Here is a 144,179-nt window from a genome sequence, read left to right on the forward strand (position 1 = left end):
GCTGCGCGCGTGCGCAATTGTGCACTGCTGGCATGGTCTCTGTGCACAGAAAATCTGAGTTGCGCACAAAAAAAACAAAAAAATGACCTGAATTGAAATTAAAATTAAAACTTCAACAATTCTGTTTCGCAGTGTTAGTCAGTAAGTGACTGGCTGCTCCCGTATGGGATTAGAACGATGCCACCTTATCCCATAGTCCAGCCAATAATGCGATTCACATTCGTATATACGCAGCTAATCAACGTCGCTGACAGGCTATGACAGCGTCCTTATGTGCCAACACCAGTGTTTTAGCTAGCAAAGCGGCGTGGCTGATGTGGAGTGAAGCCACGTTAATGACAACGTGTACAACCATTGGAGATGTGAGCAGGACAGACGGAACAATTGATGGAAAAAGTGTGGACTTTACACCAGTTTTTAAATTGTGTTGATCGGCCACGTAAAACCAGAGTTATGATAAAAATATATGCAATGTTTGTTTTTCTTCCTGAATACTGTCGTTGTTTATATTTACTGTGGGAAGAAACGGTAAAAACGGCATTTTATAAGGAAAGCGCTTGACAGCACTCTTCGCCTGTGAGCAAAAACAAAACCAAAAAAACCCCACCCTTTCCTATTCGTCGAAAAATGTAACATGTCGACCAATCAAAAATGATATGGCAACATGGCATTTAGTTGTTTAGGAAGGGGAAAGTTTAGGAGTGACGGTGGTGTTTTGAGATGTGAGAGACTTGAGACGTTTAGCGCAAATCTTGTGTAGTTAGTGTGTAGTTAGTGTGTAGTGTAGTCAATAGTTTTGTTGTGTGTGTCAGAACAATGAGGCGACTACTGAATGTTACAGGTGTTACAGCAGTGACACATCTCCTGTTGTCAGGCCTGCAGGTGACCACAGTGCACACGTCTGCTGTTGCTCACAGTGGTCCAAGGGACCGCTTAGGGAGTTTCTGTGTTCGGTCAGACTCATGAAAAATTAGAGAGAACATTGCTCACAGGATGACTTTGCAGAGAAACGCAGACAGACCACTAACAAGCAGAAGAAAACACAGGGCTTAAATATCCACAGGAGCAATCAGGGAATGGGAGACAGGGGGGAAACACAGCTGGGAGAAATCAGAGCTCACGAGACAAAGGGAAGCAAAACCAGGCACACTACACACAGGACAGGTAGTCCCTGTCCTGATAGTCCTTGATAGTCTCAAGGTAAAACAGGAAATATAAAAGGTATGCACAGACACTAGCTTACCACTAAGACATCAAACATAGCAACAGGGAGGGAACACAGAGACATGGGACTAGGGCAGACACAAAAACACAGAGCTGAAGGAGCTCAAAATACAAAACCTGAGAACTAGAAATGCTAGGACAGAAACCAAAATATTAACAGTGACAATCCTGAACAACAAATAATCAAGAAACACAAATAAAACAGTTACAAAACACTGGGTCACCGGCCCAGGTCCATGACACAAACAAAACCAACAATAACCAGAGTCTGTTCCTTGGTGGGTGTATCGTGAAATGGGAAAAACTATTTGAAATGTGAACAGGTTGTTGGTGTACTGGGGCTTTGCGCAGCACTATGCATCGACAATCTGCTGGGTGAGAGCTGCTCTGGTCAAGTCCCTGCTTATTTTTAAGAATACTGTAGACCGCATTCTACTGGAACTGCTCTTCTAAGAGTCCCCAGTGACACTCTGTGCAAAGCGATGCAGAAGAGTTTTCCGTTCTACTAATATTGGACCACCCTATGTGACTGCCTAAAGGGCTTTTTGACTGGCAAGCCCCAGTCCATCAGGATCGGCAACAGGACTTCAATCAGCATTATTACAAACACTGGCGTCCCACAAGGTTTTGTCCTCAGCCCCATCCTCTACACCCTGTACACCCATGACTGTGTCGCCTCCAACAAAGACAACATCATTTTGAAGTTTGCGGACGACACTGCAGTGATTGGTCGCATCACAGGAGCGGACGAAACGGCTTACAGGAGAGAGGTGGCCGGTCTGGTGTCATGGAGTGAGGACAACAACCTCACCCTCAACGCTGACAAGACAAAGGAGATGATAGTGGACACAAGGAAGAAGTGGAGGCCTCACCCACCGCTGCCTTGAAGTGGAGAGGGTGAGCAGCTTTAGGTACCTGGGCGTCTACATCTCTGAGGACCTCACCTGGACACTGAACACCACACAGCTGGTCAAGAAGGCTCAGCAGCGGCTGTATTTCCTGAGGAGGCTGAGGAAATTTGGTATGTCGGCCAAGATGACTGTCTTGATGACTGTCCATATGTACATAGCGCTGCAGAACTGTACCCCCCCAGCATGTTTACACTGAGTAGGAGATGCTCTGTATCTCATTGTACAACTGTTTAGTGACAATAAAGGCATTCTATTCTATTCTATTCTATTCTAAGATCCTCAGCAGGTTCTACTGCTGCATTGTGGAGAGCACCCTGACTAGCTGCATCACTGCATGGTACGGCAGTACTACTGCTATGCACCGCAAATGCCTGCAGAGAGTGATAACCAGAGATGGGCAGTAACGTGTTACTTGTAACGCATTACTTGTAACGCGTTACTGTAATCAGATTACTTTTTTCAAGTAACGAGTAAAGTAAGGGATTACTATTGCAAAAACGGTAATTAGATTACCGTTACTTTCCCGTAGGAAAGCTGCGTTATGGCGTTACTAAAACCGTGATTTTTTTGCAAGAATGTCTCATGACAGTGATGTAAGCGAGTGCGACGTTCGTTAAAACAGCTGTGTGCAGATCAACAATGGATAACATATCGAGTGCGGGAGAGAGTATGAGCGTGCAGCGTTTAAGTACTGACCTTACTTTGAGTTTGATTCCATAAAAAGTGACAAAAACATTAGCGTCCATCGTGCGTGGGAAGAAAACTTATTTTTACAGCGAAAAAACCCCCTGAACTTCCACGCAAACACTGAGTGCGCAACAACGTAATGGGAAACTCACAGAGAAACTCGCGGATTCTTCCACTGACCGCTGCGGCACACCTGCACCAGGGTAAACCTCCGCCTACCCCACTCCTGCTTTACAGGTGAAAATAGAGCAAAAGGACCGCTAGTCTTTGACTTTATTTATTTTCTGCTGTGTTTTACTTGCATCTATTTGAAAGAGTGAGTGTAAACACACACAAAAAAAATATTTTATGTGCTGGAATGTGCAGAAAATAGGTTTAAATATTAAACAAATTTCTTCCAGTCAGAGAACGTTGCATATAATAAAATTTTTGCTTGATGCATAAAGTTAAAAGATTAAAACTAATAAAACAAGTTTTAAAAAGAGACTTTTCCATTTGATTACATTTTGTATGATGGATTATGTAGAAAAAGTAGAATTGGGCTGAAAGATCTATCGCTTTATCACCTCTTCAGGTTGTAAATCGTGTTTTTAAAAAGTAACTAAGTAACTAAGTAATTAATTACTTTTGAAAATAAGTAATCAGTAAAGTAACGGGATTACTTTTTGGAGGAAGTAATCAGTAATTAGTTACTGATTACTTTTTTCAAGTAACTTGACCAACACTGGTGATAACCCCGTGTTTGCCTACTGGTGGTGGTCAGAGGGCCCGGTGGCGCCTGTGTCCGGCAGCCTCGCCTCTGTCAGTGCGCCCCAGGGCAGCTGTGGCTACAATGTAGCTTGCTATCGCCAGTGTGTGAATGTGTGTGTGAATGGGTGGATGACTGAATGTAGTGTAAAGCACTTTGGGGTCCTATGGACTAGAAAAGCGCTATACAAATGCAGGCCATTTACCATTTACCATAACAACCGCGGAGAAGATCATCAGAACTCTGCTGCCCTCTCCGCAGAGCATCTACCATCGCAGAGTCCAGAGGAGAGCTGCCTCCATCCTCAAAGACCCCACACACCCCCAACACGGACTGTTCACACTTCTGCCCTCGAGACGAAGGTTTAGAAGTGTGAAATCCAGAACATCTCAACTCAATAACTCCTTCTTCCCCACTGCCTGCAGACTCTTGAACAGCTGACCCATTTTGAACAGTAATAATAATTTTTTTTTGCACGTCTGGTCATCTTACATATTAAGCCAGCATATTAAGCTATAGCTCTTTTGTACACATCTGTTTCAAATCTCCATATTTTGTCTCCTTTTCTGTCTTCGGCTATTTATTTGTACTATTTGTATTTATATGCTCTATTTCTATTGTATATATTAATCGGCATCTGTGGGTGGACAGCAAAGAAAGAATTTAATTGCACAAAGAAATGCCTTTTCTCTTGTGACACATGACAATAAACACCTTGAATCTTGAATCTTACCTCTGTTTCGATGCTGTTGACCACCATGTTTTGCTTGATAGGCTGAACTACGGGGTGGGAGTATCTGGATCTGCTTTGAAGTGGCTCACATTGTATTTGTCTGAACTATACTTTTCTGCGGCTCGTCCTCTTCTCTCAGCTATGGTGTGACACAAGGTTCTGTATTGCAGTGCTCAGATAGAGTAGAAAAGCCCTATATAAGAACCAGTCCACTTACCACTTATTTTTTCTGTTATACCTCCTCCCACTTCAGCACATTTTGAGTATCTTTAAAGGCATTTGCTATCACTACTGTGCAGATGATATTCAATTATATATCTCTTTTAAGCCCCAAGATACTTCTAAGCTGCAGATCTTAAATAGGTCCTTAGACTCCATGAAAAGTTGGATAGTTAACAACTTTCTCCAACTTAATGAAGATAAAATGGAAGTCCTTGTCTCTGCCCCGGACAGATTTGTGCCCAGTGTAATGAAAGCCATTGGCCCCCTTGCATCATTTGTTAAGTCGTCTGTCAGGAATCTTGGGGTAACTCTAGAGTCTGCATTCACTTTCATTTTTTTAAACCCTTTCCTATCTGGCAGTTGGAACAAGCAGAATTATGGTCTGAAGGCTTTGTTGTGCCAAACACATTTGCTTTCCCAAGACGAGCACTGTAGACTCTCTGTAGGCTCCTCTTGTTAATCTCTTTATTTTATTTATTAATTTTTTTATTCATATTCTGTGTGAATAATATGCTGGAGCGGACAGGGGTTGAAGGCCAGGTTGGTAAAGAAAGAAGAAAGTGGAGGTATAGGTAAAGAAAAAGAAAAAGAAAGAAAGAGAGAGGGGGGCTTGGGATGAAACAAACAGGTGTGCTGCTCTACAACTGCTGCATCTGTAACAAAACACATTCAAACAATACAAAGCACCTGAAAGCAATGACCAGTGGGGAGCAGCAGGGAGGGGAAACCCTCCACCCCTAATAACAATGTCCCAGAGGGACTGAGGCACAGCCACACACATACACAAAGAAAATGCACAGAGATACACATCTTTTCCCTCTGAAGTATGGACAGCACTTTCAGTTCTTAAATTTAGTTGCAGATAACCTTAGTTATTGTTACTTGGCTCTAATAAACCTTTGTTTCTGTGTTAGATGTGCTCCTGCTGTGCTACTTCCTGTTTAATTTTGTTTGCTTTTGTCACCTTTTCCCTTGTGTTTAGTTTTACTTCCTTTATCCTCTGTGATTAGTTTTAGCCATGTTTGTGTCTTCTCCCATCTCCCTTTCGCTCATTATCTTTTGTATATTCAAACCCTCAGTTAGCTTGTGTTTGCTGTTGTTGTGTTGTAGTGACTGTTTGACTCCCGTGGGTTTTCCTTGTCAATCTCCTGGATTTAACACATGCACTCATTTATCGCATCATATCTAAAATAATTGTGTTCATTCTCTTCTGCTTATCCAGTTCATGTTATGGGCGAGATGGGGTGTATCCCAGCTACCATAGAGCAAGAGCCAGTCTGTTGCAGGGACAGAGAGACAGACAACAATTCACATTCACATCTATGGGCAATCACCAGTGGGATCACCAGTTAACCTAACCCCCACTAACTGCATGTCCTTAGACTGTGTCAGGAAGCTGGAGTACCCACGCAAACACGAGGACAACATGAAAACTTCACACAGAAAGGCCCCAGACAGATGGTGGGGTTGAACTTCTTGCTGTGAGGCAATGGTGCTAACTACAGGGTGGGCCATTTATATGGATACACCGTAATAACATGGGAATGGTTGGTGATATTAAAGTCCTGTTTGTGGCACATTAGTATATGTGAGGGGGCAAACTCCTCAAGATGGGTGGTGACCATGGTGGCCATTTAGAAGTCGGCCATCTAGGATACAACTTTTGGTTTTTCAATAGGAAGAGGGCCATGTGACACATCAAACTTATTGGTAACGTCACAAGAAAAACAATGGTGTGCTTGGTTTCAATGTAACTTTATTCTTTCATGAGTTATTTACATGTTTCTCTTTGTTCACAGCCATTGACATGTCGAAGAGGTTAACACGTTAGGAGCGGATCGAAATTGTGTTGATATCTGGTGAACGCAGTAACTGGGTCATTGCAGCAGATTTCAATGCAAGACACCCTACGAGACCACCCATCTCCCATGCTACAGTTAGCAAACTGCTTGCTAAGTTTTGTGACACTGGTTCAGTGTTGGATTTGCCAAAATGTGGACGCAAGAAAACTGTCACTAATGAAGAAACATCAGTGGCTGTCCACAGCGTAGCACTCGCCGCATGTCACTGGAGAGTGGCATTAGTTGAGCATCCCTTCGGCGGATATTAGCTACTCACAAATGGCAGCCTTACAAACTCCAGCTACTGCAGCATCTCAACGAGGATGACCCAGATCAGAAAACCACCACTATTGGTCTGACACTAACCCACATTGGATGGATCCCTCCAAGACTGTTGGAACAACAAAAGTGATGGTTTGGTGTGGTATATGGGGAACAATGATAGTGGGTCCATTCTTCATCAATGGAAGCCTCAAGGCCACTGGATATTTGAAATTGCTACACAGTGTTGGGAAGGTTACTTTTAAAGTGTATTACACTACAGATTACAGAATACATGCCCCAAAATGTATTTTGTAACTGATTCCGTTACGTTACTCAATGAGAGTAACGTATTCTGAATACTTTGGATTACTTAATATATTATCATGCTGTTTACAACTACATGAATCTGATTTATTACTATTACTGAAGGTCCGCGGCTCCGAACCGTAGTAAAGGGACCTCTGGCTAATATGTCGGGTTCCGTGTCAGGCTCATAGCCAAAAAATAGCTTTACTTTGTTGTCTGGGTCAACTTTGCTAGCGAGAGACAGAGGGAGGTGTTGAAAGGCTGCTCCAACGGAAGTTATTGTTTCGGAGGAAAACAGGAACACTGTGTACAGTCGAGTCTTAATAGCGTACCTACAACTGGGCTCGTCAGGCTCTCTTCTTGGCTGCAGTGGTTATTATTATATTGACATGCTTCCAGCTACCGTTTCTCAACGGCAACTCGTACTTTTCCACTCTCCTTTTTCTCCCTCCTCGCGCTCACAGACACATAACGGGTCCATTCTCCCTGCAGCACGGACTACACTGCCCATGAGGCTACATTCTTTAGCATTCTGCCTATTAGCTTAGCACAACAACAACAACAAAAAGGTGCTCTCTCTCCCAGGAAACACGCAGTCACAGAGGGAGCGCGCGTCACCCTGTAACCATGGCTACCGTAACGCTGCCGCCTGGAACAACAGAACATAGCTGTCAAACAAAACCCGAACAGTCCTGACCCGCCACAATATGAAACAGGAAAATACCGCAGTGTAATCCCTTTATTTCAACAAAGTAACTGTATTCTAAATACCAAGTTTTTAAACGGTAACTGTAACGGAATACAGTTACTCATATTTTGTATTTTAAATACGTAACAGCGGTACATGTATTCCGTTACTCCCCAACACTGTTGCTACATGATGATGTGTTTCCCTCTTTGTGCACTGAAGCTGGCACGTTCCCTGAGTTTTTCCAGCAAGATGGTGCACCACCACATTATGGGTGCCAGGTCCGAGCATTCCTAGATGAACAGTCTCCTGGAAAGTGGATTGGTTGTCGTGGGCCAGTTGAATGGTCCCCAAGGTCTCCCAATCTGACCCCCTTAGACTTTTATCTTTGGGGTCATCTGAAGACAATTGTCTATGGTGTGAAGATACGAGATGTGCAGCACCTGAAACTACGGATACTGGATGCCTGTGCTGGCATTTCTCCTGCGGTGTTGCTATCAGTGTGTGAAGAGTGGGAGAAGAGGGTTGCATTGACAATCCAACCCAATGGGCAGCACATTGAACACATTTTATAAGTGGTCAGAAACTTGTAAATAACTCATGAAAGAATAAAGTTACATTGAAACCAAGCACACCATTGTTTTTCTTGTGACGTTACCAATAAGTTTGATGTGTCACATGGCCCTCTTCCTATTGAAAAACCAAAAGTTGTATCCAAGATGGCCAACTTCTAAATGGCCACCATGGTCACCACCCATCTTGAGGAGTTTGCCCCCTCACATATACTAATGTGCCACAAACAGGACTTTAATATCACCAACCATTCCCATGTTATTACGGTGAATCCATATAAATGGCCCACCATGTACTGTGCCACCATGCTCCCCTTAAATAATTTTGTTCAGCTTAATTCACAAAGTTTTAACTACTCTATTAAAATATAACTTAATACAATACATATACAATATATTCACACAGCCATGACAGTTAGCACTGATTCAGATTGACTACACCTTTAATGGTGAGCACTATATGGAGAGAATGGTGGTGAGAGAAGAAAAGGAAGGCAAGTTCAAAACATAATTGGACTTTTCTGTGTTTTCTCTTCCTGTGTGGATTAGAGGGGAGAGTAAGGCAGGATTTGGGACACATGGTAATTATCCCATCTGAGATCCCATCTGAGATCCCCCTCTTGTCCCCAGCCTATTTTTTTTAAACCTCTCTCGCCCTCTTAGCTTAAGCGGGATTGTCTTTCTCTGTTTCAGCGTCTCTGAGGTCACTAAAAACAAGCTTGGATTTTGTGTCACAACAACAAAGGATTTCAAATGAAGAGGCAGATATGTTTTAACTGTCTCTGAGAGGACCAAGGTTGTTCTGGAACCTTCAGATTTTCAAGAATGCTTAACTTTAGGGCTTTCTGAGGCTGCGTCACGTCTCGTGTGATGTGAAAAAAATTGATTGTCTAATATCAATTTTGAGTGTTTAACGGGTGGTAACCTCTGGAAGTGACACGGATATGTTGTGGTACTCTAGCCAATCACAGTAATCCAATGAGTCTGCTGTAAGTTTTGAGAAGGGACTTGTACAAAGCAAATGCAAAACACAAAGGCTGATAAAAGTATACTCTCCTCTACATTGTCCTCATTCGTTAAGTGCTTTACAAACCACAAAATTACAGCTAATAGATGGATTCTCCTGTTTTTAAATTCAGCTAGTTAGCAACAATATACTGCTTAAGATACTGGGAGTGAAAGTGGACAGCATATCCTTGTTTCTTTTCTTTTTTTTTTAAACACAAAACTCATTGTTGCAGCCCAGAGGAACTGCTTTTTAGTTTTGCTGTCCTTGTTTTTCACAAGTGATGCCATATTCTGTACCTGCACAAGAAAGCGTTAAACATGTTATTTAAATGTGTACTTCCTAAATCCATCTTCATAGGCATTGTTGATTCTATCACAGTTTTTTAAGCAGGGTGAAGTTAGCATTAAAACATGTACACTTTAAGTGAAAAAGTGAGGGAATCTGAGATTTAGTTAGCATCATTTACACAAGAGTGCAGACCAAAGGCCTGTACTACAAAGCAGGATTTTGGTTTTCCAGGTAACTTTTTAAATACATAATTATTTATGTACATTATGTGCACTCATATGTGCAGCCTATGTCTACCTTACTGAAACCACAGAACGAAACACAAACTATGCATTCCACTGTCAAAAGAATGGACATGGATTTGTCACGGTGAGTAGAGTGAGCCGTGTGGAAATATTGAAGGAGGATCCAGTCGCAGGCACTCGTGAAGGTGAGGTGGTTTATTGAACACAAAAATAAAAATAGACAAACAGCAAACAGAACAGAAGGCTATCTAAACTGAGAACAACTAAGCTAGTGAACACAAACCAGGACATGAACATGAAGGAGGATGAGCAGCGGAGAATGACGACGGACAGCAGGGAGAACACACGGATGAAACATGGTGGATACACAGACGGACCAGCAACTACAATGACAGAGGACACGACTTAAATACACACAGAGAAACACAGGGGAATTACACACAGGTGGTGGACACAGCTAGGAATAATCGACGAGACGAGAGGTAAAACTGAACACACTCACATGAGACAGACCTTCACAATAAAACAGGAAACAAGCGATCACTACACGAAGACGCAGACAGGACACAGAACTAAACTCACACAAAACATGAGAACACAAATCCTTAACCACGAGTAACAGAAACATGGAACTTAAATAGTAACCCACAAATCACAAAGGTAACACAACGATCATTCAAGAGATAAACTAAAACATAATAAACTCAAAATGCTGGGTCGAACCGACCCAGAAGCTTGACAGGATTAATTTGGTGATTAAGAAAGTGTATAAAATTTTCTAATAGTTCATTTTAATCTGCATATGCCTTTTACACTGCTACACTGCTAATACTAGACTCTATTAAAAAACAACCCTTCCTACTTTCCCTGCAGAGGCCTGAGGGTTTTTCAAGGAATGGTGACATCATTTTTGGAAAATTGATTGGTCAGTAGGTGGTGATTTCATACCTGATGATCCAAGGAAAACATTCTGTGGACTGACAAGACAAAAGCTGAACTTGTTGGAAGGGTTGACTCTCATTACATCTGGCATAAAACTAAGATAACATTTTATAAAAAGAACATCATACCAACACAAATGGTTGCAGTAATATGATGATCTGGGTTTACTTGACTGGTCATGGATGACTTGCTGTATCAAAGCAGGATGGAACCAGGAATTCTGGTCTCTAGCAGCCAATTCTGAAAGTAAACGTCCAGCCTTCAGGTTCTGGCCTAAAGCTCAAGCACACTTGGATTATGCAGCACGAAAGTGATGCACAAAGCGTCAGAAAGTCAAACTATGAATGGCTCAAAAAATAAAAACTTTTTTGAGTCACAGTGGTAAATGTTGCCATGTAATAGATAAACTTCTCACAGCCTGATCAAAACTGACAAGTCAATAACACAAACAAAACAAAGCAGATAAAGGGACATACTGGACATCACACCTGAGTCTAACTGATCCAAATGTTGAGCTGAACAAACCCCAAGAGAAAGCCTTTATCTTGCTGAGCAAACTTGGCTTTAGTAAGTATTGTACCTCTGCGGTACTGAGAGTTTTCAGCCCTTTTCTAAAAGCATTATCTCTCCACAAATGGAGAATGATTGGAGAAATGAATGCAAATACTCATCTGTTTCTAATTATTTGTTAAGCATGAGACTTTTTTATTAAGTGCTACCCTCAATAAAATTTCTGTTTGGCACCAAAGACTTTAGGCAGGAGATCAGGAAAAATTCCAAAATTTAAACAAAGGCTTTATTCTAAAAGAGTTATTTGTCATGACTATATAGGCAATCAGTGGGGCAATCATTACATGTAAGGAGCAGGAAAAGGCAAAGTCCACAGGGTTTTCTCCTTTCACTAATTTTTGACTCCTTATCTTGGGGTGGCTGTAGCTGAATAGATATAGAGCAGGTCACCTACTAATGTTGGTGGTTTAATCCCTAGCTGCTCCAGTCTGCATGCCAAATATCCTTGGGCAAGATATTAACTCCAAGTTTCTCATCCGTGCACCCATTGAAATGTGAATATGTGTAAATGTTAGACAGACAGCACCTACTCATTAAACAAAGCATAGAAGAAAGTGTTTGTTTGCCTGGACAAATGGCACAAGTTGCATTAAAGTACTTTGAGTGCTCAGTTAGAATAGAAAAGCACTACATAAGAACCAGTCCACTTACCACCATCTTTTCTTTCCTCTTGCCTGAAACCCAGACCTGCAACTCAGTCTGAGTAAACCATGTTCAAGGATATCTCTAAAATACATCTGTGGGACAAAGGACAAAGAAAGCTTTTGGCACACGCTAAAAGAATATGTTTTACATTCTTATCAAGAAGTGTGTCTTTTGTCCTTTGGGTTTTTACCTTCCTCACATATAGGAGGCAGGGCACACATTTGTTAAGCCAAACTGCTTGCCCTCTTTACTCCTATGTTGTTGCAGTTATTTAAGATGATCAAGATTTTTACTCTTTATTACTGTGTTTAACTTTTTTTTTCTTAAAGTTTTATTTCTACGTCGGTACAAACTAACATTTCTAATTATGCATCAAAAGATAATTTGATATAGGCCAATACCTAGATCAATAAGCTGATCTGTGTGAATTGAAATGCCATTTTCAGAATCAGAATCAGAATCAGAAAGGGGTTTATTGCCAAATGTTGAGCAGGTTTACAACATTAGGAAATTGCTGCGGTGCTTTTCTGATATGCAAAAAAACATAAAAAATAAACCGACTATTAACATTGCTGTTTAAATGTTGACGAATTAAATATAACAACACTGTGTTATAACGGTTATTTTACATTTAATGGCCACCTCCACTTCTCTGGAAGAAATGTGAATACAAGTTACCAAACTGAACAACTGCTTTCTGTAGCTAAAGCTAAACTTAAAACACCGTGGCACATGCATGAATGACTATCACGGTCCCTAAGGCCTCTCCGACTGACTTTATCTGTCTCTCTGTCTTTGTTTTTTCTCTTCTCTTCTCTGTCTGTGTTGTTGTTGTTGTCTATGCGCGAGGGTGGGACTCTAGCTTGAAACACATCACCCACCTGTCACCAATGATCCCATAACTGCCACGAGTTAAGGTAGTGACTGGCTGTCATTCTTTGCTGTAGTGTTGAACTACAGTTAGTGAAACCCTGGTGTTTCCCTCTGCAAAGAGTTTCCCTGGATTCCCTTTCCTGGACTGTGATGAGTCGCCCTGAGTTTTGAGAGTGTTCTGTTGTTGGATAACCAGGTATTTGGATTCCCTGGATCAAGTCGAAACTATTTTCCTCTAATGCATTGGGTATAACTTTGTTGGTGAATCAATGTAAATAAACACACTAAACATTGACTTCTTTGAGTCCAGCACTACAGTTCACTCCCCCTCAGTAGCCATGACAGCTGTTCATGACTTGTTGATTTCACGACACACCCACCAATCTGAGCCATGATCTAAATAACCCTCATCCCTCAGACTACTTATATGTGGACTCTATTCTGACCAAGTCTTTTTAACTGCCTGTTCTCTAATGTTTGCCTTTTCTGTTGTTTTTTATATATTCCTCTTAATTGTATATATCTCTCATGTTTATTTATTCCTGCTGTTGTACTATTTATATTTTATTTCTACACAGTTGGTGTGGAGCACCCACAATTGTGCCGTACATTTACAATGACAATTGTGGGTGCTCTATTTTAAAGTGTTTAAAAAAAACATCCAAACATTTTTGGAATTGGGGTTGTATTCAATGAAATATATAAAAATATAAAAGACAACACAAATAAATTGTTATCCTTATGATCATACATAAAACTACTGTGAAACTGTTTTTCTTGCTTGCTTCTGCCACACACACCGACACACACCGACACACACACACACACTACCATGATTACCAAACTTGCTAGACCAGTTGAGCAGATCATTCAGCCCTTAAACCACAACCCATTAACTGGACACACCCACCTTATTTTTCCCTTGTTTCTGTCTTTGATTTGGTGCACTTTTCATATCCTCATGAGCTAACGAATGCCTGGAGCTCCAAGATCTTTTAGTTACGACAGGAGAAACCAAGAAAATTTTCTGCAGTGTGGATAACAGCCTTTCAGCAGGTACTGAGAAGAGTATGAATAGCACTCATCAATAATTAACATTTACTGTAATCATTGGAATTTTAAGTTATTAGTCAGTTTGAACTCACCCACTAATGTATGTTGTGTTGTGTTGTAAACATTTTCTTTTTGTTCTGAATTAAAACAAGCTGATTGAAGAACAGAACAGGCAAAATGCTAGGCAGCAAAACCAAAGACATTATGACTGGCTAAACGTACAAACTTTATTTTCAGCACTCGGTAGGTTCACCTGCTCTACTCAGATATACCTAGTCAATGTGGTGTATATGGCAGTATAAAAGATTATTTAAAAATAACATCGGACACATTTAAATGTTTATTTGAAGTTACAAGCCAGCTATCAAATCTTTTGGTTTTTTTAGGACTCGAAGTACATGAGAGGAAGTTCTTGTGTTTGAGGGCCATAAAATACTTTTCCCTAATAAGCAGCGACATACGATGTGTTAAGGATGTATCTTCTGCCATCAAATTTAGACATTTGTACACAGCCATTTCACAACCATTCACACCTTTATTCAGGGGACTCTAAGCATGTCCTGTGAGCTCAATGTTTTTAGAGGGTTTTGTGATTTACAGCCTTGACACACCATCAAACTGTGCTAATCAGTCTACAGAAATCCTCTTGTGTGAGTGGACATCTGCAAGAATACACAGTCCATCATCTACAGCTAGCTGCGGTTATGACGAGTAATGAAGATCTATAAAATGAATTTAAGCATGATAGTAAATTTAAACACAAATCTTAAACTATGTATAAAAATCTCTCTTCCTCTTGGAACTCCATTGTTCATTTGTTTCAGTTTTACAATTGTCTTGATTTTTTTTGAACGGTAAAACCTTTTTCTTATAAGACATTTACCAACATCGCGATTTATTCTAGATAAAGTGCTAATTCATACTGTTTCCCTTGTCTTTACAGTATGGGTTCTAACCAGAGCAGTGACAAGCTTTACTGTAATCGTTATCTCGATGGACAGGGTCCTCCATCGCTGGTTGAACAAGGTCCTTCAAAAATACACACACCTATTTCTGAATGCCTGGTACAATTTCTTATTTACTAGTAGATAATTCCACTGAAAATCTGCTTCTGTCTGTCCAGCTACTGAACAGGCAAATGGGAAGTTCAGTACACTAAGTGGGTGCCAACCAGATGGTAAAATGACCTGGGAAGTTATCAACAGAGGCCTAGCTGGATTTCCTAATGATAATACCCTGAAGATTAACTTCTCATTCCTGGAAGGAAAACAGACGGTGAGCTTAGTGGATCTGCTGACAACTATATGTGGTATAGCTAATATGTACTAATACCTAATATTTGAAATAGCTAATGAGGTTGAGCAAGGCATCCACTACTTTCAAGGTTGGTAATTTCACTCCAGGCTTCTTCAGTCTGTATGCTAAAGTCAATTATATTATTAATATTATTAATAATAATAATAATAACAATAATAATAAAAAAAAGAAACAGTCAAACACTTCTGATTAACTCTCTCACTAGGTCAATAACATTGTTTAAAATGATAAAAAACACAACGTCCCCAACCTTTTTTGCGCCATGGACCGGTTTATGCCCGACAATATTTTCACGGACTGGCCTTTAAGGTGTCGCAGATAAACACAACAAAATAAAACTAGTACCGGTACCGAAAAAAAGAAGATTTATTCATAACATGCGTGAAAAGACCCAGGAAAACCGAGTTAACGATAAAAATGATAACGAAATAACGCTGAAAACCGATAAAAACCCTGAAAATCACACATGAGCCTCAACTCTCGCGGCCCGGTACCAAATGACTCACGGACCAGTACTGGTCTGAGGCCCAGGGGTTGAGGACCGCAGATGTACAGCACATTAAACATAAGAAGACTATGTGGCACAACCCTAAATTGACGGTTCAAAAGATATTTTTTAAATATTGTTCAAAAAGAAAGAGAAACACTAACTATTCTTTTATTTGAACTAGAGTAAGAGCATATACACCGCATTCTTATCAGAAAGAAACTGGTGAACTGGTTGGTCAGGTTAGTGAGTCACGGTAGATGGAAATAGAAAACGAAAACAGAAAAAAAAAGGAGCAGCACATACTTTGATTTGTAAACAACACTCACTAAATGCACACTGCAAATCCAGCATGTCCAAATTAACACTGTCAGATTTGATTTCAACACTATTAAAGTGTCTATACTATATGGGTCCACATCAGAGAGTGTTAATTTAACTCTTTTTGGAGAGTTGGTACGTTAACTCTGATTAAGTGTTAAACACCAAATCTGTCTGGAGTTGATAATTTAATACTTACTAATGCTAACTAGGTGTTAAGTGTTTATATATTAACTCTCAAAGAGTATTTTAGTTTAACTACGTAAGAGTTATCTTCTGATTAATTCTAAAAAGCAGGAATTTTCCTGTTCTGAACTTCTAGAAATTTCTTTTGGAAATAAACATTTACTAAAAAGACGCAATGGTTTTTGAAAAACATTTATTCTGAACTGTGCACCACAATTTCAAAACATTTTCTGAAAGATGTAACAGTGTACATGTTCTCACTTTCATTAGAATTTTGTTTATCAAAAGGTCTGACATAGGTGAGCTGGTAAATGCAAATAACAGCATTCTCATCACTTATTTCTTCAATACAATATGCATGTCCTTCATTCATCACTTTGTGGACCTTCAACGCACTTCTGCTCTCCCCCATATTCCATCTTCACATATCCTATGTGGAGATTGAATAAAAATTAGTTGACACTAATTAATGGCACAAATAATCCGGTAATCAATTGCAGCACAGTAAAAAAAAAGAAAAAAAAGAATCCTTTTTGAGCCATTACTTGTGTAAAGTATTTTCCCAAAAGACAAGGACACAGGCAACAGGTAATACTGAACTAAATGTAAAACCTCAACCTTTTTCATTTTTACCTAAACCGTGTGCACAAAACTCTGGAGGGATTTAAATGCTAACGTAGAACCCAGTCAGGACATCTGCTACTGCTGTCTGCTCGTTTTTTTTTTATGGGAGATCATTTTCAGGCTTCAAGTAGCACCATTATACCAACATTTCACATTCTAGACATTGTTTTAGGTGTGTTTGACCAAAAATGTGACTGAAAATTCACATGCAAGCTTTTTTTCAAGGCTGTGGTATTTGCCTGCAAACAATACCTTTCAGCTAGCTAAAACAGAATATTATGCTATCACCGAGCAACATGGCTAATGCCTTTCACACAGCTTTGTCTCAACTCCAAAGAGCCACAGAAGTAAAAGCTAATAATAATAATTGAAACAGTCTTTGAAAAAATGACTTGGCAAACAACTCAAATATGTAGAGCAATGTTCTGAAACGGCTTCACTTCAGCTTCGATTGGAGCCTATGGTGCTGGGGGCGGAGTCTGTGAATTTTAGTGATGGGTCGTTCGCGAACGAAATGGCTCTTAGAGCCGACTCTTTGACGTGAACGACGCGAGCCGGCTCCTTATCGAGAGCTGCCACGTGGGTTTTTTTTTTTTTTTCTCTCACCCTCTCTCTCGCACTTTTTTTCCGCTTCACTCTGCACGCGAGCCTTGTGCTTTATGCTGGGCAGAGGGGGGAGGGGCGGTAGTTACACTCAGTAGCACAGGAACAGAGCCAGAGGGAGAGAGAGAGAAAGAGAGCCAGGGACAACAACATCACATTAGAAAGGTATAGGACCATATGACAGAGAATATGCATCTTCTTTTTGTTTTCATATTATAATTTATATTTAATTGTGTTGTGGTTTGCAGTGTTTTGTGTTGTTTCATTTTAAATTTGTAAAAGGAAAAAGCTGAAAATTTAAATAGTTAAAAGTTGAAATGTGAATATCAGATTTTTGTATTATATGATTTATTTATTACATTTTATGTGGAGTAAATAAATAAAAGTATATTTACGGTGGCCCCTAGAGAGAGGATGCTAGGCGCAGTGTTGAGCTTTTGTTACCTAGAGGCTACACAAGCCAGCAAGTACCAACGACCGGATTTGGTGTGTGGTAGTAACAGGTAAATGAATTTTTTTTAAATTATTTGAATATATATGAGTGCCTGTGTATAAATACACAAACAATACACACATGCTTTCAATTGTGTAATTTAAGTGATCTAGTAGCTCTGCTTTGGAAGTTCAGTTCATGCTAGAAATGTGTTTTGGAGTTTGTACGTGTTTTGTCTCTAGGGGCCACCGCATATATTTATATATAAACATATATAAATAAAACCACTTTTTTTTACGTTGGTAATTCCTTTTGTGCATAATTTTATACTATTGTTAATAATAAATTAATTAAAGCAACAAAACAACCTGAAGAGCCGGTTCGGAGCCGAAAGAGCCGGTTCTTTTTAGTGAGCCAAACCGAAAGAGCCGGATCTCTAAAAAGAGCCGGAAACCCCATCACTAGTGAATTTACTCTATTGGTGTCATAGCCCCTGTAGGAGTTCAGAGTTAAAAGATCAAGAGTTAATGTTTCCATTGTAACACCTCCAGATTTGACATAGAAACGCTCATTTTTAACACTCGATTTTAACTATTATCATTTTACACCTCAGAGTTACATTAAAAGAATGTGACTCTACATAGAGTAAAATTAACTCTACTTTTGCAAGAAAACTACTAACACCAAAACATTTAACACTTTTGAATTTCCTGTGCATATATACCGTGGTTCAGGGGGGTTGGGAAGCTCATCTTGTAACCGGAAGGTTGCCGGTTTGATCCCTAGCTCTGTCTGTCTTGGTCGTTGTGTCCTTGGGCAAGACACTTCATCTACCGCCTACTGGTGATGGTCAGAGGGGCCGATGGCGTGATATGGCAGCTTCGCTTTTGTCATTCTGCCCCATTATAAATAGATAAATACAAATAGCATGAATAAATAAATGGAGACAAAAAAATTTAGAGTATTAAATAGATTTATGTGCAAAAGAGCTATGAGCTTAATCTGCTGGTTTGATATGTGAGATGACCTGATGTGCTAAAATTATTATTACTGTTAAAATAGATCAGCTGTTCAAGACTCTGATAGCAGTGGGGAAGAAGGAGTTGTTGAGTTGAGATGTTCTGGATTTCACACTTCTAAACCTTCGTCTCGAGGGCAGAAGTGTGAACAGTTTGTGTTGTGGGTGTGTGGGGTCTTTGAGGATGGAGGCAGCTCTCCTCTGCACTTGGCGAGGGTAGATGCTCTTCAGAGAGGGCAGCAGGGTCCTGGTGATCTTCTCTGCAGTTGTTATCACTCTATGCAGGCGTTTGTGGTCCATAGCAGTAGTGCTGTCGTACCATGCAGTGATGCAGGTAGTCAGTGTGCTCTCCACAATGCAGCTGAGTGCATCTGTCTCCCAAATCTAAACTGGGAACTGGTTCCACAGAAGAGGCGTCTGAAAGCGGAAGGTCTCCCATTTTAGTTTTAAATACTCTAGGAACCACAAGTAAGGAATCTCCAGAAGGATATTTAAACTCTTGAGTAGCTTTTAAGTATTTTGGGGGGCTTTGAGGAGCACAATTTGATCAATTTTGCAACATTTGACTGAGTCTTAGATAAACTGTGCACATTCTACTACTATCAACAGTCATTTTATCAATATACTAGTGACCCCGTTCCTCTGATAAATCATGTGGTAAAGTTTCTGTATACTCTTCCTATCATTCATCCTATCATTAAGTTAATCTTAATTTTGTATCTCCCAATATTTTTTTTTTTTTTTGAGGACTGGGCAGGGGTTTTCTGGTATTTCTGAGGTGTAACAGGAAATAGATTTAGCTAACAACTGATTTAGCAACCACCAGAAAAGCAAAAGAAAACCAAACCAAAATAAAAAAAACCCACACTTGACCACTCTGCAGTGTGTTGCTGTCTAGATAACTAATATCACAGGTCCATCAGTAAACTGCTTAATATGAACAATTTTTCTCTTCATTTTTTTCTTTTCCTTTTTTCGTTTTTGCCTCTCTCAGGTTACAGCTAGATAATTACATTCAAAATTAGCATTCCGACTTTATCTAACAAAAATGTGAGTTGGATAAATCACCACAGTAGACATGGTGTCAATACATATATCAGAATTTGTTCTGTGATGATGAAAGAGTGCACACGCTTAGCTCAGGGTGAACGTACTCACAATTTGCTGAACTTAACCTGATCGGGTGTTCTGGAATGGGGAAACAGAATTCCTCTGAGTCAATCAAGTCAGAGTCTATTTTTAAATTAAATTAAAATCTCGCCTTAGTTAATGTGCATATTTTACCTGTGGGCTTTATAGCCTGCTATTAAATAAAACCTCAGAACTCTTGCTTAGGCTAAAAATATTTTTAATAAAGAATAAGCAAAGTACTAAACAAAAATCTAAATAGTTTTGTTAATAGTTATTAATTACAGTTTTATATATTTAATTAACTCTTTAAAATATGATGACTTAAGTACAGTGTGGTTAGACTTAAGCACATGGTTTAATGAATGTCTATTTATGCACTAAACATATCTTCCTATAGGAGATGCACCCTCACCCTGGCCAGCATTATGCTGGGGAAGTACTCTGTGCTTACCTGCCTGACAACCTTGAAGGCAAGAAGGTTCTTGCTCTGCTGGAAAAGGCATTCAATCAGAAGCTTCTGTTTAGAATAACCACAAATGGAGATGGAGAGGACGTGATCACTACAAGTTCCATTCCACTAAAAATACAGTCAGAAGGTGGAAACATATTGTGAGTATACTATAGCAGACTTGGTTTGAAAGGCCTAATGCTTATCCCTTTTAATTGTGCAGCACTTTGGTTAAGCCTTGATTTTAAATGTGCTTAGAAATAAACTGACTTGACTTGAAGTAAAATGAGCAAGCAAGCAAACAAACAAACACAAACACATTTACAGTTGTGTGTTAGAAACTGAAATGTCTAGACAGATGGCAGATGACCACTCCTTCCTCAGCCTGGTTCTGCTGGAGGTTTCATCCTGTTAAAAGGGAGTTTTATTCTTCCCACTGTCGCCAAAGTGCTTGCTCATAGGGGGTCATATGATTGTCGGGTTTTTCTCTGTATGTATTATTGTACCTTACAATATAAAGCACCTTGAGGCGACTGTTGTTGTAATTTGGTGCTGTATAAATAAAACTGAATTGAACTGAACTCATAAAATTAGATCACTGAAAGAACACTACTGTTAAAGTTACTGATTTAATAGGTAGCTTTAAATATATTATTTAGTCCCAATTTTCTGTCTTTACATCTACATGGGAGTGTGTGTGTGTGTGTGTGTGATGACAATTATTTTTTAATTTAATTTTTTAATTTCTAATCTGTATTCTTTCAGTGATGGCCCAGATGCTGACTACCTGAAGACTATGAAAAAGCTACTGAACAATAATGGCATTAAATAACATAAGACATACTGGTTAATAGATGGATAAAGCTACATTTTTTCTTTTTCCTGTAGCAGAATTAAGAAGAAAAGGTGGTTGCAGTTTAGGATGAAAAGCAGATTGTGTACTGAATAGTTTGGTGGTTTAGTCCTGTCTGCATGCCAGTAATATTCGCCCACTACGCAACCACCAATTTACATGTAATAGATAAGTTATACGCAGAACTATATGTAAAATTAAGCCCTGCTTATGCCCCCTGGCTATTAGTGTAAAGATTTAAGTAGAATGGAAAAAAATAATAGATTAATTATTTTATATATTTTATTTCTTATGCATACTTGTAAGTTATGTATTGTGTTGTTGTCAATTAAAAATAGCACAGATGTTGATATTCAAGAGGCTGTCATTGCTCTTAAAGCAGTATGCTTCCATTTGAATTTGTAGCCAGCAACAAATGTCCAGACTCTCCTCAAAGACCTGCACAGATTTTGGAGAGTCTTGAAACTTGTTTAAGTCTTTCTTCAAAGATTGTGCTGGTTATTGGAGAGACCTGAGGCACACACACACACATATACGCACAAACACACACACACACACACACACACACACACACACACACACACACACACACACACACACACTGTATCTCTCCCTCTCCAGTGCAAGTAACGGAATACATGTACCGCCGTTACGTATTTAAAATACAAAATATGAGTAACTGTATTCCGTTACAGTTACCGTTTATAAAGGTGGTATTTAGAATACAGTTACTTTGTTGAAATAAATGGATTACACGGCGGTACTTCCCTGTTTCATATTGTGGCGGATCAGGCCTGTTTGGGTTTTGTTTGACAGCTACAGTACGTTCTTTTGTTCCAGGCGGCAGCGCCATGGTTACAGGGTGACGCTCTCTCTCTGCGTGTTTCCTGGGTGAGAGAGGCCTTTTTGTTGTTGTTGTGCTAAGCTAATAGGCAGAATGCTACCGGTATAGCTCTAAAGAATGTAGCATCATAGGCAGTGTAGTCCGTGCTGCAGGGAGAATGGACTGCCATACCCGTTATTTGTCTGTGAGCGAGGGAGGGAGAAAAAGGAAGTATGAGCTGTCATCGAGCAAAAACGGGAGCTGGAAGCATGTAAATATAATAATAACCACTGCAGCCAAGAAGAGTGCCTGACGAGCCCAGTTGTAAGTAAGCTATTAAGACTCGACTGTACGCTGTGTTCGTGTTTTCCTCCGAAAACAATAAGTTCCGTTGGAGCAGCCTTTCAACGCCTCTCTCTGTCTCTCGCTAGCAAAGTTGACCCAGACAACAAAGTAAAGCTAGTTTTCGGCTATGAGCCCAACGTATTAGCCAGAGGTCCCTTTACTACGGTTCGGAGCCGCGGACCTTCAGTAACAGTAATAAATCACAGCAATAATACATTCACGTTGTTGTAAAAAGCATGATAATATATTAAGTAATCCAAAGTATTCAGAATACGTTACTGTCATTGAGTAACGTAACGGAATACGTTACAGAATACATTTTGGGGCGTGTATTCTGTAATCTGTAGTGTAATACATTTTAAAAGTAACCTTCCCAACACTGTGTAGCAATTTCAAATACACTCCTCGCGCTCACAGACAAATAACGGGTATGGCAGTCCATTCTCCCTGCAGCACGGACTACACTGCCTATGATGCTACATTCTTTAGAGCTATACCGGTAGCATTCTGCCTATTAGCTTAGCACAACAACAACAAAAAGCATTGGAATGCCAAGAGTGAGAGGAGCCGCTGAGTGGAGTACCTACTGGCCACGCAACCCTGCAAGGGGAACGCCAGAAAGGGAGCCATAGCTGCGGGCTAAAGAACACTCATTCACTGGCTGACGCATCAGACACAGCGAGGTCCAACTGGTGCGGAAACCGGCGAAGCGGGCAATATGCCAGGGGAACACAGCCTGCAAGCAGTGCTGGCCACTAGGCCCAACTCAAAGGATGTCAGGAGGGAGGAGGGCGGCTGGAGGACAGCTGAGCCTAGGCTCCGAATCTTCCCCACCTCACCTGAACATGGCTGTCTCCATACGCCTGCATAGGCTCCTCAGCACAGCGAGATGGCTGCAGGGTAGACAGGCAGTCCCATCAGGAAACCCTGGTCATCTGACTGGAGCCAAGAGAGGTGGGGGAATGAGTGTCCAAAGTGTCTCTATTGTCGGGGCCATTGGAGGTGTGAAGGCTGCTTGATGGCTCGTCAAAACGGCCGTAAAAGTCGTTAAGGGTGTTGGCCAAGAGCAATTCATCAGTGGAGTGGGGGCTTTTAAGCTTGTAGTTGGTGATATTCCTAAAACTTTTCCACACAGAGGCCGAGTCATTCTCTGAGATCTGCTGCTGCATCTTCTCAGAGTGCTGATGTTTAGCAATGTCCACTTCTTTAGTGAACCTGTACTTGGCATCTCTGTAGCAGTCCCTGTCTCCGCTTCTGAACGCCTTTCTCTTTTCCAGCCACAGCTTTTTGAGTTTAGGAGTAAACCAGGGTTTGTCATTGTTATAACTCACCCTGGTGCGTGATGGCACAATGCTGTCCTCGCAAAAGTGGAGGTGACAGTGTCCGTAAACTCGTCCAAACTGTTAGAAGCAGCCTTCATTGTGTCCCAGTCTGTAGACTCCAAACACATGCGAAGCTCCTCCACAGCCTCGTTGCTTCACAGTTCTTTAGTCCTCACGACCGGTTTGGAGAGCTTCAGCCTCTGTCTGTACGCGGGGATCAGGTGGATCATGATGTGGTCAGAAAGTCCGAGTGAAGCGCGGGGCACTGCGCGATAGGCCCCGCTGATCGTGCTGTAACAGTGGTCCAATATCCTCTCCTCTCTGGTCGGGCATTTAATATACTGCTTGTATTTGGGAAGCTCATGGCTCAGATTGGCTTTGTTAAAGTCCCCAAGAGCAATAATGAGAGAGTCCGGGAATGTCCGCTCCATGTGCAGTATCTGCTCCGCGAGTGTGCACTGAGCTGCCTGCACATCCGCATCTGGCGGGATGTAAACAGCGGCCAAGATGAATGAAGCAAACTCCCGCGGAGAATAAAATGGTTTTCAGTGAATAAAAAGGTATTCCAGAGAGGAAGAGCAGTGCTGAGCAATCACTGTTATATCTGTGCACCAGCCACTATTAATGTAGAAGCAGACGCCTCCACCTGTGGTCTTACCAGAGAGAGAGGCCTGCCCGTACGCGCACAGCAGATGAAAACCCTCCAACTTGAGCGCGCAGTCCGGGATGTCCTCAAAGAGCCACGACTCCGTAAAACATAAGACACAGGAGGAGGCAAAGTCTCTGTTCATGCTTCTCATCAGGGCCAGCTCGTCCACCTCCCAAGATTCCAGACCTCTATATTTTTGAAGCAGTGTAGGATTGTCTTGACAGAGAATGTAACAAAATACAGCAAACATCAAAGCAAGAGCTTTTGAATGTCCTTCAAGAAGCCTGGAGATTTCTATTCCTGAAGACTGCTTTAAGAGAATACAGGTAATCTATGTTGAAGAATAAAGGTGATTTCATGGCTTTAAGAGGCAAAGTTACCAAGTGGATATCAAGAAGAACCCAGGAGACAGCAACTGGTCATTCATAGACTTTATTAGCACAGCAGAGGGTTCTATTTGGAAATTATTCAACAGATAGGGCTGAACTGGAACAGACAGGCAGCTTAGGGTCCACAATCCTACAGAATAGTCCTTAAGAGCAGAAGGGACTGAGGCAGAGTTGCAGCACAATAAAATCTCTGATATGTTTGAAGGTTCAAAGAACTGCCTTACTTGACAGGAGTTAGTCGCTAGCATGGTCCCAGGGAGAACTCTAAACCAAAAAGAGGGTTATCAGGCAGGTGAGCATGAGAGGTGAGTGTCCAGCCAAGTGCCTCCTTGAGGAGTGAATGAGTCCGGATCAACAGAAATCCAAGGTTAACACCCAGCAAAAGCTGGGTGCTAGAACTGGTCCTAAAGTACTGCAGTTTTTGAGGCTATTGAGTACCAGGTGTCTGGTTCTTGCTGGAGATGCTTGTCTTTCTCTTTCTTTTTCTTGTTTTTTTTTTCCTGCTCAAGTCACCGGTGATGGGTCATCTATGTGATATGCGGATCGTAGTCATTTGCTTAATATCAAATTTTATTGAAAATTTATTTAAATAGAAATAAATAGAGATTTAAGTCTCCATTTAATTCTGAAGGGCTTGTTTTTTCATCAGGTTTTTAATTTTGAATGAGTGTCCATTAGATTATTTTTTTATTCATAAAATAATTATTCATTTATATATTTATTAAAGTGTAATTATACAAGATTCCTCGTATGTGGTTAAGACAAATTAAGCAATAAGATAAGTTCTGCACATATTCCAGTCAGTGGTGTTGGGAAAAAATGTTTATGCTTTATTGGTGTTATTTTTCTCTTCTGCTTTTATGCCCTACCAAACGCCTTAGCGCTTCCTTATTGGCCCATATTGCAGAGTTTGAACTTTTCCAGTTTAATGCAGGCCTGATGTTCTCTTCAAACTGAATTACAGCCAGGTCCTCGCACTCACAATAACATATAATCTCATTTGGGAGGCCTATGTCATTCAGGAGCCTCTTAAACTGTTTTCTCCTGGACACTCTCTCAAACACACACACACTGTTCCACTCTGTCCGCCACTGGCAGGTCACAGAGGCTGTCAAATTTGTCTTTGCTACAACACACAAGCACATCAGGAACGTGCAAGTCTGTAGTATTGTCTGTAGCTCAAGGGGCAACTGTAGATCCAAACCCAGTCTTTTACCTTGGAAATAGAAACCTCACAATTTTGTGTGTAAAATTTAACCAAATAAGCTTTTAGCAAAACTAAATAGATATTTTATATGTTGGTCATTTGCATCGTTGTTTTTTTCTTTCTTTTGTTTAGACACCATTAGAGGTCTTGTTGAGTCTATACTTCTAAGGTTAAGGCTGTTGGGGATACTAGCCAAATGGGTTTATGATATAGGGCTGTACATTTGTAATCAAGTCAGAGCATTTTAGAGAATTTTAATTCATTTTGATTGGAGCATATCAGCAGCTTTGATATGTTATACTTTGACCATGTAATGGTCAGTTTTGAATTTGGTGAAGACTTGTAAGTCACAGCTGCTCTTTCCATTCATCCTCATTTTTCCCCACAGTCCTCTGACAATAGCGGTATAACCAATATTGTCATTTTGATATCTAAGAATCTTTGAAATCAGATGGCTAGAAAGGGGATTTCAAAGGTTGTAGACCTTTAGAGTTGTATGCATTCATAGTGTTAGTATAAAGCTTTCTTTACATTCATCCTTTCTCTTTTTTCTTCTTCAGTAAGCAGCCCTTTCCTGCTCTGCCCCTCTCTCATCACAATGCTATCAGAACTGAGGCCACAGTCAGCATTCAGCTTCCCCTGTGTTCTCATGTCATCTCTTTACAAAGACTCCACAATGGCTATGTGAGCCTAGTCCTATTCTAAGTGGAATTATGTGTGTGTGTGTGGTTGCGCGTTTGTATGTGTGTGTATAGCTAGTGGGTGTGTATGGTGCAGAGCAGATCTTCAGTAATCTAAAAAATCTTCTGTGATAGGATCTTCAGTCTCTCTCCCCTGCTCAAGCATTGCTTAAGATTAAGATATCTGATAGCATATACATCAGAGAATGCTCTAATGTCCTCTACCCATTTCCTTGCTATTCCGTAAGCAATAAAGAAGTTTTAAAATACTGATTCCATATGGACACAACCATACATGATAGATGATGGAGATGGGGGGTGGGGGATCTTTGTGTATTAAGAATAGTAGAAGGCTTTTAAAATAGACAGCTTCTAACTGAAAACATTTCCTGCAGTGAAAGTGAGTGAATATCAGAGAGTCAAAGTTTGTATATAACCATTATCTTGAATATTTTCAAACTTGCTTTCATCTGCATGAAATATCTATCTATCTATCTATCTATCTATTGTGAACAAATACTTAACAAATATATATATATATATATATATATATATATATATATATATATATTTATTTATTAGGGGTGCAACGATATTTTTTCGATACAAAAAAAAATGTTCATGCCTTTTTAATTTGTCATTTATTAAAATTATAAATATATATTTTAACACAAAAGTACAGTTTTTAAATTTAACCCTAACCCTTGTGCGTGTTGTTTTTTAGCTCGTCATATTGCAGCCACAGAAATTCTTTTGTCCATGAAACCATAAAGCTGCACTTTCTTTTTGCCTTATAGTCTGATTTGTCATAACTTCTCCGTTTTGTGGTAAGCTTTTCTTTGGCTGTCACTTCTTCACCCTGACCTGTCTTATTTGACTCAGCAGAACTAAAATATATATCTGTCTGTGAAGGTTCTCAATCATCCAGGTCATCGTAGTGAAATATATATCCTGCCGCACTCACATAAGCTCAGTGATTCTCTGCGCGATCAACCTCTCACATGTTTAAGCTGCGGGAGATTTCACTTGTCATGTTTGCATAGTAAGCTAACAATTAATAAGACGATGTCAGAGGAATTGGTGCACAAATTATCATCACTCACAGATCAGTGCTGTCGCTCTCTATACACAGTTCGCGCGATTGCAAAGTGAAAAAAAAACAAGCGCAAATTCAAACACGATTTCAATATGTCACATATTGACAGTGGCTCACCCAATGACATAATTACCCAGCTACATTTCTGAAAGAATGCAAAAGCATTGACATATATTTTTCCTTCCTACAATAGCCCGACAGGCAGGGGAGAGATAGCCCCGGGACGTCGGGCTAGCGATATTGCGAGCCCTGTATCTGATTGAGGAATCACTCATCTTTGGAAAAGAGAGTTTATTACAGAGAAATGTCTCTTTCCAAAATAAAAGCTATACTATCCGCTTCTTCTGGGCTATATTCTCAGCAGCATATTAAACATATCAGGTCTCCATAAGGAGAATCCTGTGCTAACAGCTGTCTAAATGACTCGGCTAAAGTTTGTAGCATGCATTCTTGTTTTTGTCTTTGCACTAGGATGATGTCGGTGTAAATGTTCAGTCATATTCGTTGTGTTCCCACTAGTGCTTTCAGGTTAATCTCGTTGAAATAACCTTAACGCCACAACACGGCAAATCTCCGTTAACGAGCTACCCTATACAGAGGGGCTAGACACACGTTAACGAGCTAACTGCGCTAACACACTAGCTCCCACCCATGTAATTGAGCATTGCATGGCACATCCAACATACTGTTTTACTTTAGTCCATGACTCGCTTACCTTCAGGGTCATACGTCAGATGAAAACCAAAATAATTCCAAACGCCAGATCTGAATGAGGGTGGGGAGGTCCACTTCTGTCTCGCTAGCTTGCCCTGCGCTCTTCCTTCTGACCATCCTGTCTGTGTTGAGTGCTCAGTGAATCTGCGTTCGACTACTCCGCCTAGGCTGCACTCTCGAGCCTAGGCGGAGTAGTCAAATGCAGATTCACTGAGCGCTCAACACAGACAGCATCGTCAGAAGGAAAGTTGATAAAATAAATTACAAATTTTGTATTGTTCTTTTTTTTTCTCCCCTTTGGTTTTCTTTCTTTCTCTCCCCCTCTTTCTTTCATTCTTTCCCCCTGTCCTATCCCACAGTCATGTCTGTCCCGTTTGCAACTGAAAATAAAATAAATTCATAATTATAATAAAGGTCAATCAAATGGACCAATATGATGATCCACTTAAAATAAATCCTCTTGGCATCTTTCTTGGCCTCAAGACAACAATTCTGATGGCTATAGATCCAAACGGGACACAAAAAAAAAAAAAAAAAAAAAAATTGAAAAAAATTGTATTGTTCGATACATATGCGTACCGAACCGAAAGCACTGTATCGAACGGTTCAATATCGATACGAATATCGTTGCACCCCTAATGTATGTATATATATATATATATATATATATATATATATATATATATATAATGTTCTTCCTCTACACCCCCCCCCCAATTTTTGCACATGTCGAGGAGCGTGTCAGGCTACATTTCACTGTGTGTTATACTTGTATAACTATGCATGTGACAAATAAAGAACCTTGAACCTTGAACAAATACTTACATTAAAAAAAAAAATTAAAAAAAAAGCCTTGGAGGTTTCAACATTGGACTGAAGTGCGTGTTTGAGGATCATGGAAACAAATAGGAGGAAAAAGTCAAGAACAAAAAATAGTTTACAAGTGCAGATTTTTGTGAATAAAGTCTGTTGTGGGGTCCACCTGTGAGATTGAGCCTTTCTATGTGGTTTTGTCTTTAGGTACAAAGACATGTATTTTATATTAACTGGTGATTCTTAATTCAATGGATGTGAGATATGCATAGTATAAATTAATGAATAAAAGTATGGGTAAATGTAGAATGTAATCTCAAACTTTCACAATTTTTTAATTATAACACACTTTGTACGCAAAGTGTGTACAGTCCAAGTTCAATAGAAACAAAACTCATAAAGTATTTTCAGCTATCAAGTTTCCATTCAAATCTTGCAGAAATAGAGGGATATAGATTGAAGCCATGCTTTCAAACCCTGCCGTCAAAATGTTGGAGCAGAAATCAAGACTCGTCAAACAAACCAAAGGTTTTTAGATCATTCAGTGATGACAAGTCTGTGTAAATGGTACTCATAGTCTCCTGTTCTTAGAACTGTCACTGACTATAGTCTTCTGCTTCAAGTTGCCACGTGTTATACATGCATAGTGTGCATATCTTGGTTGTAACAAATGGTTATTTGACTTAATGCTGCCTTCTTGCCTTCCTACCCTGAAGCAGTCTGAATATTCTCCTCCGACCACTAGGATCACAAAATTTCTGTTCACTGGATATTTTCTCGTTTTCAGATCATTTTGAGTAAAGCCCATAGATGGTTTTGCAGGAATGTGTCACAGCTGAGTAGCCGGTGTGTTGTGGTGTGGACCGAAAAGCAGAATGCACAGGAGGTAAAACTGAAGTATAACAAAAACCAAGCCTTTTTTTAGGCTGTTAGTGAAAAAACAAAGGCAAATAGAGGCAAAGACTAAATGATAACCTAAACTTCGAACAGGTAGAACTAAGAATGAAGCTACGACATGAACCTGAACAGGAGCATGCAAAAATCAAGACGTGAGGAAACCATAACAAGAGCATGAAAAAACCTGAGACCTGAAGAGACATGAAAATCCATGGACATGATGTAATGGAGACCAGGGGTTCCATTACCTGGTTGGTATTGTTAATAATAAATTGTTGGATTGGGAATTTAAAATGCGGTAATAAAGAAAACACATTAGTTCTTATGGAGTCTTTTATTAGGTTATTTGACATACGATTAAATTGACAGCTTGTAACAGAAAAGAGACAGTGGGACTGGCCATCCTACCTGTGTCGGAGAAGAGCCAAAGTTAGAGCTGCTTGCAGTTAATCATTTATCAATAACCTAAACATATGTGAAATGAGAACTTGTAAAGGTACTCACCTGTCCTGGTTGCTTCTTGCAGGATGTGGAGCAAAAGAGTGAAAGCGGCTCAATCACCTGTTTAAGAGCTCTTGGAGCAGACCAGTGTGCCAGGTTAGGGAGTGTGGTTAAAGAGGGTTTTAATTTAGATAGAAATGAGTGAAGCTTATGTTATTGGTTTGTTTATAGTATGTGTTGGAAATATGTATATGTTTGTGATGTGCTTTAATGTTATGGTATGTTTGTTTGGGTGGAGGGTTATGTTTCATGTTGATTAGTTAACCCCCATACTTGGGCTATTCCGGATACTCACCTGAAAAGGTAGAGTATAAAAGGAAGCCATTTTGTTTAGTTGTGGTTAGTGTTTTGTGCTGTTATCATGCTCCTTCTTTAATAAAGTGCCAATCCATGGATGTCTTTTACTCCAGTCTCGCGTCATATTATTGGACAGAACCTATGACCGCCGGCCAAAACTGACACATGAGATAAACATATGCCCCAACAATGAAGAAAGGGAGACAGAGGACTTAAATACACAGAAGGGTAATGAGGGAAGGGGCAAGGGATAAGCAAAATTAATCACATTCAACATGGAACACTAGACTGTCAAAATAAAACAGGAAACATAATGAGATGTAGACTGTGACAACATAAGCCTGACAACAGAACATGGAACATGCAGACATGAAACAAGTGACAGATTGGGGAGATGAAATGGATCGCAAGAAGAGGAATATGGGAACACATAAGGTGGACGAACAACAGGCAAAACTAAAAGTCATACATAAAGGACATGACAGACTTACACAGGAAACAGAAAATTACTCATAAAAAAGGAAGTATGGATGATAACATTAACAAGACTAAAACCTAACTAAGACATAACAATAATAACACTAGAACTTAACATTTCTCCAATACATCATAAGAAATCAAAAAATACAAAACAAACTCTCAGACCCAGTACCCTGATAGAAAGTCCCAGGGGATCAATGGTTTCTCTATAATTCAGAAGGCTGTCTTCACCATGTTTGTATGACTTAAATGTAATAGGTTGGTGTGATGGGCTGAATAGACATTTGCATGAAAACAAATTCAATCATTCTTCAAATGTTGGCTGACACTCACTCTTTTTTTTCCTAGCTTTGGCCTTTCATCTGATTGTCCATGTTTGGCCTTGCACTTGCACTCAGGGTCTGTGACTTGTATCTCCATCTTGCTATAGATGAATGGATAGTCATGTTCTGCTTCTAAAATGCACTGCTCCAACCTCCTTTCTGTGATTAATGGTCACTCTTTTAGTTGACAAATCCCTCCCGAGATTCAGAGAGGGGGAACTGCTAGGGAGACAAATGTTGCTTGACAGTCAATGCCACAAGGTTTTTCTTTCACCTCTTTAAGTCGGTAGTTGTTTCAGTTTAATTCATTTTGATTTCTGTGCTTTTTTCACTTGTCACTGAGTAGATTACACCCTATACTAGTGCAAATAGAACAGATTAAAGTTTTACTTTCATTTAACATTAAAATACTATAAATACAATACATTACTGCTGTGCTTTTATCTATTTATTTTTACCTTTTGCAAAATCTGAGAATATTTCAGCAATAAGTGATGCACTGCATTGTCAACTTACAGCAAGAAAGCTGTTGGTTTGAATCCTCCCTGGGGTGTTCCTGTGTGCAGTTTGGACACTCTCTTTGCTTGTGTAGGTTTCATCTGGGTACTCCGGTTCCTCCCACAGTCCAAATGCAAACATTTAGGACTAAGGAGACCAATCGCTGGACTTGGAGAGGAATAGTATCGCAGGAGTCTAGCTGCTCAACAGTCTATGGTCTTCTTTGTTTTTATTATTTTTCATTTAATGAAATGTTTTTCAATTAGTGATTAGTGCACCTTCTTGATTTCTTATGGTTTTGTTGGGGATTTTTGTTGTTGCTTTTTTTTTTGCATATTTGTGGCACTTAAATGTTTCAGATAAAGATAATCAGAGTTAAAAGGGCCTATTTTGTCCCTTGAACCGAATTGTTGGTAAATCTAGCCCACTTTTCTTTGCAGAATTGCTTTAATTCAGCCACGTTGAAGGGTTTTGAGCATGAATGACTTGTTTAAGGGCATACCAAAGCATTTCTGTCCAATTTGGTTCCCGATTTTAAACAGGCCACTTGAAAAACTTCTGTGTCAATCAGAGGTGATATTGCTGGTGTTTTTCCAAACATCGTCCTGCTGCTTAACCCAAGTTACCTTTAACCGTAGGTCACAAGCTCATGATCAGACAGGATTCTCTGGAAGAGAGCAGAATTCATGGTTCGATCAATTACAATAAATTGTTCAGGTTCTGAATCAGCAAAGTAGCCCCAGACCATCACACCACAACAACCATGTCTGACTGTTGGTATTATGTTCTTTTTGTGAATTCTGCATTAATTTTACACTAGATATAACGGAATCCAAACTTTTCACATTTTATGTTTTCAGTCGACAGGATAGTTTCCTAAAAGTCATAGGGATTATAAGAACGTTATAACAAGCTATATTAGAACTGGACCATTTACTATCTATTTTTGGTAAATGTGAGATGAGTTTTTGTTTCTTTTTCGCCAACAGTGTTTTTTTTACCTTAGAACACCATGGATGCCATTTTTACCCAATCTCTTGTGAGGCCTTCAGTTCTTTAAATATTATTCTGGATTCTGTTATGAACTCCTAGATAAGTCATCAGTGCCCTCCTGGACTGATTTTGGGATATCAGTTGCTTTGAACAGCTGTTTGGCCGTCCAAACAGAGAATAGCCAGTTGCGGACGAGGTCATGGTATTGTGTGTGTACTTGATCCACGTGAGCTGGCTGTGCCAGGTGGTGCCTTGCACAGCCACCAGAACAGTTTTTGCAGAAAGGTAATTGTGCATTGGTGGTTCTTTGTGTCCGGGGATGGGCGTCCAGGTACGCACCGGCTCACTCCTGGTGGCTGCTTGTCGGGGCCTGGAACCTGGGGCTTGCTCGGGCCCCTTTGGGGGTGGGGTGCCCTCGGCCTCTCGGCCTGGGGCTCGGTCACTCTGGCACAGCTGGCTCCCGGCAGAGCTCACGGGCACATCACTGCAACCCCCCTGGCTTCTGCTCCGCAGCTGCTGAGTTGCTGAGTAGTGCACTCAGCACACAAACTACACCCTTTTTGGCTCCTACCTCAAAGCACACTGTGCGCTGTCGATCTTACGTGCTGAACAATAATATTCAATATTTAGTATTTACTGTTATATTCACATAGATCATCGTGATGATGTTGTTTATTATATTGCTCTCTTTTTTTTTTGCTTGTTTTCTCTTTTTTCTTTCTCAACAGGTGATCCAGGCGATTGATATATGTATTTTTTGTCTGTTTGTTTGTTGGTTTTTGTTTTTTGCCCTTTATCACCGTTCCTCTTCCCCGCTATTTGTCTTTCCCTCTTTCTTTCTCCCTTTTCGTTTCCCCAGTCAAGTCTGTCCCGTGTTTAGCAAGAGAAAATAAAATAAAATAAACAATAAAAACAAAGGTGAATTAAATAGACCAATATGGCAAGGCTGGAATGGTCCATTTGGTAAAGTAAATCCGTTGGACATCTTTCTTTGCCTTTAGACAATAATTCTGATGGCAAAAGAACCAAAAGGGACAGGCAAAAAAAAAAGAAAGAAAAAAAGAGAAAAAAAAAAGAAAGGTAATTGTGCGATTCACTCCAGGGTGATATGTGAATTTGACCCAGCATGGTCCCATTGAATTACCTGGGAACATCCCATATGGAAAAGAAATAGTAAAAACATATATGATTTACTCATGAAAGTGGCCACTTTCTCATTACTTTCATATATTTTTTTAGTAAATATACAAAACATACAAGTTTCATTATATAATTTTTCAAGGGATCTTATATGTGTTTTCACTCTTGTATGCTTTTCATACAAGTTTCATACAAGACAGATAAAAACTTTATAAGATTTATATATATCTTTTCCATATGGGATTCCACCAAATGTGGAGTCTATTATCATGGTCCGGTTCTGCCCCCTTAAGCCAATACTTCAATTGGACTAGTTTTACGTCTAGAAATTCATGGTCACCAATATCATAGCTTTTCTCTACAGGGGAGAAATGACGTGAAAAGAAGGCACATGGCTGCAGCTTACCATTTACCTGTTGCTACTGCTCCAAGTCTGGTATCCAAGGCATCCACTGCTTTGATAAACTGGTGGGATGAGTCGACTAGAACAGCATTTTTGGGAGAGGTAAGACTGGATAGGGGGGAGAGCTATCCTTCTGAACTCTTTAACAAACAATGGTAGAAGTTTGCAAAAAAAAGCTCTCCAACTGTTTTCTATGTGACGGACCAGGCCTGTTCACTACTGCCTGAATCTTGGCAGGATCACATTTGAGTTGTTTCTTCTCAATTACATAACGAAATGAGACTATGTCTGTTGTTAAGGGTGTCTCTCACCCTTCATGAACAGTTTGTTTTCCAAGCGATCTTGCAGGACTTGTCTGACATGGATCTTGTGTTCCTGAACAGATCTAAATATGAGAATATCATCAAGATACACCAAACGAAATCCCAGATCAAATCCCAACAAACATTGTTCAGCAACAACTGGAAGACAGCAGGAGCTTTTGTTAAACCAAAAGGCATAACAAGTTACTCAAAATGTCTGAGATGTGTATTGAAGGCTGTCTTCCACTCGTCCCCCTCCCATATCCTCACTAGATGGCAAGTACTCTGGAGATCCAGTTTGGTAAAAATGATGGCATCCTGTAACAGCTTGAAAGAAGAGGTAAGTAATGGCAAAATGTATTTGTTTTTAACTCTAATTTTGTTTGATGCACGGTAATCAATGCATGGGAGCAGAGTTTTATCTTTTTTTTCCACAAAGAAAAACCACTCATCCTCCCCGTAAAGGTAGAGCATGAGGGGCGAATTTTACTGTGGCAAGAGAGTTAGTTATGTACTTCTCCATTGCCTCCCGCTCTGGTTTGGAGAGACTGTAGAGGGGCTGGTAGGCAAAGGGGCCCCAGGAAGGAGATCTATGGCACAATCATAGGGTCTGTGTGGAAGGAGTGAGAGAACTAGGTCCTTTCTACAGACATGGGGTAACAATGGACAGATCTGGTGGTTCAGACAGGGAAGTTGAGAAGTCAGCTTATTGAGCGGGAGAAGCAGATTTCAGACATGATAGATGACCCACTGCAGTTTGCCTATTGGGCAAACAGGTCGGCCGAGGATGTAGTCAATATGGGACTACACTATATCCTGCATCATCTCAACCAATCGGGGAATACGTCGGGATCCTGTTTGTGGAATTCAACTCGTCTTTCAACACTGTATCCCACATATCCTTTACCAGAAACTCACCCAGCTTACTGTGCTCACCTCCACCTGTCACTAGCTTTGGATCACCAGCTTCCTGACAGACAGGCAGCAGCAGGTAAGACAGAAGAGCATCACATCTGACACACAGATCATCAGTAATGGCCTCCCCCAGGTGTGGGTTCTCTTTCCACTGTTCTTCTCCCTCTATGCAATTCACTGCACTTCAGGAGAACCATCTGTTATAGAAGTTTGCAGATGACATCACCATCACTGATCTGACCCAGAATGATGACAAGTCCATGTACAGACAGGAGGTGGACCAGTTGGTTCACTGGTACACTCAAGATTGTTGAAATGACCCTAAGCCCTGAATTTGATCTAGTGGAGAGGCAAAGTTCCCCTACTGTTTTTTATAGGACTAGTCGTACTCTGCTTCCTACCCATCAGCCTCTGCATCAAGCTCCCCCCATGTGACCAGTGTGGGGAGTCCATGCAGCACAGTCATGCGAAATTAACATCGGAGGAGTGGCGGCAGAGGATTGAGGCCAAACTCTGTATATATTGGAAACAGTTGGCCACTTCATTGTGTCCTGCCTAATTTGGCCAAAAGACAGCACCTGCCAGTAGGAGAGGAGAGTGTGGAGTGGTTGGGTAACCTCCCCTGAGAAAATGAAAACACCCATGCAGCGCCTGGTCACCATTATTTCAATCAATACACATAGCCTTTCTTCTTCTTGTGTTGCTAGAGTCCAGTGCAGAACTGGACAACAGATAACATCGTTTGGATGAGCAGTTAGTGAAACAGCCTAGTATCATTATCCACCTTCTATTCTCGATGGCAGTAATAGCATTGAATGGTCAATCTCTTTCCGCCATAACACATCAGATTGAGCCAGTTCACACTGATAAGCATATCAGGAGCAACTTAGAGTTCAGTATCTAGTCCAAGGATACTTTGGCATGCAGACCAGAATAGCCAGAGATCAAACCTCAGATATTCAAATTAGTAGATGACCTGCTCTATCTCCTGCTCTTCCTCCACAGCCATAGGCACCCCAAACTGAGTTAGTTACAAATAATATTAGTTGGATTGTGTATTCCGCGTGTTAGATGTTCATGGGCTATACGTGTTGAGTTTTATTTTGTGTATTGTATTTAGTTTTACTTCTTTCAATTTTAATTACGTTTTTTGTCTTGTCCACCATGATTGGTTTAAGTTGTGTTTGTTTTCCCCACCTTTTTTGTCTTCCCTCATTACCTCAGTGTATTTAAACCCATGGTTTATCTTAGTTTCACAGAATTTTATTACAGAGAATAAACACTGCACTGCGGCCTAACAAGACAAGCACAGACATGCTGTTATTATCTGGAGCTCCATGAAAGTTCTTGTTCATGTTGCAAGGATGATCATGAGAACTGGGGTGGATCGCCCAAAACTAGATGTGAAGACCTTGTTAATAATATTAAAGGAAGTTCTGGTGAGGGTATGGGTACAACTTTATCTCACTAAGGAGCCAATGGACAGGGATGTGTACCATAAAATCTTCCACAATAACGTCCTTCGCTCAGTAAGAAGACTGAAGATGGGCTGAGCATAAGTCTTCCAGCATGACAATGACCTAAAAGATACCACCAAGGCAACAAAACATAGGCTAGACAAGTCCATTAAGATCAAGATGGAGTGTCCTAGTTAGTCTCCAGACCTCAATCCTATAGAAAATGTTGAGAGTTACCAAATGGCAGCCAAGAAACCTAATGGATTTAGACAAATTCTATAAAAATCACCCCGGAGAGGTGAGCAAACCTTGTGAATAACTGCAAGAAATGTCTCATGATTGTCCTTGTCGACAAGGGTTTCTTCACCAAGTACTAAATCATGTTTTGCTTGGGCATCAAATACATGCATTTCAATTTATAACTTTTGTTTAATGTGTTTTTATGGCTTGTTATTACAATAAATTACCATAAAAATTAAAGACTCTTCATTTCTTTGGAAATAAGCAATATTTGTCATGATTCGGCTGTGTGGCAGGCAGGAGAGGACCCAAATGCTAACTCACGGGGACACGGGGAATAAACTCAGAGAGCACAGCTTTCTTGCTGGAAAGACAGATCACGAGTAATACAAAACTAAACTGGGAAAAACTAAATATAAAGCTCACCAAGAAACACAGGGAGAATCACACACAGCATGAGGGAGAACGCGACACAGAACTGAGGGAGACGCAGACATAAATACACAGAGGGTTAACGAGGGAAGTGGGAGCACACGGGGAACACAGGTGACACTGATAATCATAACAAGTCACGGCAGGAGTGAACGCAACACTGACGGGAGACGGGCAAAGTAAAACAGGAAGTACAGAGGTTCAGACAGGACGAGAGAGAGCACGGGGAGAACACAGACATAACAGGCTGGGGAAACATGGAATAAAACACAAGGAGAGACGAGGGCTCACAAATACACAGAGGGGCACACAGGGGGTAAGAGTCACAAGGGGAACACACATAAGGAACAACATAACAGGGCAACCCAGGAAGCATGGCCTAAATAAGGAACAAAATACATGAAAACTGCGAATACTGGGCCAACATGGCCCAGGATCATGACAATATTGGGTTTACACTTCATTAATTGCGGGCGATCGTTGCTCAAGAGTTGGCAGTTCGCCTTGTAATCGGAAGGTTGCCGGTTCGAGCCCCGGCTTGGACAGTCTCGGTCGTTGTGTCCGTGGGCAAGACACTTCACCCGTTGCCTACTGGTGGTGGTCAGAGGGCCCGGTGGCGCCAGTGTCCGGCAGCCTCGCCTCCGTCAGTGCGCCCCAGGGTGGCTGTGGCTACAATGTAGAGCGCTTTGGGGTCCTTAGGGACTAGTAAAGCGCTATATAAATACAGGCCATTTACCATTTAATTTTTGTCTGTTTTGGGGACATTTTTTTAATTGGGATTTATTTTGTTTTAAAACTTAAAATACAAATATTATTAGTATGTTAATAATTAAGATGGGTGAACATATAGAAAGCTGTAAAGTAAAATTTAAACTCACTTTTCAGGGGCTAGTTGCTCCTGAAAAAAATACATTAAAAAAACGTAAGTACTTCCAATAAACTCACTTTTCAGACCACTGACCAGACCTGACCCAACAGTCATTGGTCACTCACAGCTGAGGAATCTTGCTGCATGTCTTTTGCAGCATGTGCTTGTTTTTCACACATAATTGGTCATTTACGTAACTTTCATTTTGTGGCCAAATCAGCCATCTGGAAAGTACTTTGTGTATAAAAATGTAATTATGTAAGATTTATTGCTTGATTTAGAAAAAAAATTGATACTATGTATTTACTAAGACTTTGTTAAGTTGATGTATGGATGTAGAATGATATATTGTAAACACAGAACTTGAATATTAAATTATATGGAAGATGATTACTGCATCTTCTGTTCAAAATCCTAGGTCCCTAGTCACCTTCCTATCTTCCTGCTCCCCAAGCCTTTTCCATTTGTCAAATAGTTGACAGCAACTGGCAATGTTAGATGAGCAGTGAATCCACCTGTGACAACCATTTATATGTGATTAATGGACAAGCCATAGCCCAGCATGGGCCACTAGAGGTCGAAAAGACATCAAACCAACGCAAATCACAGCAATTAGACCAGGACTAATAAGATTCATATGCAATCTATGTGCAGGTCGGTGGTTTAATCCAGTCAGCTCCTCCAGTCCACATGTTAAAGTGTCCTTGGACAACACATCCCCAACCCCAAGTAGCCCCAATGTGGCTTGTAGTGAAAACTACTTTGTTTGCTTGGTTAGAGTAGCATAAATGTTTGCCATAAAGGTCTAAGTTATGCAATTTATTTCCTATTATAGATGTATGCACTTTAAAACTAACATTTATATGGCGACCAAAATTTAGAAATACAGATCTGTTTAGAATATATAAATAGCCAATATGACATTTTAAAAAGATATAATTAATGTTTAACAAATGTTTCAGAGCTTGGGGAGAGTGGATTTTTTTTAAGGTTTTACAACACTTTTTTGGGAGAAAAATGTCTCTTATCACATAATAGCATGTGTCCTATTTTATCTAAGAGATAAAAAGATAACATACTTATTGTTCTTACTATTTCAAAAAATGCAAGGATATTCTGGAATTGTTGGGGTTTATTGTATAACCACATAAAACCATTACAAGTGCTAAATGCTGTCCTCACTTCAATATAATGAAAACATGTTCACATCTACCATTTATAATTACTAATATTTATTCATGATTAATTAGCACTCACACACAAAAATACACTGAACAAAAATATAAATGCAACACTTTTGTTTTTGCTCCCATTCCCCATGGGATGGACGTAGAGACCTAAAATTCATTCCAGATACACAATATAACCATCCCTCCCAAACAGTGGTCACAAATCAGTCCAAATGTGTGGTAGTGGGCACATCTGCTATATTGAGATAATCCATCCCACCTCACAGGTGTGCCACATCAGGATGCTGATCTGACATCATGAGTAGTGCACAGGTGTACCTCAGACTGCCCACAACAAAAGGCCACCCTGGAATGTGCAGTTTTGTCTCACAGCAAAATGCCACAGATGCCACAAGCAATGAGGGAGCGTGCAATTGGCATGCTGACAGCAGGAATGTCAACCAGATCTGTCGCCCGTGCATTGAATGTTCATTTCTCAACCATAAGCCGTCTCCACAGGCGTTTCAGAGAATATGGCAGCACATCCAACCGGCCTCACCACCGCAGACCTCGTGTAACCACACCAGCCCAGGACCTCCACATCCAGCAGGTTCACCTCCAAGATCGTCTGAGACCAGCCACCCAGACAGCTGCTGGAACAATTGGTTTGCACAACCAAACAATTTCTGCACAAACTGTCAGAAACCGTCTCAGGGACGCTCAACTGCATGCCCGTCGTCCTCATCGGGCTCTTGACCTGACTCCAGCTCGTCGCCGTAACAGACTTGTGTGGGCAAATGCTCACATTCGATGGCGTCTGGCACGTTGGAGAGGTGTGCGCTTCACGGATGAATCATGGTTCACATTGTTCAGGGCAGATGGCAGCTGAGAATGTCCCAGTTCTTGCATGGCCAGCATACTCACCGGACATGTCACCCATTGAGCATGTTCGGGATGTGCTTGACCGGCGTATACGACAGCGTGTACCAGTTCCCACGAATATCCAACAACCTCGCACAGCCATTGAAGTGGAGTGGACCAACATTCCACAGGCCACAATTGACAATCTGATAGACTCCATGCGACGATGTGTTGCACTGCATGAGGCAAATGGTGGTCACACCAGATACTGACCGGTTCTGGGTCCCCAGACCCCCAATAGCGCAAAAAACTGCACATTCCAGGGTGGCCTTTTGTTGTGGGCAGTCTGAGGTACACCTGTGCACTACTCATGATGTCAGATCAGCATCCTGATGTGGCACACCTGTGAGGTGGGATGGATTATCTCAATATAGCAGATGTGCCCACTACCACACATTTGGACTGATTTGTGACCACTGTTTGGGAGGGATGGTTATATTGTGTATCTGGAATGAATTTTAGGTCTCTACGTCCATCCCATGGGGAATGGGAGCAAAAACAAAAGTGTTGCGTTTATATTTTTGTTCAGTGTATCTATTTAAACTCACTGAACTGGATTCACGCCAGTGGTAGGAAAGCTTGAATGTGTGGGACTTGCATATGTGTTTCCTACACTTTATATCAGATATTCAAACTCCATTGAAGAGGGTGCACCTGCCCCATGAATTTGAACCAGGAACCTTGTGTCTGCGAGGCATCAATACTAACAACAGCATGCCACCCCATTACAGAGCTTGTCTTAACAGTGTTTTCACAAACAGGGGTTTGGTTGTTAGACTAGTGGCAAGGGTTGGCTTCTTAAATTAATTGTGATATTTAAGCAATTCTATAAATCACTGAGCATCTTTCTCTTTCATTTTTAAAAGGTATAGTTGAATACAGAATATAAAATGAAAACATGAGACCTTAGAAAGGAGATAATACATAATTCGAAACACAAAAACATACGCATTTAGTAAGCGGCAATCAACACCCTCTTCCATTCCTTAATTCTCCCTTTAAACAATGTAGTCTAAAGCCCCACCTCACATCTACCCCTCATTTATCATTTTAATATGCTTGTTGGGAGGCAGAAAAAGGGGGAATTAAATACGAGGAGGGAGTCTTTAAAGAGAACAAATGAAAAACTGATTCATTGCTCTGTCCCAGTATGAGAGATTAATGTTCAAATGTCATTATTACTTCCATTGCTATTACTATGAACGTAATAATGACAAAATCAGAACAAAATCATCTGTGTAAGACAGAGACATTGAGTAAAACACAGTTATATCATTAAAGATTCAATAGCACCTAAGGAGGTGGTATTAATTACAGGCTAAACTAAAAGTTAATTGTTGAGAGGATGCTACTGCCCATCATAATGATGACAATGACCATAGTTCAGTTTGCTTTCTAATTAGTTGGCGATCATCAAATGAGGCATAAAAATGATTTGTACTGAACACAGTTTAATTATACATTTTTTTTACATTAATTTAAATTTATTTCCAAAGTTTAAAACACACCAAAATGATGAGAATGACAAAATATAACCTTTTAATAATAAACAAAATTACTATTATTGTACTTATAATAAAGTAGATTTTTATAACGCCTTTCAAGAATTCCAAGGATGCTTTAAAAAGCAGTTTAAATAAACAAAACTATATAAATAAACAAATCAAGGGTAAAGAGAACAGCTATCCGGTTGTTCAGTGATGACGCGACGAATCCTACTTCCGGGTCTAAAGTAGTCTGCGTTTAATATGGCTTTTGTGTTGTTAACATGTTTAATGTTATGTATTTTCTTCTATTTGATCTCAAAAAGCTCCTAAAACAGTCAGTGATCACTGTTGACCTCCCTCGGCTTTTATTACCGCTAATCATTTATTTAAGCTCAGTTTTTAAAACCTTAGGATGTAACTACAGCCCAGCCCATGCAGCAGTATATGAATGACTAACCTCGTATTGTGGATGGATTATCTCAGTTGTTCTCCTGGCTGAAGTTTGGTCCTTTTACAGCATCCTGCCATGCGATTACATTTGTTCCTGACCACCGAGAACACTCACGGTAACTTTTATCGAGTGGAAAAAAAGTTAGCTTGTTTATATTATGCTAACATAGCTGTGTCGCTAGCGGTCACGTAGCACATCATTATATACCAGCTAGCCCAACTTCAGTAACCCTACAAACGTCACTGCTGTTTAGTTTTCTGTCTTCATTTATGCTGGAAGTGATAACAGAGCTGTACGTTTTAATTTGTTTCCAAAACCCCGCAGTCAGGACATGCTATATTGTATTCAGATAGAAGCTAGCGAGCTAACTCCCTGCTAACTTCTAACTCTTTTAAATGTCATAAATTCCGTTTTCATGGATGCCTGGATGTTAAACTCAATTGTTATACCTGGTAGAGCAGAACGCTGATCATTTTATTAAAGATGAAAGACTTTAGACAGTTTTTCAACTCTCAGTAATGCCATAGTGATCGTTTGATATATGGACCTGCAGCGGAGTTTAGACCCAGACACGGCTAGTGACGTCACTGTTCATACTGCTGATCTCTGTACATTTAATATATATGTATATACATGCACGTATGTGTGTGTGTATATATATACATATATATATATACACCCAGCACGCCCCTGCGGGCGGTTTATCCTTCAAGCTCGGGTCCTCTACCAGAGGCCTGGGAGCTTGAGGGTCCTGCGCAGTATCTTAGCTGTTCCCAGGACTGCGCTCTTCTGGACAGAGATCTCCGATGTTATTCCCGGGATCTGCTGGAGCCACTCGCCTAGCTTGGGAGTCACCGCACCTAGTGCTCCGATTACATATATATTATATATATATATATATATATATATATATATATATATATATATATATATATATATATTAGGGGTGCAACGATACACAAAATTCACGGTTCGGTTCGGTTCGATACTTTGGTGTCACGGTTCGATATTTTTTCGATACAAAAAAAAATATTCATGCCTTTTTAATTTGTCATTTATTAAATTTTCACGGCACATTCCGCACCACATCTCTGTGCGTTCATTATTTGTTTGAAGCCAGCTCACCTCCTGCAACCACTTTTCCGAGAATACGTGCTTCTTTTGTGGTTCGGACTCCTTCTGACATTTCTTTGGAGGTGGAGGAACACCAAAGTAATTGCTTAAAGGAGCTTCTTCGATATCTTTAAGAGTTCTAAACAAATGTCTGTCCTCCTCCTGAAAATCTTATGTATGCAAACGCGCGTTGCAACTTATTATCGGACCACTTATGTGCAGCCCTGGTTATTTAGCTCGTCATAATGCAGCCACAGAAATTCTTTTGTCCATGAAACCATAAAGCTGCACTTTCTTTTTGCCCTATAGCCTGATTTGTCATAACTTTTCCGTTTTGTGGTAAGCTTTTCTTTGGCTGTCACTTCTTCACCCTGACCTGTCTTATTTGGCTCAGCAGAACTAAAATATATATCCTGCTGCTCTTACTCACGCACTCACATAACGCTCAGCGATTCTCTGCGCGATCAACCTCTCATATGTTTAAGCTGCGGGAGATTTCACTTGTCATGTTTGCATAGTAAGCTAACGATTGATAAGACGATGTCAGAGGAATTGGTGCGCAAATTATCATCACTCACCAATCAGTGCTGACGCTCTCTATACACAGTTCGCGCGATTGCAAAGTGAAAGCAAAAAACAAGCGCAAATTCAAACGCGATTTCAATATGTCACATATTGACAGTGGCTCATCGATGCCAATGACATAATTACCCAGCTACATTTCCGAAAGAATGCAAAAGCATTGACATATATTTTTCCTTCCTACGATAGGCCGACGGGCAGGGCAGAGATAGATTTTGGTAGCCCGACTGGAAAAATCGCTAGCCCCGGGACGTCGGGCTAGCGATATTGCGAGCCCTGTATCTGATTGAGGAATCACTCATCTTTGGAAAAGAGAGTTTATTACAGAGAAATGGCTCTTTCCAAAATAAAAGCTATACTATCCGCTTCTTCTGGGCTATATTCTCAGCAGCATATTAAACATATCAGGTCCCCATAGGGAGAATCATGTGCTAACGGCTGTCTAAATGACTCGGGTAAAGCTTGTACCATGCCTGCTTGTTGTTTTTGTCTGCTTCCACTTGTCATATTCGTTGTGTTCCCACTAGTGCTGTCAGCGTTAATCTCGTTGAAATGACATTAACGCCACAACACGGCAAATCTCCGTTAACGAGCTACCGCAGATCGCCCGTGCATGGGGCTGGACAGGCAACACGTTAACGAGCTAACTGCGCTAACACACTAGCTCCCACCCATGTAATTGAGCATTGCGTGGCACATCCAACATACTGTTTTACTTTAGTCCATGACTAAAGTAAAACACAAGCTTATACCTTCAGGGTCATACTTCACGTGAAAACCAAAATAGTTCCAAACGCCAGATCTGAATGAGGGTGGGGGAGGTTCAATTTGCCATGTTGCAAGGAGAGCTTAACTTCTTTCTCACTAGCTTGCCCTGCGCTCAGTGAATCTGCGTTCGACTACTCCGCCTAGGCTGCACTGTCGAGCGCAGATCCACTGAGCGCTCAACACAGACAGCATCGTCAGAAGGAAAGTTGATAAAATAAATTAAAAATTTTGTATTGTTCGATACATATGTGTACCGAACCGAAAGCACTGTATCGAACGGTTCAATATCGATACAAGTATCGTTGCACCCCTAATGTATAGATATATATATATATATAGATATGAAGCTATTAATTTGTAATTTTTGTATGTTTGAAAACGGACCACTTCATATCTATGATGTTTTACTAGTGCTAGTCGAGTTCTGGCGTTGTATAATGATACATCTGTAAAGGAGAGGGTGGGGAAAGGAAGACACTATATACAAAAAGTGCCGCAGACCATACATAAATCCTTCTGATTGATATGTGACCGATCCTTCCACTCCAACACATAGTGTCAGACGTGCACGTACAGTCACCAGAAAATAAATGGATATATCCTTCACCATCCCAAACGAGTAAATTAAGGTTTAAGATAACCTTTATTAGTCCCACGTTTGGGAAATTTGTTTTGTTACAGCAGTGGACAGTGCAAAGTTGCATAGAAAAATTAGAGAAAAACACTGGAATAAGATATCAATAAGTTACTGTACACAATAGAATAAAATAAAATACTATATACAATCGAATAAAATAGAATAAAATAGAATACTAATGCTATATACAGTTGAGTATAATACAACGATGCCAGAAAAGAGTAATGCACTTAGTGTTATTGCTAATGCACATGTGTGGATATGTGTGATCAGTTGAAGTAAAAAGTAAAAGTAAAATTTTATTTATATAGCACCTTTCAAGATAAAAATCACAAAGTGCTTCACAGGAGCTAAAACCTAAAAATAAAAATCAACCAAAAGCAAGTTTAAAAAGATGAGCTTTTAGGTGTTTTTTAAAAGCAACCACGGAGTCCACAGATCTCAGGCTCAAAGGGAGAGAGTTCCACAATCTGGGGGCCACAGTTCCAAAAGCTTTGTCGCCTTTTGTTTTCAGCCTCGTGTGTTGGACAGCAAGCAAGCCCTGGTCACATGACCTCAGGGACCTGCTGGGAATGTATAGATGTAAAAGTTCATTTATATACAGGGAGTGCAGAATTATTAGGCAAATGAGTATTTTGTCCACATCATCCTCTTCATGCATGTTGTCTTACTCCAAGCTGTATAGGCTCGAAAGCCTACTACCAATTAAGCATATTAGGTGATGTGCATCTCTGTAATGAGAAGGGGTGTGGTCTAATGACATCAACACCCTATATCAGGTGTGCATAATTATTAGGCAACGTCCTTTCCTTTGGCAAAATGGGTCAAAAGAAGGACTTGACAGGCTCAGAAAAGTCAAAAATAGTGAGATATCTTGCAGAGGGATGCAGCAGTCTCAAAATTGCAAAGCTTCTGAAGCGTGATCATCGAACAATCAAGCGTTTCATTCAAAATAGTCAACAGGGTCGCAAGAAGCGTGTGGAAAAACCAAGGCGCAAAATAACTGCCCATGAACTGAGAAAAGTCAAGCGTGCAGCTGCCAAGATGCCACTTGCCACCAGTTTGGCCATATTTCAGAGCTGCAACATCACTGGAGTGCCCAAAAGCACAAGGTGTGCAATACTCAGAGACATGGCCAAGGTAAGAAAGGCTGAAAGACGACCACCACTGAACAAGACACACAAGCTGAAACGTCAAGACTGGGCCAAGAAATATCTCAAGACTGATTTTTCTAAGGTTTTATGGACTGATGAAATGAGAGTGAGTCTTGATGGGCCAGATGGATGGACCCATCAAATAATTGAAATGGGTATATATTTGTTTTTTGTTAAGTTGCCTAATAATTATGCACAGTAATAGTCACCTGCACACACAGATATCCCCCTAAAATAGCTAAAACTAAAAACAAACTAAAAACTACTTCCAAAAACATTCAGCTTTGATATTAATGAGTTTTTGGGTTCATTGAGAACATGGTTGTTGTTCAATAATAAAATTATTCCTCAAAAATACAACTTGCCTAATAATTCTGCACTCCCTGTATGTTGGTGCTTGTCTATGCAGAGCCCTGAAAGTCAAGGTCAAAACCTTAAAGTGGATTCTGATTTTAACGAGGAGCCAGTGCAGCTGAATCAGCAGGGGTGTGACATGGGAGTACTTGGAGGATGTGGTCAGAAGCTCTGCAGCAACATTCTGAACAACTTGCAGATGCCCCAAAGAGGCTTTACATAAACAAGTAAACAAAGAATTACAATAATCCAGATGAGATGAAACAAATGCATGAATGACAATTTCTAATTTGGAGCGCGATACAATGGGACTCAGCTTAGCAATGTTTCTCAAGTGATAAAAACAGGAGCGAACCAGAGATTTTACATGGGCATTTAAAGTCAGAGCTGAGTCAATAGTAACACCAAGGTTCCTGATAGACGGTTTGGCAAATGTAGCAAGTGGACCCAAGTTTTCCATAACACTTGGTACAAAATTTTTAGGAGCACAAACAAGGACTTCAGTATTCTCCTCATTTAGTTGAAGAAAGTTTCCAGCTATCCAACATCTAATGGAGTCTATGCACTTATGCAAAATCTGTAGCTTGGAAACATCATGGGGCTTAAAGGAGATATATAACTGAATATCATCTGCATAGCAGTGATACGAAATGTCCTTAAAAGTGCTCAATAAGTGTTGAAGAGAAAGTAAATACAGCAAGAACAATAAAGGCCCCAAAACTGAACCTTGTGGCACACCATAGGCAAGAAAAGTAGAAGAGGAACTGTACTTAGAGGTAGCCACAGAAAAGGATCGTTCATGCAAAGAGGATTCAAACCAGTCGAAAGCAGCCCCTGATATACCCACCCAGTGTCTCAGCCTGTCTAGCAGAATATGATGGTCCACAGTATCAAAGGCGGAGGTCAGGTCCAACATCAACAGAACGGAGCATTCTCCTGCATCACATCTCATCAAAATGTCGTTGGAGACTATAAGAAGTGAAGTTTCAGTAGAGTGAGCTCTACGAAAGCCAGATTGGAATTTATCCAGAATGCTGTATTCATCTAGAACAGCTATAAGCTGCTTAGCCACAACCTTTTCGAAAATCTTAGCAATGAACGATAATTTTGAAATCGGTCTGTAGCTACTAAGAAGAGAACCATCAAGCTTAGGTTTTTTTTTAACAGTGGGTGAATAACAGCATTCTTACAGTAAACAGGGACCTGACCAGAAACCAGTGAGGTATTAATAATTGTGAGCACACGGGGACCAATAGACTGAAAGACATTTTTAAACAAAGATCCAGGTAAAATATCAAGAGAGCAGGAGGATGCTTTCATCGAATTAACTAACTTGACCAGCTCAGGTAAGGACGCAGGTAAAAATCTTTCTAAAATTACAGGCCTAGCTTGAGTTGGAGCAGACAAGAGAGACACAGAAGGAGAGATATTGTTCCTCACGTCACTGACTTTTTCAACGAAGAAAGAAAGAAATTTTTCACAATCTTCATTTGATGAAATTGGGACAGCAGGTGGAGCAGGAGCAACAATATCACTAATGGTGTTAAATAGTACCTTGGGGTTACCTCTGCTCTTAGACACTAAGTCTGAGAAATAGGCAGCCCTCGCATCTCGAACTGAAGTGTTAAAAGAGATTAAAAGGTCCTTTAAATGAAGGAAATGGACATGCAAAGTCTTTGTTGTGGAGTCTGACAGCAGTGAGGAGGAAAGACCTGCGTTCTCTCCGTCCCAAATCGTGGGTGCTGCAGTCTGCCACTGAAGGAGCTGCTCAGTGCTGTCAGAGTCTCCTGCATGGGGTGGGAGATGTTGTCCTACAGGGATGACAGCTTAGCCATCATTCTCCTGTCACTCACCACCTCCACTGGGTCCAGAGAGCATCCTAGAACAGAGCTGGCCCTCCTGATCAGCCTGTTCAGTCTCTTCCTGTCCCCAGCAGAGATGTTGCCGCCCCAGCAGACTATGCTCGTAAAAGATGGCTGAGGCCACCACAGAGTCATAGAAGGTCTTCAGGAGTGGGCCCTCCACTCCAAAAGACCTGAGTCTCCGCAGCAGGTACAGCCCTTTCCTGTAGAGGGCGTCTGAATTATGAGTCCAGTCCAGTTTATTGTTCAGATGAACACCAAGGTACCTGTTGCTGTCCACAGTCTCAATGTTCATACCTTGGATGATCAGTGGTTGCAATGGAGGATGTTTGTGCCTGCGGAAGTCTACCACCAGCTCCTTGGTTTTACTAGTGTTGATCTGGAGGTAGTTCTGCTGGCACCAGTCCACAAAGCCTTGGGTCAGTTCTCTGTACTCCTTGTCGTCCCCATCAGTGATGAGGCCAACTATTGCAGAGTAGTGATGTGCGATACCACTGATTTCCTTTCCGATCCGATACCAAGTAATATTCAGGGTGGTATCGACGATACTGATCCAATACCGATACTTTGTACAAAAACATTTTATTTATTGTATCTCAAATTATAGCGTCATAATGATTACAGGACATCAGATTTCTTGTTCTTATCACTTAATAATGCAGAGTTCATCATATAGAAATAAAAAAAACCTGAAGTTGTGCGCTATTTGAACACGTTGCCTGCCTGCAGCACTAAAGGACTCCATGAGAGACGTCTGTCTCGCCCTAGCAGCACCTGTCCCTGTCCTCTTCTTCAGTTCGCCTCAACATAAGCTCATCATATTCTGTGATATGATTTACTCTGAGGTGTTTGACAAGGTTAATGATGTTGCCACAACCATACATCAATATTAAAACAATAAAAGGCTTGAACTACTTCAGTTGTGTGTAATTAATCTAAAATATATGAAAGTCTAATGTTTATCAGTACATTACAGAAAATAATGAACTTTATCACAATATGCTAATTTTTTGAGAAGGACCTGTATAAGTCACTTTGATAACTTAAAAATGTTATTGTTTGGCTTTTTCAGTGTTTTATTTGTTTGTGAGTAAATCGGTTTGGCTGAGATTAAAGTTATTAGATTAGATTAGATTAAATAAAACATTATTAATCCCTCGGGAGGGTTCCTCCGGGGTTTTCACACAGCTGAATAAACGTCAAACAGAAAACTGATTAAACAGAAGTGTGAGACGGTCGACAGTTTAAGTCAGCGCCCGGTTATATTTTAGATAGCAAGGAGCAGACGGCAGAGTTTCACTCCACCGAGGGAGCTCATGACGTACTACCCGGCTTTCTTTAGACCGCGAAGGCCGGGTCCTCAGGTGGAAGCAGCCACAACACCTCACTTTTTTGCCACATGTATCGCAAACTGTTTGTGGAGGTAAAATACGTTCGTACATGACTCCAACTACGCTCAAACATTGTTGTGAGTGAGCACGCCAGCGGCTGCGAGACATTTATACAGCCGTATTTCGCACAGTTTCTTATGAAAGGCGGAAGAGGAAGTAGTTCCTTTGAATGTAGACAATCCGAATGATATAGTTTCTTTCCACTGTGTTCCTGTTAATGATAAACTACAAATTTACCCTAAATTACTAAAATATCGATATTTTAATGTGAAAATCGATTCTAGAACATAAATGATTGGTATCGGAGGAATCGATATTTCAGGATCGATCCGCACATCACTATTGCAGAGTCATCAGAGAACTTCTGCAGGAAGCACTGGATGGAGTTGTGGGAGAAGTCTGCAGTGTAGATGGTGAAGAGGAACGGTGCCAGAACCGTTCCCTGTGGGGCCCCCGTACTGCCGACTACCCAGTACGACACACAGCCCTGAGTCCTCACATACTGTGGTCGGTCAGTGAGGTAGTCCAGAATCCATGTAGTGAGGTGATTGTCCACTCCAGAGTTCTCCAGCTTGTCCTTCAGGACCGTGGGAAGAATGGTGTTAACCCTCGTGTTACCCTAGCAAAAAACGGGACCATTTATGGTAATTTTCGATTTTAAATATATCAGTCATTTTAAAAGACCAGTTGCATGATACTTGCCCAGGATGTGAATTTTAGGATTATTTTTAAAATTCAATGATCCCCTCTATGGTGTGGTGTATAGTAAAGGAGATTCACATATTTACCCCCTCCCTTTGCCCTTGTACCATTTTGGGCCCCATTGACTCCCATTATAATCACATATTTTCGATATACTGTAATCCTGACATGTGATAATTTTTTTCTCGTGAATACCTAATGGATCTAAGCCTCTGCCTTCAAAATAAAGGAAAAATATGTTTTGGATCCAATGAGCACAATATTAGGCACAGCACCACCATAGACATTTTCAGTGGTTTTGAATGCAGGACATGGTTATCTTACCTTGCAAAATGCATGACAATAAAACATCTAACCACCATAAAATGGTATTGTGTGTGTCTGTGTGTGTGCATGTGTGAGTGTGTGTGTGTGTGAGTGAGTGAGAGAGAGAGAGAGAGGGAGAGAGATTATCAAAGGCCAAAGGGGCTGTGTTTATGTTTTTTTTTGAACGAGAGAGCCTCCTCTCTCTTATTGGATGCATGGTATAGTATGTTTATGCAGGTGCACCTTTGAAGTCTATGAGAATACTTTGCAGCCTGGTCTGAGTGGTCATTTCTGCACAGACACCATGAAGCGCACACTGAGTTTAGAGGAGGCTGTTGCTGCAGTTTTGCACTCTTCAGAAAGCGAAAAAGATAGCACAGGCAGTGGAGATATTTCTGGCAGCGAAGAAGGGGAGGAATATTTGCCAGGCACAGAGGAGCTTTGCAGCTTGTCTGAGGAGGAGGAGGAAGAAGAGACAGGACTGGAGGCTGACCATCAGTGGAACTCTAGAAATGGAGAAATCATGTGGCAACCCACCCATGAAGAGGTCCTGCCATTTTTTCCTCCTCCCATTTTGACCCCAGGACCAACCCACTATGCTATTGCAAGGATCAGTAGCCCTGTGAGCACGTTCAGTCTTTTTTTTGCGGAGGACATTATGCAGTTAATCCTGCATTTTACAAACCTGCAGGGCAAGAGGTCGGTGAAAGACTGGAAAGACACAGATGAGGAGGAGCTGCGGGCCTACATGGGGCTTCTGATCCTGGCTGGCCTGTACAGGTCGCAACATGAAACAACAACAAGCCTGTGGGATGGGGAGACAGGGCGTGTTCTTTTTCCTGCCACCATGTCAAGGAAAAGATTTGCACAAATTAATCTGGCAATCAGATTCGATGATCGACTTTCTCGCCCAGGTCGCTACAGGGGGGACAAGCTAACTCCCATAAAGGATTTATGGACCAAATGGAGCGACCGCCTGCCCACATTTTTTAACCCAGGGAGGGATATATGTGTAGATGAACAGCTGGTCCCTTTTAAGGGCCGCTGTTCATTCAAGCAGTATATGCCCTCCAAACCGGCTAAATATGGGCTAAAGATCTGGGCCCTCTGCGATGTGCAGACCTCCTATGCCTGGAGGCTTCAAGTGTACACAGGAAAGTCTCCATCAGCGAGCAGAGAGATCAACCAAGGCATGCGGGTGGTGCTTGAATTGACAGAGGGGCTGCAGGGCCACACAGTCACCACAGACAATTTTTTCACTTCATTTCCTCTTGCAGAGGAACTGAGGAAGAGGAGGATGGCCCTGGTGGGCACGCTGCGGTTGAACAAACCTGAGCTGCCCCCACAGCTGCTGAACATTCGACAGAGAGAAGTTCTGTCCTCTCTCTTTGCCTTTAGCCGCAACAGGGCTGTCGTATCTTACGTCCCCAAAAAAAAGGAAAAATGTTGTTGTGCTGAGCACCAGGCACAGGGAGCCTCAAGTCCAGGACTTTGGAAAGAAAAAGCCCCAGATCATCCTGGACTACAACAAATGCAAAGGGGCTGTGGACCATCTGGACCAGGTAAGCACAATTATAAGTCATTCATTCATGCCAAATTGCTTACTGTTTCTCATTGTTATAACTGATAAAGTCAGATAATGTGACTATGACAGTTTTGATATGAGATGATAATTTTAGACTATGATAGTTTTGATAGTTATGGGGGGGGGGTCTAGTTTGATGCCCACGGGCAGAAAGAAGCTCTTGCTTATGGTTGGATAAATCTGTACATATCATCTGATAATTTCTTTTTGTTTTGCAGGTTTGTGGCACCTACTCCTGCCGTCGGCAGACACGTAGGTGGCCCATGTGTCTGCTCTACCACATGATCGATGTTAGCCTCTACAATGCTTTCATCCTCTTCACCGCTGTGGAACCAGAGTGGAACAGAGGAAAGCGCTACAGGCGGCGTCTGTTCATTGACGAGGTTGGCAGAGCCCTTATCACCCCAACAATGATGACGAGAACACGGCTACCCAGAACACCATTTGCAGCCAGCCTGGTCTTACAGGCCCAGGGGAAAGAGGAGCAACAGGGGCAGCAGGAGCAGGAGGAGGAGCAGCGTTCCATGACATGAAACCAGTGCACATCGTGCAAAAGGCGCAGGAGAATTCGAATGAGCTGCTGCAAATGTGGTGAACCGGTCTGCAAAGTGCATTCCAAAATCCTTTGCGGTTCATGTTACAAGATGTAAATAACATCTTTGTTCAGTTTGTTTTGTTTGTTAGGCTTAGTTCAGTTTGTTTTTACAATAAATTTTCATTGTTCCAAAAATAATAATGCATCCAAATCAATGTTGTTATGAATTATTTGCCTATTCAAGGCTGTAATAACTTCATGCCAAATACTTCCATTTGCAAGTCATTTTTTGAAAATATTGCATATTGTGGGTTTTTCACCCCCAAAAAACAGGGTTTTTTATGACAATAAAGCCATAAAAACCTAAAAAATATTTAAAAAATAATGAAAAACTTTATATCTGTGGTTAGGTCTGAAGTTGTTTAAAAGATCTGATGTGAAAAAAATCAGAAAAAAAATTCATATATGATATTCCTATATCACCTTTTGTCAGGGGACCATTTTGGGTACGAAGGGCAAAGGATGGGTGTAAATTTTGAGGGATGCTCAAGGATTAAAGGCACTGGAGAAATCAAAGAACATAATTCTCACAGTGCTCCCAGCAGTCTCCAGGTGAGCGAGGGAACGATGCACGAGGTGAAAGATGGCATCATCCGCTCCAATGCCAGGCTGGTAGGCAAACTGAAGTAGGTCCAGTGATGAGCTCACCAGGCGCCAAAGCTGAGCGAGGACCAGCCACTCCAGGATCTTCATCAGGTGAGCAGGTTAGTGTGAGAGGTTAATGTTAATATAATAACACTTAAATGTTCATTAAATGTCCATGAACTGCTTAAAAAAATAATAAAAACAAACGGAGGGGGAAAACCCAAGCCATATCGTAAATAAGTCACTATCCAACATTAACCTATGTAATAGTGATGGGATTTCCGGCTCTTTTTAGAGATCCGGCTCTTTCGGTTCGGCTCACTAAAAAAAGCCGGCTCTTTCGGCTCCGAACCGGCTCTTCAGGTTGTTTTGTTGCTTTAATTAATTTATTATTAACAATAATATAAAATTATGCACAAAAGGAATTACTAACGCAAAAAAAGTGGTTTTATTTATATATATTTTTATATAAATATATGCGGTGGCCCCTTAGAGACAAAACACGTACAAACTCCAAAACACATTTCTAGCATGAACTGAACTTCCAAAGCAGAGCTACTAGATCACTTAAATTACACAACTGAAAGCATGTGTGTATTGTTTGTGTATTTATACACCGGCACTATTCAAATAATTTAAAAAAAAGTTCATTTACCTGTTACTACCACACACCAAATCTGGTCGTTGGAACTTGCTGGCTTGTGTAGCCACAAGATAACAAAAGCTCAACACTGCGCCCAGCATCCTGGAGCACTTCTGTTGTCTTTTGTACGTGTTTTGAGTTTTAATGTGCTTCGGAGTTTTTACATGCTTCTGAGTTTTTACGTGCTTCAGAGTTTGTACGTGCTTCGGAGTTTGTACATGTTTTTACGTGTTTTTGAGTTTGTACGTGTTTTTACGTGTTTTGGAGTTTGTACATGCTTCAGAGTTTGTACGTGATTTGAAGTTTGTATGTGCTTTGTCTCTAGGGGCCACCATAAATATACTTTTAATTATTCACTACACATAAAATGTAATAAATAAATCATATAATACATACTATTTAAATTTTCAGCTTTTTCCTTTTACAAATTTAAAGTGAAAACAACACAAAACACTGCAAATCACAACACAATTAAATATAAATTATAATATGAAAACACAAAGAAGATGCACATTCTCTGTCATATGGGCCCGCATGAATAAACTTTCTAAATCCTTTATCATCTGCAACCGAAAATAGTTGTGGATGATTACTATACATTTCTAATGTGACGTTGTTGTCCCTGGCTCTCTTTCTCTCTCTCTCCCTCTGGCTCTGTTCGTGTGCTACTGAGTGTAACTACCGCCCCTCCCCCCTCTGCCCAGCATAAAGCACAAGGCTGGCGTGCAGAGTGAAGCGGGAAAAAAAGTGCGAGAGAGAGGGTGAGAGAAAGAAAAAAAAAAAAAACACGTGACAGCTCGCGATTTTGTTTGCGAACGACCCATCACTACTATGTAAGTGATATTGCTGTTAACCTAGCTGAGGTCAACTTTGTCTAAGATAGAGCTGCTAAATAGCATTCATTCACTCATTCATGTCCACTGAATTGCTTTTTCCTGCATGGTGATTATCATTATAGTTGGCCTTGGTGTTTAGGCCAAAAGGAAGAGCAGAGGTTCCGTCATCACTCCACGGTATTGTAGGATTGTGTCGGAATCCTCTGTTGTTTCTGGTTAGCCAACAAGGCTAAAGAAAAACTTTTTTTTCTGACAGGCTGCAAGTCACAAAGTGCCTAAAGATACAATTTAAAACGGGTTAATTACTAAGCTGATTGTTTAGCAACTTTATAGACTCAGCACTGTTTTAGTCATTCAGTTTAGTGCCTTTTTATGCTTGAATGGCTCATGGGTCAGTGTTAAGTGGTTTAACAAACAAGCAAACAGAAAAAAAACAACATTCCTCTCAAAATAATCAGTTACAAGGACTGATGAAGGAGACCTTTTGTATTAGCAGAATTATACACATATGTAAAATAAAAGGTAAAAAGAACAAGCAAATGAGATATTGAGAAATTTTAGTGCCTAGTGGAACACTATCATTTAGGAACACAAAAAAATCCATGGCAATCAGTCTGCTGCTATGAACGCAGAGGAGGTTACTGGGTCATTGTCAAACTTTATTTATATATCTCATGATCCAGTCCTTCTCTTCCTGCCCTCACAGGCTGAGCTCATGTTCTGTCAGATTTAATGAGGTTGTTGAAGGTTGAGTGATGGACCAGAGCAGAACAACAGAGAGGCTGCATCCAGTTCCACTGCTTAACACCAACTAAAGAACTTCTGACAAACGAGTGCTTTCCTTCATTCCAATGAAGAATGCCACTTCTGGGTAACTCGCAGTTATACAGGAGTGACTGTGAGGTATCTAGTGCCAGCGAAAGCAAAAAACCCTAAATCACAACCATAAAATTTCCACTTTTGTCTGTGCCAGTCATGAATATTTTTTACTCTGGTCAGCAACTAATCCATTTTACCCAAAGTTCAGATTTTTGTCTAGTTTGTCATCCTCAAATATAGATGCTATCTTTCTGGAGGTACTCATAGACAGTTGCCACTGTTGTATGCAGTTATATGTGTAAGTGCATGTAACTGTGTTTAAACTGCTGGGGGAATTAGTGTTGGATAAACTGGCATGTGAAATCTACACTAATTGTAATAGATGATGTTTCCAACAAAATCGGACTATCACCTATCTAAGAAGCAAGGGAAGCATTTAAGGAGAATGTGATAGTTGCAGGTTTCTTTTCCATCATCACTGGAGAAGCTGTGTGGCCCTCTTGCCAGGATTAAGAATATCTTTATTGGCCTTGCACAAAAGAGGCTTTAGTTTTAGAAGTAAACAAGAAACAGTAATTCCCATAAAATGAAGGAATTACACAAAAATTATTTTATTGTTTTCCCAATTTATTCAGTTGGCTCTTAGTGATGGGATTTCCGGCTCTTTTTAGAGAACCGGCTCTTTTGGTTCGGCTCACTAAAAAGAGCCGGCTCTTTCAGCTCCGAACCGGCTCTTCAGGTTGTTTTGTTGTTTTAATTAATTTATTATTAACAATAATATAAAATTATGCACAAAAGGAATTACTAATGTAAAAAAAGTGGTTTTATTTATATATGTTTATACATAAATATATGCAGTGGCCCCTAGAGACAAAACACGTACAAACTCCAAAAAGCACATACAAACTCCAAAACACATTTCTAGCATGAACTGAACTTCCAAAACAGAGCTACCTAGATCACCTAAATTACACAATTGAAAGCATGAAAGCATATGTGTATTGTTTGTGTATTTATACACAAGCATTAATATATTATTCAAATACATGTTATAAAACAAAACAAACTTGGGATCTCGCAAAACTTTTGCGAGATCTTGCAAAAGTTTTAGCCGCATTCTTCCCATTAGCTCGAAGCTAACGGGAGGTCGAGACCTACTACAGCCGGGAGGAACACCACTTTCCCGGCACATCGTGCCTCGACCTCCCGGTCGGCTTCGAGCCGGCGTCCGAAGAATGCAGCTAAAAGTTTTGCGAGATCTCGCAAAAATTTTGCGAGATCCCGAGTTAGTTTTGTGAGATCTCGCAAAAGTCCGTCTTAATTTTTTTTCTCCCATGTCCCCTGCGGGGCTCCGTACGAGAGAGAGGGTGAGAGAAAGAAAGAAAAAAAAAACGGCTCGCGATAAGGAGCCGGCTCGCGTCGTTCACGTCAAAGAACCGGCTCTAAGAGCCATTTCGTTCGCGACCGACCCATCACTATTGGCTCTGCCAGACTGGCTACAAATACAATCAAATTGAAAAACAACAAACAAAAAAAAAATTGAAAAACAACGTACTACTGCCAGGTATTGGGACAGTGGGACAGTGTTTTGTTCTTTCACGTGGCGAGTTGGGATGGTCAGATTAGACTCCTTAGACTTAAAACTCCTTATGGCAGTAGCCATACCTGACAGTCTGTCTCCTCCTCTAAAGACGTTCATCAGTGGTGATCTTGCTGCTTAACACTCACTTGTAAATAAACCTTTAAAGTCTTCTAATGGTTGCAGGCTGCTCTTTGGGTCAAAAAAATTAGAAAACTATGACAGCTATATGAATCAAAGCAACCCAAACCAGGGCGAGGATATGATACTGTGTGAATAGCTGAGAACAGTAGTATATATGTATTTTGTGTGTTTACTAAGAGTATCATATTACAGATGACTTTCTATACACCTGCTGTACTGCGGCATGTAAAAAGCAATGAAAAAGAAAAAAGGAAAGAGACAAAAAAAAACTTTCATCCATCCATAGATGATTTTTAAAAAATAATTTACTTAATATTGTCAGGTTTTATGGTCTGGCAGGCAAAGTAGAACCCAAGTGCAGGACTGCGAACGTACGAGGTAAAAGTCAAAACAGCTTTTTTGCTGAAGACTTGCGAACTTAACAAAACATGAGTCAGGAACACACACGAACATACACACAAGATGGTGATTAGAGAAGTGGAGACAGCTGGGAGCACAGCATCGAGAAATCAGGAGTAACAAGAAAGGAGAGGCAAAACTGAACATAACACACACAAGAGAAAGGACTCTCAAAATGCAACAGAGTAACTTCCACAAGATACGCTGAAGACAAGACACAGAGATGGAACTTGGAGACAAAACTAGAATCAGAAATATAGATAACAAACTCATTACAAAAAGCAAAACTCAAGATTAAACTGCACAGAACTTGAATTTAAATACAACCCCTTGTGCAAAAGAAAGAATCTTGACTCCACAACAAAACTCAAAATGCTGGGTCAATGACCTAGGACCATAACATATACTGAGAAAGACAGCACATGTAGAACTTTTTTTTGTACCATGTAACACATCCTACCACCATTTTACTTTAAAAATATACATATAAAAATAGTGTGAAAAACAAACCAAAAAACCTGGGTTCTTGGTTGTGATAAGTCACCAGTGTTTCCATAGCATTTTAATAGCACGTCTACTCAAAAACAACGTAAAAATTAAGAAAAGATCTCGAACTGGTCTGTCCATTTCATATAAATTAAGAAAATGTTTTTGGATATATTCTAGAATGAGACACTATAAACATGCATTTTTATTTCTAATATTTCTAAATATTAGACAGATATTTGCAGAGATTGCATTTGTGACATTGTTTTAATGCCTGATTACATTCATTACATACTATATATATTTGTGTACATTTGGTAGAGTATACTTTTGGTGATTTTGTCTTTCCTGCTTCTTCATCCAAACACTATTCCTGTCTCTCCATATCCAACAAGTCAATGTCTATTCAGTGTTCTGATTTATGGCCTGCTATTGTTGTTGCTTTGTGATATTGTTGAACAGTGCAGACTGTGATTGCCTCTTCAGACCCCTTGCCACTCTATACCCTGTTCTGTCACCACAGGGCCCCCTTGAGGACCTTACATACACTCTAATTGGTTTGGGAAGGATTTGGCAGCCTTTGAACTAAGGACAGCAGAGAATGTGAAGAGTGAGGCTGAGCTACTAAAAAAGAAAGAAAGAAAGAAAGAAAATGACCAAGAAAAGGAAGAGAGGAGTGGTAAAGTGAATGAGTGGTTTTTTTTTTTTTTTAATCATGCACCGATAACGCTGAAACATCACAATGCTATGCATTCTACTTTTGAATAAACAACACTGACATGTGCAGTAATGCAAGTTGAATGCAAACTAGCCTTAAATTGGACAGATCAGGGTGGAGTGAAATACATTCACATGCGGACACAGAAAGGGGCGGATGAAACATGTCTGACAGACAGAAAACTGTCAATTAAAAATGATCTGTGAAAGCCAAGGCTATTTTGAAGTCAAACCTACTCCAATGTAAGTCTGATGAGTGGAGTTAGTTATGAGACACAAATTTCTTCTTTATCACTGTAACCTTTTAAAGTAATCCAGAGTGAAAGCACGTTTTTGGACAATTAGTTAATCTCCGTCATGCAACTCTCTTTTGCAGTATGCAGAAGATTTCTGAATATAAATGTCATTTTATAGACTGCCACTAACAGACATTTTGAGAGACGTGACTTGTGAAATGCCATACAGTCATGTTCACTCTGGGTTCAGCTAGCTATGAACTAGCTATGTTCATCATCTGAAATTAGCACTGAGCTCTTTCAGTCCACTTCACTTTAAGCAGATCCAGCCAGTGTGTGTATTGTCTGTGCATTTGGGTCGGTGACAGTTCAAAAAAGGAGATTGTTTTTGTTCCGTTTTAGCTCCTGATGATGACCAGGTATGCTTAATTATTATATGCTTTGTTTGTTAGCAGGGTACAGTTACTGCTTACATTATGGTAAAAGAGTCATTCCTGAACCTTTAGATGTGGTTGGTTTTTACATGTGTTTTTCTGTCAGAAACAACATGGCAAGTGAGATCAATAAAAGGTAGTTAAGGAATAATATTTTTTTGATATAAAACTCTTCTGCTGGAAAATTGCTGGGTTACAGCTGGGCATTCTCTGTATAAATCTAACAGCTTACGTGGAGCAAAAACTATGGCATGACGTATAAAACTGTATACAGTGCAATTTGCAGTAAGTTGCCAAAACTTATTAAATAAATGTGGATGTAATATAGTTTACAATAATGTTACCGACATATGAGTTAATATTTTAACCCATATCCAATTTCTTCCACCTATGCAGGTTGCAGGGGCAGTTTTCTTTGCAAAAATGCTCAGACCTATTCATTACTCATTGACCTACTCAATGCTCAGACCTACCCACGCTACTCATTACTGAGTTCATGTTTGTGACTTTGATTTCTGTTTTGGGGGGTTTAAGGGGTTTTTGGGGGTGTGGTCCTAAACTTTTGATCAACTGTTAAACAGCTTCTTTGAGTTTAAGCTTTGTTTCCAATAAATTCCATACTCAAAAAATGTTTTGTCCGACTCCCATTTCCTCTTGTTGCTGAAGCTCTACTACTACTATTACTTTGAACCTTGTTAAGATCCAACCATGCAAAATATGATTTTTTGCCATTTTTCAAGTGGTCTTAAACTTTTGATCAGGACTGTATTACAAGGCCCGGGAGCCAGAGTGAGCGGGAGACGGATGAATGGTTGAGTTTTCCTTCCTGTCCTTAGATGGGGGTGAAACAGGGGCGAGCAGGGGGCAGGCAGGCGAAGTGAGGGAAATCCGTACTTTTTGGTGGAGGTGAATGAGAAGCCGGCACGTGGCTGCAAACAGTGACAATGATGAGAGTGGAGGTGATGGAAGCTGCAGGCACAACCAGAGGACACAATTGTTGAAGAATAAATCAAAAAGCGATGAAGCCGTGTTGTCACCATAGGTACCTGACAGACCGGTGAGGAAGAGATGGCCATGACTTAAATGCAGCTACGCTGATTGCTGCTGACGAGCGGCGGATGGGTGAGAGTGGACTGTGTTCCGCCCCGGATCGGATCCAGGAAAACACAGGCAGGGACAGAAAAACACTAGCCGGTAACTTAGACCTAGACACTCGAGGCAGCTGCTTCAGGTTTGTGAACCTTGAAATTATTTGCAAAGTAAAATGAGAAAAACGGTGCAAACTGAGGTGTGAACAGTTTGAGACTTACCTTAAAAGATGCTGCTATTTTTGCAAAAATATAAGGGATCTATATAATTAGAAACAGTCATTACATTATCTTACTACTACTATTGCAGGAGGATTTCATTTTTTTTAAATTGAAGTTTATTATTAGTTTTATATTAATTTAGATGCATGCAAATATAGGACTTATAAATACAGGCCTGAATACATATTTCATTTATGCACTTTACAACTCTATGGACATTTTGCTAAAATACCATGTTTGTTATTACAGGTGCCTGCTAGTCAGTTGGAGTCTGAAAGAAGAGATACACAACGGTGAATGGTTGGAGAACATTTGACTTTGGTGTGTGTGTGTGTGGTGCAAGGGGTACGGGTGGGAGTGGGGATGGGGGGTAGTGATGGATGGCAAAGCCCAGCTGAGCATATTGCTCCCTTAATAAAAGCTGCCCTGCAATCCACATGCAGCTGAGGGTGTATTTTCTCTCTGTGACTCCCTCCTCACTTCACCATCATTTTTAAGAGCGAAAACTGGTTTAAGTGTCAGAAAGAATGATGCCCCTCGTCATACTGCACCTCACCTCTGAGCAGTATCAACAGCTATATTCACACCATGTGGCTCTCTATTGGTGTGTGCTGTTTTCTTTTTTAACTCCTGTTTTTACCAAGGGTCCAGAACAGGCAAGTAAGACAGAAGACAATGTCAAACTTTCATCAAATAAGTTGTTACCCAAAAGTAACGTTAGTCTTTTCTTTAAGACGACTTGGTTGGTAATAGATTTTTATTTTTTAAATGTCATCAGTTCTAGAGAGGAATTGTGACTTTGGTTAATATTAGCCCTCATTTTGAAGTAGGGTTGCCAACTCCCTGAAAAATAAATAAGGGACACCTCGTGGCCAGGGCCGGGCAGCCCAGTTCACCCTTCCCAGTGTGGTGAATTTTGTAGCTCTTTTTTTTGTGTGTGAAATTATTTTTTAACCATTTGACTTGAATTTGATTTAAGCAGATGCATATTCTTTGTGATATGACCATATGGGAAACAAATTATCATTTAGCCATTTATTTTTAGCTCAAAATGACAACATTAACACAGTAAAACAGGTCTCTTTCTTAAACAGAAGCCTGTCATGCTTAACTTTTGAGAATATAAGTAAATCTTTCTTTAAAAGAACTCTGTCCTGCTTAACTTAAAGCTGCTCCTGTTTGTAAACCCACTTGTTCCCATGATTACGCATCATAACTCATCATCATTATTAATCTATGTATTACTTTTATGTATTAGTGATCTATTTGTTGTACTCATGTATCCTTGCAGTTGTTTATTACACAAAATAAATTATATTATCACACTTCTGGCCACATAGCGCTGATATTCACTGCACATGCCCATATTAACCTTAACCAGAGGGTTTAAAAAAACAAACCAATGTTTACATACCATATCTGCTTCTGCCGTGGCCTGGTGGACAAAAAATTGGTTAAGGGTTCCCCGAGCTTTCACGCCCCTCATGTTCTTCATGTGCCCACCACTAGAAGCATGCCTATGGAAAAAGTGCGCCGGCGCACAGTGCACTGCGCTTTATAGGTGTTATCGTGCACTTTTCCAGCCAGGTGTTTTCCTTTTCCCATCCCTCCCTGTACTTTTGCAGCCTTTTTTTTCTCTGAGGGGAACAAACATTGCTGGTCTAATGCTGGGCTTACACTGTGCGATTTTTGGCCCATTTTGAGATGATTTTTGAGTCGTGCGACCGATTTGGTGATCGGCCCGATTTTGGCCTTCATCGTGCATCGTGTAGTATACGTGGGGTAACGAGAAGCGATTAACACCTCATGACCAGCTCCCGATCATCAATCGCTCGTGAGCCGCTCACACTGCTCACGCGCAAACACGTAAACGTCGGTGAAAAAGATGGAGCAGCACGGCTGTGCAGCGTGTGATCTGGACACAAGCGATGGAGGCACAACTTGTAGAACTTTGGAAAGCTCATCCGAGCCTTTTCGATGTGGCATCACAAAATTATCACGACCACAACAACCGTGAAAATAGTTGGATCTACACTGCTGCTCAATCACAGCTGCCTGATTAATGTTTTTCATTAGCAATTTAGCAAAGTTGATGGTGGTGGTGTGTCTGTGTGAGTGAAAGACAGAGAGAGCGAGCGACAGATTTTCTGTTATAACCTTCATTTTATGGAGGCACAGTGTGAGCGCTCAGGTCGCATCAGAGCATCGGGCGGTATAGTGTGAGACTCTGCATCGTGACCTACCAACTTCTAACCCCTGCGAGTCAATCGTGCAGTTTGAGCAGAAGCTGAATCGCGTGACTGAAAAAATCGCACAGTGTCTGCCCAGCTTTAGGCGTACTGTCGTCCGAGACTTGCACCGCAGTTTGTTTCACATTTTCTCCAATTGGTATTTTGAGATGAGACAAATTAATAAAATGCATTTCACTATGGGCTATAATAAAGTACAGTCAATGAAACTGAGTAAAATCAATGTCAAACATTTTAGTAGACTTGAATAAAATAACTAGCATCTAAAATCAAACTGTAAGACTTCAGTTTGTGCATGAATTTGGACACTCAAATGTTATTAATTTTGACATAATTAGCTTTTCTGTGTTTTAAAACTATAAACTGCTTTTCATACTTAGCCTTCAACAGTTTGTCCACATGTGCCTAGAAGTCCCATAGGATGTTAGCCCGGTCATCCTCATTCTCTTCCAGGCCATACTCGCCACAAATGTTCCAGTATACTATGCTAGCCATTTGGTTATGGCATCTCACTATGACATTGTACGCTAGGTGAAAGGAAGGTGGCTAAGGACTGATGCTGGCTGCACTGTCTTGTTTTTATGTCAGTGTCTTCTATCTATTCCTTTGGCCTGCAGATCTGATGACTGTCAGGGTATAGGTGTCGATTGCCCAGATCTTGTCCTTCCCATTCAACTGAGTCTGCAGGACTTGGTGGTTGAGGCATTTCTAGTGGTCCCCTCATGATTCCCAGGTACGTATCGTTGTCCTTGATGTCTGCAATGTTACCTTGCCTACTGAGGGGGTTCAGGCCTATGCAGAACAGTGGGGACAGAGCATCTTCTTGCTAGATCCTGTACTTGACCGTGACTTTTACTGTTGGCTTGAAGTTGGCCTGTGGTGTTGCACCAGCCCTTTGTGCTGTCTTGAGCTTGGCCTCTAGTCTCCTTCGTATGGAGTTCAACTCATCCATCCATCCATCCATTCGCTACCGCTTATCCTTTTCAGGGTCGCGGGGGGTGCTGGAGCCAATCCCAGCTGTCATAGGGCGAGAGGCGGGGTACACCCTGGACAGGTTGCCAGTCTGTCGCAGGGCTAACACACAAGGACATTCATACTCACATTCACACCTAGTGGCAATTTGGATTATCCAATTAACCTATCCCCACAAACTGCATGTCTTTGGACGGTGGGAGGAAGCCGGAGTACCCGGAGGGAACCCACGCAGACACGGTGAGAACATGCAAACTCCACACAGAAAGACCCTGGCCTGATGGTGGAATTGAACTCAGGACCTTCTTGCTGTGCGGCAACAGTGCTAACCACCGTGCTGCCCGGAGTTCAACTCAATTCAATTAAATATTATTTCTATAGCACCAAATCACAACAGCAGTTGCCTCAAGGTGATTTATTTTGTAAGCTAAATATCCTACAATAATACAAAGAAAAAAAGAAAAACCAAACGATCATATGACGCGCCCTATGAGCAAGCACTTTGGCAACAGTGGGAAGGAAAAACTCCCATTTAACAGGAAGAAATGTCCAGAGAGACAGGATGATAAGTTGTGGCTGGACACTGGGTGATTAAATATCAACAACGGTGACTGGATGTCTAGAGAGAATTGATTTTATAATTTTTGACTCCCCCCCCCCCCCTTTTTTTTTTCCCTGTCAGATTATAATTTCAAGAGGATTCGGAATTCCATGGTCTCCTACTGGATTACAACTTCCAAGGACTTGAATCCTGTCTTATTGGGTCATATCTACACAGAAGGGACAAGGCATGCCTATTCTCTCCAACCTCTCTCCTCTGAAAGATCAGAACAAAGTGAGCAATACCATAGAGTAGGTTAAATAGATAATTATAATTCAAGTGATGTGATTATTTGTTATTATCATAATTATTACTTTTTATTTATTGCTTTGTTCCTGGGAAAATTGCTTTGAGAAATTATCCCACATTCAAAACTCTAAATTGTGTACATTACCTTCTTAACCCTTTGATTTTTACCTTTACTGCTTCACAGAGTATTAGTTTACATCGGTATCGATAGCACTTCCAGGTTACTCCAACCTTTAAAAGTAACAGACCCCAGGGACTATTTTCCAGACCACTAAACCCAGTCATGTTGCAATGAGCGTGGCTGGTAAAATTTGCAAGGCTGCGCAGGTTGAATTTAATGAATGAATGAATGAATTTAATACAAGAGAAACTATGGAACAGGTGAAGCACTGTGAATAGTTTCCAGATGGACTGTGCAAATAATAGAAGAACACAAAAAATTAATTGTGATACTGTTAGTGTGCAATGTATGTAAATGTGAACGTGACTCTGTTTTTTTCTCCAATATGAATTGCAGAAATTCATATTGGAGAATTTAAATGACACAACTGACCTTAAATTGCCACAGTCAGATTTTTGTGTCAGCTTTGTGTACAATATATTGGCAATGAATCTGCATTTATAATTACATTAATTGCAAATTTGTGATTAATTGCAAATCTCTGTCAATCTGTTTGAGAGTGATTACATTCACAGTTACAGAGTGGAAGAGGGACAGGTTGCCACCCACTCTAAGTGATCTTTGAGATTGAAGGTGGTCACTGAGAAGTCGAGGGTGTTGTATGTAAAACCTCTGGGTATCCAGCTGGCTGCTGCAGCTGGTTGCTGAGCAGACAGCAATAAATAAAACATAAAATAAATAAATGTGATAACTCACCAACCACTGTTTATTTGTACTTGTGTGACTGATATCTCAGGTATTGTTTTACATTGACTATTATTTTATCTATAAATCCTTTATTACTAAAGCAAGACTTCATTCTGAAACATTTGGAAGCATGTCATATGCATTAAAAGCTAAATAAAAAATATTTAACCGGGGGCCAGCCTTTGTTCATGTTTGAACAGGGTCCATTAAAACTATACTTGAATAAACTGAACATCTAAATGCATGCTATACATAAATTGTATAAGAGTTACAGATAATGAAAATCCTCCTTTTCAACAGTAGCAAACAGGTAAGGGCACACTGTATAGATTCTTATACAATCTGCAAATGACTTCTTTTTGTTGTCAATAACTAAGAAGATCAAAACTGGGTGATTCTCCTTGCTTCACAGTGGTGATCTCTGTTTATTGTAAATATTCAGTCAGTAGACAGTACAATTAGCAGAGGAACGCTGGGTGCACAGGAAGTCACTGGTGACCTCTTTATAATCCCTGGATTCAGTTAGACCACTTCCTGTTGAACAAATGAGAAGAGAAAGAGGTATGAGCACACAGAACACAAAAGGCCTGTAGTACCTTGATCATTAATATGCAAATTGCAGAATCAACTTTTTGGAGACTTGCTTGAGTTCTGCTGTCCTTTCATTTTCATTTATAAATCCTTTATAAGGTATAGATCAGGGCTCCCCAATCCCAGTCCACAGGGGCCGGTGTCCCTGCAGGTTTTAGATGTGTCCTTGACCGATCACAGTTGATTTAAATGGATAAATTACCTTCTCAGCATGTCTTGAAGTTCTCCAGAGGCCTGGCAATGAGCTAATCATGTGATTCAGGTGTGTTGACCCAGGGTGAGACCTAAAATCTTCAGGGTCACTGGCCTTTGTGGACTGGGATTGGGGACCCCTGGTATAGATGGTCATCACTTTAGATGAGGTCATAGAAAATACTGAACTAACAACTTGTAAATGCAGAAATAACAATTAATTACAATATGAAATAAGACATTATAACACATCTTTTAACACACAAACAACAAGCTCATCTTAATCATTATATGTATAAATGCAATGACTAGAAGAACTTTGCTAATGATTTCCTTGGCTTTTTAAAATGATACTATGACCCATTAACAGCTCCTAAATAACTTGTTTGTAGTGGATGTAATATTTTTTATAAACTTGGTTTTCATTCAATGTTATATATGAGCTTATTAATCCATTAATATCCATTCATATCCATGTAAATGACACAGTAAGGAGTGATGCTTTCTAGATGATTCATTATTTAATAAAACCTTACTTACCTTATTGCCTCCAGTAATATGTAATTACTTTAACATGTTACCACTTGTAGGACAAACTTATCAGTGAAGCCCAGGAATTGCAAAAGGATGTCACAATTTTTATCAAACCTTACCTTCAATCAGGTTATAAAGGTTGCAGTAGTTGGTGCCATGGTCTTTAATGGCATACCAGGTTTCAGAGATAGACATGCCCTAGAAATTAAGTAGATCAATTAATTAATAAAAAAAAAGGCCATATTTGTTAAATAAAACATACAAATGCAAAAGGTAAGCAATAACAAAAATAAACAGAAGGTGAGGTGGTGAGAAAGACAGAAAAATAAAAATGAAGACAGAAAAGAAAGGATGCATCAGAAGAGAAAGGGGAGAGCATGGTACAGTGAACCAAATATACAGAAACCAAAATTATTGACAATAGACAGTTTGCTAATTTTGTTTCTTTAACCTGTCATATAATACAGTGGGGCAAAAAAGTATTTAGTCAGCCACCGATTGTGCAAGTTCCCCCACTTAAAATGATGACAGAGGTCAGTAATTTGCACCAGAGGTACACTTCAACTGTGAGAGACAGAATGTGAAAGAAAAATCCTTGAATTCACATGGTAGGATTTGTAAAGAATTTATTCATAAATCAGGGTGGAAAATAAGTATTTGGTCACCTCAAAAAAGGAAAATCTCTGGCTCTCACAGACCTGTAACGTCTTCTGTAAGAAGCTTTTCTGTCCCCCACTCGTTACCTGTATGAATGGCACCTGTTTGAACTCATCATCTGTATAAAAGACACCTGTCCACAGCCTCAAACAGTCAGACTCCAAACTCCGCCATGGCCAAGACCAAAGAGCTTTCGAAGGACACCAGGAAAAGTATTGTAGACCTGCACCAGACTGGGAAGAGTGAATCTACAATAGGCAAGCAGCTTGGTGTGAAAAAATCAACTGTGGAAGCAATCATCAGAAAATGGAAGACATACAAGACCACTGATAATCTCCCTCGATCTGGGGCTCCACGCAAGATCTCATCCCGTGGGGTCAAAATGATCATGAGAACGGTGAGCAAAGATCCCAGAACCACACGGGGGGACCTGGTGAATGACCTGCAGAGAGCTGGGACCAAAGTAACAAAGGTCACCATCAGTAACACACTAGAACGGCAGGGAATCAAATCCCGCAGTGCCAGACGTGTTCCGCTGCTGAAGCCAGTGCATGTCCAGGCCCGTCTGAAGTTTGCCAGAGAGCACATGGATGATACAGCAGAGGATTGGGAGAATGTCATGTGGTCAGATGAAACCAAACTAGAACTTTTTGGTATAAACTCAACTTGTCGTGTTTGGAGGAAGAAGAATACTGAGTTGCATCCCAAGAACACCATACCTACTGTGAAGCATGGGGGTGGAAACATCATGCTATGGGGCTGTTTTTCTGCCAAGGGGACAGGACGACTGATCCGTGTTAAGGACAGAATGAATGGGGCCATGTATCGTGAGATTTTGAGCCAAAACCTCCTTCCATCAGTGAGAACTTTGAAGATGAAACGAGGCTGGGTCTTCCAACATGACAATGATCCAAAACACACCGCCCGGGCAACAAAGGAGTGGCTCCGTAAGAAGCATTTGAAAGTCCTGGAGTGGCCTAGCCAGTCTCCAGACCTCAACCCCATAGAAAATCTGTGGCGGGAGTTGAAAGTCCGTGTTGCTTGGCGACAGCCCCAAAACATCACTGCTCTCGAGAAGATCTGCATGGAGGAATGGGCCAAAATACCAGCTACTGTGTGCAAACCTGGTAAAGACCTATAGTAAACGTTTGACCTCTGTTATTGCCAACAAAGGTTATGTTACAAAGTATTGAGTTGTATTTTTGTTATTGACCAAATACTTATTTTCCACCCTAATTTACGAATAAATTCTTTACAAATCCTACCATGTAGATTCATGGATTTTTTTTTCACATTCTGTCTCTCACAGTTGAAGTGTACCTCTGGTGCAAATTACTGACCTCTGTCATCATTTTAGGTGGGGGAACTTGCACAATCGGTGGCTGACTAAATACTTTTTTGCCCCACTGTAAATTAGAGAAGAGAGATAACCTACCGAAACATGACAGCAAGTGTAGAAGTGAAAGGAGACCAATCGAAAGTTAATGTCATACACATTCTTCTTAAAGGGAGTAGTGTGCTTGGCAGATATGAAGTGAACTGAGGCAGAGTGCAACTGGAGGCAGAAATTAATTAATTTGTTAATCTATGTATTGTTTCTACAGAACAGAATTAAGGTTAAAGAGAACTCAATAATACAATTATATAATATTATGTATGTATGGGTGTGACTTCACATACCTTGTACAGGCACTTTTCTCCTCCCATAGTGCAGCTAGCCATGGTTTCCCATTTCTTAATCTGTGAAACCAGGGATTCATAAACTACCTGACATGGTATCCCAAAGTACCTGCATGGCATAAAACAAGCATAGCTACTTTAGTGTAGTAATTGCTAGTGTTGCATCACCTTGGAATACTATAACAAATGGTCCCATCTAGTGGAGATTGGTTGTGAGTGTTACTTGAGACTATTTGGAATTTGTCTATTGTAAGAAACAAAAGATGGGCTTTTTTTTTTTTTTACTGCTGACAAAAGGTAATTATCACTATTTACTTCTTTTTGATTATTAAATCTTACACCATATATTTTTATATCACAAGGAAGCTTTATATGATGAAAGATTACATGTATTTCATTTAATTAAGGCATTTTAAAAGTTTGCAAGTTTGTGTTATGACATTTTTAGCCAATTAAGAATGACAGAAAGGTGAGACCAGTGCTCTTTATGAAAAATATTGCCTCAATCCAGTTTATAGTAAACTATGGCTAAGCTCAAAAAGTTTCCAATTTACACAATAAATTACATTTCGGTGGCAGCTCAGTGATTTTACAGGCCAGTTCAGTTGTTACTACCGAGAAATGTGATCTCATTATTGTTCTATAAAGCATACAGAGTTGTTTCAATTACAAAATAACCATTACATATGCTTTAATACTTTCATATAGAAGAATATAATATTTATACACATATTAATTATTGCATGTCTTAGGTTTACATATTGATATAGAAGATACTTTCCTCTATTGAGATTGCATTGACGACAAAGAAAGAAACGAAAGGCGAAGTACTGTTTACATGCAGAGGCAGACTAACATTACGATGCATAAAAGAATATTTACTAAGCATTACTTCAGATACATGTTTATCACATTATTTTAAGGCAAAGCTAGAAGAACAACAGCAACAAAAAAACAAATTGTATACAGAGAAAATACATCATACCATTCTACTTTGCACTGAGCATGGAGAGGTCCTGCATAACAAATCTCAGATGAGCCAACTGCCAGGAGAACTGCAATGACCCAATAAACTGAATGCATTTTGTCGTAAACTAAATGAACAAGTTTAGTTTGGAATTCCACTGCCTGTAGTTCCAGTGACTTGGATATATAAAAGGATGAAAAAAATGCCAGCAATCACAGGATAGTCATGTGCCTTTCTGAAAAGGAAAGAAGACCAAATTAGATTAACTTCTGAGGAATAGACAATAAGCAGAACCTTAAGAATCACTTGGCTTAGAGAGACATCTAGAGTCAGTATCTAATAGTGCAGGGGAAACGCCTATTTTATAACCACAATATGGCCATTCTGTCTACTCTACCCACATACAGCTTTATTTATTATTAAGTAATCAGCACTTGGAAGAATCTCATTTTGATAAAAGATAATGTTACACAACTTGTCAACTATTTGACCTCTGTAACTTTATTTTTCTTTAAGCCTGTCCTGTCTGGCAGCTTTTGCAATCTGCATGTGATGTTCCAAAAAACATTTGCTTTACCAAGATGAGCTCTATTCTCATTAGGCTCTAATTCTCTATAGGCTCCTCTTGTTTATGTGTTACACGTGTGTTAAATTTTTTGGTTTATTTATTAGGTTAAATTTGTGTCACGTCCATTATTACAATTCATTTCCAATACAGCAATGTCCAAGCGAGCAGGTAGGGGGAAAAAAGAGAAATCATTAAATAGTGTACAAGAGTAGAAATAGAAATGTGCAATGGATCTCTTTGGCTGCACCTGCAAAATAAGAAAACAAAAACAAAACAAATAAAACAACAAAACCTGGAACGGGAAAAATATAAGAAAGTATGCATACACAAATTAACAAGAGAGCAGCCAGCCCCACCACCACCATGGCACGAGCTGAGAACATGGCCCCAGGGTCCTAGGTGCCCAAGAACTGACTGCACCTGGTGAGACAGGGTATCTATCTGGCTTTTTTTTTTTTTTTGTATGTCCTGTCTGGCACTGTAGCAATCAGAATTATTGTCTGAAGGCCAAGACAAATGCCCAACAGATTTACTTTCCCAAGTGGGCCTTTTGCTATACTGGTCCACTTGATTGTCATAGTTTATTTGATCTTTATTAGTTAGTAGCACAGTGTGCTTTAAGGTAGGAGCCAAAAAGGGTGTAGTTTGTGTGTGTGAGCACCCGTGTGTACACCTGTGAGCATGAACACGCTTGTTTTTAAAAGGTTCCTACATGTAATGATCTGTTAGAGGGTGTGGGGAGCCATAGCCCCGTCCACCAGGGCATGAAGCAGGTATGGAGGAGATCAAAACTCCAGACATCCGGAGGCCCCCAGAACACGAGACCAAGGAAGACCAACAGAGGGGCAGCTGCGCCACTATCCCAGAAAGAGCTGAGGAGAGTCCCAGATGAGGGGTCACTCAGCAGCCGCGGAGCGTAAGCCGGGGGGGTTGCAGTGACGTGCCCGGGAGCTCCGCCGGCAGCCAGCTGTGCCAGAGTGACCGAGCCCCAGGCCGAGAGGCCGATACATGACACGCATAAGTTACAATAACCACAACCTTTGACACATTCAAAAAGAACATTTTCTCCGTCTCGACGCCAGATGCTTCCTGTTGATCTTACTCTGCTTATTTCTGGATCATCAAAACCACATCCTACAAAAAACTGTCACTTCTGCAGGCACAAAATGTAGTTACAAGCAAAATATGTCTGAACTCTTACCTAGAAACAAGTCTGTACACTGTGTGTGTGTGCAGGCAAACTGTGTGTCTCGCACTGAGGTCGAGACACCTCAGTGCACTCTGTCTCACCTCGCCAACTCAAGCTCACAACCAGATAGAGGCCACTCATATGTGTAGGAATCTAACTGAAACTATATATGTATATATTGAATAAATGCTTTAATCAAATGCCACTACTCAAAGCTTAATAAAAGCATATAAACAAATGAAAGGACATGAATGAATAAACATGAAATTAAAATGATATAATCCCCACACACCCGACCCCCGAAGTAGCCCGATCGAGCCCCAGGCTCCAGGCCCCGATAAGCAGCCACCAAGGAGTGAGCCAGTGTGTACCTGGACGCCCACCCCCAGACACAAAGAACCACCAACGCACCGATGTCTGAGGGCGTCTGCCACTGGCAGGGGAAGTGGTGGGGGGAGATAGGCCACCATACCTTGGAGGGCCTGAGATGTCCCCAGAGAGGTGGCGTCTGATACCCGACCTGACATATGGACAGACATACAGGCACACACAGATACAAACATCCATTCCCACCCTCATGCTCTCATATGCAATTACTCAACACTCACCCAACGTGGAGACAGACATAAAGAGACACTGTACACACAATCACACTCCCCAAGCGTACTCTAAGCCCCGGGTCTAGGTACCCTTGCCCCTGGAGGGGGAAACTGCACCCAGACCCAGGTGGTGTTACCCTTTTCCCTGCGGTGGGGAGATGCAGACCACCCCGACTCCGCAGCAGCAGGGAGGCCCCACATTTCAGATCCCAGTTCGACGGCCAACTCCTCCTCCTGGCCCCCCCGCTCCAGCAGGTCGCAGAGAACAGGGGTGTGAGAAGACTCCAAACCTCTCTCCACCCGCTCATATGTAGTGTTGATGCATGTGTGTTCTAAGGTGCATTTAAAACCCAGGAGGGCATGGAGCTACCTGCCAGAGAGCAGCGGGTAAGCGCATAGCCCCTCCTGATAGCCCTCAATGTCTACGTGTATTTAAAATTGAGAGGTGGGCAACGACGCAAAGGGTGAGGTGTACACCCTGATGGTAATTTGGAGTCCGTGTAGCGTGCCCACCCCCAAGATCCTATATGTATGTGTAATGAGAGTAATCTGAATGTCTAAGTTGTGAGATAAAATTGAGGCACAGTCAGCCAGAAGGGGACAGGGGGGGGATGCCTCCCCTGCACCCTGGTGACACACCTTTATCCCAAGGCCCTGCATGTGTGGGTGATTGTGGAGGAGCGGGAAGAGGGAGGCAGCTGGAGATGGGGAGGGAAGGAAGGGAGGAGCAAGTGACCCCTCCCTGGGGCCAGCTCCCCCGCTGACCCCAGTAGGCACCCCCATACTCCGTACAGCAGCGCCGCCCGGCCCCACAGAGCCCAGGACAGCCCACCCGACCCCACCACAGAGAAAACTGCACCCACCCCGTCATCCACTCATCTTCCAGACTACACGAGACAATAGATGCCCAGGCTGAGATCTTCCTCCACCTCTCCTGTATCTCCCCCTCCTGCAGAGTGAGTATCTTTCTGGCTTGGTGTCATTAACACAGGCTTAGAAGATGGCTGGGGCATTAAGGAAGCCAAATGGTTTCCCCAGATATTTGAAATGCCTCAGGGGAGTGTTAAATGTGGAAACTCATCATCATCCCAAATAGGGGTAGGTGGTAAGTATTTCTTAGGCTGAACTGGTTAAAGATGGAGGACCCCTGCAGGAGTTCAAAAGCTAATGCGATCAAAGAAAAACGGGGTAATCAGTTTATGGGCAGAGTGTTTTGTCTTTCCTTTCCACATAAAATGAAATCTGCAGCTAATTGTGAGGAGAAGGAACAGATACCATTTACAGAGTCGTGAAGGTATTTTTCCATAGCTTCCCTCTCTGACTTGGACAAGCTCTAGTAGAGGTGACCAGTGGCAAGAGGCAGCCCTGAGAGGAGGTCTATGGAGGCTGCAACCTTGCAGACGCTGGCGGAGGACCATCTGACAGTGTTGCTGGCTGTTATGGGTGGCACTTCAATGGACCCAGAAGCAGACACAATGCACAAGAGAAAATCGAGGTAGATATAGGTTTATTGAAAACATAGTACAGGGGAACCCAAGGAGAATTTTGTGGGGCAGAATGCCTGGAAATGGAGAGATTAGAATTAGCGGAGAGTGGCATGCACAGTAAGTTATCAATGAATAGTGAAGTGAATTTGTCTTACTTGTGATGTGGAGAAAGAACGCAGCGAAGGAAGTGGAGAGCTCCGTGGGGATCAGCAAATTGAGGTAGATCGAGGGGAAGCTTTAGGGGTCTATGAGCACGAGGGCATGCCACGTTTTCCAGGTAAACAGGTGAAGTGAGACAGGTAACCGTGCAGGTGAGTGGCAGCGCGGGAGGCAGGTAGCAGCTACGGAGATAGTGAGTATAGAGAGAAAACAAGGGAGTCGCCAGGATGCTGGTAACTGAGGAGAACAACAGAGAATTATTCCAAGAATCACCTTTCCTTCCTGGTGCTGTTAACTGACACTCTGGACAAGACTTGCAAAACTGCACAGTGTCTGTAAACTGCTGTGGCCAGTAAAATCTAGTTGACATACGAGAGAAGGTTTTGGCTTGACCCAGGTGTCCTGCCCAAGGGACTGAGTGGGCTAACTGCAGTACTGTGGATCTTAAACTCTTAGGCACAACCAACTGGTCTCCCACCCTACTGCGGCGATATAATAGCTCACCCTTTAAGAAAAATAGCTCTCTGCCTCTCTCAGTGACCTCTATTGCGTTTGTGACACTTTTTGAAAACAGGGGAGCTAAAGATGGATCCTCTCTTTGAAACTGAGCTATTTCACCAGGTACGACTGGTAATTCGTCACATTGTGGCACTGGAACTGGTTCAGTGAACTTTGTCCCCCTCACCTTAGCCTGTCGCCTCTGCTCTTTCTTATGCAACCCTGACTTTATCCTTCAAAATCAGGAACATCACTGTTAGCGAATGGAAATTCACCCCAACCTAAACCTTCTTCTGCGTGATGCTTATGTTACGTGTCTGCAAGCTGCATGTTTTCTTTCCCTCCCCTTTTGTTTGCCATTCCCTTAGGTCGCAGACTGCAGGCTGATGTCAATCTGGGGACGTCCAATTAATTAGAGGAGGGAGGCCCTGATTGGACAAACCAGGAGTGAAGCCCTTGATAAGGAGACTCACCTGTGGCTGGGCGCGGCTCTCTTCCCTCCTTGAATTGTTTGACACATGTGTGACGGTTTCCTGCTGTCTTTCTTTTGTTTGATGATTGTGGTGGGAGTAAAGTGGACTAGGTGAGTTTGGGGACCCCATACACTTACTCACGTAGAGTCTTTGTGTTAGAAACACTAGGTAAGTAGGTTGGTGCCACCCATGTAATTTTGAGCTTGTTTTAAGTTGAGGTTTGGGTCTATCTCTCCTGTTTGTTGCTTTTCTAGGATAGTAGCTCAGCTCAGCTAAGTTTTGGTTTTGTCTTTTTGGGGGTTTTTTTGGCACAACCTAACTGTCCCTTTTTCCCCCACATTTGTTGTTTGAGTCTGGGTTGTTTATTTTGTGAGAGCGCTGCCATTAAACCTTTTTTCATAACACCTGTACTGAGTTTCCGGAGTTGTTGTGTTATCCCCTCCTGCCCTCGGGGAGACGTAACACTTATGTTTTGACCTGGTGACTGCTACCATGGACTCAGCTGCAACACTTGGGTTGATTTCCTCTCCCCTGGCTATCAGATCTCGCAAAATGGGAAGATCACAGCCCAACACAACCTGATATGGCAGTTTACTCATAACTCCCACTGAAAGTAAATACAGCTTGCCGTCAATCTGAATATTAATGTTGGCAATTGGGTAATCCACATCATTACCGTGAACACACCAAACTTTTACCTTTCCCCAAACGTAACATCCCTGGGAAGACATTCATGGCACACATGAACCCAGAAGAGCCACACATGGCTTTTCCTCAATAAAAACGCATGTGGTGCGCTCATGCTGAGAAGAGGGCGCTAAAGACTCAACTTCATGTTCCTGACCTTCGACACCCCTTGAAGAAAAGCACATATATGTTTTACTAACAGTCTGACTTGGACAATCTGCCCTAAAGTGACCTGTTTGACCACAAGAGTGACACACTAAAGGCCCACGTGGCTTGATTTCCCTATCCCGACTAGTGGAATTATGGGGGCCCTGCCTGAAATTCGTAGTTTTTTGACTGTTCCCACTCACCGTCCTACCTGCTATTACTGGGGCTAATTGTTTGGGACTTGCATACCTCTTTAGTGGCCGACGGGCGGCAAGAAAAGCGTCAGCCAGCTCTGCTGCTTGCTTAGACGTGGTTGGGTTTTGCTCCTTTATCCACATGCGCAGTTCAGGATTGAGAACTCTCAGGAACTGCTCTAAAACAATGACATCACCAATTTCATCTTTGGACTTTTCTTTTGGAAATATCCACTTATCATAGAGTTCTTTCAAGCGTGTCCTTAACTCTTTAGGTGTCTCGCCATCGCCCAACGTAGTGGAGTGAAATCTTAGTCTGTAAGTCTCTGCACATATTTCAAACTTTTCAAGAACAGCTTTCTTCACCTTTACATAGTCCATAATCTCATCAATGTCCATGGCTACAAAAGCAGCTCGTGCCTTACCAGTGAGAAGTGGAGCAAGATGTAGTGCCCAGTCCTCATGTGGCCACTGGCACCTGGTTGCAATCCTCTCAAAAGTTGTTAGGTAATGCTCAATGTCTTTGTCCTCGTTATAAGGCTTCATTTTAGGCCCTTTCCAAGCTGGTGGTCTTGTTAAGGAGGCAGACTGAGTTGCTGTTGTGGCCTCCATGAAGTTAGATTGTAGCTGAGGCATTGCTGGATGCTCCGCAGTAGGCCTCAAATGCGTCTCTGGCTGTATCCTAGTGATGGGTCGTTCGTGAACGAAATGGCTCTCAGAGCCGGTTCTTTGACGTGAACAACGCGAGCCGGCTCCTTATCACGAGCCGTCACGTGGGTTGTTTTTTTTTCTTTCTCTCACCCTCTCTCTCGCCCTTTTTTCCGCTACACTCCGCACGCGCGGCCTGTACTTTGCGCTGGGAAGAGGGGGGAGGGGCGTTAATTACACTCGCAGTATCACAGGAACAGAGCCAGAGAGAAAGAGAGCAAGGGACAACAACTTCACATTAGAAAGGTATAGTAATCATCCACAACTATTTTCAGTTGCAGATGATAAAGGATTCAGAAATCATGCAGGCCCATATGACAGAGAATGTGCATCTTCTTTTTGTTTTAATATTTTAATTTATATTTAATTGTGTTGTGGTTTGCAGTGCTTTGTGTTGTTTCACGTTAAATTTGTTTAAAAGGAAAAAGCTGAAATTTAAATAGTTAAAAGTTTAAAATGTAAATAGTTGTTTTTTGTATTATATGATTTATTTATTACATGTTATGTGGAGTGAATAAATAAAGTATATTTATGGTGGCCCTTAGAGACAAAGCACGTGCAAACTCCAAAACACGTACGAACTCCAAAACACATACAAACTCCTAAGCATGTACAAACTCCGAAGCACGTAAAAACTCCGAAGCACGTAAAAACTCCGAAGCACGTACAAACTCCGAAGCACGTAAAAACTCAGAAGCACGTACAAACTCCAAAACACGTAAAAACTCAGAAGCACATAAAAACTCAGAAGCACGTACAAACTCAGAATCACGTACAAAAGACAACAGAAGTGTTCCAGAATGCTAGGCGCAGTGTTGAGCTTTTGTTACCTAGTGGCTACACAAGCCAGGAAGTATCAACAACCGGATTTGGTGTGTGATAGTAACTGGTAAATGAACTTTTTTTTAAATTATTTGAATAAATATGAGTGCTTGTCTATAAATACACAAACAATACACACATGCTTTCAATTGTGTAATTTAAGTGCGTAGCTCTGTTTTGGAAGTTCAGTTAACGCTAGAAATGCATCTTGGAGTTTGTACGTGCTTTTTGGAGTGTGTATATGCTTTAGAGTTTGTACGTGCTTTGTCTCTAGGGGCCATATATAAACATATATAAATAAAACCACTTTTTTTACATTAGTGATTCCTTTTCTGCATAATTTTATATTATTGTTAATGATAAATTAATTAAAGCAACAAAACAACCTGACGAGCCGGTTCGGAGCCAAAAGAGCCGGCTCTTTTTAGGGAGCCGAGCCGAAAGAGCCGGGTCTCTAAAAAGAGCCGGAAATCCCATCACTACTGTATCCCAATTCAGGGTCTGCAGCCTTAAAGTACGCATTTCAAGTCCGATTACGTCACAGCGGCGCGCCGAAGGCTGTCCCAATTCAAAGGCTGCTCGAAATGCGGCCCTGAAATGCATCCTTCATTTCCCTGAATTTTAAGGCTGTGGCAGTGTAGACTTCGTGGCCCAACATATCCCAGAATGCATAGCGCGGCGGTGGGTGTGGATAATTTTGCCGAAAAAAACGGCGAATGAGGGGCGGCCGAAGAGTAAACTTTAAGTAAGTACTGAATATTATGTCACTTATTTATGTGCAAATGTTTAATAATGAAGAACATTAAAACATTCCTGTTGGCCACATGTCGGCGAAGTTATGTGACATTAGTGACGTTTGTACTAACTTGGTTTTAAAGCCTTTACTTTAAAATATATGCCGTTCAATAGCTGAGCTTAATCTGACAGAGAATGATCAAAGCGCATGTAGAAAGAAACAAACAAATGAACAAAAGATTTTCTCCTTCATTTCTGTCAAACAAAGCTGTATGACACGTTTCCAGCTGTTAGTATCATGGTTGCTAGGCAACCTGGGCAGCGCAACGGAGGCTAGACCATCCCATTTCACAAGCCTCGCACTTCCGGCCTTAGCGGTCTTTGAGTACGCGGCCCTTGAGGATCGTTGAGGCTGCGTACTTTAAGGCTGCAGATCCCGAATTGGGATACAGCCTCTGTGTCAGCTGTTGCACCATCCAACAGCAGCTGGCGCTCTCTACGTGGAGCTGAGTGAAGTGGTGCTGAATTTTCCACCAGCGATCTTCCTTTTTTTTTTTTTTCTTTCTCTTTTCCTTCCCCTTTTTTCCTTTCTGCCCATCCCGTTTGGCTCTTTTGCCATCAGAATTGTTGTCTAAAGGCAAAGAAAGATGCCCAACGGATTTACTTTACCAAATTGACCATCCCAGCCTTGCCGTAATGGTCCATTTGATTCACCTTTTATTGTTTATTTTATTTTCACTTGCTGAATACGGGACAGACTTGACTGGAGGAAAGAAGGGGAGACAGACACCAACTTCTGTCAACTCACTGCTACTGATCAGGCACCTCACTCCAGGAAGACAGAGGGCTGCAAGCCTGTCATCGTTTCCAGTGTGGCTTTGTATTCTTGGGGTAGCATCAGATTTTTCCCACAAATATTCAAAGGTAACACTTATTTTAAGCTTAGTTATTAAATCAAAAGTCTTCCCTTGTGTTAATTTTATTTTTTTTTTATTTGTTTTTGTTTTCTTTTAGATTTATGTGCAGTGATCGGATGTGGTGGAGCTTTGTTAACTGTGTGGAAAACATCTGTTTGTGATGATATTTACAATGAGGCTTTAAGGTGACAGTTTCCATGTAATTTCAGTCCTTTTTCTAAACAAAAACATTTTTTAATTAACATATTTTTTATTTGTTTTACCAGCACATCACTGGTCAAAGTTAAAAAGAGCCACATGTTACACCAACAATGAATTTTTGACTCTGTTTGTGTCACCAGATTTTACAAACAATATCAGACCTATGAAATAAGTAATTGCACCATTTTTGGATAAATGTGCAATTATATTGTTTTGTATTTTCAATTGTTGAATAATTATGTTGTAGAACAAACTCAATCTGTTTAGCCAAACAACATAATTTGTTTGGTTAAATAGTGGATTTGTATAATTTTAGTCTATAAGTACAGCAAGCTGAATTCATACAAACACACAGCTCTAAATCTTGAATTGTAGGATGCACAATAATGATCATTTAATTATTATGGACATTTAAATCAGAATCTATTGAACCATTACACATATTCTTTATAGAGATTACACAACCTCAAAATGCGAAAAACAAACAAACAAGTGTTTAAGAGGATAAATAAAGAAAGCTCAAAGTGTGTTCGTATGAATACTGCCTTAGTATGGGGTGTCAGTAAGTACATGAGTATAGAATAGGTGTAACAGTGGTTTTCCACATCTGTGCTTAGACTGCTCTAAAAATATATAGATAATGGGTCAGACATATAGTTTGACCCATTAAGTCTATTTGAAAAGTTTATGAAGTTCATGAAGATCACACGCAGTCAGATGTGTTTCTGTTTATCATTTTATGAGGTCACACAGCTGATATGAGTTTTGATCACAGTAGAACCATAAAATTCATGTTAATGAGTCTACTGTTTCCAGCTACTTTATGATGAATTTTATCCTGGTCACAGCACTATGTTAAAAGCTGTAAGAGGTAAAGTTAACCCAATTAATACCTGATCATAAATCACTCTCTAACACAGGGCAGTGATTATTTTTCAATGTAATTTATTCCACAGCAATGTTCTTTATTTGATCCCTGTTTCTTTAAATATGTGCATCAATTGTTCAGCTGTGTGACTCTCCATACCTGAAATATATCACAATGTGAACTTCATTTCAACAATATTCTGTAGTTTATCATCAAATCAGGAAAGCTAAACTAAAACTAAACTAAATGGAAAAAAAGAAGCTCTTGGGAGTTTTAATGAAGTTGTAATGTTATTTATCCTTGCCATACGGGATGTGCACACAACTCCAGCAAATCAAAGAATATATTTTGTCTCTCATTTCCTGTTTATATATGTATATATTTTTGCAGTTAATAGCCTATCATGTGTCTGCGCATCTTAGGGCCATAAATGTAAACATGGCAAACAAGGATGTATTCACAATTCCAACGGATGCTTCAATTGTTTGTATAGATTTTGGATTAATTTGTAATGTAATTAATGTAAATGAATGTAACTATGTAAAAATCGTGTTTCTGTTCTGTGTCCTGTTCTGTTTGTATATGTGTGTGTGTGTTTTCTTTTTTTTGTGCTGCTGATACAAACAAATTTCCCCTTGTGGGACAATTAAAGGATTATTATATTCTATTCTATTCTCATTGATATCATGTCTACCCAGAAATCTCAAGTTCATCATTTTGCACTTCCACAATTATTTGAATAAAAAATTAAAAGAGCAGGAATGTTAAAATGAATATTTATTAGATTTTCAAAACAGTTAATTATGGTACAGGGCTAGATTCTAATGAACAGTCTCTACTTTATAATAAAAAACAAACAGAATAATTATTTTATATACCTGTGTATATAAATTTACACAAAGGTCTTCATCTTAATATATACTTTATAATAAAAATAAAAGCATACACAATGGAAAATGGCAAAATTACCCTGAATTGGGCATAATGGACACCAACTAGAATTTGTAAACTTGCAAACTTTTCATTTATGTTGCTGTCACTTAAGCATTTAACAATGTGTGATTAATTAAAGATTATAAATACACAGAAAATATTAACTTCATTGTTTTTAATTTATAAAATATAACATTTTATATTTTTGAACAAACAAACAAGTAACAAACAAAGGAACAAATGAATACATTTTTTAAATTATTCACAGTGTTTTTTTTAAATCTGCATAATTTGCTTCCCCTTAATTTGAACTTTTACCCTGACCGCTGCCTCCTCAAGTTCATTGTCAAATGGTGTCCAGAGCTCACTGTTGATGAAGAGGCTCTGCCCATCATCCAGAAGAACCTCAAGCTGGTTTGGCTTGTCACTCATGGCCACACCAACGATGAGGACCTCCTCTCTGTCCTCTACTTTTGTCTGTTGACAAAGCATAAGCACATATTTAGCCCTGCAAACATTCCCTTTTTTTTTATCCAAAAAGAAAATCTATGGTCATCATGTGGTTTCAGTAAGCCACCAAGACATACACATTGTGTTTATACGTTTATATGTATGTGTTACATTATGCATTATATGATGCATGATCAATCATGCAGGTAATTAAATCCCAAAGACATCTTGGGATTATGTTCATCTGGACATCTATATATATGTGCGTGTGTGTGTGTGTGTGTGTGTGTGTGTGTGCGTGTGTATATATAATTATATATATATATATATATATATAATTATTATTATTTCATATTTTGACCCAGACTGAAAGAATATGTAGTTACATTTCAAAACCTAGTTCTAAACATTTGTTGATAAGACAATGCTGTGAAATATTGGTACAAAGGTTTAGCTTCTTCATACCTGAACCTTCGTATAAGTAGTGCTGTGCAGCTGTGGCCCATATGCGGTGCGGTTCAGCTTCATGTGGGAGAGGTTAATCTGGTCTCCCACATTAAAGGTGTGAATTCCTGCCTCCCTCCAGAGGCAGACTGATATGGTATAACCATCCTGAAATCACAAATATGACAGAATTATAGATTTATTAATTAAATAATCCAAAATCCAGTAACTAGAAAAAGAAAGCCCACAGCCTCATACACTCTGCTCATGTACCAGCAATGTTAAATTTGTCACATTAGTTTAACCAATTTCAATATAAAACTAAAATTGCATCATTACCTCCTTTAGCTGGAGATTTCGCAAGGGAACGTGCTGTTTTCCCAACACTACGTCTTTTACTGCAGAAAACTGAAAAGTAAATTGAAATAAAATATCAATAATAGTTAGTGTATTGATATGTGGTAGGTTTTTATTTCTTCAGTAAGATTTTTAGATTATATTATTGCTGTTATTAAGTATTCTTCATTGAACTTATCAGAAGCAGTTTATTAGGATGTTTTTCATGATTATGAAACAGCTTGAAGGAAATCTTTCTACAAACAATACATTTGTAACTTAGTTGGATTCTTAAGTGACAGCAACATAAATGAAAAGTTTGCCAGTTTACAAATTCTAGTTGGTGTCCATTATGCCCAATTCAGGGTAATTTTGCCAGTTTCCATTGTATCTGCTTTTATTTTTATTATAAAGTATATATTAAGATGTCTGTGAAGGTTCTCAGTCATCCAGGTCATCGTAGTCAAAGGAGCTTGCAAAGAAAAGTGTCTGGACTTCTTCTTTAAAGAAGTCCAGACGCTTTTCTTTGCAAGCTCCTTTGACTATATATTAAGATGAAGACCTTTGTATAAATTTATATACACAGGTATATAAAATAATTATTCTGTTTGTTTTTTATTATCAAGTAGAGACTGTTCATTAGAATCTAGCCCTTACAATACAAATGTATGTAGACACAATGCAAATTGGCTGCATAAATACCAGAAACGGTCTTTGGAAAATATTTTTTAAAAATTGTGCTTAACAATCTTAACAGAATTTAGTCTCTGCTTGACAGCAAAAATGAGTTTTAACTGTAAAAAAATACACGCAATAATGGGTTATTTGGAAACCTAAAGCCATGTAAATTCTGATGGAACCACAAATACTTACCTCCACCACCTCCCCTTGGACTGTGATGAGCCCGCCACTTGTGGAGCCCATCTTCAGAGGTGTCAGTGGAGCAGGAGGATGTAGAAGATGCTCTGCTTCGGTGAAACGATCCTCACTAACAGTTAGGTTTGCAGCCTTAAAAAATTGGGTTCGTGCAGTTATATTTATATTGTATGGTGGGGCCGGGCCCCTGAGTTCATACCCCCTCATTATGTAGCATCCCCCCTGCTGGATTTTAGAGGAGAATTCCTCAAATATTGTGACCTTGGTCACAGTCTGGGTATCTATGATGGCTGCCACAGTGTTCTTTTTGGTAATCAGGGGTGTAGCTGTCCCATCTTGGAAGTGCCAGCTAGTGACCCTCAGCTGGTCGTATGATCTTAACATTTTGAAATGCAGTGGGGGTGGCCGGAAATACGGTGTGTCAGGGCGAGTATTTAGAAGCTTCATCAAAGCCATTCTGAAAAAAAGGCAACACAAAAAATATTAAAAAGTTAATACATTTCTGTTACAAACAAGGGTCATATAATATGGTAACACCTGTAGATTTTGTGCAGTCTCTTTGCTTTCTGATGTCAAACAAAAGTCAAAAATACCTTTCTGAGGTTCCCGCTTAAAAATGACAGGCCAAAAAACCCAGGCCTGTCTAAAAGTATTTTTCTGATATTAAATACAATGTTGGTTTTAAAATAAAGCTAACAGTTCTAAGATTTCATTGAATTAATGCAAATATTACAGCAAAGAGAGTTGGTCAAAGTAACTGAAGACTGAACTCATACTCATAGAACCAATGAGATGTTTTTTCTTACCAAATTTTTATTCATTTATTTTTTATATTTTCTAGCATATAATGTCCTTTGAAAATATGCTGGCAATACACTCCAGAAAATAAGGAATCATCACATGAATATTATCTGTGCAAAGATTGATGCTGCTGAAGTGAAACACAGTGAAACAACAGTTTTAGTTAAGACAAGGCTGGGTATTCATAATTTGTGAATAGCTTCTTTGGCTCTAAATTTGTGAACAAGAAATGATTTAACTTTATTTAAATGCCTAAAATATTTGTTGTTTGTTGGAGATCCCCCCCCCCACACGCACACACACACACACACACACACGCACACGTAATGCACTTGCATAGTTCCTGTGGCTGTGGCTCTTTCTATTGGTCCCCTTTGTTAATCATTTGAGCCAATAGAATGACAGTAATCTAGTACGCTTTCATGTCAGTCACAACCTCTGTAACCGCGCAGAAAATGGCCTTTTTTTGACGAGTAATGGCTCTGAGGCATTGTGGGAAATGAAGTTATTCAGAATATGGTTTCCATTAGGTTTTTGTTTAACTCTTTTAGCTTAATTCCTATTGGTTATTCAGTTTTTGTATAGCTTAATTGAGAAAGTGCTAGAAAGTGTTGTTGCCAGGGCAGAGTGCCAGCCTTAAGCAAAGTTAGAGACTCACAGCTCAAACTTAACATCTTAAAGTTTATAAAACTGTTATAGATCTTGAAGATTTGTCAAATTCGTTAAGATCTTAATATTTCATATAAAAAATTAGGACTGAAATTATTTTTCATTAATACATTTAGATCTTTTTTTCAATTAAACACCCATGAGACAATAAGTTCATCAACTATGACACCCACTAATATATTACTGTCAATAGTAAATGTGAATTTATTGATAATGAATTTCTCTGCAATAGAAACGTAACATAGGAAAAAGAAAGAAAAGTCAGATTAAGTTTTGGTACTTTGACAGTCTTTATATTGACAGCAAGTTAAATGGCTAGATCTTGTGTTTTGCCCTATATTGTATTATATATATTATAAGGGTAGTAAAAAAAACACCCTCAAAATTCAATCCGGTTGTTCAGTCTTACTTCACTAGCCGTGTCTGGACCTAAACTCCATATATCAAATGATCACTATGGCATTACTGAGAGTTGAAAAACTGTCTAAAGTCTTTCATCTTTAATAAAATGATCAGCGTTCTGCTCTACCAGGTGTAACAATTGAGTTTAACATCCAGGCATCCATGAAAACAGAATTTATGACATTTAACGGAGTTAGAAGTCGGATACTGTTAGGTGTGGCTGTGTGCAGACAGGAATAGGACCCAAGGTGCAGACTCCGGAGACAGAACTTAAACCAAAACAGCTTTAATGCTGAACTCAAACATAACATAACTGGGGGGGAAAAAGGTCAAAAATAAACTAACACCGGCGGATTGACAAAACACACAGCAAAATAAACGGTAGATCGCGACACGGACACAGAGAAACACAGGGCTTAAATACACAGAGGGAGCAATCAGGGAATGAGTAACAGGAGGGAAACACAGCTGGGGCAAATCAGGCCTAACGAGACAAGGGGAAGCAAAACCAGACACATTAACATCAGACATGGACTTTCAAAGTAAAACAGGAAACGAATAACACAGACTGAACAAAGACACAGACTCGCACGCACTGCAACAGAGGGAACAGAGACATGGGACCAGGGCAGACACAGACACTGACTGGACACGGGGATATAGCCACTAAGGACACACAGAGACGCGAACTAGACAAGGGGATACAGCTGACAGGGGAGACAGAGCAGCTAAAGAAGACAGAGACATAAACCATAAGACAGAACTCAAAGAAACCAAAAACTAGAAAGTATAAATAATATAATAAACTCAAAACCCAGGCATCCTAACAGATACTTACGTTTTATGAAGTTTTTGAGAACAGTAAGAGCCGTCTGTGTCCCTCGAAGTATCTTGGAAAGATTCAGAAAGATCAAATAAGGTTCCCGCCGGTCTTTAAGTTACAACTTGTGACGTAATCTGTTGTCACCCGCCCTGATTGGCTAACTACGATTGTGTTTCGTGATTGGACTGCCTTGTGCTGATTTTATGTTATCACTGTTTTCGGGTTTTTTTGTTTGTTAACTCGTCTAATTTTAATTATGGAATTATCATTACTATTTTATAAGACTCAAACGTAAAATTTGAGATTTATAAAATCTGTTATAGGGCTTTGGTGTTAACGTCACGCCGCAATGCATTGTGGGAGCATGCCACCATTTTATCAGGCCACGAATCAAAACAAACACACTCGTTTGGACGGAAGATACAAACCGTACTTAAAAGCAGCTCAAAACAAAAAGAACTTTATAGACTCAGATTATGTCGGATGAGAAGAGACGGTACTTGCAAAAAATAGCGTGCATTGGAAATGTGGACCCGTATGAAAAAACGGCAGTGGAGCAGAAACCCCGAAGCCTGATATATTTCCGTACCTGTGGAGTCAGCGCATACACAGCGAACCATTTCGCAATTATAAATGTCTGGAGGCGCACATCCGATTAACCAATGGTTGGTTACAAGATTTGGCTATTTTTAGACTCCACGTTGTGAATACGTCATCATTCAAACAAAGGTAAGTCAGCTTGAGTACTGCCAGTAAAATGCGTTTGATTTCCCTCCGAACATTCAGATTAGTGCAGCATAAATTCATTCATGAGGGGAAATTACAGTGAGAACATGTTGAGGCTCTGTTAGATGGATAACATAGTGAGTTCAGTACACTGATATGACTGATATGTAAGCCCAGCATTAGAGTGCCTCTGTGCTGGGCAGACACTGTGCGATTTTTGGCCCATTTTGAGCCGTTTTTTCAGTCGTGCGGCCGTTTTGGTGATCGGCCCGATTTTGGCCTGCCTCGTGCATCTTGTAGTATACGTGGGGTAACGAGAAGCGATTAACACCTCACGACCAGCTCCCGATTATCAATCGCTTGGTCCTGCCTCGGGGCCGTCGTGAGGGTGTCACCGCAGCTTCTCACACTTCGCACGCGCAAACACAAATGTCAGCGAAAAAGATGGAGCAGCACGGCTGTGCAGCGTGTGATCTGGACACAAGCGATGGAGGCACAACTTGTAGAACTTTGGAAAGCTCACCCGAGCCTTTTCGATGTGGCCTCACAAAATTATCACGACCACAACAACCGTGAAAATAGTTGGATAGACATTGCTGCTCAATCACAGCTGCCTGATCAGTGTTTTTCATTAGCAATTTAGCAAAGTTGATGGCGGTGGTGTGCGTGTCTGTGTGAGTGAAAGACAGAGAGGGGGAGCGAGCGACAGAATTTCTGTTATAACCTTCATTTTATGGAGGCACAGTGTGAGCACTCAGGTCGCATCAGAGCATCGGGCGGTATAGTGTGAGACCCTGCATCGTGACCTATGATCTTCTAACCCCTGCGAGTCAACCGTACAGTTTGAGCAGGAGCTGAATCGCGCTACTGACAAAATCGCACAGTGTGAGCCTTGCTCTTTCAATCAGAAATGAAGCTGCAGGTTGTCTCTTCACACCTACACCGAGACAGAGCAACAGTGAGACAAACCCAAACAGCACTGAGATTCATATTCAGGCCTGACCCTTTAATGTTCTTTTCTAACCTGCAATAAATAATATGTTATATGCTTGTTTGATAAGTATTTTTTAAAAAAAATATTTGTTATTGCTTTTTTTCAGGGGTTGGAACCAGGGCCAGCTATTAAATGGTCATCACCAGACCAAGGCTCAATCGAGTCATGGAAGGAGGAATCAGGTGAGATAGTAAGCTGCTGTTATATACAATATTAGTGTACAACAGTCAGGTAACATGCTCCAAGCACAATAGAAAGTGCAATGTTTAAATATAATTAATATAATTATATATACATCCTACAGCAGCTATTCACAAAAGTAAAGACGAATAAACATAAATAGTAAAACTTGTAAACAGACCAAAAACTGTCAGACGTTGACAATCCAGTTAAAAGTGATTTAAGTGATGAATAAAGTGCTCTAACTTTAAGTGCTCAGGTGCAAAACTATTGTGTGCGGGGTAGTTTTTAAGTGTATATATTGTTGTTGTTGTTGTTATTATTATTATTATTATTGATATTATTATTATTATTATTATTATTGTCATTATTACACAGATGACTTTCACAGTGCCTCATTTTACCCTCATATTATTATGTGAGGCATTTAACAGAAATAAACTGTACAACGACTTGGCTGGTGACCCACTTCACATCTCCTTGCTAAACAGTGGAGAATCATGCAAAGACTTTGATGTAATAGATTGACCTCTAACAGCAACCATGGGCATCAATGATGAGAAAACCTGTGTTGAGACAGCATTGGTGAGTGTGCTTTGTTACCAGCAGCCCAAATTAGCCACAACATCTGTAAACACTTACCAAGATCCTCTTCTTTACCTGCCACTGCTACTCTACACTGTGAGTACAGGCTGGACCCCACAGAGTGTGTGCATGTCTGCAGTGAGGATGAAAGCACAGACGACATGGCAAATAAGATTGAGACAGCAACAGGAGAACAGGCAGCCGACCAGGAGTGGCATCAGTTCCAGAGGCCAAGATTACATCTTCATGTTTAAGAGGTTTGTTATATGAGGGGTGAAACTGTGCAGAGAGAATCCTCAAAGGTTGCATAATTAGCTGTGAATATGTTGAAATAAATGTAGGTTTTCTTTATTCTTGGCAGGAAAAACATATATCCAAGTGTAAATCAGTGCAATTCATAAATGTGATTATGTAACCATTACTAAAATAGCCAAAGCATAGTTCCAATGTTTACATTTGAGGGGCTACAATCACTAAAATCTGAATGTCATTAAAACCATTTTTTACATTTACTTGTTAAAAATTGTTGTTTGTTATCAATAATTAGAGCTCTAATCATTTACATCATATATAATCTACCTGAACCAATATAAAACTATTTACTATAAAAATAGTGCAGTTACAAGCACTGGTCTGAGCGGTGCAGCTTTTTAAAACATTTTGTTGAATTCAATCAGTGGAATAAATACAAGACTACAGCTGCTGCATAGGTCTCGTAGCTTTAGTATACGAGGTGCCCTATCTACCAGATGAGCAATCTAAATGCCAAGTGAACTGTGCAACTTCACTGACAGTGAAATCTTTAGCCAAAGTTTTAACCAGGGGTTTGTTTTGATAATACTTAGGAAACAGACTTGTGCACTGCCAGCACCGTTCAGAGGGATAATGGTGTCAAATATTTTGATCGCCTTGATGCTTCTAATTGCTCTCTCCACATGTATCATTAGACGTGAAATCTTCTAAGAGAATGGTGTGTGGTAATAAATCTTATCATTCGATTCAGGGTAGTGTGGGATTTGTACTGATGAAAACATTTTATCCCTGTATTCAGACATGAATGTCAGAACACTGAAAATACACTTGGAATCATGGTTCCAATCATCTCAGGAGAAATGCATATCCCAATTGCATTGAGTAAGGTGCACCAATTTTATGATGATTTTTTTTTAAAGAAAATAAATGTGTTGACATGGTTTTCCTGCCAATTTTTCACAAATAGTTTTGAGATAACGCCATCTTGTTCTGTTTATTTATTTATTTTTTTCAGTTTTGTGTCATAACTGTCATAAATGTTCACTAAGATATGACATTTTTAACTAGATATATTTTTTGCTATGATATAGTATTTGTGATTGTTATATTTCTGCTGAGTCACGCTGTTTTCTAAAGTTGTTACTTTTCTGCTAAATTATAGTATTTCTGCTACAATGTTATAGTATTGTATACCAAGTTATACTGTTAAACCAATTCTTCCAAATTGTTATGTTTGTGCTAAATATTAACATTTCAGCTGAATTACAATACTTCTGCTATTTTATACTATTTCTTAGTAAGTTACAATATTTCGGCCAAGTTGCATTTCAGCTAAGTTTTTAAATTTTTGCTAAGTTGTTATGCTTCTGCAAATTGATTAAAAGTTCGACTACTTTTCAAATACTTATTTCAGCTTCTTCAGCTGTTTTCAGCAGACAGCTTCAGCTTTACAGCATCCACACTGCATTTTCGCAGGAAATGCAAATTTTTCTAGTTGTGTGGATGCCATAGGCATCCACACTATTGAGTTCCTGTTTCTCTTTATTAAGTGTGCCTATGCCAAAAGGCACACTTATTACTATTGCTCGGATTTAAGGGCATCCACACTATTGAGATCCTGTTTCTCTTTATTCTTTATTTTTCTTTTTCAAGTTGCTTCCGTACGTTTTTGGACTTTAACTACTCCTTCAGTTTTCAGCCGATTTTCTCCGTTCAAACTCTATACTGTTCTGCTCTTTCTGCTAATGGGTGCTATGACTTTTGGTGTTTATTACTATTATACTTTTTAAAATATTACACTTTTTTCCTTTAATTTGTCCCATTGAAATGAATGGAAAACTTCCACAATTCTGCTAAAACTTTCTTGTCTTTGAAACTTAACTACTTCCTCATACTTTCACCTAGAAACTCCATTCAAACTTTAAAATGTTCTCAAATGATTGGGCTTTTCCTGTGTGATTCAGCTTTTTCATATCTGTTACTGTTTTCATTTAATGCCTCTTTAAGTCTTCAGTTGCAAAATTGTGATTTTTCACAAAATACATGCGTTGCTATGGTTGCTATGCAATTAACTCAGAGTGAGCCCTCGTCCATTCTGAATTTTCTCTTCATGTCCAAACAACTTCTTGCTACTCGCTCAATTTCCACTCAACTTCCACAAATTATACATCAAAACGTAGGTATTTTTGCTGGCTTTCAGGAAATGTCACTATCATTGTTGTGGGAGTTACAGATTTTTTGCAAATCTCCTCAGAGCAACAATAAGTCTCAAAACTCTCCATTGAAAGTCAATGGAGAGTTTATTCAAAATCACCGCTGGATTTCTCTAATGAGAGGCATTTTCAAATTGTCATATCTCCTTAACGAAGCGAAATTAAGATATGAGGCTTGTCCCTGTATATCTTCAGACACTCCTGACACTCACAATTCAAGAATTATTTTCTCACCTATTACCGTTCTGAGATGAGTTAGACTTGTTTGAGGGGTGGAAATCTGTCCCTCGCTCAGATTTCTTCAGATTTCAAACTCTGGAAATGAGGCACTTTTTTCTCTCGTCATATCTTTTTGATGGATTTCCACAGAGCCCTGAAAATTTCCATGACTGTTCGCCAAAGCCTGATGTTTGTTACGGTGAAAGAATGATCTTGGCATCGTTGCCCACCTCTCAATTTTAAATACACGTAGACATTGAGGGCTAGCAGGAGGGACCATGCGCTTACCTGCTGCTCTCTGGCAGGTAGCTCCATGCCCTCCTGGGTTTTAAATGCACCTTAGAACACACATGCATCAACATTACAATGAGCGGGTGGAGGGAGGTTTGGAGTCTTCTCTCACCCCCGTTCTCTGCGACCTGCTGGAGCAGGGGGGCTAGGAGGAGGAGTTGGCCGTCCGACTGCGGTCTGGAGTGTGGAGCCTTCCTGCTGCTGCGGAGTCGGGGCGGTCTGCCTCCCCCCACCGCAGGGAAAAGGGAAACACCACCTGGGTCTGGGTGCAGTTCCCCCCTCCAGGGGCGAGGGCACCTAGACCCGGTTTGTAGAGTACGCTTGGGGAGTGTGATCGTGTGTACAACGTCTCTTTATGTCTGTCTCCACGTTGGTTGAGTGTGGAGTAAGTGCATATGAGAGCATGAGGGTGGGAATGGATGTTTGTATCTGTGTGTGCCTGTATGTCTGTGTCTATATGTCAGGTTGGGTGTCAGGCGCCACCTCTCTGGGGACATCTCAGGCCCTCCAAGGTTTGGAGGCCTATCTCCCCCTACCACCACTTCCCCTGCCAGTGGCGGACCCCCTCAGACATCGGTGCGTTGGTGGTTCTTTGTGTCCGGGGATGGGCGTCCAGGTACACACTGGCTCACTCCTTGGCGGCCGCTTATCGGGGCCTGGAGCCTGGGGCTCGCTCGGGCCACTTCGGAGGTGGGGTGCCCCCGGCCTCTCGGCCTGGGGCTCGGTCACTCAGGCGCAGCTGGCTGCCGGCGGAGCTCACGGGCGCGTCACTGCAACTCCCCCTGGCTTCTGCTCCGCGGCTGCTGAGTGAGCCCTCATCTGGGACTCTCCTCAGCTCTTTCCGGGACAGTGGCGCAGCTGCCCCTCTGTTGGTCTTCCTTGGTCTCTTGTGTTCTGGGGGCCTCTGGATGTCTGGAGTTTTGATCTCCTCCACACCTGCTTCACGCCCTGGAGGACGGGGCTGTGGCCCCCCCACACCCTCTAGCAGATTATTACATGAAGGAACCTTTTAAAAAAACAAAAAACAAGCGCGTCCATGCTCACAGGTGTACACACGGGTGATCACACCCACAAACTACACCCTTTTTGGCTCCTACCTCAAAGCACACTGTGTTCTGTTGATCTTATGTGCTGCACAATAATGTTTAACATTTAGTATTTACTGTCATATTCCCATATATCATTGTGATGTTGTTTATTCTATTACTCTTGTTCTCTTCTGCTTGCTTTCTTTTTTCTTTCTCAGCAGGTGATCCAGGTGATTGATATATGCATTTTTTTTCTCTGCCCGTTCTGTTGGTTTTTGTCTTTTGCCCTTCTCCCCCGTCCCTCTTCTCAGCTGTTTCTCTTTCCCTCTTTTTTTCTCCCCTTCTTTCCCCCAGTCAAGTCTGTCCCGTATTCAGTAAGTGAAAATAAAATAAACAATAAAAGGTGAATCAAATGGACCATTACGGCAAGGCTGGGATGGTCAGTTTGGTAAAGTAAATCCGTTGGGCATCTTTCTTTGCCTTTAGACAACAATTCTGATGGCAAAAGAGCCAAACGGGACAGGCCAAAAAAAAAAAAAAAAGAAAAAAAAGAAAAAAAAGAAAGAATGATCTTGATGCTCCATATAGATTTAGAATTACCAAAGGTTGTTTGAGAGCAAGTCAAGGCAGTTTTTGCTTCGCCTCTACTCAGTTACAGTGTATTACAAGTCATATATCTTTAATAATTTATATTTTATCTCTGAATTATGAAGACCCGAAGATTCCCCCATCTCTTCTGAACAAAACAATGTCTGAATGACCGTTCAAGCCTCTACGGTTAGGAAATTATGGCCATTTGTTCGAGGGGAATCCTGAATGTCAGAAATACACTGAAGAAAACACACCTCTCTCTGTGTCTGTGTGTGTAAGGGCTGACTACAGCAGGTGCAGCTAATTCAACTGACCTACATATACCAAGCCCAGACTCTCAACAGCTCCTGTTCCCTTTACTCTCTGTGTATGTGTGTCTGTGTATCAATATTTCTCCTATGTTTAAGTATTACTCCTCAATCATAGTATTTCTGCTAAAGCAAAGTACTTCTACTACATCTTAGTACTTCTGCTAAATCATAGTATTTCTGCTAAATCATAGTATTTTTGCAAAATCATGGTATTTGTGCAAAATCATGGTTTTGGGGCCAAATCCTAATATTTCTGTTATTTTATAATATATGTGCTGAATATATTATATGTGCCAAATCATAGTATTTATCCCAAATTATAGTATTTATGCCAAATTACAGTATTTCTGCTTAAAAGCAGAAATAGTCCTTTTTAGCAGGAATTTCTGCCAAAAGATAGTATGTATGTTGAAACATAGTATTTCTGCTAAACCAGAGTATTCCTGCCAAATCATAGTATTTGTACTGAAACATAGTACTTCTGCCCAATCATAGTATTTGTACAAAATGATAGTACTTGTGCCAAAACATAGTATTTGTCCCAAAGCATCGTATTTGTATGGAGTAATAGTATTTCTTCTAAATCATAGTATTTCAATCAAATCTCAGTAGTTGTGTTAAAATGCAGTATTATTGCCAAATCATAGTATTTGTACCAAATCATAGTATTTTTGCCAAATCGTGGTATTTGTGCCCAATTAATAATTCTGTTATGTTATAGTATTACTACTTAGTCGTAGAATATCTGTTATGTTATAGTGTATCTGCGGAATATAGTATGTGTGCCAAATCGTAGCATTTATACCAAATCACATAATTTGTGCTAAAACATAGTATTTCTGCCATATTGTGGTATTTGTGCAAGAACATTGAACTGTTATGTTATAGTATTACTACTAAGTCATAGTATTTCTGCGTTGTTATAGTATTTGTGCTAAAACGTAGTATTTCTGCCAAGTCATAGAATTACTGCAATTTCATAGTTTTTTTTAGGAAATCTGTTATGTTATAGTATTACTAGTAAGTCATAGTATTTCTGCCACATCATAGTATTTGTGTGAATTTGTATACTGTAATATCACTGTATTATGTAGTGGCTAAGTAGGGGCTGTTTACAGTGGAAATAGGTCATCTCTTGCGTTGGACTGCCCTCTTGTGGCGCCTTTTGGGTAGTGCCTTAGTAAACATGAACCCTGTAAGAAGTGGTATCAGACTGATTTGTAGTGGAGGAATTTGTTGCCAGTTTTCTTAACCTTCCTGCCTTCTTGGGACCTTTTTGTGCCACTGCTATGTGTTAAATGGCTGCCATTTCCACTGTGTTCAGTGGAATATAACCAAACTTGCCACAGGATAGTTTTTACCTGTCAATGTTAATATTCCAGTGTGAATTCCTTAAATCAGCCTAAAATGGCTGAGCAGCAGAAATCCCCACACCCATCACCCTGGGGACCATTTTCTGCCCATTGACTTCCATTATAAACGCTATTTTTCAACCCCAAATTATCATCATATGATTTTATTTTTTCTTCTTTTCTTGGATGTCAATGAAGACTCAGGGCCTTGAAGTTTTAATTTTTAAATTGCAAAAAAAATGCAGAAAAAATAATGGCAGGTCAAAATGTATGTTGGTGCCAATCTTTGGTCCATCTAAAGGCCTACTTATAATGACAATCACATATTACTTCAACTGGTTTTTTGTGGAAATATTTAGTTTCGTTTTTTGGTTTTTGGGGCTTATAACACAGGGCGCTCATGTAATAACACTGGGATTTGAAGGGTTAAAACAACGAAAATATAATTAAAACTTTACATGAATATTTCAGGGAGAAGTAGTTTTACAAGGTTGGCTTATTTAAAGTGGAATAAAATATGGATATATGGTCTTTTTATGGCGTGGCTGAGAATGGTCCCTAGGGTGATGGGTGTGAGTTTTTTAAAGGATGGCAGGAGGGTTAATCTTTAATCTGTATGCATGTTGTAATGCATACCCTGTTCTTAATCATAGAAACCACACCATATCACCTCTCCACATCCTCCTACTATATGCCATACCTCCCTGTACCATCCATCTGACCGCCAATAAACTCCACCTGTGGTAATCTAATCCCTGGATGTCAGCCTCTCCTTCTGACCGAGGATAGTTACTATTGCAGCACCACCCAGCATTAAACTGACGTACACCATTCTGTACAATAGTATTTGTGCTAAAAAGTAGTATTTCTGCCAAATCATAGTATTACTGCTATTTCATACTATTTAAGTGAAATTACAGTGTTTCTGCAAAAACATGTTTGAGGGGTGGAAATATGTCCTCCTCTCATTTTTCAAACTCCGAAAATGAAGCCGTTTCTTCTCTCGTCATATCTCTGCGACGGAGATACAAAGAGCTATGGAAATCGCAGTCAAAGTACACCAAAGTCTGCTGATTCACCCAGTGCAAGAATTATGCTTCTATCCCACCTAGTTTTTGAGTTACACGACGTTTTGTAACTCCCAAAAACGGCGTTTTTCACCTCTGACTGCTGATCACCCTCTTTTTTAAGGCGCCCCGCCCCCTTTTCAGGTGGCGCGATTGGTAATGACACGGCTCTTCAGACCAAAGGTCATGGGTTCGATTCCACCTTGGCCCACATGGTTTTTTTAACTACAAATTTATACACTATCACAGACCGGTAATTCATATTGATAATTTACTATAATTCTGCAAAGTTTAATGATTTTAGCAGCTTTTCTAATATGGACCTCAGATTCTTGTTAACAGTCTATGGCAGAAATACATACAAGTACACAGCCTGATGAAGCAGACAGAAGCAGTACCTCTGATTGGTTCAGTATTTTCACCTCTTATCAGCACAAATCTCAGCCTCTTCTGCTGTTTTCATTAGAATTTTAAGCTTTTCCACCTTTTTTCAGTTACGTGAGAACCAGTTTGGCTCAATGAGTAGCTGAAAAATATCAGCCTCTTCTGCTGTTTTAGCTTCTGAGTTCAGCTTTTTCACTTGTTTTAAGCACAAATTTCAGTTTCTTTACTTCATTTCACAACAAAGTTCTTCCTCTTCACCTCTTTTCTGCTAATTTGAGCTTCTGCTCCACAGTGCACATTTTCCCTCTCATCATATCTTTGCTTGTGACCAGAACTCATTTGGCTCAGAGGGTAGGGCAGCTGCCGTGAGACCCGGTGGCAGAGGTTCGAATCCTACCTGTGACAGGTGCTACACATGTTCCCTGCTTGCATGCGCTCTGCTTTCTTGACACTCTCCAGTGTGTCATTACACATACAGCCATCTTCAGCAAGCACTTCTGCTTCTACACCTCTTTTCAGCTCATCTTTTTGCTTCTTTACCTCTTTTCAGCAGAAATTCTTCTGATTCACCTCTTTTCTGCCAAATGTTTAGCCTTTTCACCTCTTATCAGCACAATTCTAAGCAGCTTCTGCTAATTTCACCAGAATTGTCAGTCTCTCCACCTCTTCTTTGTGCAAATGAGTTTAGTGCAGTGAAGTGAGTCGCTGCCTTTAAACCAGAAGGGCCAGGTTCGAATCCTGCTCAGGGCAATGTTTTTTGCTTTTTCAGCTTTTTTCAGCCGACATCTTCAACGTTAAGGGCATCCGCAATGTTAGTGTGGATGCCCCCAAAGGGCATCCACACTATTGAGATCCTGTTTCTCTTTATTCTTTATTTTTCTTTTTCAAGTTGCTTCCGTACATTTTTTGGACTTTAACTACTCCTTCAGTTTTCAGCCAATTTTCTCCGTTCAAACTCTATACTGTTCTGCTCTTTCTGCTATTTCCGGCCAAGACTTTTTGTGTTTATTGCTATTGCTATATAGCTTTACTGCCAAATGTTTAGCCTTTTCACCTCTTATCAGCACAATTCTCAGCCTCTTCTGCTCATTTCAGCACAATTGTCAGTCTCTCCACCTCTTCTTTGTGAAAAAGAGTTTGGCGCAGGGAAATGAGAACCTGCCTTGCGCACCAGAAGGGCTAAGATTTTAAAATTATTCACATAATGAAAACCTATACTTTGTTTCAGGCGAGTTTCCCATTCAAATGCATGTAACAGTGAAAAACACACTGTCTTGGCGAAAGAAAGCGTTTTCGTACAACTTCATATAAATCGCTGTAACTTTTGATAGAAGACTCAGACAAACATGTTTATGGCTTTATCTTATAGAACTCAATATCCCCGTGCTGGGCAAACAGGTTTTGCAGCCGTTTGAGCTAAGATTTAAAAATTATTCACATAATGAAAACCTATAATTTGTTTCGGGCGAGTTTCCCATTCAAATGCATGTAACAGTGAGAAACGCACTGTCTTGGCGATAGAAAGCGTTTTCGTACAACTTCATATAAATCGCTGTAACTTTTGATAGAAGACTCAGACAAACATGTTTATGGCGTTATCTTATAGAAATCAATATCCCCGTGCTGGGCAAACAGGTTTTGCAGCCGTTTGAGCTAAGATTTTAAAATTATTCACATAATGAAAACCTATACTTTGTTTCGGGCGAGTTTCCCATTCAAATGCATGTAACAGTGAGAAACGCACTGTCTTGGCAAAATAAAGCGTTTTTCATCAACTTCATATAAATCGCTGTAACTTTTGATAGAAGACCAGACACACATGTTTATGGCTTTATCTTATAGAACTCAATATCCCCGTGCTGGGCAAACAGGTTTTGCAGCCGTTTGAGCTAAGATTTTAAAATTATTCACATAATGAAAACCTATACTTTGTTTCAGGCGAGTTTCCCATTCAAATGCATGTAACAGTGAAAAACACACTGTCTTGGCGAAAGAAAGCGTTTTCGTACAACTTCATATAAATCGCTGTAACTTTTGATAGAAGACTCAGACAAACATGTTTATGGCTTTATCTTATAGAACTCAATATCCCCGTGCTGGGCAAACAGGTTTTGCAGCCGTTTGAGCTAAGATTTAAAAATTATTCACATAATGAAAACCTATAATTTGTTTCGGGCGAGTTTCCCATTCAAATGCATGTAACAGTGAGAAACGCACTGTCTTGGCGATAGAAAGCGTTTTCGTACAACTTCATATAAATCGCTGTAACTTTTGATAGAAGACTCAGACAAACATGTTTATGGCGTTATCTTATAGAAATCAATATCCCCGTGCTGGGCAAACAGGTTTTGCAGCCGTTTGAGCTAAGATTTTAAAATTATTCACATAATGAAAACCTATACTTTGTTTCGGGCGAGTTTCCCATTCAAATGCATGTAACAGTGAGAAACGCACTGTCTTGGCAAAATAAAGCGTTTTTCATCAACTTCATATAAATCGCTGTAACTTTTGATAGAAGACCAGACACACATGTTTATGGCTTTATCTTATAGAACTCAATATCCCCGTGCTGGGCAAACAGGTTTTGCAGCCGTTTGAGCTAAGATTTTAAAATTATTCACATAATGAAAACCTATACTTTGTTTCAGGCGAGTTTCCCATTCAAATGCATGTAACAGTGAGAAACGCACTGTCTTGGCGATAGAAAGCGTTTTCGTACAACTTCATATAAATCGCTGTAACTTTTGATAGAAGACTCAGACAAACATGTTTATGGCTTTATCTTATAGAACTCAATATCCCCGTGCTGGGCAAACAGGTTTTGCAGCCGTTTGAGCTAAGATTTTAAAATTATTCACATAATGAAAACCTATACTTTGTTTCAGGCGAGTTTCCCATTCAAATGCATGTAACAGTGAGAAACGCACTGTCTTGGCGAAATAAAGCGTTTTTGAACAACTTCATATAAATCGCTGTAACTTTTGATAGAAGACTCAGACAAACATGTTTATGGCTTTATCTTATAGAACTCAATATCCCCGTGCTGGGCAAACAGGTTTTGCAGCTGTTTGAGCTAAGATTTTAAAATTATTCACATAATGAAAACCTATACTTTGTTTCAGGCGAGTTTCCCATTCAAATGCATGTAACAGTGAGAAATGCACTGTCTTGGCGAAATAAAGCGTTTTTGAACAACTTCATATAAATCGCTGTAACTTTTGATAGAAGACTCAGACAAACATGTTTATGGCTTTATCTTATAGAACTCAATATCCCCGTGCTGGGCAAACAGGTTTTGCAGCTGTTTGAGCTAAGATTTTAAAATTATTCACATAATGAAAACCTATACTTTGTTTCAGGCGAGTTTCCCATTCAAATGCATGTAACAGTGAGAAACGCACTGTCTTGGCGATAGAAAGCGTTTTCGTACAACTTCATATAAATCGCTGTAACTTTTGATAGAAGACTCAGACAAACATGTTTATGGCGTTATCTTATAGAAATCAATATCCCCGTGCTGGGCAAACAGGTTTTGCAGCCGTTTGAGCTAAGATTTTAAAATTATTCACATAATGAAAACCTATACTTTGTTTCGGGCGAGTTTCCCATTCAAATGCATGTAACAGTGAGAAACGCACTGTCTTGGCAAAATAAAGCGTTTTTCATCAACTTCATATAAATCGCTGTAACTTTTGATAGAAGACCAGACACACATGTTTATGGCTTTATCTTATAGAACTCAATATCCCCGTGCTGGGCAAACAGGTTTTGCAGCCGTTTGAGCTAAGATTTTAAAATTATTCACATAATGAAAACCTATACTTTGTTTCAGGCGAGTTTCCCATTCAAATGCATGTAACAGTGAGAAACGCACTGTCTTGGCGATAGAAAGCGTTTTCGTACAACTTCATATAAATCGCTGTAACTTTTGATAGAAGACTCAGACAAACATGTTTATGGCTTTATCTTATAGAACTCAATATCCCCGTGCTGGGCAAACAGGTTTTGCAGCCGTTTGAGCTAAGATTTTAAAATTATTCACATAATGAAAACCTATACTTTGTTTCAGGCGAGTTTCCCATTCAAATGCATGTAACAGTGAGAAACGCACTGTCTTGGCGAAATAAAGCGTTTTTGAACAACTTCATATAAATCGCTGTAACTTTTGATAGAAGACTCAGACAAACATGTTTATGGCTTTATCTTATAGAACTCAATATCCCCGTGCTGGGCAAACAGGTTTTGCAGCTGTTTGAGCTAAGATTTTAAAATTATTCACATAATGAAAACCTATACTTTGTTTCAGGCGAGTTTCCCATTCAAATGCATGTAACAGTGAGAAATGCACTGTCTTGGCGAAATAAAGCGTTTTTGAACAACTTCATATAAATCGCTGTAACTTTTGATAGAAGACTCAGACAAACATGTTTATGGCTTTATCTTATAGAACTCAATATCCCCGTGCTGGGCAAACAGGTTTTGCAGCTGTTTGAGCTAAGATTTTAAAATTATTCACATAATGAAAACCTATACTTTGTTTCAGGCGAGTTTCCCATTCAAATGCATGTAACAGTGAGAAACGCACTGTCTTGGCGATAGAAAGCGTTTTCGTACAACTTCATATAAATCGCTGTAACTTTTGATAGAAGACTCAGACAAACATGTTTATGGCTTTATCTTATAGAACTCAATATCCCCGTGCTGGGCAAACAGGTTTTGCAGCCGTTTGAGCTAAGATTTTAAAATTATTCACATAATGAAAACCTATACTTTGTTTCAGGCGAGTTTCCCATTCAAATGCATGTAACAGTGAGAAACGCACTGTCTTGGCGAAATAAAGCGTTTTTGAACAACTTCATATAAATCGCTGTAACCTTTGATAGAAGACTCAGACAAACATGTTTATGGCTTTATCTTATAGAACTCAATATCCCCGTGCTGGGCAAACAGGTTTTGCAGCTGTTTGAGCTAAGATTTTAAAATTATTCACATAATGAAAACCTATACTTTGTTTCAGGCGAGTTTCCCATTCAAATGCATGTAACAGTGAGAAATGCACTGTCTTGGCGAAATAAAGCGTTTTTGAACAACTTCATATAAATCGCTGTAACTTTTGATAGAAGACTCAGACAAACATGTTTATGGCTTTATCTTATAGAACTCAATATCCCCGTGCTGGGCAAACAGGTTTTGCAGCTGTTTGAGCTAAGATTTTAAAATTATTCACATAATGAAAACCTATACTTTGTTTCAGGCGAGTTTCCCATTCAAATGCATGTAACAGTGAGAAACGCACTGTCTTGGCGAAAGAAAGCGTTTTTGTACAACTTCATATAAATCGCTGTAACTTTTGATAGAAGACTCAGACAAACACGTTTATGGCTTTATCTTATAGAACTCAATATCCCCGTGCTGGGCAAACAGGTTTTGCAGCTGTTTGAGCTAAGATTTAAAAATTATTCACATAATGAAAACCTATACTTTGTTTCGGGCGAGTTTCCCATTCAAATGCATGTAACAGTGAGAAACGCATTGTCTTGGTGAAATAAAGCGTTTTTGAACAACTTCATATAAATCGCTGTAACTTTTGATAGACGACTCAGACAAACATGTTTATGGCTTTATCTTATAGAACTCAATATCCCCGTGCTGGGCAAACAGGTTTTGCAGCTGTTTGAGCTAAGATTTTAAAATTATTCACATAATGAAAACCTATACTTTGTTTCAGGCGAGTTTCCCATTCAAATGCATGTAACAGTGAGAAACGCACTGTCTTGGCGAAATAAAGCGTTTTTGAACAACTTCATATAAATCGCTGTAACTTTTGATAGAAGACTCAGACAAACATGTTTATGGCTTTATCTTATAGAACTCAATATCCCCGTGCTGGGCAAACAGGTTTTGCAGCCGTTTGAGCTAAGATTTTAAAATTATTCACATAATGAAAACCTATACTTTGTTTCAGGCGAGTTTCCCATTCAAATGCATGTAACAGTGAGAAACGCACTGTCTTGGCGATAGAAAGCGTTTTCGTACAACTTCATATAAATCGCTGTAACTTTTGATAGAAGACTCAGACAAACATGTTTATGGCTTTATCTTATAGAACTCAATGGCCCCGTGCTGGGCAAACAGGTTTTGTAGCTGTTTGAGCTAAGATTTAAAAATTATTCACATAATGAAAACCTATAATTTGTTTCGGGCGAGTTTCCCATTCAAATGCATGTAACAGTGAGAAACGCACTGTCTTGGCTAAATAAAGCGTTTTTGAACAACTTCATATAAATCGCTGTAACTTTTGATAGAAGACTCAGACAAACATGTTTATGGCGTTATCTTATAGAAATCAATATCCCCGTGCTGGGCAAACAGGTTTTGCAGCCGTTTGAGCTAAGATTTTAAAATTATTCACATAATGAAAACCTATACTTTGTTTCGGGCGAGTTTCCCATTCAAATGCATGTAACAGTGAGAAACGCACTGTCTTGGCGAAATAAAGCGTTTTTCATCAACTTCATATAAATCGCTGTAACTTTTGATAGAAGACCAGACACACATGTTTATGGCTTTATCTTATAGAACTCAATATCCCCGTGCTGGGCAAACAGGTTTTGCAGCCGTTTGAGCTAAGATTTTAAAATTATTCACATAATGAAAACCTATACTTTGTTTCAGGCGAGTTTCCCATTCAAATGCATGTAACAGTGAGAAACGCACTGTCTTGGCGATAGAAAGCGTTTTCGTACAACTTCATATAAATCGCTGTAACTTTTGATAGAAGACTCAGACAAACATGTTTATGGCTTTATCTTATAGAACTCAATATCCCCGTGCTGGGCAAACAGGTTTTGCAGCCGTTTGAGCTAAGATTTTAAAATTATTCACATAATGAAAACCTATACTTTGTTTCAGGCGAGTTTCCCATTCAAATGCATGTAACAGTGAGAAACGCACTGTCTTGGCGAAATAAAGCGTTTTTGAACAACTTCATATAAATCGCTGTAACTTTTGATAGAAGACTCAGACAAACATGTTTATGGCTTTATCTTATAGAACTCAATATCCCCGTGCTGGGCAAACAGGTTTTGCAGCTGTTTGAGCTAAGATTTTAAAATTATTCACATAATGAAAACCTATACTTTGTTTCAGGCGAGTTTCCCATTCAAATGCATGTAACAGTGAGAAATGCACTGTCTTGGCGAAATAAAGCGTTTTTGAACAACTTCATATAAATCGCTGTAACTTTTGATAGAAGACTCAGACAAACATGTTTATGGCTTTATCTTATAGAACTCAATATCCCCGTGCTGGGCAAACAGGTTTTGCAGCCGTTTGAGCTAAGATTTTAAAATTATTCACATAATGAAAACCTATACTTTGTTTCAGGCGAGTTTCCCATTCAAATGCATGTAACAGTGAGAAACGCACTGTCTTGGCGAAATAAAGCGTTTTTGAACAACTTCATATAAATCGCTGTAACTTTTGATAGAAGACTCAGACAAACATGTTTATGGCTTTATCTTATAGAACTCAATATCCCCGTGCTGGGCAAACAGGTTTTGCAGCTGTTTGAGCTAAGATTTTAAAATTATTCACATAATGAAAACCTATACTTTGTTTCAGGCGAGTTTCCCATTCAAATGCATGTAACAGTGAGAAACGCACTGTCTTGGCGATAGAAAGCGTTTTCGTACAACTTCATATAAATCGCTGTAACTTTTGATAGAAGACTCAGACAAACATGTTTATGGCGTTATCTTATAGATATCAATATCCCCGTGCTGGGCAAACAGGTTTTGCAGCCGTTTGAGCTAAGATTTTAAAATTATTCACATAATGAAAACCTATACTTTGTTTCAGGCGAGTTTCCCATTCAAATGCATGTAACAGTGAGAAACGCACTGTCTTGGCAAAATAAAGCGTTTTTCATCAACTTCATATAAATCGCTGTAACTTTTGATAGAAGACCAGACACACATGTTTATGGCTTTATCTTATAGAACTCAATATCCCCGTGCTGGGCAAACAGGTTTTGCAGCCGTTTGAGCTAAGATTTTAAAATTATTCACATAATGAAAACCTATACTTTGTTTCAGGCGAGTTTCCCATTCAAATGCATGTAACAGTGAGAAACGCACTGTCTTGGCGATAGAAAGCGTTTTCGTACAACTTCATATAAATCGCTGTAACTTTTGATAGAAGACTCAGACAAACATGTTTATGGCTTTATCTTATAGAACTCAATATCCCCGTGCTGGGCAAACAGGTTTTGCAGCCGTTTGAGCTAAGATTTTAAAATTATTCACATAATGAAAACCTATACTTTGTTTCAGGCGAGTTTCCCATTCAAATGCATGTAACAGTGAGAAACGCACTGTCTTGGCGAAATAAAGCGTTTTTGAACAACTTCATATAAATCGCTGTAACTTTTGATAGAAGACTCAGACAAACATGTTTATGGCTTTATCTTATAGAACTCAATATCCCCGTGCTGGGCAAACAGGTTTTGCAGCTGTTTGAGCTAAGATTTTAAAATTATTCACATAATGAAAACCTATACTTTGTTTCAGGCGAGTTTCCCATTCAAATGCATGTAACAGTGAGAAATGCACTGTCTTGGCGAAATAAAGCGTTTTTGAACAACTTCATATAAATCGCTGTAACTTTTGATAGAAGACTCAGACAAACATGTTTATGGCTTTATCTTATAGAACTCAATATCCCCGTGCTGGGCAAACAGGTTTTGCAGCTGTTTGAGCTAAGATTTTAAAATTATTCACATAATGAAAACCTATACTTTGTTTCAGGCGAGTTTCCCATTCAAATGCATGTAACAGTGAGAAACGCACTGTCTTGGCGATAGAAAGCGTTTTCGTACAACTTCATATAAATCGCTGTAACTTTTGATAGAAGACTCAGACAAACATGTTTATGGCTTTATCTTATAGAACTCAATATCCCCGTGCTGGGCAAACAGGTTTTGCAGCCGTTTGAGCTAAGATTTTAAAATTATTCACATAATGAAAACCTATACTTTGTTTCAGGCGAGTTTCCCATTCAAATGCATGTAACAGTGAGAAACGCACTGTCTTGGCGAAATAAAGCGTTTTTGAACAACTTCATATAAATCGCTGTAACCTTTGATAGAAGACTCAGACAAACATGTTTATGGCTTTATCTTATAGAACTCAATATCCCCGTGCTGGGCAAACAGGTTTTGCAGCTGTTTGAGCTAAGATTTTAAAATTATTCACATAATGAAAACCTATACTTTGTTTCAGGCGAGTTTCCCATTCAAATGCATGTAACAGTGAGAAATGCACTGTCTTGGCGAAATAAAGCGTTTTTGAACAACTTCATATAAATCGCTGTAACTTTTGATAGAAGACTCAGACAAACATGTTTATGGCTTTATCTTATAGAACTCAATATCCCCGTGCTGGGCAAACAGGTTTTGCAGCTGTTTGAGCTAAGATTTTAAAATTATTCACATAATGAAAACCTATACTTTGTTTCAGGCGAGTTTCCCATTCAAATGCATGTAACAGTGAGAAACGCACTGTCTTGGCGAAAGAAAGCGTTTTTGTACAACTTCATATAAATCGCTGTAACTTTTGATAGAAGACTCAGACAAACACGTTTATGGCTTTATCTTATAGAACTCAATATCCCCGTGCTGGGCAAACAGGTTTTGCAGCTGTTTGAGCTAAGATTTAAAAATTATTCACATAATGAAAACCTATACTTTGTTTCGGGCGAGTTTCCCATTCAAATGCATGTAACAGTGAGAAACGCATTGTCTTGGTGAAATAAAGCGTTTTTGAACAACTTCATATAAATCGCTGTAACTTTTGATAGACGACTCAGACAAACATGTTTATGGCTTTATCTTATAGAACTCAATATCCCCGTGCTGGGCAAACAGGTTTTGCAGCTGTTTGAGCTAAGATTTTAAAATTATTCACATAATGAAAACCTATACTTTGTTTCAGGCGAGTTTCCCATTCAAATGCATGTAACAGTGAGAAACGCACTGTCTTGGCGAAATAAAGCGTTTTTGAACAACTTCATATAAATCGCTGTAACTTTTGATAGAAGACTCAGACAAACATGTTTATGGCTTTATCTTATAGAACTCAATATCCCCGTGCTGGGCAAACAGGTTTTGCAGCCGTTTGAGCTAAGATTTTAAAATTATTCACATAATGAAAACCTATACTTTGTTTCAGGCGAGTTTCCCATTCAAATGCATGTAACAGTGAGAAACGCACTGTCTTGGCGATAGAAAGCGTTTTCGTACAACTTCATATAAATCGCTGTAACTTTTGATAGAAGACTCAGACAAACATGTTTATGGCTTTATCTTATAGAACTCAATGGCCCCGTGCTGGGCAAACAGGTTTTGTAGCTGTTTGAGCTAAGATTTAAAAATTATTCACATAATGAAAACCTATAATTTGTTTCGGGCGAGTTTCCCATTCAAATGCATGTAACAGTGAGAAACGCACTGTCTTGGCTAAATAAAGCGTTTTTGAACAACTTCATATAAATCGCTGTAACTTTTGATAGAAGACTCAGACAAACATGTTTATGGCGTTATCTTATAGAAATCAATATCCCCGTGCTGGGCAAACAGGTTTTGCAGCCGTTTGAGCTAAGATTTTAAAATTATTCACATAATGAAAACCTATACTTTGTTTCGGGCGAGTTTCCCATTCAAATGCATGTAACAGTGAGAAACGCACTGTCTTGGCGAAATAAAGCGTTTTTCATCAACTTCATATAAATCGCTGTAACTTTTGATAGAAGACCAGACACACATGTTTATGGCTTTATCTTATAGAACTCAATATCCCCGTGCTGGGCAAACAGGTTTTGCAGCCGTTTGAGCTAAGATTTTAAAATTATTCACATAATGAAAACCTATACTTTGTTTCAGGCGAGTTTCCCATTCAAATGCATGTAACAGTGAGAAACGCACTGTCTTGGCGATAGAAAGCGTTTTCGTACAACTTCATATAAATCGCTGTAACTTTTGATAGAAGACTCAGACAAACATGTTTATGGCTTTATCTTATAGAACTCAATATCCCCGTGCTGGGCAAACAGGTTTTGCAGCCGTTTGAGCTAAGATTTTAAAATTATTCACATAATGAAAACCTATACTTTGTTTCAGGCGAGTTTCCCATTCAAATGCATGTAACAGTGAGAAACGCACTGTCTTGGCGAAATAAAGCGTTTTTGAACAACTTCATATAAATCGCTGTAACTTTTGATAGAAGACTCAGACAAACATGTTTATGGCTTTATCTTATAGAACTCAATATCCCCGTGCTGGGCAAACAGGTTTTGCAGCCGTTTGAGCTAAGATTTTAAAATTATTCACATAATGAAAACCTATACTTTGTTTCAGGCGAGTTTCCCATTCAAATGCATGTAACAGTGAGAAACGCACTGTCTTGGCGAAATAAAGCGTTTTTGAACAACTTCATATAAATCGCTGTAACTTTTGATAGACGACTCAGACAAACATGTTTATGGCTTTATCTTATAGAACTCAATATCCCCGTGCTGGGCAAACAGGTTTTGCAGCTGTTTGAGCTAAGATTTTAAAATTATTCACATAATGAAAACCTATACTTTGTTTCAGGCGAGTTTCCCATTCAAATGCATGTAACAGTGAGAAACGCACTGTCTTGGCGATAGAAAGCGTTTTCGTACAACTTCATATAAATCGCTGTAACTTTTGATAGAAGACTCAGACAAACATGTTTATGGCTTTATCTTATAGAACTCAATGGCCCCGTGCTGGGCAAACAGGTTTTGTAGCTGTTTGAGCTAAGATTTAAAAATTATTCACATAATGAAAACCTATAATTTGTTTCGGGCGAGTTTCCCATTCAAATGCATGTAACAGTGAGAAACGCACTGTCTTGGCTAAATAAAGCGTTTTTGAACAACTTCATATAAATCGCTGTAACTTTTGATAGAAGACTCAGACAAACATGTTTATGGCGTTATCTTATAGAAATCAATATCCCCGTGCTGGGCAAACAGGTTTTGCAGCCGTTTGAGCTAAGATTTTAAAATTATTCACATAATGAAAACCTATACTTTGTTTCGGGCGAGTTTCCCATTCAAATGCATGTAACAGTGAGAAACGCACTGTCTTGGCGAAATAAAGCATTTTTGAACAACTTCATATAAATCGCTGTAACTTTTGATAGAAGACTCAGACAAACATGTTTATGGCTTTATCTTATAGAACTCAATATCCCCGTGCTGGGCAAACAGGTTTTGTAGCTGTTTGAGCTAAGATTTAAAAATTATTCACATAATGAAAACCTATACTTTGTTTCGGGCGAGTTTCCCATTCAAATGCATGTAACAGTGAGAAACGCACTGTCTTGGTGAAATAAAGCGTTTTTCATCAACTTCATATAAATCGCTGTAACTTTTGATAGAAGACTCAGACAAACATGTTTATGGCTTTATCTTATAGAACTCAATATCCCCGTGCTGGGCAAACAGGTTTTGCAGCTGTTTGAGCTAAGATTTTAAAATTATTCAATTAAAGAAAACCTATACTTTGTTTCAGGCGAGTTTCCCATTCAAATGCATGTAACAGTGAGAAACGCACTGTCTTGGCGATAGAAAGCGTTTTCGTACAACTTCATATAAATCGCTGTAACTTTTGATAGAAGACTCAGACAAACATGTTTATGGCTTTATCTTATAGAACTCAATATCCCCGTGCTGGGCAAACAGGTTTTGCAGCCGTTTGAGCTAAGATTTTAAAATTATTCACATAATGAAAACCTATACTTTGTTTCAGGCGAGTTTCCCATTCAAATGCATGTAACAGTGAGAAACGCACTGTCTTGGCGAAATAAAGCGTTTTTGAACAACTTCATATAAATCGCTGTAACTTTTGATAGAAGACTCAGACAAACATGTTTATGGCTTTATCTTATAGAACTCAATATCCCCGTGCTGGGCAAACAGGTTTTGCAGCCGTTTGAGCTAAGATTTTAAAATTATTCACATAATGAAAACCTATACTTTGTTTCAGGCGAGTTTCCCATTCAAATGCATGTAACAGTGAGAAACGCACTGTCTTGGCGAAATAAAGCGTTTTTGAACAACTTCATATAAATCGCTGTAACTTTTGATAGAAGACTCAGACAAACATGTTTATGGCTTTATCTTATAGAACTCAATATCCCCGTGCTGGGCAAACAGGTTTTGCAGCCGTTTGAGCTAAGATTTTAAAATTATTCACATAATGAAAACCTATACTTTGTTTCAGGCGAGTTTCCCATTCAAATGCATGTAACAGTGAGAAACGCACTGTCTTGGCGAAATAAAGCGTTTTTCAACAACTTCATATAAATCGCTGTAACTTTTGATAGAAGACTCAGACAAACATGTTTATGGCTTTATCTTATAGAACTCAATATCCCCGTGCTGGGCAAACAGGTTTTGTAGCTGTTTGAGCTAAGATTTAAAAATTATTCACATAATGAAAACCTATACTTTGTTTCGGGCGAGTTTCCCATTCAAATGCATGTAACAGTGAGAAACGCACTGTCTTGGTGAAATAAAGCGTTTTTCATCAACTTCATATAAATCGCTGTAACTTTTGATAGAAGACTCAGACAAACATGTTTATGGCTTTATCTTATAGAACTCAATATCCCCGTGCTGGGCAAACAGGTTTTGCAGCTGTTTGAGCTAAGATTTTAAAATTATTCAATTAAAGAAAACCTATACTTTGTTTCAGGCGAGTTTCCCATTCAAATGCATGTAACAGTGAGAAACGCATTGTCTTGGCGAAATAAAGCGTTTTTCAACAACTTCATATAAATCGCTGTAACTTTTGATAGAAGACTCAGACAAACATGTTTATGGCTTTATCTTATAGAACTCAATATCCCCGTGCTGGGCAAACAGGTTTTGCAGCCGTTTGAGCTAAGATTTTAAAATTATTCACATAATGTAAACCTATACTTTGTTTCAGGCGAGTTTCCCATTCAAATGTATGTAACAGTGAGAAACGCACTGTCTTGGCGAAATAAAGCATTTTTCAACAACTTCATATAAATCGCTGTAACTTTTGATAGAAGACTCAGACAAACATGTTTATGGCTTTATCTTATAGAACTCAATATCCCCGTGCTGGGCAAACAGGTTTTGCAGCCGTTTGAGCTAAGATTTTAAAATTATTCACATAATGAAAACCTATACTTTGTTTCAGGCGAGTTTCCCATTCAAATGCATGTAACAGTGAGAAACGCACTGTCTTGGCGATAGAAAGCGTTTTCGTACAACTTCATATAAATCGCTGTAACTTTTGATAGAAGACTCAGACAAACATGTTTATGGCTTTATCTTATAGAACTCAATATCCCCGTGCTGGGCAAACAGGTTTTGCAGCCGTTTGAGCTAAGATTTTAAAATTATTCACATAATGAAAACCTATACTTTGTTTCGGGCGAGTTTCCCATTCAAATGCATGTAACAGTGAGAAACGCACTGTCTTGGCGAAATAAAGCGTTTTTCATCAACTTCATATAAATCGCTGTAACTTTTGATAGAAGACCAGACACACATGTTTATGGCTTTATCTTATAGAACTCAATATCCCCGTGCTGGGCAAACAGGTTTTGCAGCCGTTTGAGCTAAGATTTTAAAATTATTCACATAATGAAAACCTATACTTTGTTTCAGGCGAGTTTCCCATTCAAATGCATGTAACAGTGAGAAACGCACTGTCTTGGCGATAGAAAGCGTTTTCGTACAACTTCATATAAATCGCTGTAACTTTTGATAGAAGACTCAGACAAACATGTTTATGGCTTTATCTTATAGAACTCAATATTCCCGTGCTGGGCAAACAGGTTTTGCAGCCGTTTGAGCTAAGATTTTAAAATTATTCACATAATGTAAACCTATACTTTGTTTCAGGCGAGTTTCCCATTCAAATGTATGTAACAGTGAGAAACGCACTGTCTTGGCGAAATAAAGCATTTTTCAACAACTTCATATAAATCGCTGTAACTTTTGATAGAAGACTCAGACAAACATGTTTATGGCTTTATCTTATAGAACTCAATATCCCCGTGCTGGGCAAACAGGTTTTGCAGCCGTTTGAGCTAAGATTTTAAAATTATTCACATAATGAAAACCTATACTTTGTTTCAGGCGAGTTTCCCATTCAAATGCATGTAACAGTGAGAAACGCACTGTCTTGGCGATAGAAAGCGTTTTCGTACAACTTCATATAAATCGCTGTAACTTTTGATAGAAGACTCAGACAAACATGTTTATGGCTTTATCTTATAGAACTCAATATCCCCGTGCTGGGCAAACAGGTTTTGCAGCCGTTTGAGCTAAGATTTTAAAATTATTCACATAATGAAAACCTATACTTTGTTTCGGGCGAGTTTCCCATTCAAATGCATGTAACAGTGAGAAACGCACTGTCTTGGCGAAATAAAGCGTTTTTCAACAACTTCATATAAATCGCTGTAACTTTTGATAGAAGACTCAGACAAACATGTTTATGGCTTTATCTTATAGAACTCAATATCCCCGTGCTGGGCAAACAGGTTTTGCAGCCGTTTGAGCTAAGATTTTAAAATTATTCACATAATGAAAACCTATACTTTGTTTCAGGCGAGTTTCCCATTCAAATGCATGTAACAGTGAGAAACGCACTGTCTTGGCGAAATAAAGCGTTTTTGAACAACTTCATATAAATCGCTGTAACTTTTGATAGAAGACTCAGACAAACATGTTTATGGCTTTATCTTATAGAACTCAATATCCCCGTGCTGGGCAAACAGGTTTTGCAGCCGTTTGAGCTAAGATTTTAAAATTATTCACATAATGAAAACCTATACTTTGTTTCAGGCGAGTTTCCCATTCAAATGCATGTAACAGTGAGAAACGCACTGTCTTGGCGAAATAAAGCGTTTTTCAACAACTTCATATAAATCGCTGTAACTTTTGATAGAAGACTCAGACAAACATGTTTATGGCTTTATCTTATAGAACTCAATATCCCCGTGCTGGGCAAACAGGTTTTGCAGCCGTTTGAGCTAAGATTTTAAAATTATTCACATAATGAAAACCTATACTTTGTTTCAGGCGAGTTTCCCATTCAAATGCATGTAACAGTGAGAAACGCACTGTCTTGGCGAAATAAAGCGTTTTTGAACAACTTCATATAAATCGCTGTAACTTTTGATAGAAGACTCAGACAAACATGTTTATGGCTTTATCTTATAGAACTCAATATCCCCGTGCTGGGCAAACAGGTTTTGCAGCTGTTTGAGCTAAGATTTTAAAATTATTCACATAATGAAAACCTATACTTTGTTTCAGGCGAGTTTCCCATTCAAATGCATGTAACAGTGAGAAACGCACTGTCTTGGCGAAATAAAGCGTTTTTCAACAACTTCATATAAATCGCTGTAACTTTTGATAGAAGACTCAGACAAACATGTTTATGGCTTTATCTTATAGAACTCAATATCCCCGTGCTGGGCAAACAGGTTTTGCAGCCGTTTGAGCTAAGATTTTAAAATTATTCACATAATGAAAACCTATACTTTGTTTCGGGCGAGTTTCCCATTCAAATGCATGTAACAGTGAGAAACGCACTGTCTTGGCGAAATAAAGCGTTTTTCATCAACTTCATATAAATCGCTGTAACTTTTGATAGAAGACCAGACACACATGTTTATGGCTTTATCTTATAGAACTCAATATCCCCGTGCTGGGCAAACAGGTTTTGCAGCCGTTTGAGCTAAGATTTTAAAATTATTCACATAATGAAAACCTATACTTTGTTTCAGGCGAGTTTCCCATTCAAATGCATGTAACAGTGAGAAACGCACTGTCTTGGCGATAGAAAGCGTTTTCGTACAACTTCATATAAATCGCTGTAACTTTTGATAGAAGACTCAGACAAACATGTTTATGGCTTTATCTTATAGAACTCAATATCCCCGTGCTGGGCAAACAGGTTCTGCAGCTGTTTGAGCTAAGATTTTAAAATTATTCACATAATGAAAACCTATACTTTGTTTCAGGCGAGTTTCCCATTCAAATGCATGTAACAGTGAGAAACGCACTGTCTTGGCGAAATAAAGCGTTTTCGTACAACTTCATATAAATCGCTGTAACTTTTGATAGAAGACTCAGACAAACATGTTTATGGCTTTATCTTATAGAACTCAATATCCCCGTCCTGGGCAAACAGGTTTTGCAGCTGTTTGAGCTAAGATTTTAAAATTATTCACATAATGAAAACCTATACTTTGTTTCAGGCGAGTTTCCCATTCAAATGCATGTAACAGTGAGAAATGCACTGTCTTGGCGAAATAAAGCGTTTTTCAACAACTTCATATAAATCGCTGTAACTTTTGATAGAAGACTCAGACAAACATGTTTATGGCTTTATCTTATAGAACTCAATATCCCCGTGCTGGGCAAACAGGTTTTGCAGCCGTTTGAGCTAAGATTTTAAAATTATTCACATAATGAAAACCTATACTTTGTCTCAGGCGAGTTTCCCATTCAAATGCATGTAACAGTGAGAAACGCACTGTCTTGGCGAAATAAAGCGTTTTTGAACAACTTCATATAAAACGCTGTAACTTTTGATAGAAGACTCAGACAAACATGTTTATGGCTTTATCTTATAGAACTCAATGTCCCCGTGCTGGGCAAACAGGTTTTGCAGCTGTTTGAGCTAAGATTTTAAAATTATTCACATAATGAAAACCTATACTTTGTTTCGGGCGAGTTTCCCATTCAAATGCATGTAACAGTGAGAAACGCACTGTCTTGGCGAAATAAAGCGTTTTTCATCAACTTCATATAAATCGCTGTAACTTTTGATAGAAGACCAGACACACATGTTTATGGCTTTATCTTATAGAACTCAATATCCCCGTGCTGGGCAAACAGGTTTTGCAGCCGTTTGAGCTAAGATTTTAAAATTATTCACATAATGAAAACCTATACTTTGTTTCAGGCGAGTTTCCCATTCAAATGCATGTAACAGTGAGAAACGCACTGTCTTGGCGATAGAAAGCGTTTTCGTACAACTTCATATAAATCACTGTAACTTTTGATAGAAGACTCAGACAAACATGTTTATGGCTTTATCTTATAGAACTCAATATCCCCGTGCTGGGCAAACAGGTTTTGCAGCTGTTTGAGCTAAGATTTTAAAATTATTCACATAATGAAAACCTATACTTTGTTTCAGGCGAGTTTCCCATTCAAATGCATGTAACAGTGAGAAATGCACTGTCTTGGCGAAATAAAGCGTTTTTCAACAACTTCATATAAATCGCTGTAACTTTTGATAGAAGACTCAGACAAACATGTTTATGGCTTTATCTTATAGAACTCAATATCCCCGTGCTGGGCAAACAGGTTCTGCAGCTGTTTGAGCTAAGATTTTAAAATTATTCACATAATGAAAACCTATACTTTGTTTCAGGCGAGTTTCCCATTCAAATGCATGTAACAGTGAGAAACGCACTGTCTTGGCGAAATAAAGCGTTTTCGTACAACTTCATATAAATCGCTGTAACTTTTGATAGAAGACTCAGACAAACATGTTTATGGCTTTATCTTATAGAACTCAATATCCCCGTGCTGGGCAAACAGGTTTTGCAGCCGTTTGAGCTAAGATTTTAAAATTATTCACATAATGAAAACCTATACTTTGTTTCAGGCGAGTTTCCCATTCAAATGCATGTAACAGTGAGAAACGCACTGTCTTGGCGAAATAAAGCGTTTTTCAACAACTTCATATAAATCGCTGTAACTTTTGATAGAAGACTCAGACAAACATGTTTATGGCTTTATCTTATAGAACTCAATATCCCCGTGCTGGGCAAACAGGTTTTGCAGCCGTTTGAGCTAAGATTTTAAAATTATTCACATAATGAAAACCTATACTTTGTTTCAGGCGAGTTTCCCATTCAAATGCATGTAACAGTGAGAAACGCACTGTCTTGGCGAAATAAAGCGTTTTTGAACAACTTCATATAAAACGCTGTAACTTTTGATAGAAGACTCAGACAAACATGTTTATGGCTTTATCTTATAGAACTCAATGTCCCCGTGCTGGGCAAACAGGTTTTGCAGCTGTTTGAGCTAAGATTTTAAAATTATTCACATAATGAAAACCTATACTTTGTTTCAGGCGAGTTTCCCATTCAAATGCATGTAACAGTGAGAAACGCACTGTCTTGGCGATAGAAAGCGTTTTCGTACAACTTCATATAAATCGCTGTAACTTTTGATAGAAGACTCAGACAAACATGTTTATGGCTTTATCTTATAGAACTCAATATCCCCGTGCTGGGCAAACAGGTTTTGCAGCTGTTTGAGCTAAGATTTTAAAATTATTCACATAATGAAAACCTATACTTTGTTTCAGGCGAGTTTCCCATTCAAATGCATGTAACAGTGAGAAATGCACTGTCTTGGCGAAATAAAGCGTTTTTCAACAACTTCATATAAATCGCTGTAACTTTTGATAGAAGACTCAGACAAACATGTTTATGGCTTTATCTTATAGAACTCAATATCCCCGTGCTGGGCAAACAGGTTCTGCAGCTGTTTGAGCTAAGATTTTAAAATTATTCACATAATGAAAACCTATACTTTGTTTCAGGCGAGTTTCCCATTCAAATGCATGTAACAGTGAGAAACGCACTGTCTTGGCGAAATAAAGCGTTTTCGTACAACTTCATATAAATCGCTGTAACTTTTGATAGAAGACTCAGACAAACATGTTTATGGCTTTATCTTATAGAACTCAATATCCCCGTCCTGGGCAAACAGGTTTTGCAGCTGTTTGAGCTAAGATTTTAAAATTATTCACATAATGAAAACCTATACTTTGTTTCAGGCGAGTTTCCCATTCAAATGCATGTAACAGTGAGAAACGCACTGTCTTGGCGAAATAAAGCGTTTTTCAACAACTTCATATAAATCGCTGTAACTTTTGATAGAAGACTCAGACAAACATGTTTATGGCTTTATCTTATAGAACTCAATATCCCCGTGCTGGGCAAACAGGTTTTGCAGCCGTTTGAGCTAAGATTTTAAAATTATTCACATAATGAAAACCTATACTTTGTTTCGGGCGAGTTTCCCATTCAAATGCATGTAACAGTGAGAAACGCACTGTCTTGGCGAAATAAAGCGTTTTTCAACAACTTCATATAAATCGCTGTAACTTTTGATAGAAGACTCAGACAAACATGTTTATGGCTTTATCTTATAGAACTCAATATCCCCGTGCTGGGCAAACAGGTTTTGCAGCCGTTTGAGCTAAGATTTTAAAATTATTCACATAATGAAAACCTATACTTTGTTTCAGGCGAGTTTCCCATTCAAATGCATGTAACAGTGAGAAACGCACTGTCTTGGCGATAGAAAGCGTTTTCGTACAACTTCATATAAATCGCTGTAACTTTTGATAGAAGACTCAGACAAACATGTTTATGGCTTTATCTTATAGAACTCAATATCCCCGTGCTGGGCAAACAGGTTTTGCAGCCGTTTGAGCTAAGATTTTAAAATTATTCACATAATGAAAACCTATACTTTGTTTCAGGCGAGTTTCCCATTCAAATGCATGTAACAGTGAGAAACGCACTGTCTTGGCGAAATAAAGCGTTTTTCAACAACTTCATATAAATCGCTGTAACTTTTGATAGAAGACTCAGACAAACATGTTTATGGCTTTATCTTATAGAACTCAATATCCCCGTCCTGGGCAAACAGGTTTTGCAGCTGTTTGAGCTAAGATTTTAAAATTATTCACATAATGAAAACCTATACTTTGTTTCAGGCGAGTTTCCCATTCAAATGCATGTAACAGTGAGAAATGCACTGTCTTGGCGAAATAAAGCGTTTTTCAACAACTTCATATAAATCGCTGTAACTTTTGATAGAAGACTCAGACAAACATGTTTATGGCTTTATCTTATAGAACTCAATATCCCCGTGCTGGGCAAACAGGTTTTGCAGCCGTTTGAGCTAAGATTTTAAAATTATTCACATAATGAAAACCTATACTTTGTTTCAGGCGAGTTTCCCATTCAAATGCATGTAACAGTGAGAAACGCACTGTCTTGGCGAAATAAAGCGTTTTTGAACAACTTCATATAAAACGCTGTAACTTTTGATAGAAGACTCAGACAAACATGTTTATGGCTTTATCTTATAGAACTCAATGTCCCCGTGCTGGGCAAACAGGTTTTGCAGCTGTTTGAGCTAAGATTTTAAAATTATTCACATAATGAAAACCTATACTTTGTTTCAGGCGAGTTTCCCATTCAAATGCATGTAACAGTGAGAAACGCACTGTCTTGGCGATAGAAAGCGTTTTCGTACAACTTCATATAAATCGCTGTAACTTTTGATAGAAGACTCAGACAAACATGTTTATGGCTTTATCTTATAGAACTCAATATCCCCGTGCTGGGCAAACAGGTTTTGCAGCTGTTTGAGCTAAGATTTTAAAATTATTCACATAATGAAAACCTATACTTTGTTTCAGGCGAGTTTCCCATTCAAATGCATGTAACAGTGAGAAATGCACTGTCTTGGCGAAATAAAGCGTTTTTCAACAACTTCATATAAATCGCTGTAACTTTTGATAGAAGACTCAGACAAACATGTTTATGGCTTTATCTTATAGAACTCAATATCCCCGTGCTGGGCAAACAGGTTCTGCAGCCGTTTGAGCTAAGATTTTAAAATTATTCACATAATGAAAACCTATACTTTGTTTCAGGCGAGTTTCCCATTCAAATGCATGTAACAGTGAGAAACGCACTGTCTTGGCGAAATAAAGCGTTTTTCAACAACTTCATATAAATCGCTGTAACTTTTGATAGAAGACTCAGACAAACATGTTTATGGCTTTATCTTATAGAACTCAATATCCCCGTGCTGGGCAAACAGGTTTTGCAGCCGTTTGAGCTAAGATTTTAAAATTATTCACATAATGAAAACCTATACTTTGTTTCAGGCGAGTTTCCCATTCAAATGCATGTAACAGTGAGAAACGCACTGTCTTGGCGAAATAAAGCGTTTTTCAACAACTTCATATAAATCGCTGTAACTTTTGATAGAAGACTCAGACAAACATGTTTATGGCTTTATCTTATAGAACTCAATATCCCCGTGCTGGGCAAACAGGTTTTGCAGCCGTTTGAGCTAAGATTTTAAAATTATTCACATAATGAAAACCTATACTTTGTTTCAGGCGAGTTTCCCATTCAAATGCATGTAACAGTGAGAAACGCACTGTCTTGGCGAAATAAAGCGTTTTTCAACAACTTCATATAAATCGCTGTAACTTTTGATAGAAGACTCAGACAAACATGTTTATGGCTTTATCTTATAGAACTCAATATCCCCGTCCTGGGCAAACAGGTTTTGCAGCTGTTTGAGCTAAGATTTTAAAATTATTCACATAATGAAAACCTATACTTTGTTTCAGGCGAGTTTCCCATTCAAATGCATGTAACAGTGAGAAATGCACTGTCTTGGCGAAATAAAGCGTTTTTCAACAACTTCATATAAATCGCTGTAACTTTTGATAGAAGACTCAGACAAACATGTTTATGGCTTTATCTTATAGAACTCAATATCCCCGTGCTGGGCAAACAGGTTTTGCAGCCGTTTGAGCTAAGATTTTAAAATTATTCACATAATGAAAACCTATACTTTGTTTCAGGCGAGTTTCCCATTCAAATGCATGTAACAGTGAGAAACGCACTGTCTTGGCGAAATAAAGCGTTTTTGAACAACTTCATATAAAACGCTGTAACTTTTGATAGAAGACTCAGACAAACATGTTTATGGCTTTATCTTATAGAACTCAATGTCCCCGTGCTGGGCAAACAGGTTTTGCAGCTGTTTGAGCTAAGATTTTAAAATTATTCACATAATGAAAACCTATACTTTGTTTCAGGCGAGTTTCCCATTCAAATGCATGTAACAGTGAGAAACGCACTGTCTTGGCGATAGAAAGCGTTTTCGTACAACTTCATATAAATCGCTGTAACTTTTGATAGAAGACTCAGACAAACATGTTTATGGCTTTATCTTATAGAACTCAATATCCCCGTGCTGGGCAAACAGGTTTTGCAGCTGTTTGAGCTAAGATTTTAAAATTATTCACATAATGAAAACCTATACTTTGTTTCAGGCGAGTTTCCCATTCAAATGCATGTAACAGTGAGAAATGCACTGTCTTGGCGAAATAAAGCGTTTTTCAACAACTTCATATAAATCGCTGTAACTTTTGATAGAAGACTCAGACAAACATGTTTATGGCTTTATCTTATAGAACTCAATATCCCCGTGCTGGGCAAACAGGTTCTGCAGCTGTTTGAGCTAAGATTTTAAAATTATTCACATAATGAAAACCTATACTTTGTTTCAGGCGAGTTTCCCATTCAAATGCATGTAACAGTGAGAAACGCACTGTCTTGGCGAAATAAAGCGTTTTCGTACAACTTCATATAAATCGCTGTAACTTTTGATAGAAGACTCAGACAAACATGTTTATGGCTTTATCTTATAGAACTCAATATCCCCGTCCTGGGCAAACAGGTTTTGCAGCTGTTTGAGCTAAGATTTTAAAATTATTCACATAATGAAAACCTATACTTTGTTTCAGGCGAGTTTCCCATTCAAATGCATGTAACAGTGAGAAACGCACTGTCTTGGCGAAATAAAGCGTTTTTCAACAACTTCATATAAATCGCTGTAACTTTTGATAGAAGACTCAGACAAACATGTTTATGGCTTTATCTTATAGAACTCAATATCCCCGTGCTGGGCAAACAGGTTTTGCAGCCGTTTGAGCTAAGATTTTAAAATTAGTCACATAATGAAAACCTATACTTTGTTTCGGGCGAGTTTCCCATTCAAATGCATGTAACAGTGAGAAACGCACTGTCTTGGCGAAATAAAGCGTTTTTCAACAACTTCATATAAATCGCTGTAACTTTTGATAGAAGACTCAGACAAACATGTTTATGGCTTTATCTTATAGAACTCAATATCCCCGTGCTGGGCAAACAGGTTTTGCAGCCGTTTGAGCTAAGATTTTAAAATTATTCACATAATTAAAACCTATACTTTGTTTCGGGCGAGTTTCCCATTCAAATGCATGTAACAGTGAGAAACGCACTGTCTTGGCGAAATAAAGCGTTTTTCAACAACTTCATATAAATCGCTGTAACTTTTGATAGAAGACTCAGACAAACATGTTTATGGCTTTATCTTATAGAACTCAATATCCCCGTGCTGGGCAAACAGGTTTTGCAGCCGTTTGAGCTAAGATTTTAAAATTATTCACATAATGAAAACCTATACTTTGTTTCAGGCGAGTTTCCCATTCAAATGCATGTAACAGTGAGAAACGCACTGTCTTGGCGATAGAAAGCGTTTTCGTACAACTTCATATAAATCGCTGTAACTTTTGATAGAAGACTCAGACAAACATGTTTATGGCTTTATCTTATAGAACTCAATATCCCCGTGCTGGGCAAACAGGTTTTGCAGCCGTTTGAGCTAAGATTTTAAAATTATTCACATAATGAAAACCTATACTTTGTTTCAGGCGAGTTTCCCATTCAAATGCATGTAACAGTGAGAAACGCACTGTCTTGGCGAAATAAAGCGTTTTTCAACAACTTCATATAAATCGCTGTAACTTTTGATAGAAGACTCAGACAAACATGTTTATGGCTTTATCTTATAGAACTCAATATCCCCGTCCTGGGCAAACAGGTTTTGCAGCTGTTTGAGCTAAGATTTTAAAATTATTCACATAATGAAAACCTATACTTTGTTTCAGGCGAGTTTCCCATTCAAATGCATGTAACAGTGAGAAATGCACTGTCTTGGCGAAATAAAGCGTTTTTCAACAACTTCATATAAATCGCTGTAACTTTTGATAGAAGACTCAGACAAACATGTTTATGGCTTTATCTTATAGAACTCAATATCCCCGTGCTGGGCAAACAGGTTTTGCAGCCGTTTGAGCTAAGATTTTAAAATTATTCACATAATGAAAACCTATACTTTGTTTCAGGCGAGTTTCCCATTCAAATGCATGTAACAGTGAGAAACGCACTGTCTTGGCGAAATAAAGCGTTTTTGAACAACTTCATATAAAACGCTGTAACTTTTGATAGAAGACTCAGACAAACATGTTTATGGCTTTATCTTATAGAACTCAATGTCCCCGTGCTGGGCAAACAGGTTTTGCAGCTGTTTGAGCTAAGATTTTAAAATTATTCACATAATGAAAACCTATACTTTGTTTCAGGCGAGTTTCCCATTCAAATGCATGTAACAGTGAGAAACGCACTGTCTTGGCGATAGAAAGCGTTTTCGTACAACTTCATATAAATCGCTGTAACTTTTGATAGAAGACTCAGACAAACATGTTTATGGCTTTATCTTATAGAACTCAATATCCCCGTGCTGGGCAAACAGGTTTTGCAGCTGTTTGAGCTAAGATTTTAAAATTATTCACATAATGAAAACCTATACTTTGTTTCAGGCGAGTTTCCCATTCAAATGCATGTAACAGTGAGAAATGCACTGTCTTGGCGAAATAAAGCGTTTTTCAACAACTTCATATAAATCGCTGTAACTTTTGATAGAAGACTCAGACAAACATGTTTATGGCTTTATCTTATAGAACTCAATATCCCCGTGCTGGGCAAACAGGTTCTGCAGCCGTTTGAGCTAAGATTTTAAAATTATTCACATAATGAAAACCTATACTTTGTTTCAGGCGAGTTTCCCATTCAAATGCATGTAACAGTGAGAAACGCACTGTCTTGGCGAAATAAAGCGTTTTTCAACAACTTCATATAAATCGCTGTAACTTTTGATAGAAGACTCAGACAAACATGTTTATGGCTTTATCTTATAGAACTCAATATCCCCGTGCTGGGCAAACAGGTTTTGCAGCCGTTTGAGCTAAGATTTTAAAATTATTCACATAATGAAAACCTATACTTTGTTTCAGGCGAGTTTCCCATTCAAATGCATGTAACAGTGAGAAACGCACTGTCTTGGCGAAATAAAGCGTTTTTGAACAACTTCATATAAATCGCTGTAACTTTTGATAGAAGACTCAGACAAACATGTTTATGGCTTTATCTTATAGAACTCAATGTCCCCGTGCTGGGCAAACAGGTTTTGCAGCTGTTTGAGCTAAGATTTTAAAATTATTCACATAATGAAAACCTATACTTTGTTTCAGGCGAGTTTCCCATTCAAATGCATGTAACAGTGAGAAACGCACTGTCTTGGCGATAGAAAGCGTTTTCGTACAACTTCATATAAATCGCTGTAACTTTTGATAGAAGACTCAGACAAACATGTTTATGGCTTTATCTTATAGAACTCAATATCCCCGTGCTGGGCAAACAGGTTTTGCAGCTGTTTGAGCTAAGATTTTAAAATTATTCACATAATGAAAACCTATACTTTGTTTCAGGCGAGTTTCCCATTCAAATGCATGTAACAGTGAGAAATGCACTGTCTTGGCGAAATAAAGCGTTTTTCAACAACTTCATATAAATCGCTGTAACTTTTGATAGAAGACTCAGACAAACATGTTTATGGCTTTATCTTATAGAACTCAATATCCCCGTGCTGGGCAAACAGGTTCTGCAGCTGTTTGAGCTAAGATTTTAAAATTATTCACATAATGAAAACCTATACTTTGTTTCAGGCGAGTTTCCCATTCAAATGCATGTAACAGTGAGAAACGCACTGTCTTGGCGAAATAAAGCGTTTTCGTACAACTTCATATAAATCGCTGTAACTTTTGATAGAAGACTCAGACAAACATGTTTATGGCTTTATCTTATAGAACTCAATATCCCCGTCCTGGGCAAACAGGTTTTGCAGCTGTTTGAGCTAAGATTTTAAAATTATTCACATAATGAAAACCTATACTTTGTTTCAGGCGAGTTTCCCATTCAAATGCATGTAACAGTGAGAAACGCACTGTCTTGGCGAAATAAAGCGTTTTTCAACAACTTCATATAAATCGCTGTAACTTTTGATAGAAGACTCAGACAAACATGTTTATGGCTTTATCTTATAGAACTCAATATCCCCGTGCTGGGCAAACAGGTTTTGCAGCCGTTTGAGCTAAGATTTTAAAATTAGTCACATAATGAAAACCTATACTTTGTTTCGGGCGAGTTTCCCATTCAAATGCATGTAACAGTGAGAAACGCACTGTCTTGGCGAAATAAAGCGTTTTTCAACAACTTCATATAAATCGCTGTAACTTTTGATAGAAGACTCAGACAAACATGTTTATGGCTTTATCTTATAGAACTCAATATCCCCGTGCTGGGCAAACAGGTTTTGCAGCCGTTTGAGCTAAGATTTTAAAATTATTCACATAATGAAAACCTATACTTTGTTTCAGGCGAGTTTCCCATTCAAATGCATGTAACAGTGAGAAACGCACTGTCTTGGCGATAGAAAGCGTTTTCGTACAACTTCATATAAATCGCTGTAACTTTTGATAGAAGACTCAGACAAACATGTTTATGGCTTTATCTTATAGAACTCAATATCCCCGTGCTGGGCAAACAGGTTTTGCAGCCGTTTGAGCTAAGATTTTAAAATTATTCACATAATGAAAACCTATACTTTGTTTCAGGCGAGTTTCCCATTCAAATGCATGTAACAGTGAGAAACGCACTGTCTTGGCGAAATAAAGCGTTTTTCAACAACTTCATATAAATCGCTGTAACTTTTGATAGAAGACTCAGACAAACATGTTTATGGCTTTATCTTATAGAACTCAATATCCCCGTCCTGGGCAAACAGGTTTTGCAGCTGTTTGAGCTAAGATTTTAAAATTATTCACATAATGAAAACCTATACTTTGTTTCAGGCGAGTTTCCCATTCAAATGCATGTAACAGTGAGAAATGCACTGTCTTGGCGAAATAAAGCGTTTTTCAACAACTTCATATAAATCGCTGTAACTTTTGATAGAAGACTCAGACAAACATGTTTATGGCTTTATCTTATAGAACTCAATATCCCCGTGCTGGGCAAACAGGTTTTGCAGCTGTTTGAGCTAAGATTTTAAAATTATTCACATAATGAAAACCTATACTTTGTTTCAGGCGAGTTTCCCATTCAAATGCATGTAACAGTGAGAAACGCACTGTCTTGGCGAAATAAAGCGTTTTTCAACAACTTCATATAAATCGCTGTAACTTTTGATAGAAGACTCAGACAAACATGTTTATGGCTTTATCTTATAGAACTCAATATCCCCGTGCTGGGCAAACAGGTTTTGCAGCCGTTTGAGCTAAGATTTTAAAATTATTCACATAATGAAAACCTATACTTTGTTTCGGGCGAGTTTCCCATTCAAATGCATGTAACAGTGAGAAACGCACTGTCTTGGCGAAATAAAGCGTTTTTCAACAACTTCATATAAATCGCTGTAACTTTTGATAGAAGACTCAGACAAACATGTTTATGGCTTTATCTTATAGAACTCAATATCCCCGTGCTGGGCAAACAGGTTTTGCAGCCGTTTGAGCTAAGATTTTAAAATTATTCACATAATGAAAACCTATACTTTGTTTCGGGCGAGTTTCCCATTCAAATGCATGTAACAGTGAGAAACGCACTGTCTTGGCGAAATAAAGCGTTTTTGAACAACTTCATATAAATCGCTGTAACTTTTGATAGAAGACTCAGACAAACATGTTTATGGCTTTATCTTATAGAACTCAATATCCCCGTCCTGGGCAAACAGGTTTTGCAGCTGTTTGAGCTAAGATTTTAAAATTATTCACATAATGAAAACCTATACTTTGTTTCAGGCGAGTTTCCCATTCAAATGCATGTAACAGTGAGAAATGCACTGTCTTGGCGAAATAAAGCGTTTTTCAACAACTTCATATAAATCGCTGTAACTTTTGATAGAAGACTCAGACAAACATGTTTATGGCTTTATCTTATAGAACTCAATATCCCCGTGCTGGGCAAACAGGTTTTGCAGCCGTTTGAGCTAAGATTTTAAAATTATTCACATAATGAAAACCTATACTTTGTTTCAGGCGAGTTTCCCATTCAAATGCATGTAACAGTGAGAAACGCACTGTCTTGGCGAAATAAAGCGTTTTTGAACAACTTCATATAAATCGCTGTAACTTTTGATAGAAGACTCAGACAAACATGTTTATGGCTTTATCTTATAGAACTCAATATCCCCGTGCTGGGCAAACAGGTTTTGCAGCTGTTTGAGCTAAGATTTTAAAATTATTCACATAATGAAAACCTATACTTTGTTTCAGGCGAGTTTCCCATTCAAATGCATGTAACAGTGAGAAACGCACTGTCTTGGCGAAATAAAGCTTTTTTCAACAACTTCATATAAATCGCTGTAACTTTTGATAGAAGACTCAGACAAACATGTTTATGGCTTCATCTTATAGAACTCAATATCCCCGTGCTGGGCAAACAGGTTTTGCAGCCGTTTGAGCTAAGATTTTAAAATTATTCACATAATGAAAACCTATACTTTGTTTCAGGCGAGTTTCCCATTCAAATGCATGTAACAGTGAGAAACGCACTGTCTTGGCGAAATAAAGCGTTTTTCAACAACTTCATATAAATCGCTGTAACTTTTGATAGAAGACTCAGACAAACATGTTTATGGCTTTATCTTATAGAACTCAATATCCCCGTGCTGGGCAAACAGGTTTTGCAGCTGTTTGAGCTAAGATTTTAAAATTATTCACATAATGAAAACCTATACTTTGTTTCAGGCGAGTTTCCCATTCAAATGCATGTAACAGTGAGAAACGCACTGTCTTGGCGAAATAAAGCGTTTTTCAACAACTTCATATAAATCGCTGTAACTTTTGATAGAAGACTCAGACAAACATGTTTATGGCTTTATCTTATAGAACTCAATATCCCCGTGCTGGGCAAACAGGTTTTGCAGCTGTTTGAGCTAAGATTTTAAAATTATTCACATAATGAAAACCTATACTTTGTTTCAGGCGAGTTTCCCATTCAAATGCATGTAACAGTGAGAAACGCACTGTCTTGGCGAAATAAAGCGTTTTTGAACAACTTCATATAAATCGCTGTAACTTTTGATAGAAGACTCAGACAAACATGTTTATGGCTTTATCTTATAGAACTCAATATCCCCGTGCTGGGCAAACAGGTTTTGCAGCCGTTTGAGCTAAGATTTTAAAATTATTCACATAATGAAAACCTATACTTTGTCTCGGGCGAGTTTACCATTCAAATGCATGTAACAGTGAGAAACATACTGTCTTGGCGAAAGAAAGCGTTTTTGAACAACTTCATATAAATCGCTGTAACTTTTGATAGAAGACTCAGACAAACATGTTTATGGCTTTATCTTATAGAACTCAATATCCCCGTGCTGGGCAAACAGGTTTTGCAGCTGTTTGAGCTAAGATTTTAAAATTATTCACATAATGAAAACCTATACTTTGTTTCAGGCGAGTTTCCCATTCAAATGCATGTAACAGTGAGAAACGCACTGTCTTGGCGAAATAAAGCGTTTTTGAACAACTTCATATAAATCGCTGTAACTTTTGATAGAAGACTCAGACAAACATGTTTATGGCTTTATCTTATAGAACTCAATATCCCCGTGCTGGGCAAACAGGTTTTGCAGCCGTTTGAGCTAAGATTTTAAAATTATTCACATAATGAAAACCTATACTTTGTTTCAGGCGAGTTTCCCATTCAAATGCATGTAACAGTGAGAAACGCACTGTCTTGGCGATAGAAAGCGTTTTCGTACAACTTCATATAAATCGCTGTAACTTTTGATAGAAGACTCAGACAAACATGTTTATGGCTTTATCTTATAGAACTCAATATCCCCGTGCTGGGCAAACAGGTTTTGCAGCCGTTTGAGCTAAGATTTTAAAATTATTCACATAATGAAAACCTATACTTTGTTTCAGGCGAGTTTCCCATTCAAATGCATGTAACAGTGAGAAACGCACTGTCTTGGCGAAATAAAGCGTTTTTGAACAACTTCATATAAATCGCTGTAACTTTTGATAGAAGACTCAGACAAACATGTTTATGGCTTTATCTTATAGAACTCAATATCCCCGTGCTGGGCAAACAGGTTTTGCAGCTGTTTGAGCTAAGATTTTAAAATTATTCACATAATGAAAACCTATACTTTGTTTCAGGCGAGTTTCCCATTCAAATGCATGTAACAGTGAGAAACGCACTGTGTTGGCGAAATAAAGCGTTTTTCAACAACTTCATATAAATCGCTGTAACTTTTGATAGAAGACTCAGACAAACATGTTTATGGCTTTATCTTATAGAACTCAATATCCCCGTGCTGGGCAAACAGGTTTTGCAGCCGTTTGAGCTAAGATTTTAAAATTATTCACATAATGAAAACCTATACTTTGTTTCGGGCGAGTTTCCCATTCAAATGCATGTAACAGTGAGAAACGCACTGTCTTGGCGAAATAAAGCGTTTTTCAACAACTTCATATAAATCGCTGTAACTTTTGATAGAAGACTCAGACAAACATGTTTATGGCTTTATCTTATAGAACTCAATATCCCCGTGCTGGGCAAACAGGTTTTGCAGCTGTTTGAGCTAAGATTTTAAAATTATTCACATAATGAAAACCTATACTTTGTTTCAGGCGAGTTTCCCATTCAAATGCATGTAACAGTGAGAAACGCACTGTCTTGGCGAAATAAAGCGTTTTTCAACAACTTCATATAAATCGCTGTAACTTTTGATAGAAGACTCAGACAAACATGTTTATGGCTTTATCTTATAGAACTCAATATCCCCGTGCTGGGCAAACAGGTTTTGCAGCCGTTTGAGCTAAGATTTTAAAATTATTCACATAATGAAAACCTATACTTTGTTTCAGGCGAGTTTCCCATTCAAATGCATGTAACAGTGAGAAACGCACTGTCTTGGCGAAATAAAGCGTTTTTGAACAACTTCATATAAATCGCTGTAACTTTTGATAGAAGACTCAGACAAACATGTTTATGGCTTTATCTTATAGAACTCAATATCCCCGTGCTGGGCAAACAGGTTTTGCAGCCGTTTGAGCTAAGATTTTAAAATTATTCACATAATGAAAACCTATACTTTGTCTCGGGCGAGTTTACCATTCAAATGCATGTAACAGTGAGAAACATACTGTCTTGGCGAAAGAAAGCGTTTTTGAACAACTTCATATAAATCGCTGTAACTTTTGATAGAAGACTCAGACAAACATGTTTATGGCTTTATCTTATAGAACTCAATATCCCCGTGCTGGGCAAACAGGTTTTGCAGCTGTTTGAGCTAAGATTTTAAAATTATTCACATAATGAAAACCTATACTTTGTTTCAGGCGAGTTTCCCATTCAAATGCATGTAACAGTGAGAAACGCACTGTCTTGGCGAAATAAAGCGTTTTTGAACAACTTCATATAAATCGCTGTAACTTTTGATAGAAGACTCAGACAAACATGTTTATGGCTTTATCTTATAGAACTCAATATCCCCGTGCTGGGCAAACAGGTTTTGCAGCCGTTTGAGCTAAGATTTTAAAATTATTCACATAATGAAAACCTATACTTTGTTTCAGGCGAGTTTCCCATTCAAATGCATGTAACAGTGAGAAACGCACTGTCTTGGCGAAATAAAGCGTTTTTCAACAACTTCATATAAATCGCTGTAACTTTTGATAGAAGACTCACTGTTACATGCATTTGAATGGGAAACTCGCCTGAAACAAAGTATAGGTTTTCATTATGTGAATAATTTTAAAATCTTAGCTCACACAGCTGCAAAACCTGTTTGCCCAGCATGGGGACATTGAGTTCTATACGATAAAGCCATAAACATGTGTGTCTGAGTCTTCTATCAAAAGTTACAGCAAGCTTGGCATTTCACCAGGGCTTGTGTTGCTGGCTGATGCGATCCACAATACACAAGGGCCTGTGCTACTGGCTGAGGACATTCACATTACACCAGGGCCCTTGGTGCTGGCTAATACCATCCACATTTCACCAGCGCCAGTGTTGTTTGCTGAGGCCATCCACATTACATCAGGGACAGTGCTTCCTGTGAGGCCATCTTCACCACACCAGGGACTGTGCTGTTGGCTGAAACCATCCACATTACATCAGGGCCATTGGTCCTTGCCGATGTCATCCACATTTCACCAGGGCCATTGGTGTTGGCTAAGGCCATCCACATTACACCAAGGTCTGTGGTGCTGGCCATTACCATCCACATTTCACCTGGGACAGTGTTGGTAGATAAGGCCATCCACATTACAACAGGGCCTGTGCTACTGAATGTGGCCATCCACATTATACCACAGCTAGTGCTCCCTCTGAGGCCCACTTCATGACAGCAGGGCCTGCGCTGCTGTCTGAGGCCACCTATATTTCACGAGGGCTTGCTGTTGCTGGCTGATGCGATCCACAATACACAAGGGCCTGTGCTACTGGCTGATACCATCCCCATTAAACCTTGGCCAGTGGTGTTGGCTGAGGACATTCACATTACGCCAGGGCCTGTGGTGTTGGCCAATACCATCCACATTTCACCAGGGCCAGTGTTGTTGCCTGAGGAAATACACATTACACCAGGGACAGTGCTTCCTGTGAGACCATCTTCACCACAACAGGGCCTGTGCTACTGGCTGAGGCAGACTACATTTCACCAGAACGCATGTTGCCGGCTGTGGCCATCTACATTTCACCAGGGCCTGGCTGCTGTCTGAGGCCATCCACATTACACCATGGCCTGTGCTTCCTGTGAGGCCATCTTCACAACACTAGGGCCTGTACTGTTGGATGAGGCCATCCTCATTACACCAGGTACAGTTCTTCTTGTGTGGCAATCATCACCAAACCAGGGCCTGTATTGCTGGATTAGGCCATCAACATTTCACCAGGGATTGTGTTGCTGGCTGATGCGTTCCACAAAACACAAGGGCCTTTACTACTGGCTGAGGATATTCACATTACACCAGGGCCTGTGGTAGTGGCCAATATAATCCACATTTCACCAGGGCCACTGTTGTTGGCTGAGGCCATACACATTACACAAGGGACAGTGCTTCCTGTGAGGCCATCTTCACCACACCAGGGCCTCTGCTGCTCATTGATGCCATCCACATTACACCTGGGCCTGTGGTGCTGACCGATATCATGCACATTTCACCAGGGTGTGTGGTGCTGACCAATACCATCCATAGTTCACCAGCGACAGAGTTGTTAGTTGAGGCCATCCACATTACACCAGGGCCTGTGCTACTGGCTGAGGACATTCACATTACACCAGGGCCTGTGGTGCTGGCCGATACCATCCACATTTCACCAGGGCCAGTGTTTTTGGATGAGGCCATTCACGTTATACAAGGGCCTGTGGTGCTAGCCAATACCATCCACATTACACCAGGGCCAATGGTGTTGGCTGAGGACATTAACATTAGACCAGGGACTGTGTTGCTGCCTGAGGCCACCTATATTTCACGAGGGCCTGTGTTGATGGCTGATGCCATCCACAATAGACCAGGGCCAGTGATTTCTGTGAGGCCATCTTCACTAGACCAGGGTCTGTGCTGCTTGCTGATGACATCGAAAATACACCAGGGCCAGGATCTAGGACTGAGCAGCTTCCTCTGCAGCTGGATCCTTAGCTTCCTGTCTGACAGACGCCAGGTGGTCAGACTGGGCAGCATCACCTCATCCCCCATCACACTGAACACTGGTGCTCCACAGGGGTGTGTACTGAGCCCTCTCCTGTACTCACTCTACACCTACGACTGCACAGCCACTAACAGCTCCAACATCATTGTGAAGTTTGCGGACGACACTACAGTGGTGGGTCTTATCACCAACGGTGATGAGACGGCTTACAGGGAGGAGGTCAGCGCCCTGACCCACTGGTGTCAAGACAACCATCTCACCCTCAACGTCGCAAAGACAAAGGAGTTGATAGTGGACTTCCGGAGGTGCAGAGAAGTACACACCCCCATCACCATCAACGGCGCTGCTGTGGAGAGAGTGAGCAGCTTCCGGTTCCTTGGAGTACATCTGGCTGAGGATCTTACGTGGTCAGTACACACAAACAAAACAGTGAAGAAGGCGCAGCAGCGCCTCTTCTTTCTCAGGAGACTGAAAAGATTCGGCATGAGCCCCCGCATCCTCAGGACCTTCTATCACTGTGCCATTGAGAGCATCCTCACTGGATGCATCACCACCTGGTATGGCAACAGCACCGCCTACAACTGCAAAGCTCTCCAGCGAGTAGTGCGGTGCTCTGAACGGAAAATTGGAGGTGAGCTTCCCTCCCTCCAAGACATCTACAGGAAGCGCTGCCTGAGGAAAGCGGGGAGGATCATCAAGGACTCCAGTCACCCCAGCCATAAACTGTTCAGACTGCTTCCATCAGGAAGGAGGTTCTGCAGCATCCGGTCCCGTACCAGCAGACTGAGAGACAGCTTTTTCCATCAGGCCATCAGACTGCTGAACACGTCATAGACACCTCAGCTTCACTACTGGAACTTCAACATTATGCACTCCACACTGTATATAAATGCCACTTGTTTTGCACATATTCAACTCTGTATATTTTATATATTTTATTATTATTATTATTATTATTTTTTTTTTTTTTTTTTTTACTATTTAATTTGTAAAAATGTGTATACACACACACACACACACACACACACACGTAGGAAAATATTTAGTATACACATCCAGAAATGCATACACTATTATATATTGTACATATATTTATTAGTTTCAGGTTGGCCATTCTTGTATTTTGCTCGTTTGTGTTGTTGTGTTTGCACATCTCTGTTGCTTGTGGGGCTCGCACACAAGAATTTCACTCGCATGTGCTGTGCCAGTGTGCCTGCACATGTGATGTGACAATAAAAGTGATTTGATTTGATTTGATTTGATTCCTGTGAGGCCATCTTCACCAGACCAGGGCCTGTGCTGCTAGCCATCCAAATTACCCAAAGGCCTGTGTTGCTGGCCGAAAACAACCACATTTCACCAGGGCCTGTGGTGTTGCTGGATGAGGCCATCCACATTATACCAGGGCCTGTGCTACTCGTTGATACCATCCACATTTCACCAGGGCTTATGTTGCTGGCTGATGCGATCCACAGTACACAAGGGCCTGGTCTACTGGTGAGGACATTCACATTACAAAATGGCCTGTTGTGCTGGCCAATACCATCCACATTTCACCAGGGCCATTGTGGTTGGCTGAGGTCATACACTTTACATCAGGGACAGTGCTTCCTGTGAGGCGATCTTCACCACACCAGGGACTGTACTGTTGGATGATTCCATCCACATTACACCAGGGCCTGTGCTACTCGATGATACCATCCACATTTCAGCAGGGCCACTGTTGTTGGCTGAGGCCATATACTTTACATCAGGGACAGTGCTTCCTGTCAGGCCATCATCAGCACACCAGGGCCTGTGGTGCTGGATGATGCCAACAACAACAACAACAACAACAATCTTTATTGAAGGGAATCATTGCCATGGTAACAACAAATGGTAGTTAAAATTTTTTTAGCATTAACAAAGATGAGGAGATACATTTACTGAATACCAAATAAAGACACCTTCAATGCTAAAGATATCACAGGTGTAATGTCATGTTGCTATGGTTTAGATTTTATTTTCTATCATTCATAGACTATGATGTGTTTGTAGTCACATGGACATCTCACACTGATTTCAGGACCCTGCAAAGAAAACAACATGGCCACCATGTCAAATTAAATCAAATCAAATCACTTTTATTGTCACATCACATGTGCAGGTACATTGGTACAGCACATGTGAGTGAAATTCTTGTGTGCGAGCTTCACAAGCAACAGAGTTGTGCAAAATACAATAATGTAAACAAGCAAAATACAAGAATGGCTACATCTTAAACTAATAAATATATGTACAATATATAATAGTATATGCATTTCTGGATGTGTATACTAAATATTTTTCTACGTGTGTGTGTGTGTGTGTGTGTACACATATTTTACAAATTAAATAGAGTAAACAATGAATAGAATATATAAAATAAATAAAATAAAATATACAGAGTGAGACATGTGCAAAACAGTGGCGTTACTGTACAGTATGGAGTGCATAATGTTAAGTGTGCATAATGTTGGAGTGCATAAGGTTAATCCATGTTGGATTTTTGGAGTCACAAATCTAGGCTAACGTTAGCAAGCTGCATTCAGAGAAACTATGGATTTTGGGACTTGTGAGCCATACTTTTCACTGGCAGCTTTATCTACTTTTAAATTAAATCAATGTCTCTCCCAGAGCTCCAGTTTGGTGGCGTCTTATATGGCTTGATCACCTTACACTGGTACCAAGATCAAAGCTTTCAAAGTACGGACATCTACGTGCATTTTCGATTTGGATGTGTAAATATGGTTGTCATCAGAGAGGTGAAGAACAAGAAATTGTTGTTTGCTGAAATGAATGATCACGTGTAAATCTTATATTTTGTTGACTTGGAATTTTACAGTGAATCAGTCCTACAGTTTAAATGAGCCTCCATTGACAGACTAGGTTACTGTGGAAATGCAGGGATTGGCGTGATTTGACCTGTAAGGCAGGGTCAGGAGGGGTGTGTTCACATGTTGGTGCCATATTCTACGCCCTTCTGGCCGCTGTAAAGAAACACGAAAAGGCAGCAGCTATCCGGCATTTTGGCTAAACTCAAAGACGTTCATAAGATGGCTGGAGAGCAAAGGACTGCACTACTGTTTTGACTTTAATGTGTGCATGTCCCAGTAGCTCTGATGTCACGTGAAGACTCTTTTAAAGCAAAGAAACAGATGAATAAAATACTAGCATTTTACTCAGCAAAACTGAAGTGGATGGTTTGTGGATGGTTTGTAGCAGTTAGCAGGCCAGACTATTTGTCATAAAAAAAAAAATACTCCAAAAGGCACCATGAGCACAAACACAGTTGAGAGGTTCAGTTCAGCCACAGTGTATTAGTGGAAGCCAAAGAGTTCATCAAAGAGGACATGCACCCAAACTTTAAGCCTCAGCAAAACTGAAGCAGTTTAGTTCTGAGAAAGAGTTCAGTTATCATAGACAGAAACTATCCATGTTTAAAGTTGGACATTTTAACATGGGACACCCATGATTCCCAGCCTCAAGTGGCCACTATTGGACCTGCATCTTTCAGCACCTCAGTGCTGCTTTTCTTTTCCAGCCCCAGATGATGTAGCTTTGTGTACCTATCTACACCCTAATTACAAACATTGGTAAAAAAAAGAAAAGGAAAAAAAAAGTTTTCTTAAGTTTCTAACTTTGGCTTGATTCATGGCTTCCTCTTCATTGGTCCATACATGATGTAAGTATGTATTCTAGTTGTCAACTAGAAAGTGCATTTTCTGAAGAAACTGCAGTGTGAATGCTTGAATCTGAATGTATGCATTGAAATGAATTAATTGCTGAATTTTAAGTTAAAAAGTTTGAATGAGAAAAAAAGAAAAAGAATTTAATCTGAAAACAAAAGTGCTGAAGTGCTAAAAGCTGACGTTTACACAGAAGAAGAAGTTGGAAAAAAGCTGAAAATGTTTTAATTGTAAATTAGAAAAACCTTAGAAATGAGAAAAGAAAATTTAGAGTCAGAAAACCTCTGAATGAATATTAAAAGTTCATATTCTTTGAGTCACTGAATGACTAAAATGTGATCCCTCCACTTGGATCCACACAGTTTAAAATTTTTAAATGTCTGAGCTTTGAAAGACAAGGTGTTGGAAAGAGAACAACGATGGCAACGTTTTGAGGGTAAAATCATACCTGTAGAGCAAACACTGAGGACACAGCAGCAGTTGAAAGAGAAGTGTTTAAGATGAATCTTGGCAGAGTGAGAGACAGAGCTAGTTAAGCAGGCAGGTGTGAGCCTGGTTGCTATAGTGACTGCACCCAATGGCTCCATACACACGCACACAGACATGCGCCTCACTTCTGCTGCTTAAAATGAACAGAAAAGTCATGTGAGTGAAGTTGGCCCCCCCACCTTCTTCAAATCCAACAAAAGTGGTATCAAACGTTTGTGCTACGTTTGTGCTGGTTTGTGCTGCAAAAATTTTCATTTGTGCTACTATCATTTTAAAGATATTAATCTAAATTTCTAGAGGTCATCAGAGGTCAACCAGCCCCCCAACATTACCCAAATCCAACAAAAGTGGTATCAAACGTTTGTGCTACGTTTGTGCTGCTAAAATTGTCGTTTGTGCCGCTTTCATTTTAAAGATATTAATGAAAATGTAAAGGTCAAAAGGTCAACCAGCCCCCCCACATTAATGGAATCGAACAAAATTGATGTCAAATCTTTGTGCTACATTTGTGCTGGTTTGTGCTGCTAAAATTGTCGTTTGTGCCGCTTTCATTTTAAAGATATTGATAAAAATTTCTAGAGGTCATCAGAGGTCAACCAGCCCCCCCACAGTAATGGAATTAAACAAAACTGGTGTCAAGCGTTTGTGCTACGTTTGTGCTGGTTTGTGCTGCTAAAATTGTCGTTTGTGCCGCTTTCATTTTAAAGATATTACCAAAAGTTTCTAAAGCTCAACCAGCCACTTTCTTTACCGTAAAGAAATTGAGAGATATTAACCAGCATTGGATATTTTTTTCTTATGATCACACTCTTAAACCTAGTAATCAAACTGCAATAACTTATTTAAAAACTAGGTTAAATATAGCATTTAAAATAATTAATGCATTCGGTTAGAGAAAAAACTTTATTTGCTGGTAACAAAATACAAAACTACGAGAACAATGTAGTATATATGTTTCCTGTTAGAAAAGGTAAATACATTGAACTGTCTGAGCCTCACAAGTCTAATACAATAACTGAAAAATAACAGCTATTTCCATCATCTAACTCACAAACTAGAAAAGGACTTTCTTTCATGAGATCTTGCCATCATTCCTTTGTGTAGAGCACAGTGTGCGGACATACGCTGGTGTTTTCAGATGCTATGGTTACATCCTTTCTTAGGTCATCATACATCTCCCAGATGTACGGGGTCCTGTTACAGAATGTCATATAATGCCCGAGTGTTTCTGGTGTTGGGCCCTCCTGAAATGTAATGACTGCTTTCAGTGTGAATTTCTCTCCTTGAAGTAGCAGAGTGGATGGGAATTCAGTAAGCAAAAACCTTTTTGGACTGTGAAAACTGTGCTCCAGAGTTTCTGTAGAGCATTTTCCAAGGTCTGTGTCAATCCATACAAGCTCTCTCAGGGTGAAACTGTGACAAACAGTCCCTGTGCAAAGTTGCTTTCCTGATGAATCTGTTTTAAATGCTGTTGGAGATGCATCAGGACTTTCGATTGGTCTTAGGCATGGCGATGCTGGAAGGTTGAGCCCTTGTTCAACAGCAGACTGAAGGTGAGCTATGCCAGAAGCTGAGAGGACTGACAGATCAATGGAAACAAAAGGTATTTGCCTTGTGTTTGGTGTGTAAAGTTTGCAGTACTGGGAGGAACACTGTCTTGTGAAGTGAACACTTGGATTTTCCGTCATTGTTTTTTGAATTACTGTGGACACATGGCACTGTGCATCAACACGATGAACACCAGTCTTCAACTGAACAGGGCAGAATATTGAGCTCAGCACCTCTGCCCTCAATGAATAGGCATGTTGAGTGACACCCTTTGTAGCAAGGGATTTCACAAGCTGGAATACTTTGTTCTCCTCTGAACTATTCAACATGTTTTGAGCAGTACGACTGTCACAGTAAGCGCAGCACAGACTTTGACAGAAGGCATCAAAGGCACAGGTGTTCATGACACAGTATTGTCCTTTGCCAAGTTTTACTGCACTGTAAACCCCAACAGTCTACCTGACTTATAAAGTTTGTGGATATAACAATTGAAATTCCTCAAAGTTGAAAGAACTTAAAACTTTTGTTCTGTTAACGATTCAAACAGTTATAATTGTACATGGCTTAGAAGTTAAGAGTAAATACTGCTTTCTTAATTATGATTTTTGAGTAAATGTTTTTTTTCCGAGCTCCGCATGTGTATGTCAACTACGTCATGACGTTTTCTCTCTAACCTGAACGACGTTGACAAAAAATTCTGTTCAATATGGCTGCCCTTCTCGAGCGACTGGAGAGCACATTTGGAGAAACTTGTAAGTAAAACGGAACCTTCGTTATGTTTATTTTTTCCGTAAAAAAGCAAGTATATTAATATGTTGCAGGCAAGAACTTCGATTTCGAATGCGCTGTTGTGTTAAAAAGCACAGACCCAGGTGGTGAATAGTGGTTCGCTGTTGTTCGCGCTGTTTTTCAAACATAGATTATGTCGTCAGTTTTAACCGATTAAAACAGTTTTACTAAGAATTACATAAAAAGAAAGGGTCTTAATGACATTTTAACGACCACTTGCCAACACAAGAAAGTTGGCGTTTTTACAACAGCAGCCTAATTGTTCGGCAGGTTTTTTTTTCTTCTTCTCATTAGCATGATTCAAAACTGACTTAGCTAGCAGTGGCAACTTCAATCTAAAACAATTGAAATATAGCAAGGTTTTGTATATTTAGTGTGCTAATAAGGTTTTCAATATTTTTATTTTTTCCTTCCAAGGCTGAAGACCGAAGACAAAAGGACAGAAGAAAAAAAAAAATTCAGACTGCAATTAATTTCAGGTGGAGACAGTAAACACAGGTGAGTTGAAAAATCTATTGAAGAGTCCTTTCTTCATGGCCATTAAAACATTTTTAGGTTAAAAGACCCGTGTCATGAATCGCTGTGCGGCAGGCAGGAGTTGGACCCAATTCAATTCAATTTTATTTATATAGCGCCAAATCACAACATAAGTCGCCTCAAGGCGCTTCATAGATACAGAGAAAAACCCAACAATCATATGACCCCCTATGAGCAAGCATTTTGGCGACAGTGGGAAGGAAAAACTCCCTTTTAACAGGAAGAAACCTCCGGCAGAACCAGGCTCAGGGAGTGGCGGGGCCATCTGCTGCGACCGATTGGGGTGAGAGAAGGAAGACAGGATAAAAGACATGCTGTGGAAGAGAGCCAGAGGTTAATAACAGATATAATTCAATGCAGAGAGGTCTGTTAATACATAGTGAGCGAGAAAGGTGACTGGAAAGCAAAAACTCAATGCATCATGGGAATCCCCCGGCAGCCTATGTCTATTGCAGCATAACTAAGGGAGGATTCAGGGTCACCTGGTCCAGCCCTAACTATATGCTTTAGCAAAAAGGAAAGTTTTAAGCCTAATCTTGAAAGTAGAGATAGTGTCCGTCTCCTGAATCCAAACTGGAAGCTGGTTCCACAGAAGAGGGGCCTGAAAACTGAAGGCTCTCCCTCCCATTCTACTTTTAAATACTCTAGGAACAACAAGTAGGCCTGCAGAGCGAGAGCGAAGTGCTCTAATGGGGTGATATGGTACTACAAAGTCATTAAGATAAGATGGGGCCTGATTATTTAAGACCTTGTATGTGAGGAGCAGGATTTTGAATTCAATTCTGGATTTAACAGGAAGCCAATGAAGGGAAGCCAAAACAGGAGAAATATGCTCTCTCTTTCTAGTCCCTGTCAGTACTCTTGCTGCAGCATTTTGGATTAGCTGAAGGCTTTTCAGGGAGTTTTTTGGACATCCTGATAATAATGAATTACAGTAGTCCAGCCTGGAAGTAATAAAAGCATGAACTAGTTTTTCAGCGTCACTCTGAGACAGGATATTTCTAACTTTAGAGATGTCCTGGTCAAAAATGACTCCAAGGTTCCTCACCGCGTTACTGGAGGCCAAGGTAATGCCATGCAGTTTTATCTGAATTAAGAAGCAGAAAGTTAGCGGCCATCCAGGTCTTTATGTCTTTAAGACATTCCTGCAGTTTAACTAATTGGTGTGTGTTATCTGGCTTCATGGACAGATAGAGCTGGGTGTCATCTGCATAGCAGTGAAAATGTATGCTATGTCTTCTAATGATGCTGCCTAAGGGAAGCATGTATAATGTAAACAGAATTGGTCCTAGCACTGAACCCTGTGGAACTCCATAATTAACCTCAGTGTGTGAAGAGGACTCTCCATTTACATGAACAAACTGGAGTCTATTAGATAGATATGATACAAACCACTGCAGTGCAGTACCTGTAATACCTACAGCATGTTCTAATCGCTCTAATAGGATATTATGGTCGACAGTATTGAATGCTGCACTAAGGTCTAGCAGGACAAGCACAGAGATGAGTCCACTGTCAGAGGCCATAAGAAGATCATTTGTAACTTTCACTAAAGCTGTTTCTGTGCCGTGATGAGCTCTGAAACCTGACTGAAACTCTTCAAATAAACCATTCCTCTGCAGATGATCTGTTAGCTGTTTGACTAACAGATCAAACAGATCAAACAGCTAACAAAAATCCTCTTTCAAGGATTTTTGATATGAAAGGAAGGTTGGAGATTGGCCTATAATTAGTTTCATCAGTTGTTCAGTTCTTATAAAATGTTGTATAATTGTACCAAATCACTGAGGATACATCCAATGTGTAAATCACAATCAACAATTTTACTGTGATATTTGCTCGTGTTTAGAGAATCTCCATTATCTTTGTTACTGAGTTTCCATTTTTGTAGGGCCAAATTTGTATTAAAAATTAATATTTTCATATGATGTGAAATGACTCAATCATTTCTAATTTTTAGAAGAAACCATTCATTAAGTCCCTTAAGGTGAAGATTTCATATATTGATAATGATAAAATTAACACAAATTAAAGGTTTCACTGATAAACACATAATTTTTCCTTGCTTTGAACCCCATGTTCTATATAGATTACAGCTCTGATCTGGAGAACACTATTTTAAAATACTGTGTAGGGTTTTTGTCAAATGATTAAGAAACAGACTCTCTGTCACAAGAGACAGAAAGGTTGTATCTTAAAAGAAAAGTCTCCAAAATTTGGTAGAGTCTGATGTCATGCAGTTTCATAAACATGTATTCTCCCCAAAGAATGACACCTGAAAACTTTGCCTTAAATGAACTTTTCTTTTCCCTTTTTAGGAGGCGCCTGATATCAACGTGAAACGCACTGCAGTACTTCGTGCCCTTCCTGTATGTCTATGTCTGTGTCAATTTTGGGCTCCTGAGAGGGGTTATCATCCACTTCCTGCTCCACAAAGGCTTTGTGTGGATACTGACGCTTCACTGTACCATCCTGTCTGGCAACCTCTGCTTCTTTTCGTATTTGTTTTGCAGAAGAGATCCGCATGTTCCCTTCAATAAAACCAAGATGACGTGCAATGAATTTATCTATCCTTATAGGGAGATTTTCATGCTTGAACAGACCATGTTTAATGTTCTTGAACTCTGCTTCAACATTAGCTAAAGTTGCAGTGAGTTTTTTGCTCTGAAATAGGGGAACCATTTCTCCAGTCCAGAGTGGTAGGTATCCTCCCAATCTAATTAGGTGTGGGACGAGCTCAGGTAGATAGTGCATATTGTCTCGATCACCATGATCTTCAGCATGGCACCTGCTCCCCTCACAAATATCTGCCACCCACTGCCTTAAGTCGGTGTTTATTTCTGTGCATGGATCCAATCTAATGTCTTCTTCTTCCTTGTCATCAGAAACAGACATAGTCTCATCTGCAATTTTTCTTTTCAGATTTGATTTGGACACTTCTGACATAATGAGGTTTCCAAAACTGTCACAGCCTTCTGTCTCACTTAATGCCACAATAGCAATGCTGCGTATTAGGACCTCTGCTTCTTCCAAGGATTGGGATTTGACAAGTTGTGCCATTGATCGCACGTAGAAATCCCTCACCCGATGAGGCTTTTTTCCTCAAACAGTCCCACTGGCAAATCATTTTGATTAAGTGTGCCACATCCACTCTAATGAAACATTCAATTCAATTCAATTTTATTTATATAGCGCCAAATCACAACATAAGTCGCCTCAAGGCGCTTCATAGATACAGAGAAAAACCCAACAATCATATGACCCCCTATGAGCAAGCACTTTGGCGACAGTGGGAAGGAAAAACTCCCTTTTAACAGGAAGAAACCTCCGGCAGAACCAGGCTCAGGGAGGGGCGGCCATCTGCTGCGACCGGTTGGGGTGAGAGAAGGAAGACAGGATAAAAGACATGCTGTGGAAGAGAGCCAGAGGTTAATAACAGATATAATTCAATGCAGAGAGGTCTGTTAACACATAGTGAGTGAGAAAGGTGACTGGAAAGGAAAAACTCAATGCATCATGGGAATCCCCCGGCAGCCTACATCTATTGAAGCATAACGAAGAGAGGATTCAGGGTCACCTGGTCCAGCCCTAACTATATGCTTTAGCAAAAAGGAAAGTTTGAAGCCTAATCTTGAAAGTAGAGATAGTGTCCGTCTCCTGAATCCAAACTGGAAGCTGGTTCCACAGAAGAGGGGCCTGAAAACTGAAGGCTTTTATTCGATTCCATTACTGTGGGGGGGCTGGTTGACCTTTTGACCTTTACATTTTCATTAATATCTTTAAAACAGAGGCAGCACAAACCAGCACAAACGTAGCACAGTTGATTGACACCAGTTTTGTTTGATTCCATTAATGTGGGGGGGCTGGTTGACCTCTGATGACCTCTACAAATTTTCTTGAATATCTTTAAAATGATAGCGGCACAAACAACAATTTTAGCAGCACAAACCAGCACAAGCGTTTGACATCAATTTTGTTCGATCCCATTAATGTGTGTGTGTGTGTGTGTGGGGGGGGGGGGGGGGGGGGGCTGGTTGACCTTTTGACCTTTACATTTTCATTAATATCTTTAAAACAGAGGCAGCACAAACCAGCACAAACGTAGCACAGTTGATTGACACCAGTTTTATTTGATTCCATTAATGTGGGGGGGCTGGTTGACCTCTGATGACCTCCAGAAATTTGTATGGATTTCTTTAAAATGATAGCAGCACAAACGTAAATTTTTGCAGCACAAACCAGCACAAACGTAGCACAAACGT

At 39.7% G+C, this 144,179-nt stretch overlaps 2 protein-coding genes and 2 long non-coding RNA genes across 5 annotated transcripts; 2 read left to right on the top strand and 2 right to left on the bottom strand.

Moving 5' to 3' along the window:
• The first annotated feature begins 13,698 nt into the window (after window positions 1-13,698).
• Window positions 13,699-21,599, top strand: dtx3la (deltex E3 ubiquitin ligase 3L a). The gene is made up of 5 exons (XM_014412718.3): window positions 13,699-13,824; window positions 14,765-14,847; window positions 14,945-15,096; window positions 20,339-20,550; window positions 21,155-21,599. The coding sequence occupies exons 2-5, from the start codon at window positions 14,766-14,768 to the stop codon at window positions 21,219-21,221; spliced, it is 513 nt and encodes a 170-aa protein (XP_014268204.1). The 5' UTR covers window positions 13,699-13,824; window position 14,765; the 3' UTR covers window positions 21,222-21,599.
• Window positions 21,600-62,549: 40,950 nt separating this feature from the next.
• Window positions 62,550-67,130, top strand: LOC143420460 (uncharacterized). Its single transcript, XR_013100292.1, has 3 exons — window positions 62,550-62,612; window positions 65,158-65,273; window positions 66,195-67,130. It is a non-coding gene; the product is annotated as an uncharacterized LOC143420460 (long non-coding RNA).
• Window positions 67,131-67,228: 98 nt separating this feature from the next.
• Window positions 67,229-72,058, bottom strand: LOC143420461 (uncharacterized). Of its 2 annotated transcripts, none has more exons than XM_076888683.1 (5): window positions 71,870-72,058; window positions 70,885-70,944; window positions 70,640-70,759; window positions 68,667-68,745; window positions 67,229-67,764 (listed from the first exon to the last, which is right to left on the bottom strand). In XM_076888683.1, the coding sequence occupies exons 1-5, from the start codon at window positions 71,870-71,872 to the stop codon at window positions 67,673-67,675; spliced, it is 354 nt and encodes a 117-aa protein (XP_076744798.1). In that variant the 5' UTR covers window positions 71,873-72,058; the 3' UTR covers window positions 67,229-67,672. The 2 variants fall into 2 exon arrangements, with proteins under 2 accessions (XP_076744798.1, XP_076744797.1); XM_076888682.1 differs by having other exon boundaries at window positions 70,885-70,993.
• Window positions 72,059-75,697: 3,639 nt separating this feature from the next.
• On the bottom strand, window positions 75,698-78,585 carry LOC143420462 (uncharacterized). The gene is made up of 3 exons (XR_013100293.1): window positions 78,278-78,585; window positions 75,850-76,035; window positions 75,698-75,768 (listed from the first exon to the last, which is right to left on the bottom strand). It is a non-coding gene; the product is annotated as an uncharacterized LOC143420462 (long non-coding RNA).
• Window positions 78,586-144,179: the final 65,594 nt, after the last annotated feature.

Source organism: Maylandia zebra, linkage group LG9, assembly GCF_041146795.1.
Source record: "Maylandia zebra isolate NMK-2024a linkage group LG9, Mzebra_GT3a, whole genome shotgun sequence".
Taxonomy (NCBI): Eukaryota; Metazoa; Chordata; class Actinopteri; order Cichliformes; family Cichlidae; genus Maylandia; species Maylandia zebra.

What these genes read in the sequence shown, in the direction of transcription:
- dtx3la (XM_014412718.3), top strand. Translation starts at nt 14,766, where the DNA reads ATGGGTTCTAACCAGAGCAGTGACAAGCTTTACTGTAATCGTTATCTC. An exon ending in TCCTGGAAGGAAAACAGACG is followed by an intron (nt 15,097 to 20,338) that starts GTGAGCTTAGTG and finishes ATCTTCCTATAG; the next exon opens with GAGATGCACCCTCACCCTGG. An exon ending in TCAGAAGGTGGAAACATATT is followed by an intron (nt 20,551 to 21,154) that starts GTGAGTATACTA and finishes GTATTCTTTCAG; the next exon opens with TGATGGCCCAGATGCTGACT.
- LOC143420461 (XM_076888682.1), bottom strand. Translation starts at nt 71,967, where the DNA reads ATGCATTCAGTTTATTGGGTCATTGCAGTTCTCCTGGCAGTTGGCTCA. An exon ending in GCTCAGTGCAAAGTAGAATG is followed by an intron (nt 70,994 to 71,869) that starts GTATGATGTATT and finishes TATGCCATGCAG; the next exon opens with GTACTTTGGGATACCATGTC. An exon ending in CCTTTATAACCTGATTGAAG is followed by an intron (nt 67,765 to 68,666) that starts GTAAGGTTTGAT and finishes TTTGTTCAACAG; the next exon opens with GAAGTGGTCTAACTGAATCC.